Source organism: Vanessa cardui, chromosome 14 (assembly GCF_905220365.1).
Source record: "Vanessa cardui chromosome 14, ilVanCard2.1, whole genome shotgun sequence".
Lineage (NCBI taxonomy): Eukaryota > Metazoa > Arthropoda > Insecta > Lepidoptera > Nymphalidae > Vanessa > Vanessa cardui.
The window spans coordinates 896,412-1,040,590 of record NC_061136.1 but is presented as its reverse complement, the minus strand read 5'-3'; the positions used below and the strand labels follow the sequence as shown (position 1 = coordinate 1,040,590).

Sequence of the window (144,179 nt, the reverse complement as noted above, 5' to 3'; positions counted from 1 at the left end):
CCCTTAATAATAGCTACTACTATTATATTATAAAAGAAACAGATGTCTATTAAAAAATTGGCAATAATCTTATTTACCGTTGACGACGACGGCGTAGTTAATTTAATTGAGATACACATTACTGACTACATACCGGTAGTTACGGGATGGTTCCTAACATATACCTCAAAGGTACAAGTAAACAATGTATACAGCAGCGTGAGTCATCATTTTATAAAAAGATTGTAAGTGATCGTTTTACGTATATTATACAATATCAATATATAGGTACACTTATTTAGTGTTAAAAAGGAATCATTACCTATTTTAGTTTGACTTAAAAGAGCACAATCATAAATTTTTCAACGCCATTAATAATAACAAGAGTTATTTTAACTAATCAAATCTTAATTATATTTATAACAGCAATGTTAATGCATAAGTTATGAAATTTATAGAAAATTTAAAATATTTTCAGATGAAGCACTGACCTGCAACGTCTGTGACCGATCATTCCCGAGTCGACGTCAGCTGAGTGACCACCAGCAGAAGAAAAGACATTTTGGGTAAATATTATTTTTTTCAAATAAACTATATTCTAAATAGTAAGTATTATACCTACTTAGTATAATACAATGATATAGCGATGAACGATCATCACAAAAAAAGGTATTAAAACATGAGCAAAATTTCACTGAGGCGTTAAAGCAATACAAGAAAATACACTTTCACAAATTATAATACGAGTAAGAATAGGAAGTACTTACCAGTTTAAAATAGTTGCATATTATTTCAAACTTTACATGTAAAATGAACACACATGTAGCTATAGCGTTACGTTGTTTACAGACACCATTTAGCTCATTTAGCTCACTAGTAAATATTAATGTAATACAGATTGAGCTTTTTTATGTTATATATTCTGGAGAAGATGTTTAAGATAGCTTTTAAATTGCAAAACATTTGGACACAATATATACTATATATACAAATTACTTGAAAAAACTTAAGGGTAGGTTTAGACCGTATGAATTTCTTTATTAGTTGTTTTAGTGTCATATGTGTGTCAAGTGTCTTACTGATTTAACCGTTCTGTTACAGCTGCAGCTCCTGCGATAGTCTGTTCCCGTCGCTGATGGCGCTCGAGCATCACAAGGAGGAATTTCAGCACTGGAGCGACTCCTCGTACTGCTCGCACAGCGATTCTGACGAGAGCGACGAGTGTCATGAAGACAGGCATCGATTACTATAATGCCACCATCTCATTATTGCCGGGGACAAACCAGCCAAGCTGGGCACTTTTGTTTAGTACCCTCTAGATTGTAGGCGTGATGCAAATTCAGATAAAGTTACTCGACCATTTATATTGTTGAAAATTTATTTATATTAATTATATATAAATTGTATTTATAAATTACTTTGTAAGGTTCATCTCAATAGAAACAATGCAACGAAATATGAGAAGTCCCTGAAAAATTTTTGAAGATTAAATATTTTTTTATATAATTAGGAAAGTGTTTAAAAGTGTTATATTTAAAAATTGTTTATCTGCCATATCCAATACAAATTATGCATTTAATACTTTGACTAGAGAGTAGTTATCTATTGATCATAAAAATACACAATAGAACTAAAATTTATTTATAGTTCGCAAAATCATTTATAACATTGTAATTATGATATTAAAAATTTCAAGTGAAGTAAATGAATACTTTTTCAATATGAAATATGTCTTGAAAGATTATATATATTAAGTTATAATTACTCAATAGTTTTGGTGTTGCAGTTTCTATTGATATGAATCTCTATAATTTATGTATATTAGGTTGTATTACTTTTATATGACTATGTTAAGACTCTTTCAAATAGAACTAAGTTGATATCAATACAAAAAGATATATCCGCACATCGAGAATTAGACTTTGTGTAAAGTGTCGGAGCCTGCTCCCACTTTAAGGTTGAGCGCAAAGAGCATTGGTGGCTTACAATACGTGCGTTATTGTCTATTATTACGACCATAAGTCAACAAGTCGATGCCATGTGTGGGTATGTCTTTACAGTTAAACACAAAAATGTAATAATTAGTTAATCTACAATGGTGATGAGGATATTGGACATTTCATTGGATGGAGTATTCGATTTTATCTGTTACTAAATTTATCTGGGAGAAAGTTGCAACTTACTACATTTTACAAATTAAATACCAACTGATTTGGATAATCGTGAGAATAATAAGATATTATTAAATTCATTCATTCACAAGAACAATAAAACAAGCTACAAATAGGTTCTCCACATATGTTAATTTTAACTACTTACACAATTTTAAACTTTGATTTCATATTTTGGGAGATATTTTTGTAGAAACGATGATTACCTTAAATGGTAACTTGTGCTACAAGGATTAGGTAAAAGGGTTAAATAGAGCAACTCTGAATTTGCATTCAGCTTGCATTTCATGGAATAAAAAAAACATAAAAAATAGTTTCATCAGTTCCAAAGTTTATTAGATATAATAGTCTAAACAAATCAGAGTACGATTTTATATGTAAAGTGAAATAAATAAAGGCAACATATTTCTACTTAAAAGAAAAGAAAAAACAAACACAATGTTTTTTACAATACAAATAAATTTTTAAAAGAAAGAAAAAGTCAGTAATTTATAACTGTCAACTTTATTGTTCAAGAAGTTTGAATAATTAAATGAAACTCGTTATCTGTATGTATTCCGTTCCTACAACTATGAAACGTCCTACAAAATTGTCCAAAATTCGAACTTATGGTAATGTCTAATTATAGAGTTTTAAAACAAAACAAATATCCGTAAAAACATATCAAAATATGCTAATTGCATACAATTCGTACCTAATGTTGGATTCACGTGATACAATATTCTAATGTCAATACAATGTTGTGAGGAGCGACTCATCGCATGAACCTGGGAACTGCCGTGTCACACCCGGCCGGACTTATACCAAATAAAACCTGTTATACTTTGTACACGTAGACAGAAGACATTTCAATAGTTAGCTACTTGGACCCAGTGTGATACGACTAGCTTCATATCCTTAATTAGATAATAGTATAGATTTGATCACAGATACCTACAGCAGATAACATATTTGATACCGGTATCTGCAACCTGTAATCAGCCGCTCATTATATGCCGCGAATAATTCATGCGATAAGTCGCCCATTTCGTGTAAAATCAAGTGAATCCACAAATTCTAGATCATTCCTGAAGCATATCTGTACTTTGTAAATATTTTTAGTAGTGATATCCCGGCAATAATGCATATCACAGTATTGTAATGACTGATGTAGTTACCTTTTGTAAATAATTATTATAACGCTGCCTAGAGAAGATTATCTTCGGTTTATTGCAGTTTATGAACTGTATTAGCTCGAATTTCGTATAGGCTAAGTGAAATCTTATAGAGTAGGTACATAATTTGTAATCGATATCTCGTTAAGAACTTTATATTTCTGAGTGTCACAATAAATGTACCCCAGGATCCCTTCCGAGAATTTAAGAATTTTTAGTCATAATTTAGTCGTTGTATTTGTAACATCCTGACTAGTCATAGTATTTTTATAAAAATGAATGTATCGCCTCGACGCCGACGTCCCGCGGCGGCGACGCGACGCGACGCGACGCGACAGTCGCGTCGCCGACCGCGCGGCGAGTATTCGTACAAATAAAAATACGTTTGAAAATATGTACAGAAACGTTTATTTCATAGGAAATCACATAACCACAGAGTACGAGCTACGGCACACGTACGCGGTACCGACTGAGCTATGTCCGATCTCCCATGGGGCGCCGAGGGGCCGCGATCGGCGGGTATCGTCCGGGGGAGCGACGTACACGTGTTTAATTTTCATATTATCGAATAATCAGGAATACAAATCACGAATCTCTTACAAAAGCATAATACGAGTAAGTCTAGCGAGGGCCGGCCGTCCGCGGGACGCGCGGGCACGATACGGGACGTGACGTCGGCGACGTCGGCGCGCCGCCCTACGCCGTGCCGTTGAGCAGCGGCTCGGCCTTGGCCTTGGCCGCGTCGCGCCGCACCTTGCCCGCGCCCGCGCCCGCACCCGCGCCCGCGCCCGCGCCCGCTCCGCCGCCCGCACTCGCGCCCGCGCCGCCCGCGGCTGCCGGGCCCGCGGCGCCTCCTCCGCCGCCCACGCCGTTCTTCCACCCGCCTCCTGTCGACAGTACTTCACATTTAGATATGTCCACTCCCTCCTCCTTTCGGTGCCAGCGTGGTTTTTTTAATTAATAATAATAATAGTAAATAAGGGAAAACATATTACAATTTAAATTTGTAATTCATATTTTAAAAGACTATTTACTACACATCAATAACAAGCATGTTAAGTACTGTTAATGACAAGCTCTGGTGCAACTGGCGCACGATGAATCCGAGACTGTAAATCGCAATATATTTAATTATGTACATATAAATCCTTTATTATTCAATCTGAAAATCTTACATCGTGTGATAATTAAATTCTACATTTTCATGCACCACTACCGCAACACGGTAAATTTAAAAAGCTTTTTAACTACAGAGGTTCATGCTTTAGTATTTAAAACAATTCACTATATGTAAACACAGTTTATCAATATATTAAGAATGACAGTTCATTACGTTTGGCAACCAAAAATAATAATAGTAGTAGTATAGTAACTATATAACTATTTTTTCAAATTTTATAATACAAAAAATTATATCAATTATCAGTTTTGGGCCAAATGTGTAAATGTTTGCTGTATGGTGAATATGATAGATTAATAAAATAAATAATTGTAACAAGCATTTTCATCTGGAAATGCAACTCGTAATCGACTTGATAGAAATAAAGTAGAAGAAATGTGAACTTTGTTTTAATTCGAGTATCAAATGAACAATCGAAGCAGGAGCCAACACCCAAAACGGAATAAACGCAGTGAGAATAAATGTCCATGAGTAAGATGGGAGTGCGAGTGTGAGTGCGAGTGGAGTGGAGGTGGGCATGCAGGCTGCGAGTACCTTGCCGCCGACGGCGCCGGCGCCTGGCGGCCGCGCCGGGGGGCGCAGCCCCGTCCTCCGACGACGCGGACTCTGCACACCACACACACGAGTCGGGTCAAGCCGCTACTCCTGGACGCCGCGCCCTACCCCGCTCCCGCGCCCGCTCCCGCTAACGCTACCTGCTATCCTACCGCATGCCGCTACCGTCTCTCTAGTTCGAATATGTGTGCGTGCAATTCGCTCGATCTGAGTTGGTCCCTATTGAGAGTGGTCTCCGATGACCGTGTGCCACGAGACTTGGACGGTTACGATTGCGGAATCCGTGATTATCGTTATCGTTTACAATCCGCGAATCATAAATATAATAGGGGCTCAATTTTCGCTCGACCAACTTAGATTGTGCGTATTGTACCAACGTATATGTTAAGTCACTTTTGTTTCGGTACTTTACTGTTACAGTAACAACGATGATTTTAAGGATTTTTTCCTTAGGAAACGTAAACATGTGTAAAGCCCACGAGAGCAGTAACAAGTGTCATTTTACTGGTGCTTTACGACCGACTCGAAGATCACGGACACCATCACCTGAGTTAATCAATCAAACTATGCAAATATGATTATAAATTCTAAGAGGCAGAATAAGATCATCCAGAAATAGCAAACTATTCACCCACGACTAATCAAAAATACAAAAATAATTTAAAAAAAACACCATTCGTTTATGTACTAATTAAAATGTAATAATAATAAATAGGGTGCAAAACAAACAAAACCACTATATGCATAGATAAATATATATAAACATAACAATATCAAACTACACACTACATTTTAACTAGCACATTCAGTAATATTTTCAGATTTAGGTAATAGTTATTAGACTTTTTATTCTACAAAATAACAAGAACTTGCCCATCAATATATTATATAGATATAAAATTCATACTCCATTTGCTTGTCTCGGGTTTTCAAATGAAATCATCAAACATAATTATTATTCAATAAAAATTTGTTACTTTTTTATAATAAATCAATAGAATGTCTTTTTAAAATATAATGATAATATTTTTGAAGCATATATGGAGTTTCATAAGATAATAAGAATTTAAGTGGTTTACTGATTAATGTTATATATGTAAAGTAACTTTGTACTGCCATGTTTTAAAGAATCGCGAGTCAAAATATTATAATTATGGATTATGAACAATGAAAATACTGGTCACTGTATAACAGCCTTACGGCCTTAGAGTCTAAGCACAGCCTTAAATAATAATGATTTTGTCAAAAACTAAATTTTTCAATGAAAAAGACTTATATTCTGCATTTATTATATTTTGGATTCCTGTTACTGGGGTACTATATTATGCTTCAATATACATCTTACATCAAATGTATTATACTTAAAGATTACAGTGCAGTAGGGCAATGGTTGCGGGACATTTACTTTTAACATGCATTGAATAATTTCATTATTAGTGTAGTATTAGTGTAAAATGAATATGTTACTATTATGTGGAAAGGTAAATGTTAATTAAATTCAATGAAAAAGAATTAATATAGCATAAAAGATTAATATCAAATATACCTTTTTATATCAGATTTCAACTAATCCATTTGAATATTGTAACAGGGCCAACAGGGGGCCACGTTTTTCATTCTAAACATAACCTTTAAAACTATATGTAGTAGCAGAAAAACAATCAAATAAATTTATTCTTTATTTAATTTTTAGGAGTCAGCTATTTACAATTCTACCTTCTTAAAAGGTTGCCTTGTACATACAACGCAGATATTAAAAAATGTTAAAAGTAATACGTAGCTGTATTAAGATATAATCGTTTTAGTAACTACTTGCACTAATAAATATTTTCAAAGACAAATTAATCCATCATAATATAAACTGTATTCTAGTAAATTTACTTTCATGAGCAGACCCTGGGCACAAATACTTAATAAATATAGAATTTCTTTTATTTTATTACATTAGTAAGAAAATAAAAAAAATTAATCACTCAATAGCGTTACTAACGGTACATGCGCCAGTTAACGTGAAGTTTCATTTTAAAAGGTAGTACTATACTGACAGAGCTTGAAAATTTTATATCATATTTTTTAAAATTTGTTAATTATTCTTAATAGTAAGATGTAATTTGATGGTATTGTCATACTCCATTATAAAACACGGCAGTACAAAGCGATGTATATATATACTAAAACTACACCATATACTAGTGTTAGATAAAAATTAAGTATTAATTGACGCACCTCTATCGGCGCTGGAAACGTCCTGGCTGTCGAGTACAGAGCTCTCGTCATCAGTCTGCCTTCGCCTGTCATCACGTCTGCGACCGCTCTGTAAAATTTTAAACATTTATAAGATTGTGTGTGTTAGCTAAATAAGAATGCCTTGAATACCACATACTTTTAAGGAAAAAAGTATTCTCATTTACGCACTAAGATGAAAAAAAAAAAACTAAACCATTCTAGCAAAATTTGTTTGTCAATAATATATATAATTTGTTTATAAATAATATCTAACTGCATGTCTCACTGTGGTCTTTCTCCGGCTACTCGCATCCAGCCGGAGAAAGGCCACAGTGGCGTGCACTGGGAGAGGCCTATGTCCAGCAGTGGACAAAAAATAGGCTGTTGATGATGATGATGATTATGATGATGATGCATGTCTCACCGCGTCCCGCGCGTCTCGGTTGTCTCGGGCGTCCCGGCTGTCCCGCGTGTCGCGCGCGTCCCGCGGGTCGCGCGGCGGGCGCGGGTGCGCGCGGCCGTTCTCGAGCGGGACGCGCCTCTCCTCGCCGCGACGCTCACTCGATCTGAAATACATCATATTTTAAGTTAATACTTGTTGAATTATAAACATACATTGTTTTCAAACTAATTTGAAAATGTAATATACTAGTAGTATAATATATATTATAAGATTATCGTGGTGAAAATTTCATGGTTATCAGTCAAGTGGATTCATAATATATAAGACCACAATAGGAGTTGAGGTATATTCATAACTCTGCTACTTCATCAAACTATCAGATAACTATAATCAATCAATCAATCAATCAAAGTATACTCTTTTTCAACATTTAAAAAAATACAGTCATGTTAGTTGATTTTTAAGTTAATACAATTATTAAATTAATATAATGGCTTAACAAGACGCCAGTGGCAGTGGCGTGGCGGGTGGCGCACCTGTTGGGGCGCGGCGGGCGCGCGCGGCCGCGGTAGGAGCCGTCGCCGCGCTCCCCGCGCTCCGTGCGCTCCTCGCCCAGCTCCGGCGTCGTGCGCCGCGCGCCTGCGCACACACGGTCTTACATAAAATTCAGTTTAATGCACGATTACATGGGAAATATAAACAATGTAGACAAATATAATTTTATAATATATTCTTGACATTAAACTTACTGGATTAATTTATATCTTTTGATTAAATTTTAATCTAACAAATTCTTATTAGGAGTTGAGATGGCCCAGTGGTTAGAAAGCGTGCATCTTAACCGACGATTTTGAGTTAAAAATCAGGCAAGCACCACTATATATGTGCTTATTTTGTATTTATAATTCATCTCATGCTCGGCGGTGAATGAAAACATCGTGAGGAAACTTGCATGTATCTAATTTCATCGAAATTGTCATGTTCATTCCACCAACCTTCATTGGAACAGCGTGGTGGAATATGTTCCAAACCCTTTTAACGGGAGAGGAGGCCTTAGCCCAGTAGTGGCAAATTTACAGGCCATATAGCATAGTTGATTAATTTTTCTTTAGATAATTTGTTTTGTTTACTGGATTAGAGAAATTTGTTTAATGTTGGGAAGTGATGAATTAGTGATATGAACGCAGTGATTGCAATAACGGTACCGGGCTTCCACGCTATTCCAATGCAGGTTGCATTGGAACAGCGTGGTGGAATTCCAAGCCCTCTCCTTAACGGGAGAGGATACCTTAGCCCAGTAGTGGGGAATTTACAGGCAACTTTACTTTACAAATTTTAATATAGTAGAGTTGAGGAATTTTTCTTTAGATAAATTTGTTTTATTTACTGGATTAGAGACAATTTTATTTCTACAAATACTGTTTAGTTTCGGTAAGTGACGAATTAGTGATACGAACGCAGTGATTGCAATAACGGTACCGGGCTTCCACGCTATTCCAATGCAGGTTGCATTGGAACAGCGTGGTGGAATTCCAAGCCCTCTCCTTAACGGGAGAGGAGGCCTTAGCCCAGTAGTGGGAAATTTACAGGCTACTTTACAAATTTTAATATAATGAGGATTTTTTTTAGATAATTTGTTTTGTTTACTGGATTAGAGACAATTTTATTTCTACAAATACTGTTTAGTTTCGGTAAGTGACGAATTAGTGATATGAACTAATGATAGTGATTGCAATAGCGGTACCGGGCGGGTAGCGCGCGTGCGGCGGGCGCGGGCGGCGCGCGCGGGCGGCGGGCGCGCCCCGCGGCGGCGGGTAGGCGGCCGACGCGCCGCACATCACCACGCGCAGCTGCTGGTCTATCTCCAGCTTCTCGGCGCGCAGCTGCTCCACCTCCTGCGGCATTAGTTACTTTTCAAAATTCACCCTTCAATGTTATAATGTTCTGTATCGACAAGCATCGTCACTGAATGTTCACCTTTTTAAGCGTCACCGAGAGTTGCCTCTTTATGTATGATAAATATTAAAAAATATAAAATAGTAATGATTTCATAATATAATTTGATATGGTGGTAGCTTCACTAATTGTAAAATGACGATTCAAAAGTGCTTATAAAAGCCTACTTGAATAAAGTTTATTTTGATTTTGATTTTTGATTTTCGAATGATTCTTTTTTGTTATCTTCAAAATACATAACAAAGTGTCGGTTCTAAGACAAGTAAAAATAACCGATTTTTAATATTTAGCATAAATGAAACTTGTAGTTTATTACAGATTAGGAAATCAATATATTAACCCTAAGAATTGTTCCATATTTGAACGCCACTGTATTCTCTTGCTTGTGTAGGTATACTGTCATAAAAATGAGCGCTCAACGCTCGGACCGACCTTGAGGTGCGCCACGTGGTACTCGACGAGCACCTTGGCGTTGGCGATGTTCTCGCGCGTGCCCACGAACACGAAGGGCACCATGCCCTCCTCGCGCGGCGCGGACGGCTGCGGCTCGTTGTCGCCCTCCACCTTGACGCGCACGACGCTGCTCTTGTCCACGATCTCCTGTATGACCTTGCCGTTCTTGCCGATGACCTTGCCGACGAGCGCGCGCGGCACCTTGACGCTCTCCTCCGCGTACTCGAGCAACGCACGCGCCTGCCGAACCGCCTCAGCCGACTCGCCGCAGATCTTGAACGTGCACGATACCTCCTCCAGCTCGATGTTGGACACGCCGGCCACCTTGTAGTAGCAGAAAAACAATCAAATAAATTTTGTTTTTTTTTTTTGTTTTTATGGAATAGGTTGGCGGACGAGCATATGGGCCACCTGATGGTAAGTGGTCACCATAACCCATAGACAATGACGCTGTAAGAAATATTAACTATTCCTTACATCGTCAATGTGCCACCAACCTTGGGAACTAAGATGTCATGTCCCTTGTGCCTGTAGTTACACTGGCTCACTCACCCTTCAAACCGGAACACAACAATACTGAGTACTGTTATTTGGCGGTAGAATAACTGGTGAGTGGGTGGTACCTACCCAGACGGGCTTGCACAGAGCCCTACCACAAAGGGCTTTATTCTTTATTTAATTTTTAGGAGTCAGCTATTTACAATTCTACCTTCTTAAAAGGTTGGTTTGTACATACAATGCAGATATTAAAAAAATGTTAAAAGTAATACGTAGCTGTATTAAGATATAATCGTTTTAGTAACTACTTGCACTAATAAAGATTTTCAAAGACAAATTAATCCATCATATCATCATAACATAAACTGTATTCTAGTCAATTTACTTTCATGAGCAGTCCCTGGGCACAAATACTTAATAAATATAGCATTTACTTTTATTTTATTACATTAGTAAGAAAATAAAAAAATTAATCACTCAATAGCGTTACTAACGGTACATGCGCCGTGAAGTTTCATTTTAAAAGTACTGACAGCGCTTGAAAATTTTATATCATATTTTTTTCAAAATTTGTTAATTATTATTAATAGTAAGATGTGATTTGATGGTATTGTCATACTCCATTATAAAACACGGCAGTACAAAGCGATGTCTATATATACTAGAACTACACCATATACTAGTGTTACACCATATACCTTGCGCGCCTGCTGGATGTTGGCGCCGTGCGTGCCGATCGCCAACCCCATGAGGTCCTCGCGCACGCTGAACTCATCAGAGTACCTGTGCACGACATGTGTAATGAAATACAAAATATGTAACCGGGTTAAATTCAGACTTACAATTACTTTAAGAAAAGTCTTCGCTCACCCTCCTTGATTGTGTATTTTTGTAGACTCCAGCTGTCTCGCAGCTTCCTCAGTCTTTTTAAGTATTAGCAGTTTTTGCGTTAAATTTCTGAAACAACCATAAAAAATTATTACCAAAATAGAAAATTATGTATTTTCTAAATATAAAAAAATTATAATAGTATCGTACAAAAACAGTCTACAGTTATTTTTATGTCGGAAACTCAATACTACCAATGAGGCATATCTATGACCCTTGGCCCTGTAGTTTCCCAGTGTAATGTGAGCACGAGTTCGGCGGGGCCGCGGCGAGGCTGGGGCGGCGGCCCCGCGGGGCGTGCGGGGCGCGGGGCGTGCGGGGCGGCGGGGCGTTACCTGAAGTGCATCTCCTGCAGCATCTGCGCGCGCTTCTGCGAAGTGTCGCTGCGCGAGATGACGGCGAGCACGCCGCGCTCGGGCACGTACCACACCAGCGCGGCGCCGATCACCTTCTGGAACTCCTTGTGCGCGTTCTCCACCTTCGCGCTGTGGATTATTCGCATAACACGTTACAACGCTACACAAAACTGACTGATTTCGGTGCTTTAATCTAACAATACGAGCAAAAGTTAATGTAAATCAAAATTAACCTATTTGAACTATAAAAGGGACACTACTAATAAATTTTCTGAGCATAAAAAATATTATCTACTGATCGATCGATAATTAATCACGTTTCGTTTCGTTTCGTTTCGTTGAAACGTATTACATAGTAAACAATGTAACGGTAGACATTTTTTTCAGTAATACTTACTAGTCCTTGGCATCATCAGGCACTACGATTTCGAATTTGTGAAAGGTATTTTTGTCAATCGGCGTCTTCGTAGTTTTGACGCGAAGGCGATCTTTTGGCACAATCTCTGTGTAGCAGTTGTCCCATTCTAAATACTCTATCACGAGGAATTCCCCTCTCATCATCTGAAAGAAAAGACAAAATAAAAAACAATTATTCAAATTTAATACAAACATAGTTTAGTTTATTTTACTAATAACATTTTTTTGTATTTCAACCGATGGTGTAAACTCATTGTTCAACATTTACAGATCTTATTGTTAATCAATTTTTTTTTCATATAAACAGTTAAGTCATAAAATTATTGTACTCATGACTAATTCTTCACACTAGAAAAATTTAATATAACCTGTAAATTATTTTCAAAGCATATCAATACAATAAACGTGTAAATGTTTAATATAAAACCAAGATCATAAGAAACAATTATTTGATTATTTTTTTTATAATATAGTTAGGCGGACGCGCAAATGGGCAATGATGGCTATTGTTCACTACAGTATAGATATTAGCGCATTATAAAATATTAATGATCCCGTACTGTGCCAATGCGCCACTAAACTCGAGAGCTAAAATTTTATGTCCCTTGGGTCCTGTAGTTACACTGGCTCATTCACTCTTTAATCCAGACTACAAACGATACTAAGCATTACTGTTTCTTGATAGAATATCTAATGAAGAACATACTACCAAATGGGAAACGAAGTCTGCACTTTTTAAACAAATAAGACTTTCTCATAATCAAATAACACATGACAAGAAGTTTATAATTTCGTCGTCTTCGAGTGATAAAACTCCCTTCGTAATATATTTTTTTATAAACATGTTAAAAAATTAACCTATAGAATCTAAAATGTAGCTTTCTACATTTGTTTAGGTTTTATGTTGACAAATAGTCAGGGGAAACGACTTTCATATGTATGGAGATATATATAGGTATCAGTTTGTGATACATAAATCACTTATGTATTATGTAATGGGCGTTATCAGCTAGTTTTAATTTCATAGAAGGCTAGGTAAAGAACATCTTATATACTTAACTACTTTGAAAATCTCTAATAATGTTGAAATTATACTCGAAAAACTGATAGAGTTGAATGACATAAGTATTTGTGATGTATCAAAAATAGTCTCATCTTTACAACGTGAGAAAATCCACAAAGGCAAGGTATTCAAAGTTAAAGATAAATACTTCTTTATACTTTCAATTTTATCATCGAACGAACAGTCAAAAGTATATTATCAAATTAAAAGCTTTGCGTTATATTTAACTGTTCTAGATATTAAGACAATAATATAGTAATATTATTGTACGATTAATTCATTATATCACGGCATCATCAAACGCATGCTTTATATGACGTATTAATTCGAATAAAACGTCTTTAGTTGCACGCTATTCGGAATTGAAAACAATTTGTGGATACATTAATTACAGTACAGTTACAGTTTATAAAATAATTCAAGAGCACGTGTGTCTCATAAATATATGATTAACGTAATTCGTTAAAGAATAATAACGGTAATATAAGTATATTTACGTTATATATTTTATGTTGTTTTCTTTTTAATTTCACATGCATTGAGTACATGCATTCCAAACGAATGCGATGGAACCAAACCAAATATAGTTGCTTAAGTGAGCATAACGTTAAAGGGTTTTTGAAAAACCAATGTTTTAACTCGCCGGCCGCTTTTTGATATGATGACGTATCGAAATGTCGGCCTTAATGAGAAACAGCAAAAAATCTCGCGTAAATTGCAGTAGTACATATATAGTAGTATTGTTCTAGATCAATCCTATGATATATCTATGATGTAACAAGCAATATTAATTTTATTTTGTTATTAACTTTAACTAAACAAATTTCTAGAAATCTAGGTTTAAAATTTAAACCTAGATTTCTAGAAAAATCAAGATTTAAACTTTAAATCTTGATTTTTCATTACGAATAACAGTCACTTTCGTTTGTAAGGAATCTCGGTTCACGACTTGTTTCAATATTTTTTTCAGTCGTTAGTTTCGATTGACACTGCAATATTATGTTATTTAAATTGAGCCAACTAGATTCGATCTGAACTTCATTTGATCAAAAATTATCATTAGCCGAACATAACACGTAATATTTTGATGTACGTATTTTTAAATATGTATCGTTGATTTTTGTAATTTTTATAAAGCTGTGCTCACAAAGACAACAAATGCACTGTAGTTAAGGACTGCATTTAACCATTCGGACGATACATCTTTATAATCTATATTAGATCTATATTAGAATCGAGCCGAGATAGCCCAGAGGTTAGAACTCGTGCATCTTAACCGATGATTTCGGTTTCAAACCCAGGCAAGCACCACTATATACGCTTGCTTAATTTGTGTTTATAATCCATCTCGTGCTCGGTGGTGAAGGAAAACATCGTGAGGAAACCTGCATGTGTCTAATTTCATTGAAATTCTGCCACATGTGCATTCCACCAACCTGCATTGGAACAGCGTGGTAGAATATGTTCCAAGCCCTCTCCTTAATGAGAGAGGAGGCCATTAGCCCAGCAGTGGGAAATTTACAGGCTGTTACTTTACTTTTTTTTAATCTACATTAATATTATAAATGTGAAAGTAATTCTATCTGTCTGTCGCTTTTTTTCACGATCAAACCGCTATTCCAAATTTAATGATTTTTGGTATAAAGCAAAGTTGAACTCCAAGAATTCACATAAGCTACTTTGTTTGCCTGACACATGACAACCAACACACTAAAACGCGAGCAAAACCGCAGGCGACGACTAGTATAAAATAAGTATAATATAAATCCGAGATACGGATACGGAGTAGATATTTAGAAAAACTCTCACAAAACAGTTAAACAGGTCGCGTCCCAGTTCCGAGTCAAGGTTGGCGCAAGAGATTCTACGAGCTACGAGAAATGCTATTTAATTAAAGAAAATATAAACGATTCAGGAAATCGCTGTTTGTTGGATAAGCACATTGCTGTTGCACATTCCTGAATACTGATCAGATTCGGATATCATTTTGAGGCTAGGGGAAAATCTATACTGTCATAGCCCATATAGGTATCCTTGAATACTCGTAATGAAAAAAAAATTTTTTTTTTCAAAATATTAGGAAGATCAGTTGTTTCACTCCGGAAATATGTCTTACATGATTCAATTGCTACATTACAATTTTTAAGTAATAGATCTCATATGCAAGACAAATTTGTAAGAACAAAGAAACATTCTTAAAATACATGCTGAAATCAAACCATATTGAAACAAATAAAATTAAATATCCTAGATTTTAATCAACCCAGTGTTCAAAAGTGCAAAAATTTGACTTAATTCATTGGAAAAGGAACTGTTGCTAGAATAAACCACATACAATGGTTGCAGTTAGAAAAAAAAGTAATAAAAGATCATGAGTTAATACCTAACAGTGTTTGCACAGCGGTTTGAATCTGACTATATTGGTATTTGACAACTCAGGGAAAACATCTTATTTCCAAATGTTAATATTGATTTGAATGATTGATTTATTGTTATCAAAAGAAAATTATGCTTGCCTTTGTCTATACATATTAGCTATATTATTTAATAGCACATCTGAAGTACATTGCATGTGCAAGAAACAATACTTACATAAATGTTTTAATTCAACAATAAAATTACTGATATTCTTTGTAATTTTGCTACAGATCTAACATTATTAGAACTCCATTTATTTTATAGTTATCATTCATACATACTAAATAAGATTTGAATGTAAATTTTATTACACCACCAAATAGTATTTAAAAAAAACTATAAATATAACAAAAACATTTTTTTGTTATTGCTTCACATTCACTTCAATTCACTGGAATAATGACAATATCATGAACTATATTATTTACTATGGTATTGAGTATCCTTTATGTTGTCTTAAAACACATTACTACCAATGCAGTAGTTGCATAATGCATGCTTAAGAAAACACCACAGGCAATCTTTATGATCAATATCACAATAATGCATCTGGATTTTAAGAACTAGCATATACATTTCCCAGACATTTCTATGTAGAAATTGTAATGAATAAGATAAAGATAAAACACAATTCCACACCAGATTGATTTTGAAAAATATTAGGTTTTATACACATTGATAGCATTAGACAGCAATTCAAATGCTAGCCGTATAATAATAACCAATACAACATTTCTACAATAATTTAAATTTTTAATTAAAGAATATTAATCAAATTATTCTCTTGCATAGAATAAAAATTAATTATATTAAATCTAGTTTATTTTTAGATGCTTTGCATTTGAGTTATATTTATCTATATCCATTATCTAATATGTTATTGATAAATAGATAAAATATATAAACAAACACTTTCAAATTTTTAAATATTTGGTTAAGATTCCTTTTCAAAATATTATATCATATTAGAAGTATTAAGAATTGAGAAGATGATTTAAATCAATCAGAATTACAGAGATCAAGAGACAATACAATGAAAATCCCATCATCTGCATCTAATAATTAAAAAGAAGTAGTAAAGCCTACAGTGTGTTAGTTTGTAAAGAACAAATAATCAAACATATGATTTAAACAAATACACACATTACATCATAGTACACATAGATTATTTGGTTATTTCATTACTGATGTACCTATTATACTATCAAATATAAAAAAATAATATAATCAATATAATATTTTTTTAATAGTGCAAATTTCTTAAGCATTCATGTATGCAATACATAATAGAATTACACTAACATTTGCAATTTTAGTGCAAACTTTTAATGTGTGAATCTTCAACAATATTGCATTATAATGCTTTACCCTCAATTCTTTGCATGATATTGAAATTACACATGCCTTTATTAATTATCTTGCTTGCATGTCTGAGCTATATTTGTGTTACTTGATATATTTTTTTACTTATATAACCATTGTTATATATTGGGTCTGCTTAAGACTTTCTTTTTTAATACTTGCTTACCTGTATTTATTATGAGTCTTCATATTTGTTAAATTAAAAAAAAAATGTTTTGTAATTCAGATATCTAAAATTAGGCTACTTAATTTTATATATGTGAGCCTTATATAAAGCAATATATCAACTAAAAAATCTTGCTAAAACAAAAAATATGGAAAAAAAATTATACACATATATTTATATGTATATAAATCTAATTTTAGGATAATTCTTTGTTACGATCAGTGATAAGAGGCTCTGTTATGCAAATTAGGATCTGTTATATTAAATAGGGACTAAAATACCAGTTTGTATTATGCATGCACTTCTCATATCTACTTATGTGAATAAAGCAGCTGTTGACCTCAAAATGTCAAGATTACACATACAATAAAAGTTCCAATATGATTCTTCCTGAGGGTATTCATAAAAAAATGTGGCTTCTGTCCCACAGGTCTGATTTAGAAAGTGGCAAACTTAGTTCCTGATATGATAATATGACATTTGTAATTTAATACCTTGATATTAGCTGTCCACCACCCACATGCTTCCTTTTCGTTTGACCTCGCGAACACCTCGACCTCTTGGTTCTCCACGAACTCTGTGTGTTTGCCCGTATCCTTGGGTGGTAAGAACACTTGAGAAAATGGAAACTTAGATTCCGGCTGCCAGCTAAAATGCAAATAATGGATGTAAATAACGATTCTACGTGAAAAATAACACTTCATATATCCAGTATTAACTCACTCATTTTCAAAGGCTACTAGAACCTCGTTGTCGAGCACGTCGGTGACAATGGCCTAAAAATATAGAAAAATTTTAGAACAGTGATGATCCAATAACTTGGTAATGCGCTAGAAATAAATAAGTTTTCTGGGTCAGATATAAGAAAGCTTATACATTCAATTTAAGTATCTGCAGATAAACTTGATTTCACAATTAGGCCTCCATTAATGAAAGCGAATCGACTAAAACACATGGAAAATTCACGCCCTGTCAGTCGGACATGGCGTCCATTCCAGCCGCGATGATCTTCCCGGAAAAATATTTTTGTAAGTATGTGACAAAACTTAAAAACGATGGCTTCACATAACTGAATAATTAAATCACTAATGAAAATGATACGTTTTATGTTGAACTCAAACGTACTTCACAATTTACAAACCTTATAATAAGCACCATTTTCACCGTACACCTCGACCGACAAATCCTCCATTTTGGTTTGAAAGCGTATTTGGCGTTTTCAGAGCGAGAATGAAGCTCGAAGAGAAACTGTTAACCAATCATTATCGAGGATTCAGGCATAGACACTATTATTTTAGTGGAAAAAAAAATACTGGCAACATAAAATTTAAAAAGCAAATAGTTGCAATGTTTTCGGATGTTGCAAAAATTAAAATGAATCATCAAGGAATCATTGGTGATTTATTTGAATATGGAATTCCCATTCTGCAGTTGCCCGACTTTTATAAATTTTCTTAACTTTAATAATATTAAATAATTGACTATTAAATAGAATTAAGATAGATGAAAGAAGGAATCTATATAATACACACAAAAATCCTAAAAAAAGCAGTTTATGTAAAAAAATATTTAAAAAAAAAATCATATATTACTATCATTACATATACTCATTTCGATATATATATGGATATTTACACTAAAATGATAAGCTAATTGTAGCTGCATTCGTAATATTGGTAATCTTTTTATTTTCTTACTTTTGAGCATAAAATAAAAAGGTTACACTTTTTTACAATCATGTACGATGAATAATCTGTTTTACTAGATAGTCGGGTTACTATATTGTTTAATTTGTATTGGGATTACGGGTTATAAATTTATTATTTATATAGATAAGTGAGTAATAAGTCGCAGAAATAAATAGGTGGTGACTTCCTGGCATTTCCTATTTAAGAGACATCAAGGCTGCTGATAATTTCCAAGTTAAAAATAAATGACATTCCTAATATTTAATTTTTTTCCAATGTATTACATTAAAGTCGTTAACGCATAGGAATCTTTAATTCAGTCTTGCGGACGGTGATTTTAATGTATTTTATTAGTTTTATCTCTAAAAAAAAGTATATCATTTAGAAAGGAAAATACTTTTACCGAGACATTGTTATTTGGCAACACATAAAAATACAGACTCAAATAAAACGTGATGTTTAAAACAATACTCTTTGATGTCAACATTATTATTGTGATGTGTTAATTTCGATGCCGGTATAATTTAACAGCTGATAAAAGAGTACTTACTTGCTTACGTATTCAATTACTTTATTTATATAATTACTCGAATATATTAATTATTTCACATAGTATACATTATTTAAAAAAAAAACGGTACGATTTCTGTTGATTTTTTACTGTGTTTCTAAATGTATATAAATTTGGAAGATTTCTGCTGTATAATACTATTAAATTTTAAAAGTAAATATTAAATAATTAAATTGGGTTTATAATATTCAGATGAGTGACGAGAAGACAGTTATACTTGTGACTGGCGGTTCTGGACTTGTGGGTCAAGCGATAAAAACGGTGGTCGAGGAAGAGAGAAAATTAGATACAGAGAGAGCCAGTAAAGAGATTTGGATATTCTGTTCCTCCAAAGATGGTGATCTCAGGTAATTACTATAATCGAATAAAGCTTGATCAACATAAAATTGATTTTTTCACAGTTATCATGTATAGAGATCAAATCTGTGCCATAACAATAATATGAGGCATCTAATAGGAAAATCTCAAAAAAAATACTTGTGTATTAGTAAACTATTTTATCAACTTAAATGATTTATGATGTTAATAATGTTAGATACATTATGTAGATGTTGTTATTATATATTAATTACTTGCTTTTTAAGAGGGAAAAATGTCAAGAATATTTTTTTGTTAAAGGATATTATAAAATTAATTATTTTCATTGCAAAAATAAATAAGAACATTCAATTGGCATGATCAATAAAATTTTCTAAATAAAAAGTTATTTCACGATTGGCTCCCAAGGTTTGAGGTGTAGCTTTTAATTAAACAGACAGGCAATTTACTCTCAGTAATAAATGCTATGCTAAATATACATACATATTTATAATGTTAAAGATTTTGTATTTTCGAATTTGAATTGTACCAGTCTTCCAAAAGAATATTCCAAATCAATAATATATTTTTTCATGTATTACGGTGTTGGATTACAACTATTTTTTTTTCTTCTAGAGATAAAGCACAGACCGATGCACTCTTAGAGAAATATAAGCCCACCCATGTGATACATCTAGCAGCAATCGTTGGGGGATTGTTCCAGAATATGTCACATAACTTAGAATTTTTCGTAAGTTTCATTTAAATATTGATATAATATGTACAATATAATATGCCAGTTAGTTAAAAGTGAATATGTGAAAATATCTTATTGTTTTCTGGTTTAGCGTCAGTGAGCTAGTCTAACAACAAGGGATGATTTGTGATATATATGTTATGATATATTACTCATGGCTCCATGGTGACTATGTGTGGTGATGACTTACCATCAGTTGGTCCATTTGTGTGTCTATCTATCTATTTTATAGAAAAAGTAAAATAAAGAATATTTTACTCTAAGATTTGTATTCTTTAAATTTTATTTTTACTATAGTGATTAATAGTAATAAAATAAATATGATTAAATAATAAAGATATTTTAAATTTCAAAATATCTTTATGCTTGGCATACTTTTTAATTTTATGTATAAGTTAGTAAATAGAAAGTATGATACATATTATGTTTCTGTTCTATACATTATCTGTAAATCTGCTAAGCTATAAAAATTTTTCTTATCTAATGGAATATATTTTTTTTTATTTCAGAGGGAAAATATGGCTATAAATGACAATGTTTTGCACGCTTGTTTCAAAAACAATGTCAAGAAAGTGGTATCTTGTCTTTCAACATGTATATTTCCAGACAAAATTACATATCCTATCGACGAGACTATGGTATGTATTAATTGTTCATCATATACTCTAATAAGTGATAAGATACATAAAAAATAGTAATAATTATAATCACTATTCTTATGAATATGGAATGTTGGTTGTCAAGGCATGAGTGACAAATTCCATTATTTTCAATGTTAGCCTCCTTCCCATGACAATATATGATTGTGTATGGCTCTTTAGTATTGTTTGTATTGTAGATGTGGGTTAATAAGATGTACTGTCATTCATTGTAATAGACTTTGCTATGAAAGCCTGCGTCTTAGCTTATCAATGCTGATGTAAAACTATTTATCTCGATCATCATCTATTAGAAATCAATCTATTAAAAAGGTTTTTATATCTTTTGTATTTGTGCAGTGTCAGCTTTTAGTGATAAATTTAATATCTCTGAATATATGTATCTCTGAATGTATATTAATGGTTAATCTCATTATTGTTTCTGCATGCTGTTAGCCTATCTAACCACTATAAGGTGACCCTTGAGGTTTCCTAACACAAATAATGAAATCATGATATAATATATTTTTAGGTTCACAATGGTCTTCCTCACCCCTCAAATTATGGCTACAGCTATGCAAAGAGGATGGTCGATATTTTAAATAGGTAAGTTTAAGGTTTTACGTATCATTAAATTGAAATGCAATTTTTAATTTATATATTCAAAAAATATATAGTAGCTGCATATTATGTGTATCATTTGATCTTGGTTACCGATTTGTATTGGCAAATCTTAATAAGGAAGAATCAATTGTTCTGCAAATATTATTCAATAAAAGTAGCACAGATGTACTATATGTATCTTTTTATAATTTTCTCAATTTATTCGACGACCTCCATGGTCGAGTGGTGTGTACACCGGTTTCCATGGGTTCGCCACTCTGAGGTCCCGGGTTCGAATCCCGACTGAGTCGATGTAGATTACCATTAGTTTTTCTACGTTGTCCTGGGTCTGGGTGTTTGTGGTACCGTCGTTACTTCTGATTTTCCATAACACAAGTGCTTCAGCTACTTACATTGGGATCAGAGTAATGTATGTGATGTTGTCTCATATTTATTTATTTAAAAAAAAAAAATCCGATGGTACAGTTTGATACTAGTGTGATATTCCAGATTAATGTATATAATTGTCTCATATTTATTTATTTATATTTATTTAAAAAAAAAAAAATCTGATGGTACAGTTTGATACTAGCGTGACATTAGCACGCTTCCCTTGGCTAACCCTGAGCACATGTGTCGCAGGGGCTACCACGCGCAGTACGGATGCGCCTTTACGTCGGTGATCCCGTGCAACGTGTTCGGCGCGCACGACAACTTCAGCACGGCCGCCTCGCACGTCGTGCCCGCGCTCGTGCGCCGCATGCACGACGCGTTGCGTGCAGGTCAGTGACCCCTAAGCCCTAACGCGCATGCACGACGCGTGCAGCGCAGGTCAGTGACCCCTGATACCTAGCGTTGCTGGAATACACTGGAAGCTTCCGACTCATACACTTATAGTACGACACAGCTTAGATGTCGCATCGGCTAAATTCGTAAAACCGATCACATCCGAATTGAGTACGCTATCCCAAATTATCAATATTTATTTCTCACGCGAATATGATGTTGCACAAACGTAACGTATATCCGTCAATTTGACGCGTCGATTTACATGCACTTGCTTTCTCTGACGCGTGTATCTATAGCGACGAATAGCGTCGAATGGCGCGCTAGGGAGCTATTTCTATTGGTTGTGTAAATCGGCAGTAATCGGTTTTATTTTCATTCCATTGAATTTTCCGAGGCTACATCTAATTTGTGTCTTACTATACATTTGTCACTCGGTGAAATAAGACAATCACCTCAAGTTGAATGGTTTTATCTGTGTGTCATTTATCATAACTCTTTTGTTTAATCATGATTACGAGAAGTATATGTATAGGTGTAGGTATAATGTTCTAATCAAATTTACGTGTAAAAACATTCGCCGATCAATATGCTTTCAACAACAACAACAGCCTGTAAATTCCCACTGCTGGGCTAAAGGCCTCCTCTCCCTTTGAAGAGAAGGTTTGGAACATATTCCACCATGCTGTTCCAATGCGGGTTGGTAGAATGCACATGTGACAGAATTTCTATGAAATTTGTCACATGCAGGTTACCTCACGATGTTTTCCTCCACCGCTGAGCACAAGATGAATTATAAACACAAATTAAGCACATGAAACACCCGTGCTTGCCTGGATTTGAACCCGCAATCATCGGTTAAGATGCTCGCGTTCTAACCACTGAGCCATCTCGAATTTCAATTTGTTAATAGTAATAGTAATTTTATACTATTTTAATATTGATACATTTACAAAAAGATATAAATATACTTTTAAATATTATCATCATTCCTGTTGAAATGTATTTTGATTAGTTTTCATTTATAACATTAGTTTTTAAAAGTCGAAATGTGTTACTATTATGCATTATCATAATAATTATATCAAGATTATTATCTGTGACAATTATAATACAACACATATGAATGCGGAAGTAACTCGTATCCGTTTGTGAACACGTCGCAACTAAACAAATGTACTGATTGTAATGTTCACTTGTAAGGCTGATTGACAAATTAGATTAATTCGAAAATATATTTAAATATAAGCTCGCTGTACGCACACATCGCCTTCACCGCGCACCATTTATATATCTCTTTTCCCGCGTTTTTGCGTTGTGTGTCACTCGAAATGACAGATGTGTAAATACACAGATAATATATATTTATATAAAATATAAATTCGATACTAATTAATATATGATGAGTACTGTGTACACAACACCGTAGATCATCCAAGAGGTCCACGTAAATTTATTTAAATTAACTTAATTTTTATATTTAATAACCCTTAGTTGTCTCTAAGACATCTTGACTCACACTAATTCACACCGATAAATTTAAGTGGAGGAGCGTGCCTTTGTAAGTGAATAAATCTATTTATAAAACTTTAAATGAAAATAGAATATTATTCCCCATTATATATTATTTATGCGTCAATTAGGTCATTTATTTATGCTATAGGGGGCTAAAGAGCAAAGAACACAACAACTAACACAAGTTTTAAGCTTAAATGTATTGCTAAATAGGAATATTAGTAATGCCTTAGAAATACTAACATTCTTTAAATAAACTGTTATTTTCCAGGTGACCCAACGTTCACAGTGCTCGGTACTGGCAAGCCACTGAGACAATTCATATACTCCCTGGACTTGGCAAAGCTGATGATTTGGGTGCTGAGGAACTACGACAGCGTGGAACCAATTATTTTATCCGGTAGTATTTATTAATATTTCATTGAACTATATTCTATATTATAAACATTATTTCTTTTTTAAAGATATTTGATAGTTAATTTTGTCCTAACTTTATAAACAATTAATTACTAATAATGTTCCATTAAAGTTTTAATTTTTATAATCTTGGCTATAGATGCAGGTTATCGGTGGTACCTTCCTTTTATTATTGTCCTGTAAAACGTAAAGCCTATTTAATTTTTTGCTACAGGTGGTAGCTTTCTATTATTATTGTCCTGTAAAATGTAAAGCCTATTCAATTATTTTTTTTATTTTGAATCGTCGGCGTTGTCACCATCGCGTGGATTGTTTCAGCGTAGATTTTCGCTTGTCATTTTCACTTCATTATTTGAGAGATATGTGATAAAATGATTATGAGTATTAATGTTTAAGGGCGAGAGAAATTAAAAAAAAAGTAATTCTGGTATATAGTACATAGACACTATCCGATTCATAAGAGATCTTTGCCGAGCAGTGGGGTATATACAAACCTTAAAATAAAATAATACGAATGTACTAATTAAGGAGTCGAGATGGCCCAGTGGTTAGAACGCGTGCATCTTAACCGATGATTGCGGGTTCAAACCCAGGCAAGCACCGCTGTTTCATGTGCTTAATTTGTCTTTATAATTCATCTCGTGCTCAGCGGTGAAGGAAAACATCGTGAGGAAACCTGCATGTGTCAAATTTCATAGAAATTCTGCCACATGTGTATTCCACCAACCCGCATTGGAACAGCGTGGTGGAATATGTTCCAAACCTTCTCCTCAAAGGGAGAGGAGGCCTTTAGCCCAGCAGTGGGAAATTACAGGTTGTTGTTGTTGTTGTACTAATTAAGTTATTAAATTTCAGTGGACGAAGAAGACGAGGTTACGATAAGCGATGTAGCGGAAGCTATAAAGAAGGCGTACGGATACCAGGGCCAGATAGTGTACGACACCAGCAAAGCCGACGGCCAGTACAAGAAGACGGCCTCCAATAGGAAACTGCGCTCCCTATACAAAGACTTCACATTCACACCCTTCGACAAGGCCATAGAGGAGACCGTTGCTTGGTTCATAGAAAACAGGGACCATGCCAGGTTATAAACCCCACATTATACACGCTAGATCATGTTATTCCTCGCCCATATTATCTTAGTAAGTGTATTTATTTAACTTTATTGCTTATTGTAAATAAATTAAAAATGTATATTTTAAAATATGTCATTATATTTTTCTGCTTTTCTTTTTTTTTTTTAAATCAAATGTCGTTTAAATAATGTGCATTTAAAATAAACTCTCTGTTAATAAATATTTATTTATTTAATAGTGTTCTTTTATTATAAATAAATATTGATTAACTTTAGTCTCTTGTTACAAATGTGTGGTATGATAGCAAACCAACGGCAGCTTTGTTTTTAATAAAAGACAGATGGTCTGACCAATGGCCTAAATGATGGCGAGTTGCCACCACCGCTTATTGAAAATGACGGTAAAATATTAACCATTCCTGACATAACCGACACGCCACAAATTTTAGTATCCAAAATGTCTCTTGCGTCTGTAGTTAACTGGCTCACTCATTCTTCAATTAAGAACAGGGCCGGATTTAGGGAAGGTCAACCGGGGCAACTGCCCTGGGGTCTCCGCATAAGTGGGGGCCACAAAAGTTTTCAGTGAGTTAACAAATACCAAGATATAGTCAAATTATAATAATCTTACTACTTAATATTTTAAAAGTTACCGATACTAGTCAAGAAATACTTACTGATTCAAATTAATAAAAGCTTAAGCTAATCCATGATATAATTATTAGGATCTCCACGCTCTTTTAGGGCCTCCACTGCTTTGTGGCGCCAGGGCCTCTAGACCTTGAAATCCGACTCTGATTAAGAATAATAATGCTAAGTATTGCTGTATGCGGATATACTTAAATTTTTCAATAGGAACTACACACAGGTGTATTGATAACAATAGATTAATGTTACCTGTATCAGCCAAAGAAGGAATAAAGATAAACAAACAGTTCTTGGTTTATCTTTGTTTCCAAGAAACCACTACTTAAATTCACTCTAATTTTACTTTTAATGTTCTAATAATATATTCGTCGTAATTTCTCTCGACTAAATCTAAGTCAAATAATTATTACTTAATTCTTCGTGTGGTTGAAAAATGCCTTGTTCTTAATACGAGACTCGTTCCTTAATTCAACGCTAAGTGATTATGAAATCAAACAATATATTAATTTAACAAATATATAATATTCACTTATCGAGCCTGCAGATGGGGTTACTTTGGACCATTTGTAGGTCGACCTTCGGGCCGACGAGGTCCCGTATGTTGTTGAGGCCGTACTTGATCATGGTGGGGCGCTCGAGCGACAGCCCCCACGCGATGACGGTGACGTCACTGGGCAGCCCCATGGGCAGCAGCATCTCGGGCCGGAACACGCCCGAGTTGCCGATCTCGATCCACTTGCCGAGCCCTGGGAGATAATAAAAGTAACAGCCTGTAAATTTCCCACTGCTGAGATAAGGCCTCCTCTTCCATTAAGGAGATTGGAACATATTCCACCACGCTGTTCCAATGCGGGTTGGTGGAATGCACATGTGACAGAATTTCGATGAAATTAGACACATGCAGGTTTCCTCACGATGTTTTCCTTCACCGCCGAGCACGAGATGAATTATAAACACAATTAAGCACATATATATAGTGGTGCTTGCCTGGGTTTGAACCCGCGATCATCGGTTAAGATGCACGCGTTCTAACCACTGGGCCATCTCAGCTCTTCAGGGAGATATTAAACAAAAGTTAAATAAATAAATAAATATGAGACAACATCACATACATTACTCTGATCCCAATGTAAGTAGCTGAAGCATTTGTGTTATGGAAAATCAGAAGTAACGACGGTACCACAAACACCCAGACCCAAGACAACATAGAAAACTAATGGTAATCTACATCGACTCGGCCGGGAATCGAACCCGGGACCTCGGAGTGGCGTACCCATGAAAACCGGTGTACACACCACTCGACCATGGAGGTCGTCAAAACAAAAGTTATATCATTAAAGTTATTAATTTCGGGATATTTACCATTTACATTGTCTACGAATGTCTTGTTCACGAGACGACTCGAAATATCGAGGTCCAACGAATAAAAATAAAAAAACATGGTAAATATCCCGAAATTAATAACTTTAATAATAAAAATAACCATGTCAATTTAAAAGTTATAACAATCATTACGTCAATTATTTTTAATTTTGAAAAAGAGTAACTTCTGAGTTTCTTACCGAACCGGTGGTAGCTTCACTTAATTGTTAAATGACGATTCAAAAATGCTTGTAAAAGCCTACTTGAATAAAGCATATTTTGATATTGCAAATACAACCAACATTATCCAATGAAGGTTTTAGATACGAAAACAAGTATGATAGTTGAATGTATCAAAAGTATATGGGAGTGTTGCCATTCCGCGCGGCCCGCATTAGAAGCATATTATTATGTCTGACATATTCCTATTAAAGTCATGATTTGAGACAATGGTAGAAAAAAAATTAAGAACAAAAAAAGTGGATCTTCTATGGGTCTGCTATGAATGCAGTTCCTTTCGCTATTTATTATGTATTAAATAACATACACAACATAATTAAACGACAAGAAATAAAATGTCTGAATTAAAACAATTTGATACAGAAAGCGAAAATTATTTCGGCAATTTCACTCTACTACATACGTACGTATAATATACATAATTTTACGTATGCCGGGTAAAATAAATCTCTTCCAAAAACAAAAAACAATTATATGGGTGAAGATTTTAGATTTTGTTTACAAAATAGACATTCAATACAAGTATATTTAAAAATATTACCTTCATGATAAGCAAATATCTCCATGCTGGGTTCGGTGTAAGGGTTGTAAGCCGGTTTGAACTGCAGCTTGTGGAAGCCGAGCCGACTGAAGAATGTGTCCAGCGTGCTGATGAGGTCGGCCAGGCCGAGACCGCGGTCCGCTATCACGCCCTCCACTTGGTGGAACTCCGCCAAGTGGGTCGCGTCTAGTGTCTCGTTGCGGAATACCTGTAATCACAAAAAGTATACATTTAGTGTATGAAAATGATTTAATAAAGAACGACAAATAAATTAATGTATTAATAATCAAAACTTAATGTTTTTTTTTTTCGATTTTCGTGACTTTTGGTTCTAATTAAGATAGTTACTGCGACAGTACCGAATAATTTATCTATTCCCCTATTGTACTACTATATAATTTTCGAAATAGATTTTTCGAATAAGTAATCAAAAGTTAGATTTCGATTTTTACAATTGTTTCATCATTAGAAAGCTACTTCATTCAGATATATTTATTCAGATACGTTTCATTTCTAGTTTTATATACTCTATACCACTAATATCTTTGTTACCAATTGAATTCCACATGGGTGAAGCAACAAAACAGTTGACATTAAATTATGTGGGTTTCCATATGATTTTTCGATGCTAGTATTAGCATCGTGTAATAAATGTATTCTTGAGTTATTGATTTGTGATTTGTCTATGGAGTTTGATTGTGTGCAATATAGCGCGGCATACAAACTCACATCAATAAAGAGTAATCAAATTCATGTACATATAAATTTATTGCCGTAATGTCGGAGTACTTCAGGGGTCTTGTCTTGGTACATTTTAATTCCTCACTTATATAATTGACTTGTCTTACAAACGAAAAAAAATCATCAAACATATAGGTTTGGTTTCGACCCTTGTATGAACTAGTAACAAGAGTAAGACGTGTGTATAGAGTGTGTCTGCGCGCACCTTGTCGATGCTGAAGTACTTGCGGTTCGCGAAGGCGTGTCTTGGTACATTTTAATTCCTCACTATATGAGTGACTTGTCTTACAAACGAGATAAAATCGTCAAACATATAGGGTTAGTCTCGACCCTTGTATGAACTAGTAACAAGATCAAGAGGTGTGTATATAGAGTGGGCAGCGCAGGCGGCCGTAATGTCGGGGTACTTCAAGGGTCTTGTCTTGGTACATTTTAATTCCTCACTTATATAATTGACTTGTCTTAGAAACGAGATAAAATCGTCAAACACATAGGTTTAGTATCGACCCTTGTGTGAACTAGTAACAAGAGCAAGACGCACCTTGTCGATGCTGAAGTACTTGCGGCGCGCGAAGGCTTGTCGCGCGGCGCCGAACAGCATGCGCGCACTAACGGCCGTTGTGTGCGTGCGTAGCAGATTCTTCTGAGCTTCCTCCAGCTTCCAATCGTAGCGGTAGCCCTGCGGATTGACGTTGCCTGTACACAGTCTCAATAGATCCATATATACTTTATTTGAGTCTAATTATAAGCCATTACACAGCAATACAAATCACTTCTTAAGTGACTAGTTCATGTAATGGCAAAGGCTCTTTGGGACCACATTTAGAGATCTGATGGCAAGAGGCAACAAATTAGTAGAGGGCCCCTTTATGGATAGTATGTCAGTGTGTAAAAACGGGAGGAAAGTATCTCAACAATAGTCGTTGGTCAGATAAGATATACCTTAAAATTCGAAATCACATCATTTTTCATCTCAAGTATAAGTTAAAACATTTCAAAACTATAGTTCCAATTGATTTGTATCTATAGATGATATTTTTTTAAACTCAAGAGTAAATGATTTCTGATATTACCTGTGACCCATAACCACCAACACTATGCACTTTCTTGACTCTTTCCAAATAATCCATTGGGAAGTCAGTGGATACAGCCGGTGAGGATACAAAGAAGGTGTCATGGGCATCTCTAGCTGGATGCTGTTGAGGTTGGAACAGCGCATCGAAATTCCAGAAAGAACTTTCCACATATCGATTTGTTGGCATTTCTGTGAAACCCATTTCGAGGAAGATTTCACGGAACTCTGAACGTACTTTCAGAAGAGGATGTAGATGGCCACATTCTGGTGGTTGACCTGTGAAATAAAGTTAACATTTCATAAATATTTAAATTTCTACAGCCAATAACGCTAAGTGGAAAGAACAAATATATATATACAATATAAGCATTACTGAATAAAAAATCCAGTACAATGCTTATTTTCTGTCCCCTATTAAACTCAAAATGTTCTAAAGAGTAAAGGTCAGTAGTAAATTATTTATGGCCTAAATTTTTTTAATTTGTTAGGTCTTAATGTTTAAAAATATAAATGGACAGACATAATAAAGGAAAATATAACATATAGTATGTTAAAAACATGCCATATATTAACATTTTATTTTTTAATAAAAAAGAACATTGATGTATAATCACATATATTGTTATTTACATACATCAGGTAATTTATTGTATCAGTAATCCTTATCTCTCTTGACCAAACTGAAGTAAAACAATAGTGATAAGTATGTATTATTTCTATATAGTATGACAATTACATACATATATATGTATATTTATGAAGTGCTGACATTCAAAAGTCAAACACATTTTTTTCTGACCCTCTTTCAAATAATTCTTAAATAATATAATACCATTTTTTGAATGAATTGAATATTATTTACTAATAAAATAAATACATGGATAAAGATTTGTTCCCAATTTCACTGTCAACTACATAACTATAGGTGGCTACTGAAAATTCCTTGAAAGAAATAACTTTTAATCAGGGGTGGACTGCTATATAGGCCGAGGAGATCAAGGCCTAGGACAACATAGTCAAGAAGTCAACAAATCTTGGTCAACAAATAAATACTTAATAAATTTAAAAGTGTCTCAAAAAATATGTTATTGGAATTAATATTTATCAGTCAATTGTTCATAATATAATAAGTGGGGTAATTAATACTGAGATAATGAGTATTCTGATCAATTTGGAATATTAGTAATTTATGTATAGAAATTATAAGGCACTCACCAAGGGCTGAAAAGTTATATGGTTTGAATTCTAACTGTTTCCATGACCCAGTCATCAGCATTTCACTTGTTAGGTCTGTCTCTAACTTCTTAATGGATGTTGCAAAGTTAGGACCTTTAGACAACAAGAAACTCTTTATTGTGATTTCTTGTAGGAGCTTCCGTTTTTTGTAATCATTTCTTAAATTATCAGTTAAGTTGTCTATGCCTTTCTTTATTTCATTGAGATGGTCTTGTACTGTATCAGTGATGCTTTCCACTTTACGTTTCACTAATGGTGCTCCTGATTTGTCAATGAATATCCAGCCTAGTGACATAGCTTTGCTAAATCCTACTTTTGCATTTGGAACACTCTGAAAACATTATTTCATTTATATTTTAAAAATTCAACTCCTATAAGTTAACATTATAAGTGATGTATTAATACCTTCATAACATCAGCCTGTTTCATTCCTTCTTCAGGTATGCTTCTATATAAGACTGCTTCGTGGCTGCCTTTTTCAGCAACTAGCCTACCTTCATCTGTTAATTCCCATTTTGTACTTTTTACTGGTTCGGAAATAACCATTTCTAGTGCTTCGACACTTTTCACTGCACCGACGATCTTTTGATGTTCTTCATTAAATTCACTAGCTAATGTTAATGTATCAACTTTATCACATCCTTCTAAATATTTCAAAATTCTTTCGTTTAATTCCATTTTAATTTAAAATATTTAAAGTAATTTTAGGTTATACAAGATTTTAAATAAATTACTAATGCAATAGTGCAATTGACTTGACTTTGACATATGACACGACACAAGTTAAAAATGAATTTGTCAGTCGCAGTTGTCAATGACATATAGTAACATTTATTTTTAACTACATGTTTGTTCAATATAAAATTCAAAAAGAAATCATTATATATAATATATTCTAATATTAGATTTTATGACATTAATATCATGGATCGTAACAATTTTCCTTAAATGTATTGGTAACATTTAGTACTGATATCTCAATAATTATACTCTGTGGTAATTGTACATAGGCGCGTATTTGGTTTACGTTATACATCGCTATCTTGAAAATTTCCCGATTAGCCGGCGCCCGGCCGGCAGGGCGGGGAGTGACAAAGAGTAATGTTTGGCTGCTTGCTGTAGCTGCAGTATTCGCTTTTAATTACGTTATGGTAGAAGAAATAAAGCTGTAAATTTTAATTTATATTGCTTATATTGATTAATTCAACAGAAACAGCAGGGTAAGTAATTGTTAAATCCAATTTATTACATACATGGTCTGGATTGGCTTATATAAAGCTGGTTATATAGTTTCTTATCAGTAATATTAATTTAGAAAAATTTAATCATACTATTGACATCTATGTTACATATTAAATTATGAAACTATCTCGAGTTTAATCTAATAGTCCAATAACGAAAGCAAAAGGAACGTTATATTAGTAGGTTATTGGTGTTGTTCAAAATTTATTCATATTGACGTCGCATCAAATTGTCTTCTCACGCAATTGTTAAATTCCAATACGAGTGTTATTTTTAACCTACAACGCAAAGTGGATTTCGTTTTTGTTTGTAAATATGGTTGTGTTATTTACTTGCTATAAGTTATACTAAATAAGCAACAAATATAATGAAATAAATTGTCGATAAACTTAATTACCGAATACAGTTATATATACCGAATAAAATATTTTTTAATTATTATTTCTTTTTATATTATTATTAAATCAAAAAGCACTAAAGATTTTATAAATTGTATTTTTATTTTAAGATATTTTTACATCCAGTTATTTCATGCTCAAAAAGTACATCTTATAAAAATATTTTTGCATTTTTTTATTTGCTTCGTAGCGCTTCCGGAAACAGCGTAAACTTCAGTGCATGCGCCGGAAAAAATATCATGTATTTTATAATATAACTCATGTTCATTTAGTATTTCGGTTATTGAGATGAGTGTCGGTTTGCTATCGATCATTAATTTTAATTTTAGAACGCATCCTCTATTTATAAGGTCACATGTGTAGTAATTCCCGTTCTGTCCAAGATTTATTCTTACGTACAGAAGGCATCATAGTACCAACTAAAAATCACGTGACTTCGGTAATGGATATTGTTCAGTTCCCGGTCTTAAAAAACTAGCCCGACCTTGGTTATTAATAAAAATAAATATTGCTTACCAATAAAACTAACAGTATAAAATTAATAAAAGTTTGTGTCTCGTAAGTTCGAGACAGTCTTTTCATATTTGAATGATTTCGTTTTTTTCAATCCTGTGCAGTCTTTCATAGTACTATAGTACTTTTTGGTACGTGGCTGTTCTGAGACGTAAGACTTTTTGAAATTGTTATTTCTTGTATATATCTAAAAAAAAAATTAAGGTCAATATGACGGAGAAAATTCTGCGCCGTTAGTATCAAGTTTGAGACACACATCTATTGAAGTATAGGCGGGTAGCACTTAGAAGCTGAAATAATAAAAGAAGCTCTTAATTCATTCGAAGACGAAACATATGTTTCGGCTAAGTGATATGCTATTCTATATCAAAATTGCATATCAAAAATGTTTCAGAAAATCTACTGAAAGAATGTCCTAGCATTTGAAATGCAACAAAAAGGATAGGAACATAGCGACTGCAGCAAATTAAATCGTCACATTGTACAATAATTACACATATGTATCAACACTCGATCTTTGGGGGAGGCGTATGTCCAGCAGTGGACGTTCTTTGGCTGACATAGGTAGATAGATAGATCAACACGAGTAGAATTAGAAAATATTTTTTGTGGGTTGTGGTATTTTTAATTGGACAGTCAATCAGGACAGATTAAAAGACACACCAGCTGAACAACGTCCATATTGTAGGTATACATAGCATATACAACGGCCAGACAAAGAAATATGAACCGAACGAGTTTACAACAATTTGTAATTACTGGTTGGGTATTGTAGGTAATTATAGGTTACACAAGTGTCAGAATATCATATGCCACGTGTAGCCGTCAAATTACGCATTACTCGAGATATTTCCTTTAGATTGTTCTACTTATTGGCTTATTTTGAGCTAATGTATGTGCAAATTATCGTAGATAATCTATAGCCTATTCTATTCCAAAGGCAATAGGAATAAAGTTAAACAAACCTTAGATTCGCGTATTTCATGCGATTTTGCTAATAACACAGCGTTATTTTGTACTACTAAGAATTTATGATTAATATATCTTTATTTATAATACAACACCTAACTAATTATTTCCACTCTAATTTTACTTCTAAAATTCTGATAACAGATGCGATGATATTCAAAACGCCATCTTCGCAAATCGTCAATTTGCAGTCAAACATTGTTTATTTGGTTTTCCTCTTATGGTTGGAAAAGAGTGAGTGTTTATCCCTTTGGGCTCGCATGCGTTTAAAGATAAAAGACGTTTTGAATAATATGACATGTATAATACGTTGAAAGCATTTTAACACGTTCACTGCCACCTAAATTTTTCCTATGCTCATAGCGATGCCGCCATACATAATGCCGCGAACACGCTAGACGTGTCCCCGGCATCGCTAGATAAATTGTATGGTCAAGCGTAGCGTGTCCACTGGCACAGGAACAAAAAAATTATCATTTTTTTGTTAAAACGGTCTTTGTTAGTTAATATTTCTTGTGTTATGCAATAATTAAGGTGTTTAGAATAATGTTGTCAGTGTTTTATCCTGGAATTATGACAAAAAACCGCTTTTATGGTAAGTAAACATCATAATGTAATCAGTGGTTGTAAAACTTTTTAATAAATTCCCACATATCATATTTATATTGGTGTCGAATTTGATATATACTTTTTATCGCGTTATGATTTAGTTCGTATTTCAATAAAAAAATTGTTCATGATATATACTGTTACCTGTTATCTACTGTTGTATCCCTGCAAAGGACGCGGGTCAGTTTGAAAGTAGCATAGTATAATCAAATAAAATAAAATAGAACTTTCAATACAAATTAAAACAGAGTTTAAATTTCGCTTCATAAAGTGTCCATAAAAATCCACCTTCTTTTTTTGTTTTCTCAAATACATACTTATTAATTTCTAAAATCAATTTTTATCTCACTTGTTTCGTTCACTTTCTTATTAATTGCTAGAAATGTTCAAAGGTCATAGGATATCGATTCGGTGCACATGTCTTGATATAATAATAAAGAACAATTAAATAAGTAATAATTAATAAACAAATAATTAAAAAATAATCAAGCTTCTTGTAAGCTAAACTCGTTTTATTGTTTCATTACTTCAATTCTTGTAACACGAATTTGAAGTTGACATGAGTTTACATTTTTAAGGTAAATCAGCCTTATTTAGTGTTTAATTTTATATATTTGGTGTATGTATGTGGTAGTTAATGATTAATCGAACTAACATATAGGTACTTGTAATACATAATCAGTATCAACATAACACAAAGTAAGACAATTTAGTATAAACTTTGTCATTAAATAGGAATGGCAGAATTACGGCTTATATAGTTTTCAACCGACTTCCAAAAGGAGGAGGTTATCAATTCGATTCAATAACTATAACTACATTATATAATCGTAAATCGACTTTTAAGTAGTCTAATATTTTTCATTTCATTTAACTTAGGAAGACTCTAAAAATATGTTGAATACGCAATTATTTTTATTACTTTTTCGTGCATATTAATTTGTTTTAAAATAGTGTTTTGTTTGAAGTCGGTTTTTCTTTTTGTTAAAATTTTTATTTATACTACAAAGGTGTATAAATTTTTATAATAATAGATATTTGTACAAAAAAAAATGTAACAAAGTTCCGCAAATTTGAGAAAACAATAACAAAATTAGTTCAATTTTCAACAAATTGGTAATAAGCCATAAATAAAATGTGGTTTGTTGAAAAAACAGTTTGACAATCTATGATTATCCTTAATAAGTGAACAAGCCTAGCGTGTCGCCGGCATTACGAAAGACATTTTTTTGTAAAATAAAAAAAATATATTATTTTTAACGGGCCACTTAAAAACTCAGTAGCTTATCGCTTGAAGATTGCACACAATTAGTTTGAATGAATAATTTAGCCTAGTTTTTAAGATATCACTGAAATTCTTAGAACACGCCTAGCGTGTTCGCGGCGTGGCTAAAGAAATTCGCATGAACACGCTAGGCGTGTCGCTGGCACTGAACGTGTTAAGATATTAAATATGTAAAATCTATATCAATATTATAAATTCAAAGGTGACTCTGGTGACCTGTTACCTCTTCACGTTTAAATCGCTCAACCGATTTACATATATGTTATTTGGTATAGAGATAGTTTTAATCTCGGGAAGGGATTATTTTTAATTTACAAACGAAAATGTAACAAAACCTGTCATAGGTTTCGAATTTTTACCACTAGAAAAATCACAATTTTTTAATGACCAATAAAAGCGAAAAATAAGTATTTTCATTTTTGAATTTCCTTCGTGATTTGACTATAACGCTGGACGCCATGTGACGATCATGACGCCAATGGTAATGGATGTGTAAACAAATGCAGTACATTGTGTATGATATTAAAAACTCGGTTCAAAGGTGCGAGTAGGGCGCCGAACTATTATCGGAAAGTTCGTTATACTTCTGTTGTGTATGTGCATCTCGTATCGCAATGAAATATATTTTTTTACTAAATAAATGAGTTACTTTTTTTTTAAAAAATATAAGTGTCGGAGGTCGATACTTACATTGATGTTTTAACTCAGCTGAACAAAAATCGAGATTTGCAGTAAAAATTTACTCACGGTCAAAAAGTAATTATTTGGTAAATTTGTGATGTCTCCCTTTACGAATCCCATTAAGACGGCGGTTACTATTTCATGGTGTTAAAAATAGTTTAAAAAGTTACATACTAACTGATTTGAATTGAATTTTAGGGTTAATTTTGTTATTTCATGAATGAAAATTAAAAACAAAAAAGTATTTTTGCAGAAAAGATAATGATTGAAATAGTTATTGTATAGAGTATTCCAAAATGCAAGACACTGTACTCGTAGCAAAATTTTTAAACAAATTATTTAACTTAAATTACATGCATGAGAAATATCTTGTTATTTCATTGCGCTTACTCTTTACTAGATTTACCTAAAAAGAAAGCAGTACAACATAAAAAAAAAATATTTATTTTAACAAATACTATAAAAAAGTGCATTTCTACAAAATACTGAATTGCTTTCTTCGATACTGTAGGGACAAAGAACAATAAAGTTTTCTCACGCTATAAATTTTCTCAACTATTTTTTTTATTTATTTTTGTTTTCTTTTATGATTTAACCTAATTATGTCTTACAATGATCGTCTCATCATCTAATTACCATTATAGAATCAAATAGCTTTACTATAATACTCTAGTCTACAGTATAATGTCTAAAGACTACTAGAAAAAGTATTGGGACACATCTTCTTAAGCGTCTCGGTTTAATCGCTGACCTAACCTCCCACATTATTTCCCTTTTCCGGCACTGCAACGCATTTTTCATTTTAAACAGCTTGTCTAGTTAGTATTCATATAAGTCAAATACAATATATTCCAATGGTTGGAGGAACAAATATAAACAATGAGAATAATCTGATATTTACATATTCCATAATATTTGTTTATATTTATCGTGCGTTGCATTCACTTAGTTGCTTATATAGGTAATATATATAATAGGGATCGATGGATCTTAGGTAGATATCTAAGAATGCTCGCATTAAATTTCTGTAAAAACATGTTAATATAGATAATAAAAATAGCTATCAATTTGTTTGACCTGCATAAGTAACCTATATTTAAGTGCTTAAACAATGTAGCTGTGATATATGAAACTTCTTTGTATATACTACTTCAGGGGCGGGTTGAGACCTAAATGTCATTTTGTGAGATGGAAAATGGCTTTATTTTTGATGTTATATATATTAATATTATGTATATATTGTCCCATAATCACTGTGATAATGTATACATATAAAAAGTGAACTATGGTCTCATTTTGAAGAGCTCCAGTCGTAGATGTGCAGAAAAAAATCTATTGCTTAACAACGAATTAATATTGTGAGCGGAAAAAGTAACTGACCGGTTTGACTATAAAAAAATAAACGAAAATCGCGTGAACCTACTGCGACATACATTGTTCCTTGTTTTTGTTTTAATAAAAAACCAATTAAGCTGCGGACTCGATTCAGAGGCCGATGCACATTTTGATACAATTAAGATGGTAGGCTTTCTGAAGCATCACCAATTACCAGTTAGGTTGGCGTTTTGATATATCGAGTCGAGTGTGTCGAGTTAGTCGAGTCGGGCCCAGTGAGTCGAGATGGCCCAGTGGTTAGAACGCGTGCATCTTAACCGATGATTGCGGGTTCAAACCCAGGCAAGCACTGCTGATTCATATGCTTAATTTGTCTTTATAATTCATCTCGTGCTCAGCGGTGAAGGAAAACATCGTGAGGAAACCTGCATGTGACAAATTTCATAAAAATTCTGCCACATGTGTATTCCACCAACCCGCATTGGAACAGCGTGATGGAATATGTTCAAAAACCTTCTCCTCAAAGGGAGAGGAGGCCTTTAGCCCAGCAGTGGGAATTTACAGGCTGTTGTTGTTGTTGTTTGCTATATCGATTAACAAGAGCCAAAGACAAACTTTGGACAACATTGTCTTTATTTGTCAACTTCTCACATGGTCAACTGTACTTGACAATTTCTCGTTTTCTTTATGAAAAATCACTCAAGATACAAATTGACAAGAACTCGCAACAATTGTCATAAATGGAGAAGGACCTTTCGATTTTGAAAAGGTTTCATTATTTTGGCGCCCAAATGTAGATGACTTGTAGTTTACAACGAAATTTAAAACAAAATATGTCATAGGTATCGTCTTTTTTTGTTTAAATACCAAAATAATAACTGTAATATATTTTTATCGTACGTTTTTAGATGTTTATTAACATTTTTAATGGTCCAAAACTGAGGTGAGGTCGTAAGCCATTGGCCACTTCAACTACGTTGATGTAGTTTACGATAAGTAACACATTGTTATATATGTAATATTTAAAGACTGTTTACCTTGATTTTGTTGGTTGTTATATAAGATCATTCCATTAAAATCTATTATTGATATTTTAAGCTAACCTACGCCTAAGCCATTTAGAGACACTTACTCATCGGCTATTGAAACGCCAAGTAGCAATACTTAATATTTTTGTGTTTCGGTTTAAAGGGTGAGCCAGCCTGTATAACTGTAGGCACAAGGGGTATGACATCTTAGATCCAAAAATTATTGACACATTGCCGATGTACAGATGGCGCATTTGCTCGCCTATATCACAAAAAATTCAGATGAATCGAAGAATTTTATAGTATATAACTTTCATACATATACATATACTAAGTACCTACCTACCGTAGGTAGTTGTATTATACAGTGTAATGGTTTGCATTACATTTAGACAGGCGTTTATTTTGTTTCCTTGTATGTAATTATTGGCCATTTGCGATGTGACAGCTTGTGTATGATGTGTCTGAGAGTTATATATTTTTTTCAAACTATCCTTGCCTTACGTTGAGCCGTAGGTTTTTGGTGAATAGGTTTCTAATTACATTTAATTTTTATAATAACCTAATTTTATTTATTTTTATAACAATCAATATAACAGATTCTTGCTGCGTCCTGACGAAGGTAGGTAGGTATATTCACAACTACACGTAGATAAATTCACACAAGTTTAAATTATTTTTAATAACATAAACTCAAAAATACAATATAATTGGTATTTTTTGCTGCCTTCACACATGGACGCCTCACTCAAACTAGTAAAAAATACTTGTACGCCCGAGGGTCACTCAATTTTTTTTTTTTTTTTTTAATAAATATGAGACAACATCACATACATTACTCTGATCCCAATGTAAGTAGCTAGAGCACTTGTGTTATGGAAATGAGAAGTAACGACGGTACCACAAACACCCAGACCCAAGACAACATAGAAAACTAATGGTAATCTACATCGACTCGGCCGGGAATCAAACCCGGGACCTCGGAGTGGCGTACCCATGAAAACCGGTGTACACACCACTCGACCATGGAGGTCGTCAAACTTTCAAATTCACACGTCAATATTTAAACTTTATATGAAGTTGCGTGCCTATGAATGAATGGATACAGAGCTATGTTAATGGTTACTCATAGGCCCATTTCCCCCACCTAGTTGTTGAAATTTACCAAAAATTATTTCTTAGTGAGCGTCTAGTTCGCGAAAGGAGTAGTTCTGCTTAATTGCAATTTCTATTTCTAGTTTCGGAGGTCTCGTTATGAATGGTACTTCGCTTGTTTATAAAACATTATGCAATACGACTATTGCAGAGACAAAAAACTAATGAACGTAATATGTTTTGAAGCAGTGATTGTATGTTGAATATTATAAGTGTTGTTTTCGTTTACAGATGTCTCGTTTAGATTTAATAATTTTCGGTGCAACGGGTTTTACGGGGAAGCAAGTTGTGAGGGAGCTAGCCGGTAATGTAATTGAGAACTACCCTGATTTGAAATGGGGCGTCGCTGGTCGCTCCCTTACCAAACTCGATGCTATGCTTCAGGAAATATCCAATAAAATCGGTAAGCTGCTTTTTTTATTGTATTAAATATATATTGTATTGGTTTTAAACACGTAAGATCATTACCACTAGCGACTGTGGTAGTGGCTTTGAACATTGGGTAGGTACCACTTAATAACTAGAATGTAACGAAGGAGGGGGGTAAAAACCACTAACAATCAGTTTGATTCTATTTGCCAGTTCATCTACCTATTACATAAAAATATGCCCCGCAAAGATGGTGTAAGAAATTATACAAATTTTCAACGGAAGTACTTACTAAACTGAATTGAACAGTATGTGAAATGAGTTTCAAATCTTTGGCGAAAAGGTTGGCCCAGCAGTGGCCCAACTTGGCCCAGCTGTTACTTATTATTTGTCTTATAGCTTTGTGTTTATAATGCCAATATTATTGCGATATTTCCAGATTATCAAATTCACGTATGTAATATTTTTACAATTGCAGTCAACGATTTCTATATGTTAAAATAATTTAAATAAAAAAACATAGAGAATTCTATCTTATCTTATGTTAATAGGCCGGTTAATTTAAAACACTTTTCCTTTTTTAAGTAATTACTTTTAATAAGTTTATAATATTTTTACCCGTATAGTAAGATTGTATAATGTATAAAAATGAGAGTACTAGCTAGAATCGTTCTTAAGTTAATTATATGTGTAACACTGGTTCTACTCTACAGTAGTCGACATATTATGTATTGTGTAAACGGTGTAATCAATTTCAGTGTATCTAATCTATTCAAATGGCATGTAAAGATTATTTATTTCGAGTTCTATATATTAGGCAATTTTACCGTTGAATAATTTGGTTTGAGCTGGGGGCTTGTTTGAAACCAAAAGTCCTTTTTTCAACCCTTGATAGTGTGTATATAACTCAATGTTCGCAGGTTAAAAGAAAGTTTAATTAGTTAAATAGTAATATCATAATAGATGATTTCCACGTCTACTAACTGAATTTAACAAATCGTGTGCGAGCGCAAGTGAAATCTGTTTACATAATGACAACACTCATAACAAATTCCTGCGTACAAATTGCGTTAGCTAACATTTATTGTTCTTTATCGATTTTCTCATTTTTTTCTTAAAATTCAAATAAGTGTGAAGAAAAAAAAGAGAAAGTCAAAAGTCAAATTTGAAGTCACAATTCTTCATTCAATATAACAAACAAACCTTCCCTAATCCAATCGTATTTACTCATTCAATAGTTTCTTTTAATAGAAGAACATAAGTAATTAGTAATGATTACAAAGTTAATTTATACACGAGTCACAGCTAATTATTCCGGTATGTTTAAATAAGAGACACAGTATATCCATATGAATGCATACTTATATTCTTACAGCGCGTAATCCACTTACTAGTCTAGAGACACTCACACAGTCGATAAAAAAATCTTTAAATTTAATATGGTTAGGAGTATATTAGTAATATTTTTAAGAGACTTTTTCCACTAACAATAAGAATTTAATACAATTGGGATCAAATGTCTAATGTGCTCCGAGCTCAGCTACATGTTTATTATCATATAACTTTAAAACTAATAGTATTATAATACATATAATAATATAAATGAAATTAAACTGAACGAGTTTTTTCATATATAAAATAGATAGGTGAGCAGGAGCTGATTTAATATTTATTGGTCACCGTCTTCCATAGACATTAGCGAAGCGAGAAATTTTGTTTAAATGAAGTCAAACTTAATTAAATACGACTATTTGCTTCTAAATATTAACGGAAATAGATTACAACATATATGTCTGTCGGCCTCTCTATGGTTTTCTTCATCGCCATTAGATGAATAACAAATGCAAATTAACCACACGATAATTCAGTGGTGCCTGCCTGCATTTGAAGCCATCATTATCGGTTCAGGTGAACGCGTTCAGCGTGGTGGAATATGTTCCAAACCTTCTCCTCAAAGGGAGAGGAGGCCTTTAGCCCAGCAGTGGGAATTTACAGGCTGTTGTTGTTGTTGTTGAACGCGTTTGTTAGATATTTTTATTATTGATAATATATTATATCATGATAATTGAAAAATAACATCTATTTCTTTATTATTTCATAATATTTTAAGGTTTAAGGCAATAAAAGATGTTATGAATAAGAAAATGTATTTCAAAATCAATAATATACTTTATTCAAGTACCCTTTTACAAGCACTTTGAATCGTCATTTAACAACTATTTTAAGTAAGCTACAACCGGTTCGGAAAGTAGATTCTACTGAGAAGAACCGGCCAGAAACTCAGAAGTTACTCTTTTTAACATTTAAAAATACTATCATATTAGTTAATTATAATTAAATATATAATTACATAACTTATTCAACCATTATAACATCTTTAGAAACCTAATAGAATTTTATATAATATTTACAACCTACTAATTATATCAAAACTAACTTTGTACCTTGATAATTACAATTTAAATACAATAAACAATTCATATACCTATTTTATCAATAATTTAACAAGCCACAACAATTATAATTTAACACAAAGTTATATCACTTATATTAACCTCACTACAAATCAAGTGATTCACAATAATGAACAGAAAAGTCAATGTACCCTCTTATCGAATATAAAGTATCAATACAATTCAAAAATACTTTAAATCTAATTATTACTATTACATATTTAATTAAACCATAAAATAAATGATGTAAACATTTATATAATAATATAATTATTTAATAATTTCTCACTTAATCTGTCACGTTCTACCATGTTCTATTCCAGTATTAGTCAAATCTTTATGTTAAATTCCAGGAGTAGACATAACGTCAGTGAAGAAGATCGAAGCGAACGTGAAAGACGATGAGTCGCTGAAGGGTATGTGCTCGCAGTGCAGCGTGCTGGTTAACTGCTGCGGGCCCTACCGCCTGTACGGCGAGCCCGTCGTGCGCGCCGCAATCGCCGCGCGCGCGCACTACGTCGACGTCAGCGGCGAGCCGCAGGTACGCCCTGCTCACTGTTGACTACAACAACTACAGCTTGGAAATTTCCCACTGCTGGGCTAAGACCCCCTCTCCATTTGAGGAGGAGGAAGGGCGGATGTTTTCCTTCTCCGCCGAGCACGATATGGCCCAGTGAGTCGAGATGGCCCAGTGGTTAGAACGCGTGCATCTTAACCGATGATTGCGGGTTCAAACCCAGGCAAGCACCGCTGATTCATGTGCTTAATTTGTCTTTATAATTCATCTTGTACTCGGCGGTGAAGGAAAACATCGTGAGGAAACCTGCATGTGACAAATTTCATAGAAATTCTGCCACATGTGTATTCCACCAACCCGCATTGGAACAGCGTGGTGGAATATGTTCCAAACCTTCTCCAAGGGAGAGGAGGCCTTTAGCCCAGCAGTGGGAATTTACAGGCTGTCGTTACGAGCACGATATAATAAATAAATATGAGACAACATCACATACATTACTCTGGTCCCAATGTAAGTAGCTGAAGCACTTGTGTTATGGAAATCAGAAGTGACGACGGTACCACAAACACCCAGACCCAAGACAACATAGAAAACTAATGGTAATCTACATCGGATCAGCCGGGAATCGAACCCGGGACCTCAGAGTGGCGTACCCATGAAAACCGGTGTACACACCACTCGATCATGGAGGTCGTCAAAATCCCACGGCTGGACTAAGACTCCCTTTGAGGAGAAGGTTCGGGTGTTTTCCTTCTACGCCGAGCACGATATGAATTATAAACACATTTTAGGCACATGAATATTCAGTGGTGCTTGCCTGGGTTTGCAACTGCAATCATCGGCTAACCACTGGGTCATCTCGGCTCTCCCTATTAACATTTCGACGGAATACACCAAAAACTTTCTAGCATCTGATTTGATTCCTTTCTAGCTAACAAAAATTAAACCCAATGAAGGGAAGTAATATATAGTATAGTTAAGTAACTGTCTGTTAATATCCAAATGCTGGGTTCAAGCCTCCTCTCAATTTAATGACAAAGTTTGGAGTCCAGGAGTTTGGATTCCACAACGTTGCTCTAATGCGTTTCGGGATACACATATAGTAGATTTCTTCAAGATTTACTTTAGCACCGGCCCCGAGATGAATTATTAACACATACTCTATTTACGTACAGGAAAAAGAAAAGTGCCGCTAACTTTCTTCATTTTTCTCAATTGTTTCTATTCCAATCGGGAGTAAAACTTTTGATATTCCATTAGAAATTGTAATACTGTTTATTATGCTATAATTGCGGTACGCCAGCACGGGTATTATGTAAAATAAATATTCCTTGCAATTTTAAAGACATCTGTTACGTAAAATATCTATGCAAATTACAAATGTTAGTGCAAAGAGTCAAATGTAAATTTCAAGGCTCTAAGATCAATTTGTTATTTATGAATTCATTGCATCTGTATCTACAAAATATTAAGAATTCCTTACATCTCCTACGCAACACTGATACATATTGCAATTATTTATTATAGATAGTATATATATTTTCATAGCAGGACCACAGAAAACGTTCAATAATATTCAATAGGGATGATGCGATATTTTTATTTTTGTGTTTATTTTAAAGAACTCCATATAGGATAGATAGTATATTAACAAATTTTAAAACGCTGTAAATTACTGCAAAAGATGTGGTTTCAAACTGACAATTTCAATTTTCGCGCTAACACAGAACTATATTTCATATGACGTCACTGCTGTCTGTCACTGCCCCTCTGATCGTACTTGTCCTCGCTGGCTTAAATACTTTTTAATTATTTCTCGACCTTTGAAATACATTTTTGTAAAAATTCTACTTCGATAAAGTCTTCATATAAATGGTTTTTGGCTGGATTTTCTGACACAAAATCAAATGAGATAAAAGTGGTTTCAAGCTGAAAAGAGGAATCTGAAGTCTGCTTTGACAAACCCAACTTCCGTTTTAATTCGAAAAACGCAATTTATTTTCGTTTCAATTTTCAATTTTTTACAACTAACCTCAAATAAGTAAGCATAACAGGAGTGACGTCACTGAACGCTATATTAATGTTTTGAAATACATTCCGTTTCACGTTACTTTAATTCGTAATTATTGTTAAAAATAAAATTATATCAAATCTAAACCGTGCAGTGGCCCTTCTTTTATATTTTTATTAAACATTTCAATAGCAAGTTTTTCACAAATATTTTATTTGCATGTTTCCCATTGTAAAGTTTAAATAAGCGTTTAGATCGTTTGGGTGCTAAATGTTATTACAACAATAATGATTTCTTAGTCGATCAGCTTGGCAATGACATGATCGCAGGCTGTTTTAAATAACCAAAAAGTGTAATTAAAAATGTAGGTGTTAATTTCTGAATTAGTGGTTAATATTATGACTATGAACAAGCAAGTGTATATTGAATAAAGATTTTTGACTTTGACTTTGTTATGATAGAATAAATGATTTGTGGAAGACATGTATCCACAAAGCTGTGGCACTAAGATACTTAATCTAAGATTTATACTTCATAAATAAACTACTCATTATTAACTAATTTATTAATCAACACAATACAACACTATACACACTTATAACTTAATATAATTTGTAATGACTAAGGCAACAAAGACACGTCTACACTGTCCAATGCACTATTCCGAAGTAACCGATTCAGCTAGCGTATCCCTGTAGTTGCCTCCTACGAACTTCACGTTGCACAGTGCTGCCATCCGTTGAGATGAAATTTGACCGGAAATCAGACGGCGATAACATCCGGCCCTCCTGCTCACGCGTTCGTCCTCGACCGCGTATAGATGTGTTATATTGCTTGTAACAGAAATAGAACATAGTTAGAACAATCAGTTATTCAATTAGTCTCATACACATAAATTGTCACATCCCTATACTATATTTTATATAGTGTTTATATTTTCACATAACAACACACATGGATGGAACGGTTGAAGACCCCTGGTATATAAGCAATCATACTAAGTATCGATTAGCTTGTTCATCATGGTTTGGAATAGAGATGCCTGAGGCCACTCTAAACGTATATCACCATGTTACCCTTGCAACAGTGTTCATCACAGATATCTGCTGCAAGTTGGGGTCCCAACCGCACCGTCACCATCCTGTTTGATTCACAGTAAATACATAAGACACAAGCACAACAATAACCTTATTTTTAAAAAGCTTTTTTATAGTAATTAATACTCACTTATAAGATACTTACAATACCTATGTTTTACCTCCGATAACATCCGGTTAGTTAGTCATATTTTGCAGATTTATCCATGGTTTCATATTTTCCACACATGTTACTCCGTTATACGGTTTTGTACTTCTTTCCGCTCCTCTCATGTCGGTAATTTTGTATCGATCATGTCCCAGTATTTCCGTGATTTGAAATGGACCTCTGTATTGTGCCATCAACTTCGTGCTTTGACCATCATTTGAACAACTAGCCGTTCTAATAACGACAAGATCACCAATCTGATACTTAGGTGCTTCTTTTCGTTTTAAATCGAATGCATGTTTTTGTTTCTCTGCATTCATTTTTATATTGGCATCAACTTTGCCTCTCAGTTGTGTGACGTCTATTAACTGTTCTTCATCATTATCAACAACAATGTCGCCATCCATTCGCAAGCGGTACCCGAAAAATATTTCGCTCGGTATCGCTGCTGTGGTCTTATTGATCGTACTGTTAATACCTTGTTGTATACTTGTTATATGTTGATCCCATTTGTTATAATCAGTATTTGCACCCATAGTACGTAAAGCCTCCAATATCGTTTGGTTGTAGCGTTCAACCTGGCCGTTTGAACGTGGCACAGCTGTAGCTACAATATGGCGTCTAATACCTCGTTCTTCGCAATATTTTGTAAACAATTTTGAAGTAAAAGCGGTACCTGCATCACATACTACTCTTTTCGGATTACCAAATATTTTAAAAATTTTATCCAATTCATTGACAACTAATTTACTCTTGGTATTTTTAACAGCAGATATAAAAACAAACTTCGTAAAAGAATCTACAATTACTAATAAATAGGACTTATTTTGAGTAGTTTTTACAAACGGCCCCAAGTGATCAAGATGTAGTGTGTGAAAAGGCCTGGCATACTTTGGAATTGGATATAACTGACCAGGTTTCTTACCATGAATGTTTTTGTAGTAAATACAGTAAAGACAATTTTTTATGTATTTTGTAACAACCTTTTTCAAATGCGGAAACCAGTATAGAGACCTAATTCTTTCAACTGTTTTATCAACAGAAAAATGACCAATATTATCATGATTTAATTTAATAATTTGCCATATACACTGTTTTGGTACCAACCATCTCCTACCGTATTCAGTTCGTCTATATACTTTATTCCCTAATAACTCATAATTGTTAAATATTTCTTTATTTGCCTCGGCCTCTCCTGATTGCAAAATATCGCGAATGCTACTTATATGCGGGTCTTGAAGCTGTACCGATAATAACCAATCACTTTCTGTAATTATTGTACATACACTACTTGTATTTTGTTCGTTATCATTTTTGACGGGATTTCTACTAAGTGCATCTACGTGCTGCATTTGTGAACCAGCTTTGTGATTAATTTCAAAAGAAAACTCTTGTGTAAATAGGACCCATCGACTAATTCGTGGAATAATGTCTTTCTTTGTTAACGCATATTTAACAGCATTGCAATCGGTTGTAATTTTAAACGTTATTCCTAGTAAATAATGTCTGAATTTTTGCAGTCCAACAACAATGGCTAATAACTCTAATTCAAATGAATGATATGATTTCTCTTCGTTTGTAGTTTGACGACTATAAAAATGTACGGGCCGCTCCCCATTATCAGTTAATTGCATTAAAATACATCCTATTCCATTACGACTGGCATCAGTATATAAATTTGTAGGTAAATTTGGGTTAAATATATTAAGCACCGCATTATTAATAAGATATTTTTTTAAATCTGAAACAGCTTGATCCTGTTTCGTGTCCCACATCCAAACTGTATCTTTTTTTAATAAATTAGTAAGTGGTTTGCTTATTAACGCACAATTTCTAATAAATTTTCTAAAATAATTAATTAATCCTAAAAATTGTCTTAATTCATGAATATTTTTGGGAATAGGATAATTCTGAATAGCATAAAGTTTCTTTGAACTAGGGCGAATGTTATTTTCGGAAATGTCATATCCAAGAAAAGTAATATTATTTTGAAAAAAAGAACATTTATTTAAATTAAGTGTTAGACCGTGAGAACTTAGTATACTTAAAATCTTTTCCAAACAAGTGATATTTTCTTCTAGACTGTTAGTCGCAATTAACAAATCGTCCATGTAACAAATAACGCGATCAAAACGTAATTTACCTAAAACAGTATTCATTAGTCTCTGAAATACTGCTGGCCCATTACAAAGCCCAAATGGCATTCTAACAAATTCATAGTGTCCATCAGGTGTAATAAATGCTGTTTTGTGTATATCTTTTTCTTTAATGGTAATATGATAGTATCCGCTTTTCAAATCTAACGAAGTATAATATTTACAGTCGCGTAATCGATCTATGAGTTCTTCTATCATTGGCATAGGATACTTTTCTTTTACTGTGATTTTATTTAACTGGCGATAGTCTATACATAAACGTTTTTCCCCTGACGGTTTGTCAACTAATAATGCTGGGCTCGCATATGGAGAATTGCTATTTCGAATAATACCGTTTTTTAATAAATCTTCAATTATTTCTCGCGTAATTACTTTTTCTCGATTAGCCATTCGATAGGGACGTTGATAAATAGGTTTTGTAGTAGTAAGTTCTATTTCTAATTCTATACATGATGTTTTACCTAATGTCGATAAATCTTCCGAAAAACAACTAGAATATTTTTTAAATAAATCATTTAGAATATTTTTGTATGTGGAATTACAATGGTCTAACGTATCTTGAGTAATTTTTAAAATATGCAATGATTTAGTATATTCAAACTTCAGAGTATAACCAACGCGAATGTACATAATATTTTCATTTTCTGTAAAATTTCGGCCAATCAAGACATCACAATCCGTAATCGATTCTACAATGTACATAGTAATCTTCAATTGAACTTCATCGATTTTAACTAACGTGTCCAGAGCTTCCGTTACTGTAAACGTAACTGCTTTTGTAAATCCAATTAAATTAATTGGGCTATTGAGTTGATAACTTTTTAATCCAAACTTATTAATTATATTTGAAGTAATCAGAGAACAATCGCTACCCATATCTATAAAAGCTTTGCAACTTTTACCGTTAATAAAAATAGTTTTATAAAATTTATTTTTTTCGGCGGGTATATTCAACAATTTAACCTCTGTTTCGTTTTCAGTCTTAGTTTTAGATTTGCTTTTACAAGCTTTTTCCGAATGACCAATTTTATTACAATGTGAACATTTTACATTATCTTGAATAGAGCAGAAATTACGTTTATGCCCCGTCTGACCGCAACGGTAACAAGTTATTAAATTATACGACGTATTATTCGAATTTTTACTTGTAGAAGGATCGATATTTATTTCAGTTTTTCTATCGTAAGGCAATTTTTGGTTTTGAAAAGAAGTTGTATTTTTATATAAGGTCTGCTTAAAATTCGAATTTACTTGAACTTTACTATGAAGAAAAGAAGCCAGATCGTCACAATTTTTAAAACTACCTGCTTCTGCCGCCATAGATAAATTACTGTCGCCTATTGTACCCACGATTATGGAAATTATATCATTTTCAGTAAACTCTAAATGCAATTTATCAATTCTACTCTTTTGTTGAAAATAAAATTCGTATAATGATTGACCCTCAGTCGGTTTGGTTTCCAAAAGATTTTTAAGCAAAAGATAAGCATTACGTTTTATTTGAAAGGTATCTCTTAGTTTATTACGCCAATCTTTCCATTTCCAATCGGTCCAACTAGTTTCGTTTTTTTGTAAGGAATCGTACCAAGTTTTTGCAGTATTACGTAATTTTTGGAGGGCTTGATACTTAATCATTTGATCTGACCAGCCAAAACTACCCGCGTTTGCTTCTATAACATTTATCCACATATTCACATCATCTAACAAGGGATCAAACTCAGGTATAACAGACGATAATAAAACATTTTGACTCACAGTAGGCGAACGGTGCCGGTGCCTCTTACTTCTGTGGTGATAATTACTTTCATCACTTGATGATGATGATGATATCGTACTAGAAGTTGAGGAGTGCCTCCGTGATCGTTTCGTATTCTTTTGCCGTTTACGAGGCATCCTGGGCGTCGTTACTTTCACCACTTCTGATATTAACTAATTTATTAATCAACACAATACAACACTATACACACTTATAACTTAATATAATTTGTAATGACTAAGGCAACAAAGACACGTCTACACTGTCCAATGCACTATTCCGAAGTAACCGATTCAGCTAGCGTATCCCTGTAGTTGCCTCCTACGAACTTCACGTTGCACAGTGCTGCCATCCGTTGAGATGAAATTTGACCGGAAATCAGACGGCGATAACACTCATATCCATAGGTATAAATCATCAGAAGTCACAAGTCTTTTCCTTATAAATAGAACATTAAAGCAGATTTGGGGCTATTAATTTATTATGTAAGATCAGGAGAAGAAGAGGGAGATTTCGCTCGATTGCCGAGGATCGCACTCGGATGCATACACCAAACGTGTATTCATTGATTCCTGAAAATCTTTCCCAATTAATATTAAACAGGGGGAGGGGATCGGCTTATTCATATTTCTTATAATAGGGGAGGGGGTCAAAAACTAGCGAAAATAGTCTTATGTAATAAATGAACGGTTCCATGACTATTATACACATTTATGTACCCATTTTATCTTTACACTTCGCAACTGTGAAAGTGCCGTTGATATTTATGCATTGAAAAAAGGAATAGATTCATGTTTAATGACGTTTGAAGTAAATACAGTCTCAATCGGGGCGTAGATATCTTGGCCGACGGTTATTGTATATACGACGGTCGTTGGGTTACTCGCCTAAAAGACAATGCGTCGCTTACGCATACATTATCATAAATTGTCTATGTTTTGTTTAAAACATGTTTTTATCTGTTCAATTGTTATTTTAACTTGCTGAATTTATCGTATTCATTTACAAAGTATTAATTATAAATTATGAGGTTAATTAGAGAGAAGTTATGCATGGTCACTGTTAAAGAACGGTCATGTTATTTAAATGTTAGTGTGTAATAGAACTTTTATAAATCCAAACTCAGCTCGATTACATATAATGATATAAATACATTTATTTAATATAATAGGTTCAATCGGCATAATTCCAAGTTGTACAATCAATCACCCTTAATTTTTAATATAACCCTTTAATAAAACGCTCAAACTCCAATCTTGTTAACTTCCCCACCCCCCGTCCAAATTCAGCCGCCTTTTGTTTTTCTCGTGCCAGGCAGTACCAGTCGCCGCACCGCGCCACGAGGAATTGGCGGGAGTCTCACAATACGGTGTCGATAACCGAATCAATAATCATACTAATAAATTATATTTCAATTAAAAAAACGTATTTAAAAATGAAAACCGTAATAAATATTACAATTTCAATTAAAATTATATAAGTCGTGACGGAATTTAAATAAGTGTAAAATCCAAATTATAACTGTACCCATGTACTAGGTGTAATATTCCATTCAAAATATTCTTTAATCAAAATCATAAAAGCACTTTCGAATCATCATTTCAGTATGGATTTATATTTAAATTCTACACGCTCGTTGAGAAAGAACTCGGCAGTTAATATATTCCATCATTTTAATTACAGAGTATATCAGTAAAAGGAATTAATTTTAGAAATCAATAAATACAAAGTCCACGCTTTTTATCTTCAATATTAATGAATGAATGAACAAATCTTGTATTGAGTTTTATTTATCAATGTTTTAGTGCTTGTTTTAGTCTTGAGCTAATTTTTGTTTAATAGATCTTTTTAAATATAATTTTAAAGTCTTATTAGTTATTATAGAAAAGAGGACCGTGCCCGGGGAGGATATAATTACTTTGCAGAATCGGAAAGTATCTGTTACTCGTTTACTTTTCCTCCTCGTGAATATATAATGATAATCATATAATGTTGTCTTAAATTTTCGCGATTATTACACATTTAAATAAAACTAATTATAACGGATGAATCGCGTATATTAATTATTTTTTTTTTTTTTTTTTTTTTTTTTTTTAAACATCCCGACGTTTCGAGCACTTTGCAGTGTTCGTGGTCACGGGTAGACTAAGATGACATTTGTCTATTTGAAGAACAAAGGAAATATTATTAACAACTACCGCCAACGATTTCTCAATTGATGTCTTGAGTAACGTTCCGGTTGCACGCAGAAGGCACTAACTGTATCTTTAGGTCTTGCAGTCTGTTGGATTTGGGATTTTAAATTTTTAATAAGTGGATCCCAGGTGTTAGAAAGTCTCCAACCATCTTCTCTATTGAAGTTCGGATGTTTTTGAATTTCAATAGCCTCGCGTATCATTCTAGGAATGAATCTGTGTTCTCTAGCGAGGATCTGTGGTTTATCAAATCGGATAAAATGGTTAGGTTTATCCAGAGCATGTTCACAGACTGCAGACTTTGAAGAACGCCTATTTTTGACATCTCCTATATGTTCCTTGACCCTGGTACCGATGCTTCTCTTTGTTTGGCCTATGTAAGATAAACCACACTCACATTCGAGTTTATATACTCCTGCAGTTTGTAAAGGGATATTACTCTTGATAGGTCTCAAGAACTGGCTCACTTTCTTATGAGGCTTGTAAACGGTTTTAATCGAAGCTCGCTTCAAGATGTTGCCAATCCTGTCTGTAACTCCTTTCACATATGGTAGAAATGCAGGTTGTCGCTCAACTGTGGGTGGCTTGGTACGGCTTCTGCGATGCTGGCGAGGCACGGGCAGCTTGTTCTGGTGGAGTGCAAGCTTGACCTGACGTAGCTCGTCCTCTAGGTGTTCAGCATCGCAGAGATGGTGGGCTCTCTGAAACAAAGATTTGCCAACGGTAGCTAACTGACTAGGGTGGTGGTGCGAGTCACCATTGAGGTATTTGTTGGTGTGTGTGGGTTTCCTATAAACTGTGTGACTTAATGTATTATCAGGATTCTTGATAATAAGGATATCAAGGAAAGCTAAAGAATTATTTGCCTCTAATTCCATAGTAAATTGAATGTTTTTATTTATAGAATTAAGATGTACTAAAAATGCAGATGTCAGATCACTAGGTAATATTGTGAACACTGCAAAGTGCTCGAAACGTCGGGATGTTTAAAAATAATTAATATACGCGATTCATCCGTTATAATTAGTTTTATTTAAATGATAATCATAGTTTCTTTCGAAAACATATATAATCTTGTGCTAAAACTCACCTATTTAGGCGTTGCGTGATATGTCATATCGGATCAGTTGTTAAAGCATTTAAAAAGTTCTACAGTCGCAAAATGGTTAAAAACAATAGCAATATAAATGTTTATTTTTATTTGAGATAATTTTATGAAATTAATACTCTGACTTACGGGGTCTAAGAAGTCTTACCTAACCTAACCTAACCCCTCATCTTCAATAGGCTTCAAATTTCAGGCTTTCCATATGTACTTACATGTCTATGCACATAATTGTTTTTGGGTTTATTGTCATAGTTTTAGTTAGTTCGTAGATTTTTTATTTTTTTTTGTTTCTCTTGTTCCTTTTTTATTGTAATACCTGTGCCTGTGTTTCAAATAAATACATTCTTCTTCTTCTTCTTCTTCTTCAATACGCCACCAGCCTTGGGAACTAAGATGTCCCAACGTGCTTGGGCAGTCCCACAGAACGATGTAAACATATTTCAATATACCACTCTGTTTTCGACAGTATTTACATTACGCGTATGTTTTCTCGACCTCGATGACTCAAACGAAATACTTGAGAAACGTAAAGATGTAAATCTTTGACCGTAAGTAAACGTGCGCCTATTCGTAATAGTTACGTATTGTTCTATTTTCTATTACCTAATTGTTTCGAATAAAATATCATATTGCGTTAATATTTATATAATCATAACATTGATTTATTGAATTATCATTGATGGCATAACACCTTGTACCCTTAATAAACAACAATTGGTATAGCATTTTTTTTCTTATTACCTTTTATTCAGCTGTTAATTTTGTGCAAGCCCATTTGGGTAGGTAGAATCACCCCATCAGCTATTCCACCGCCAAAACTGCCGCCATACTTAGTATTTTGATTTCGCAGTCTATGGGTGATGACCACCTGTCATCAGGTTTTACGTTTATCTTGTACAAAAGTCTAATTAATCTGTTTTGTCTAGTATTAAATAAGGCATAGAAAGTCCGAATTATATGTAAATCACTAAACAATTTTAATTTGAATGATTCAAAAATAATAATACTTTGTTGAAACGGATGTTTTTTTTATTATCTTACTTTAAAAATAACATTACGGCGCAAGTTTAAAGTCCCATAATGCCCTAATTTCCTTGATAACAACAATACGTGTGTACTATTTCACATGCTCAGCGATAACAATATATTTACTATGTGTTTTTGGACAAGCAATGCAACCAAACAAACGAGATTACTACCTAATCAAAGTGTAATGTCGGAATTACACTTATTGACGTAATTGCGTGTACAGTCTTGGTAAGAACGGTTCCGTCACCTTAAGATCTATTTTCGTGTGCTCAGTGGAAGCGATAATCTGCTTTACCGATCTAGAATGACATATTGCGGTGCAATGATTTGATGTTTAGATTCAAAAGGTACTAAGAGTTTAAGACTTGATAAAGGAATGGGTTTGAAAATTGACGAAGGTTTTCTTACTGACTGTACTGATTTGTAAACATCCAAGGATAATTACAGTTATTTAAAACGGGATATGTGCCATGTTTTTATTTTTATTTAACAGTGCCGTCAAGAAGATATTCGTAGATAATGTTGAAATTATCTAGCTCCACCAAATTAAAATAAAGAAACACAGTAAATATTCTATATAGTTTTAAATAACTGTAATAATAATGTTACTCAAAATCAAAGTCCAAAATATTAATTAAATATAGAAGTGTACATATATACACTTGCTTGTTGGTAGTCAAAAATCTACCACCGGTTCGGAATTTAACACCTCGGATTTGAAAAGAGCCGGCGAAAGAAACTCAGCGGGGTATATATAAGTACATATTTTTAATTTCATGGTACATATAAATATAATACAACAACAAAGATAGTTTTGTTATTTGAAACAGCCTGGAGGCGATCTATGTCCATTTAAAATCTATGGATAAATTTCGTAAACGGCTCTGATTGCGAAAAGCATTCCGAGAAACGAGTTTAGATTGAATTATATAGATTGGCCGAGCTGAGATCGCTCAGTCGTTAGAACGCATGCATCTTAACCGATGATTGCGGGTTCAAACCCAGGCAAGCACCACTATATATATATATGTGCTTAATTTGTGTTTATATTTCATCTCGTGTTCGGCGTTGAAGGAAAACATCGTGAAGAAACCTGCATGTGTCTAATTTCATCGAAATACCATCTGTGCATTCCACCAACCCGGAATGCTCCAAATCTTCTCCTTAATGGAAGAGGAGGCCTTAGCCCAACAACAACAATATAATGTTGTCTTAAATTTTCGTGATTATTACACATTTAAATAAAACTAGTTATAACGGATTTGAATTGCGTATATTAATTATTCATTTAATTAACAACTACAGCCTGTAAATTCCCATTGCTGGGCTAAAGGCCTCCTCTCCCTTTATGAAGGTTTGAAACATATTCCGCCACGCTGTTCCAATGCGGGTTCCTTAGTCCAGCTGTGGGAAATTTACAGGCAGTTACTGTCTGTCTCCCTACTACTGTGTGGGTGTGTCGGCTTTGTAGTTCATGGAGCGCATGCAGCTGGCTTACGACGCAGCGGCGCGCGAGGCGGGCGTGTACGTTGTGAGCGCGTGCGGTTTCGACAGCATCCCCAACGACTTGGGAGTTATTTACCTTCAACAAAACTTTTGCGGTACGTTGCTGGCTGACACACAGGCGGACATGACCTTAAATGTTTGTCTAGTGTGGGGTTTGGTACTCTTATTAAGTTCTACTTCGGTGTAAATAACTTTCAGCTTAAATGGGGGAGGGGGGAGTTTTATTGTCATGAGAACTTACAGTTATAATAGCGTTATGACAGTTGTTTAATAAAATATTTGGAATTTTTAAGGGCACCAAAGTACTGAAGATGTGTTTTAACGAGTAATCAAGAAAATTATGAAATTTTTGGAACATACATTATTTTTAATTATTATTTGTGCATGCGTTACTCTGATATTACATGTGTATTATTTAAAGTATACTTAATTATAAAGTATACGAGACAATATAAGTTATGTATGATGGAATGCTGATGAAGTATTTGTAGTACATCATATAGCTAAGGTATTAGAATATCATATGGGATATATGAATCAAAGGTTTCTTAATTTTTCCTTCTCCTGCCATTGCAACATACTTATGTATATTTCAATAGCAGGAGATAGTGAGATAGTATAACCAGTTATAGTGTATTCTTGTGCATTTAATTTCAGGCACTCTCAACTCCGTAGAGTCTTATATCTCCACAAGTAATGACGTCGAGAGGCAAGCTTTTATTAACTATGGCACTTGGGAGTCGCTAATATACGGGTGAGTTTAGAAGTTTGGAATTGAATAGGAAATTCGTTTCGAGAGTCTTTTATTCTAGTTGCAAACTTAGAAGATAGTTATTTCTAAGAATTATAGTCATTTATTATGTCTGATGTGTGAAAGAAAGTAACAGCTGGCAAATATCTTCTTAGTTATATGTTTAGAAATAAAACTAAATACTAAGGTAACTTTTTTATGTTGGTGTGCGTGATACTCGTCATACGTAATACTTTATTAGTGTGCGTGTAGTTAGTCGCTCTAGTTTTTTCGACGCGTTTTCCTTTTTAAACATTTTAAGCATATAAATATTGATTATTTATAATATAATATAATTTAGATTCATAAGTACTAGTAGTATCTTGTGAAATGTTGTAGAAATATAATATAATATAAGTAATAAATATAGAAACACGAACTAAAACTAGTTACTGTATAAATCTTGACCGCGTGTAATGGTGGCAAGAATGCAGGCAGTATTTCCCCGTTGAATCGCAATTCCGATCGTCCGGGCAAAAAATGAACCAAGTATTTAATATATTCGTATAATTTATTCTTAAGACGTGGACTTAAGACCGTTTCGAGAGCACTAAGACAGAGCGCCACACAGCGGCAAAAATAAAACTTATTTATAACTGCGTTTCATTCCTAATGGAAAAATGTCGATTTAAAAGCAAAATAAACTTTATTCAAGTGGGCTTTTACGAGAACTTTTGAATCGTCATTTAACAATTAAGTGAAGCTACCACCGGTTCGGAAAGACTATTCTACCGAGAAGAAGCGGCAAAAAACTCAGTAGGTACTCTTTTGCAAAATGCAGTCATATTAGGTATATACGATTACATATGTATGCAATGTATCCTGCCTGGAAGTCAACAGGTATTAACTGTACGGTTTTTTATCATCTATAAAATCTTGTATCGAAAAATATATCTTTTTTACCAATGTTTTTTTTTTTACAAAAGATTTGAATTTACGAAACGGCATAGTTAAAAATGTCTGCGGAATTCAAAAGTACTCGTTGTTGCACACTTATTTATATATTTTTCTTGTTCGTTTTCTTCCAGCTTGGCTCATTACCGCGAGCTTCCTGCTCTGAGAAAGAAGTTGTATCCGGACACCTTGCCGCCGTTGCAGCCTAAACTGAAGCGGAGGTATGAAATCGTTACTGATCTTTTATATTTACTTGATGGTAAGGTTTTGTGTTAATCTGGCTATCAACAACAAACAACAACAACAACAGCCTGTAAATTCCCACTGCTGGGCTAAAGGCCTCCTCTCCCTTTGAGGAGAAGGTTTGGAACATATTCCACCACGCTGTTCCAATGCGGGTTGGTGGAATGCACATGTGGCAGAATTTCTTTGAAATTTGTCACATGTAGGTTTCCTCGCGATGTTTTCCTTCACCACTGAGCACGAGATGAATTATAAAGACAAATTAAGCACGTGAATCAGCGGTGCTTGCCTGGGAACCTTTGGGCGCCTTTGAACCCGCAATCATCGGTTAAGATGCACGCGTTCTAACCACTGGGCCATCTTGACTCATATCTCGAATCTGGCTATCACCCACTCTTTAATATTCGTCTACTGCACTTTAGTATAACAACAGTCACAGGGGACATACAAATTTCATTTCCACGGTTTGTAGTGCACTAGTGTGTTGAAAATTGTTTATGGGTGTATACGGCGATGTTATATTTATTTGTCAATTTTGCGTCCTTTTTATTGCTATTTTGCACTCGCGCTGCAATTTTTTGTTGTTCGGACAAGTGGAGCAATAGTCATATGTTTAATCCTTTCATCCTCGCTGGGTCCTTCTGTAACATAAGTAACTTAACTCCAACTAGAACGCCTTTCATCACGCCGAGACTTAGATATCCTCTCCGGCTGATACCACTTTTCCTTACTGCCCAGTGTTCAAGGTGAAACATTACTTAGTACCACGAGTGTGTGTTTACGCCAGTAATTATATCTGGTCGCGAAGCCTCGAAGGGCGAAATCTATCAATGGCCAGATTGCGTGAGCACTGCGATGATGTGCGAGTGTGGCCCCCGCCCTGCCGTTTGAGCCTGACCATCTAGCTACAGATCCCGTGCTACCGCAGAGATCGGCTTGGCTCTGCCGTTAACGATCATGCGAGTAGAAATGTACGTTTTAGCAAATTATCTGACGCAACTGATCGGAAGTGCAGCATCGTACATCTTCCCTCCTACTTTCATCATGATGCATGATGTAATTTAAAATCAAATGCTTATTGAGAAATAAGATCATATTTAGCCGTCGAGACAGATGGTCGAGCCCTGGACCTGAGGCGGACGAACTTAATCCGCAATCTGTTACCTCCGAAGACCCCGCTCCGTCAGTCTCATCGAACCGACAGGTGCAGTCAATAACGGAATTCCAGATAGTTAAACATCTGGGAAAAACCAAAATGATATGTGACCACATAACAAGGGCCGATAAGGGTCAAGTAATAACGCCGAGGCTGCGACCAGCGTCAAACCCGTGAGACCATTCAGTGAATGCTTTTATAGAGTTCAGGGCTATAGTGACCACTTAGCTACCTGCAAAGACATAATGCACAGCTACCGTCGCGCTAACGAAAACCTACTGGAGATGCAGCTCGTAGTAACCGGGGCGGCCATATATAACAACGACATATTCCAAGTCATCAAAAGGGAAAATGTCAGGGCGGTCCATAGCTGCCTACAGTGCTGCAGAAAGATTCGTGAGCCTGGTCAAAGCGGAAGGGCGAAATGACGCATTTCTTAGGTTCCTCAAACCAACACGAGACCCAATTGAGGTAGTGGCCAAACACACGAGAATCATAGTAGATGACATGATACTCACGATGCCAAAAAGTAAATTTCAGAATGTTCAGGCGTCGACGCAACTCTCGTGGACTAGATAAACGGGGTACCAGGATTTTTTACCATCAGCGACAGCGGTGGAGAATCCCTCTCTGGGCATCCATGCTCAGGACATACACCACCTGAGCAGGGATGCCCAGGCTGCCCTCCGAATTCTGGGGGGGAGCAATTTTGCGCTCGCCACTGTTCGGGGCAAGCGGAGCAGGCATCATAAGGCAACCCCTACCACCCTCGCTGTGGACTTCTGCAACATAAGGGGACTCAACTCCAACCTCAACGCCGTTCACTACCATCTGGAAACGGCGAAGCCGGCCTTGCTCTTTCTAACCGAGACCCAGATATCTTCTCTTGCCGATACGACTTTTCTCTCGTACCCTGGGTACAAATTGGAACATTCCTTTATACCACGAGCTGGGGTATGCGTTTACGTCAGAGATGATATCTGTTCTCGACGCCTCGGCAGCCTTGAAGGACAGGACCTATCGATTATCTGGCTGCGTGTAGACTGCGATGACCATCCACGAATATATGCGTGCCTTTACAGGTCCCATAGCGGTAATGCCGAAACCGACCGACTGGTTGAGCACGTCCAAATGGCTACAGATTCCGTGCTGCAGCAGATTCCATCCGCAGAGATCATTATTCTGGGTGACTTTAATGCTCACCACGCAGAATGGCTCGGCTCACGCACCACCGATCATGCGGGTAGATCTGTTCTGGACTTCGCTCTAGCATATGATCTGACACAACTGGTCAACTCGCCAACGCGAATACCGGATGTGGAGGATCATACACCTTCCCTGTTGGACCTTCTGCTGACTTCGCATCCGGATTGCTATCAGGTTATCGTCGATCCCTCTCTGGGCTCGTCTGACCACTGTCTCGTCCGGAGTACAGTGCCGGTTGTGCGGTACTCACGGCCTCGCTTTGTTGGGTGCCGCCGAGTATGGCACTACAAGTCAGCAGATTGGGATGGGATGCGGTCTTTTTTTGCATCTTACCCATGGGGGCAGATTTGTTTCTCGCCGGATGATCCGAACGCTGCTGCTGACTCTGTTGCCGATGTGGTGCTTCAGGGTTTGGATCTATTCATTCCTTACTCTGCAGTACCCATCGGTGGCAAGTCCCAGCCTTGGTTTGGTCGCTTCTGCAAAACGGCATCACGCCGAAAGTGGGAACGCTATCAAACCTGGGCTAATGCATCTGCGTCTCGTGATGTAAATACCAGCGCATTCAAAAAGGAATATAACTCTGCCTCTAGGTCCCTCAAAAACGTGATTGCTAGGGCGAAGAGGAGTACATTGGCAGAATTGGCGAGAGACTGGTGCGTCTCCCTTCAGGAACACGAGCGTTCTGGTCTCTTGCTAAGGCTGTCTTAGGGAATTTCTGTCAGCCCTCTTTTCCATCTCTGCATAGGGACGTTGAGTCATTGGCCCATACCGCGAAAGAGAAAGCTGATCTTTCAGACTCTCTCTTCGCGTCGAACTCGACTCTGTATGACCAAGGAAAATCTCTACCAACAATTCCGCGGTGTGATACCACGATGCCGGAGGTTAAATTCCGGCAAAGTGCAGTTCGTAAAGCACTTCTTTCCTTGGACATTCATAAGTCGAGCGGACCCGATGGTATCCCTCCAATCATGCTACGGACATGTGCTCCCGAGTTGGCACCGGTCTTAACGCGTCTTTTCCGGCAATCCTACACATTAGGCGTCGTCCCGAATTCCTGGAAGACAGTATGGTGCATCCGATCCCTAAAAAAGGCAACCGTTCGGACCCGTCCAATTATAGGCCTATAGCCATCACCTCCTTGCTCTCCAAGATAATGGAGTCCCTTATTAACTGCCAGCTCCTGCGGTACCTAGAGGAGAATCAGCTGATTAGTGACTGCCAGTACGGTTTCCGTCGGGGTCGCTCAGCCGGTGATCTTCTAGTTTACCTTACTCACAGGTGGGCTAAAGCAGTTGAGAGCAAGGGGGAGGCATTAGGAGCGGGAGCCAGCTTGGACATAGCGAAGGCCTTCGATCGCGTATGGCACAAAGCGCTTCTTTCGAAGCTTCCTTCGTATGGGCTTCCCGGGAAATTATGCAATTGGATTACCAGCTTTATGGCAGATCGAAGCATCAAGGTCGTTGTCGACGGTGCATGCTCTGACTTAAAATTCGTCAATGCTGGTGTTCCACAAGGCTGCGTTCTATCACCCACTCTGTTTCTTCTGCATATCAATGATTTGTTGCAAATCGGGAACATTCATTGCTATGCAGACGACAGTACCGTTGACACCTTATACACCGGCCGCGCTAATATTTCTCGGGAAAACGTCGAAGAGAACCGGAACAAACTTGTGTCTGAAATCGAGTCTTTATTAAACGAAGTCTCGATTTGGGGCCGGCTAAATCTAGTCCATTTCAACCCCAAAAAGACGCAAGTTTGCGCGTTAACCGCTAAAAAAACACCATTTGACGTATCTCCACGATTTGAGAACATTCCGATAGCCGCTACAGGTAGTATCGGAATACTTGGGCGTTGATATTTCGAGCCTCGTTCAGTTCCGCGGTCAATTGGAATGCAAAGCCAAATTAGCTTCAGAAAAGCTGGGCGTGCTCAGCAAGGTGAGACAGTATTTCACGTCGGCCCATCGCCTAAAACTTTACAAGGCGCAAATTCGGCCTCACATGGAGTACTGCTCTCACCCCTGGGCGGGTGCTACCAGCTCCTTCCATTTGACCGCATCCAACGTAGAGCGGCTCGAGTTATCGACGATCAAGCCCTTTCCGATCTCCTTGATCCTTTGGCTTTGCGTAGAGATGTCGGATCACTCTGCATCTTCTACCGAATTTTTCACAGGGAATGTTCCGAGGAACAGTTCGGATTAATCCCGGCTGCTGAATTTCACCTTCGGACATCTCGCCAAAATTCTAAGTTTCACCCGCACCATCTTGATGTCCGAAAATCCACAACAGCGCGATTTCTCAGACATTTTCTGCCTCGCACAACCACTTTGTGGAACCAGCTTTCGCCGGCGGTTTTTCCGAACCGATACGACATGGGAACATTCAAGAAAAGAGCCTACTCCTTTTTGAAAGGCCGGCAACGCACCTGCAAGCCCCCTGGTGGTGCCAGATGTCCATGGGCGGTGGTAGTCACTTTCCATCAGGTGAGCCTCCTGCTCGTTTGCCACCTATGCCATAAAAAAAATACATACGAAGCAATATCGTGTATGATGTTATTAATAAATTCTACCGAAATGAACCCCGCCTGCTGAACCGCCCGGCTCCGCAGGGGTCTGCTGCACCGGCGCGGGCGGCTGTGGTGCGTGCCGTTCCCGGGCGCCGACGCGTCCGTGGTGTACCGCTCGCAGCGCCGCCTGAGCGCGGCCGCGGGCGGGCGGGCGGCGCAGATCAAGACGTACGCGTGCTTCCCGTCGCTGCTGTCGGCGCTGGCGGCCGTGCTGCTGGCCGGCGCGCTGCTGCTGCTGAGCCAGTGGGGGCCGACGCGGCGCCTGCTGCTGCGCCAGCCCGAGCGCTTCTCGCTGGGGCTCATCTCGCGCGCGGGGCCGCCCGAGCGCGCCATGCGCGACACGCGCTTCGCCGTGCGCCTGTACGGCACTGGCTGGCCCGCCGGCGCCGACCTCAGCTCGCCGCCCGACCGCAAGCTCTGCGTCCAGGTACTTTGGTCTTGATCTCATGCTTGCATTTGCACTTCCCGTTATAATATCCAGTTGAAAAAAATTATAACCCAAGATTTAGAATGAGATGGAGATGACGAGTAACATATAAAAAAAATAAAAAGGCCTTCTATTGTGTCGGACGTTAATAGCCTGACGGCTGAGCTCATTTACGCATTTCCATACATAAAACATTGTAGATTGTTTATTTGAATGGAAAGATTCATAGTTCCAGTAAGTATGGAGTCTGTCCGGGGTCTGCTTTACATCCACTTTTCTTCCTTAGTCATATAAATGACTTCGACAGGAATTCGTTCTGCAACTATCGTGATTAAAATACTGACTGTCAAATGATATGGATACGACCGATATATGAAACATATCTTCACTATGTATCTTTATAAGATAAATTAGAAACTTACATAAATGAATACAACAAAATCTCATATGATAACATACAAGTTTATAAGCTATAAGACCAGTAAGATAAAAAAAAAATAAAGCATGTAATATATGTCCGGTATTGCAGGTGTCCGGCATGAACCCCGGCTACGGCATGACAGCGCTGGGCGTGCTTTTCTCCGCTCTCACCATTTTGAACGAGAAAGACAAAATGCCCGAGTGAGTCCATTTTTTTAAAATAACAGTAAATTTTATAACATTTGTTGGAACGATAACAATTTTGGAATTGACCGTTTTAAACCAAAATAATTATATTATAAAAATTAACCGTTTATCTCAATTCCAGTTATTCTAAATTATGGTTATTAGAGCAGGTCGACTTAAGATTTCTTAATGGTTTGCTTTTGTGTAAGCTCGTCTGAGTAGGTACCACTCACTGACCACATATCTTTCCACCGAATAGCATTACTTAATGAGTGACCCAGAGTTTGAGAGTGAGTGAGCCCGTGTATACAGACACAAGGGACATAACATCTTAATTCTCAAGATGACGCATTATAATGTTTTAAGTTAACATTTTTTTACAGTGTCAATATCTGGTTGGTGACTGTAATGTTCACCTATATATAAAATTGTAAGATCAGAAGAGTTTTTCAACTTACATATAAATATATATTATATTTAAATATCCACTCGCCGTGCACACACACCGTCTTCACCCGCGCCCAAATCATATATTTTATATTCCCGCGCTTTCCGCGATGTGTGTCACTCGAGGGGACAGATAATATATATATATATATATATATATATATATATATATATATATATATATATATATATATATTATCTGTGTATTTATGGACTTATATTATATATATCCATATACAATATAAGTCCAATAATATTTATTATATTATTACAGATCTAGTGTACACACACTACAGTAACTACATATCGAATTTTGCCCCAGTTGCTAAACTGCTTACCAATTATATGCATGTGTTGTTATTTCAGGTGTGGAGTGCTGACCACCGGATATGCGTTCAAGGACACGAGTATCATTCAGCTACTCGACGAAAACAATGTTAAATTCGAAATGATTAATCGTTACGATTAAATAATTAGATTAATTGCTTTTGATACTTGTTAAGTCAAAATGTGTATTTCCTCATTGACGTACGACAAAAATTCATTGGAAAATTGTGTAACTTGTAACATCTTTAGCAATAAAAAAGAAGCGAAGTGATATTATTTTCAATATAGGCATCTAAGAGTGAATATTTTATATTGAAAAATAAAGTCAATGTTTGTGATTTTTCTTTGTAGGATTTGACACCAATTTTAGAAAAAAACAAGTACTGGCAACACTGCATTTAAAGTCGTGTATGCAAACTTATGTCATCTCCATATTAAAAAGTGTCCCGGCCGCGTCTGTCTGTATGTATGTTTGCGATAAACTCCAAAACTACTGAACAGATTTTCATGCGGTGTTCACTAATAGATAGAGGGATTCATGAGGGTTTAGGTATATGATCTATTAAGGGTTTTTGTGTAAATAAGTTGAAGAAGATCGATCGAGAAGACAATTGTTAAACATGTCGGTCGTGTTAAAAAACTTATGTCCATCCGTGCGAAACCGGGTCGGGCCGCTAGTTTTAATAGTAAATGTATTTATCTAATGTTGCCCTAGTTAACGATAATGTTTTATTTAATTAAGATGGTCCATGAATCCGAATTATGTCAAACAACGACTGTGGCAATATTTTGAAAATAAAAATGATTTGTTGTAAAAATAAAAGCAAATGCGTCAATGAGAGACATGGGTTTAAATTTTTATATTTGTATCTATTTATAAAAAGTAATCATATTAAATACAAAAATATATATAACACATAATATATTTTAATATGAATGTTTTAAATGGCTCCCTGTATACTATATATTATATCCAGTACTAAATTGATTTTAATAATATTTAAACATTGTAAATATATCTGTTAAGTAGATAACGAAATCTTAGCACTTTCCTTTACATCCTCTAAATCTAAGGACATTAAAAGAAGGATAATCTATCCGTAATATTTCATTTCAACTGTGTTCCACAAAACGAGCTTCTTAAGGAATTGCCTCTTCTCTTCTCATTGGTTGAAACGAGTGACCTTGATTGGACGAATTTTAAAAATGGAAAATTTGTCTCGCTTCGACCAATGAGATACGAGTATTTTGTTCCTTGGGAGTTCGACTCGTGGAAAGGACTATAGAAGAGTGTAGTATGAGACATCCTTGAGAACATTTGTCCTTCTATGTTTGTTTCATTCTGGTGCTTTTGATATTATAGGTTTGTGATGTTTTTAAATTATTAATTTTAAGGTTAATTATTTCCTCTGGTCTGAGAGCATTCTCTAAGAATCACAGCATTATATTCGGTTTGAAAGGTGAGTGGGCCAATGTTACTTGTAGTTATACTAACGAACTCACATCTCAAACCGAAAAAGTATAGCTGTTTCAATATGTGATAAGTGGAAGGTACACAAAGATGGGCATAAAGCCTCAAGTAAACTGTTACAATGTAATCTTGATTAAATATTTTAATGTAATGCGTTTTGTTAGCATTAATTGAATTATTTAATCTGATGTATACATATGTATATTTAATAATTATATCGATTTAGGTATTAGGTATCGACGTAGGTATATGTATACAGTAACTGTTGAATGTTTTAATTTCAGAGTGTTAATAATATTGGCGTATTATCATCGGTAAAGCTTGAATAGTTTTTTGCATAATACTTTAATTACAATACTTTTTTTAGGTCGCGTATGATTTGTATAGCTCGAAAAGTCCGATTTTTTTTGCTAAAAATAAAAGCAACATTGTTTATGTAACAAATATTGCTATGTATTTATTTTCAGGAAACGATTAAAATGTATAAAGCAGCCAATTAAATTAACTTTTAGTTCCTGAAATAATTTGATATAATTAAAGTTGGTATTTTTTTAACTTAAATGTCTACTGGTAAGGACACATATACGGTGGTAAAAATGGTATAAGTTTTTATTTAAGTCCCTATATATTTGTATGATCATCAACTGCCTTTGGAATAGCGTGGTTAATAAGCTCGTACACTTCTTAAAAGGAGGTTTTAGCCCAGCAGAGAAATATTTCAAGACTGTTTCTTTGCTTTTTACTTTTTTATTTAAGTAAGCAAGGTTGAGAAAATTAATGAAGGCATGTGTATATGTTAATATAGTAGACTTAAATGGTTATGAAATAAAAAATGTCTCCTTTTTTGTTTTATTTACGGTTCCCCTATATTCAGAATAATCCGGTGTAGGTAGTTCATAAATATGAATATTACAAATAAAGCTCTATGGATGTATTTACTTTTTGCTAATCCTTCTTTCCAATCATATAACAAAAAGAAAAACCGACTTCAAACAAAACAGTATTTTAAAACAAATTAAAATGCACTAAAAAGTAATAAAAATAATTGCATATTTAACACATTTTTGAGAGTCCTCCTAGGTAAAATGAAATGAAAAATATTAGACTACTTAAAAGTCGATTCACGATTATATAACGTAGTTATAGTTATTGTTATATTTAGAGCCGGTGTCAGCCACAGGCACACGCTTCAACAATCAAAAGAAAGAAGCGATACGCGCCTCTTGATTGACCCAGTATAATATCGTATAAAAGGTAATTTGTTAGAAACATTTCTTAAAGTATTTTCGTATTGTTTTTTGATAGGTATAGTATAGGGTTGGCTGACACCGACTCCAAATATAGCAATAATTATAACTACATTATATAATCGTAAATCGACTTTTAAGTAGTCTAATATTTTTCATTTCATTTTACCTAGGAGGACTCTCAAAAATGTGTTAAATATGCAATTATTTTTATTACTTTTTAGTGCATTTTAATTTGTTTTAAAATACTGTTTTGTTTGAAGTCGGTTTTTCTTTTTGTTAAAATTTTATTTATTTTTTGATTTTAAGTGAAGCTGATGTAGGCTAACATTATTTTCTTAATATGGATAGATCAAGCGTGCCGTTTATATGAATCAGAAACTACTTCAGGGACAATTTCAAAAGAAACTTTCGAATAAAGCAAAAATAGACTTTCGAAAATGCGGCTTTAATACGTCATGCGGCATAAACTACGAGGTACCACCCTCGAATGAGCTGTAATCGACCTCAGTAAAAAAAACTTTGCAAAAGAGCTATTCGTATGCTATGTCGTACATCATATGACATCACATCATATACACAAAATTTGATTAAAGACAGAAAGAAATTCTGCCCCAAATCGCACCCTAACTGTAAGCCGTTTAGGAGTTCCGTCACTACATAGTAAAAAAAAGTCGCTTTCTCTGTCCCTATATCTTTAAAACTACGCAACAGATTTTGATGCGGTTTTTTTAATAGATAGTGTAATTCAAGGGGAAGGTTTGTGTATATAATAAATGAACAATATAGTAAAGAAACACTGACAATTTTAGAAGTTTGCAATGTGATGTCGTAAATAAACAAATTCTTTAGTATATTTAGTATCAGTATTGCACCCGTGAGAAGACGGGGCGGGTCGCTAGTTGATTATAATATTCGATTATGACAATTACATGAACATAACCACGTTCCGGAAGGTGATTCAAATATCCAAGTAACCCATAAATAAAAGATTCGACCGAGTATTGCTAACGTGCTCCTCAGAATTGTTCCGTTCCCTCCCGTTCCCTTAATTTGTCATGGATCCTGTGCTCAGAACGTTACTAAACTTTCACCAAACTACCCTTAAAGTATATCCTTTATAATAAAAAAAGAATAATCAAAATTGGTTAACGTGATTTTGAGTTATTCACCTATTTGTCGCGCATATACATAATGCAAGTTTAAGACTTATGTCGTTTTCATACGGATACCATCATCGGAAAAAAAATGGGACCCCACGGGAAGCACTACCTTTCAAACAAAAAAAAAATTATCAAAATCGGTCCACCCAGTAAAAAGTTATGAGGTAACAAACATAAAAAAAAAAAAAAAAATACAGACGAATTGATAACCTCCTCCTTTTTGAAGTCGGTTGAAAATCAAAGTTGCTTGTGGTAATAGTAATCAATATTTAATTTTGAGTATCGTAATAAATTAACTCATCTTACCGATCGGCCATTCTCAGTTTCGTGCGGCCAGGTTATAAAAGCGTAAAAAAGATCTGTACAAAAAAAGTATTGGATACATCCCATTGTGGAAACTAAATATTTCGAGGGAGCATTTTATATTATTTTTAGTAAGCTACAAAATGGCCGCCGCGCATAGGGCTCTGTGCACACAGAGACAATTTAAATTCACCTATAGCACACTTACAAAAAAATTTTTATAATACAGGTACCGAGGTACAAGCAACACATCAAATTACACAGAAACATTTAACTTCCTCCGATATTAGAATTATTAGATCCGTGCCTGACACTGAATCTGATCGGATAATGTAAAAATCGCTCTAACGATCCAGTTGCGGTTCGAGTTCGTATCGGAATGTAATCGACTGCATATCGTAATCGATCTAAATACGAAGAATTAGTCTACAGTTATGCAGTTGAGAAGTATCATTACCATTTTATATTTGTAAAATTTTCTCCTTGGATGAAGATCAGTGCCATGAGCCATCCTATCTATAAAGGACGCTGACACCTATACTATCGACAACTTTAATTAGCCTTTTGAACATGTTTATTGCCTCGCTATTTTTTCTTTGTTTATTTGTGTTTGTCTCGTTTAAAATTTCAAAATTATTTACTAATTAAATAATTTACAGTTTACGAAGCAGTCATTTAGGAATGAGTTTTTACTTGGTGTGTAAAACTGTAACTAAACTACAAAAAACAATTTGAAGCAAACGGCTTTTGTTGCTTTCGTAATTCTTAGTAGCTAGCTAGTTAGTACATGTAATCATTACTCATTAGACAACGCGACGTCCGTTCAACTCGACGGTATGTATGCCCTTAACACGTTCAGTGCCAGCGACACGCCTAGCGTGTTCATGCGAATTTCTATAGCCACGCCGCGAACACGCTAGGCTTGTTCTAAGAATTTCAGTGATATCTTAAAAACTAGGCTAAATTATTCATTCAAACTAATTGTGTGCAATCTTCAAGCGATAAGCTACTGAGTTTTTAAGTGGCCCGTTAAAAATAATATTTTTTTTTTATTTTACAAAAAAATGTCTTTCGTAATGCCGGCGACACGCTAGGCTTGTTCACTTATTAAGGATAATCATAGATTGTCAAACTGTTTTTTCAACAAACCACATTTTATTTATGGCTTATTACCAATTTGTTGAAAATTGAACTAATTTTGTTATTGTTTTCTCAAATTTGCGGAACTTTGTTACATTTTTTTTTTGTACAAATATCTATTATTATAAAAATTTATACACCTTTGTAGTATAAATAAAAATTTTAACAAAAAGAAAAACCGACTTCAAACAAAACACTATTTTAAAACAAATTAATATGCACGAAAAAGTAATAAAAATAATTGCGTATTCAACATATTTTTTAGAGTCTTCCTAAGTTAAATGAAATGAAAAATATTAGACTACTTAAAAGTCGATTTACGATTATATAATGTAGTTATAGTTATTGAATCGAATTGATAACCTCCTCCTTTTGGAAGTCGGTTGAAAACTATATAAGCCGTAATTCTGCCATTCCTATTTAATGACAAAGTTTATACTAAATTGTCTTACTTTGTGTTATGTTGATACTGATTATGTATTACAAGTACCTATATGTTAGTTCGATTAATCATTAACTACCACATACATACACCAAATATATAAAATTAAACACTAAATAAGGCTGATTTACCTTAAAAATGTAAACTCATGTCAACTTCAAATTCGTGTTACAAGAATTGAAGTAATGAAACAATAAAACGAGTTTAGCTTACAAGAAGCTATTGATTATTTTTTAATTATTTGTTTATTAATTATTACTTATTTAATTGTTCTTTATTATTATATCAAGACATGTGCACCGAATCGATATCCTATGACCTTTGAATTTCTAGCAACTAATAAGAAAGTGAACGAAACAAGTGAGATAAAAATTGATTTTAGAAATTAATAAGTATGTATTTGAGAAAACAAAAAAAGAAGGTGGATTTTTATGGACACTTTATGAAGCGAAATTTAAACTCTGTTTTAATTTGTATTGAAAGTTCTATTTTATTTTATTTGATTATACCTTGCTACTTTCAAACTGACCCGCGTCCTTTGCAGGGATACAACAGTAGATAACAGGTAACAGTATATATCATGAACAATTTTTTTATTGAAATACGAACTAAATCATAACGCGATAAAAAGTATATATCAAATTCGACACCAATATAAATATGATATGTGGGAATTTATTAAAAAGTTTTACAACCACTGATTACATTATGATGTTTACTTACCATAAAAGCGGTTTTTTGTCATAATTCCAGGATAAAACACTGACAACATTATTCTAAACACCTTAATTATTGCATAATACAAGAAATATTAACTAACAAAGACCGTTTTAACAAAAAAATTATCATTTTTTTGTTCCTGTGCCAGTGGACACGCTACGCTTGTCCATACAATTTATCTAGCGATGCCGGGGACACGCTTAGCGTGTTCGCGGCATTATGTATGGCGGCATCGCTATGAGCATAGGAAAAATTTAGGTGGCAGTGAACGTGTTAATTTATTTATTACATATATAGTATACTTTAAGAAATAAGAACATTAAAATAATATTAATCGTTATTCAATAGAATTATGTGATGAGTGTCAATTATTACAGTAATACTTTCTTGTTTGAACTATTAAGGACTAAATTGCCTTTTTGAACTGTAAGATGTTATCAAGTTGTATCGAATCGTGTATTACTTTTCTGTTTAACAACCGATTCTGCTGTTATATATTTGACGCTTCGGTACATTTAGGCGTAAATTTGTAGTAGTTTTAATTTAATAAAATATGATATGAAAGAAAGTGACCTTGTGTGTTAGGTTGGTCAGGTTTTAATAACTTAATTATTTAATTTAACGCACAGATTTAGTGAACATCAAAAGAACTTGACTAACCAACAAGACTTCTAAGCATATCTATACAGATAATAAAATTGGAGTGCCTGTTTGTAATATTAAAATAGTCCTTTTTTACTCAATGCATATGAATGTATATACGGTACATATACCAAAATAACATTTTTATAATTTTTGTCTGTTTGTTTGTTTGTTCCGGCTAATCTCTGGAACGGCTGGACCGATTTTGACGTGTCTTTAACTGACTGATAACTGATATAATAAGAAGTAACTTAGGCTACTATTTTTTTTTGTTAAATTTAAACGCGTACAATGTCGCGGGCACAGCTAGTTGGCAATAGGATTTTGGCTGTGAATTAAATGAAGTAAATATATAAATAAGAAAATTATTATTATTCTTAAGAAACTGATTAATTAATTTTAAAACCTTTTAATATTACTTATCTATGTGATTGAAACACTACAGTTATACTCATTTGTATTCAGAGCAAAATTGCATTCTATATTCAATTGTTTTTTACATCTGTTCCGTTACGATTGTTAAATTAAATACATAATTTTAAAAAATTAGGTTTTTTAACGCAAAAAATTAATCTTTTTAATTACGCGGCTTAAATTATAATAAATTTCTGCTCTTTAGACTTCATGATATCTTGATTGAAAGTCATGATTTTCTTTCATTCTTTTTAAGCGAACTTGGAGCACAGATTATATTACGCTGATGATTCGTTAATACCTGGTTTCTGTCTATCGGTCAGTCAATAGACCTCTAAATCTTTTAATTAATAATCGATAATTATTAATTATGAGACGAAAACGTAAAATTACGTTTCAAACGTGCGTGCGGTTAGGTAATTTGCGATGCGTTTTATTAGTATACATACAGACTAATACACGTATTATATAATAATGTACATGCATGTATTGTACGAAATGGTATAATTTCAATTTCGTAAAGATCTCATCATTAATTTTGCAGACAACTATTTTAATTTTCTCTTAATTCAAAATTCAATTCAATTCAAATTAAATTTAATAAATCTCTTGTTCTCTGATATTCAAGAATCAAGATGTCAACAAAAAATCGACTGGATTTAGTCATACTTGGCGCGACTGGGTTTACGGGGAAGCATGTGGTTAATGAGTTGGCAAGGATTGGCAAAAATTATCCGGATATCAAGTGGGCTATAGCTGGAAGGAATCGGAATAAACTGGAAAGTATTCTTCATGATACATCGAGAAAGACTGGTAAGTTTTTTAAATTACCCATTTGAAGATCTTTGATACAGTAACATATACTGAAAATATACACAATTGATATGTACATGTAATAATTTGTTTAAATATTATTTATTAATTAATATTACTATTATTACAGAGTTATACTGCATAGACCTCACTCATTATAGCTTTATGACGTACTGTCATAGTCATAGACACAAATCCAAGACAATTAGATATATGTTAGACAAAGATAATTTTTCAATTTTTTAAGTATTTAAGATTAAGTCCTGATTAATAACATTTGTTTGAATATTATCTAATGAGTTGTTGTTACGCCTTCATGTTTTAGCACTGATCATTCATAAGATAAATAATTCCCTTTAGGATTTTAGTCTATTGTACCTGTTTTGTAACTATCATTTTTGGCGTAGTCAATCAAGTTTTTATTGATAAAATAATACTAATAATAAATATTAACAAAAAAATGTCTTTAAAAACGACTGCTGCGTAAGATTAGTGTACAGTTCGGATTTGTAATCAAAATTACCAAGTTACAGTTATCAAATTATTGTACAGATTCATGACCTATTTTTTTTATTAATAAAATTATTAATAAAATGCACTATAAGTTAATTTGTAATCAATCTTTGTTACGTTTCTCTTTATTCAACAACGAATGTGCGAGCGTTCAATAAAAAGCCGCAATGACGTAATACGACGCAATACGAACATAGAAATACTCAGTCAGTTACAAAGTATTTCATGTTTATGTTTACATTTTAAACCTTGGCCACGGACAATTAATTATGTAACAACGTAATTAGGCTTTTATGTACACCGGATTAGAAAAAAAACTGTTATACAAAACCATTCCAAGTTGAAGACGAACTCTACAAGATGGACATATCAAGTTCTTGTTAATGTTTAAAGAAAAAAACGTTGGAAACATCATAATTAAATAAATTAACAACGTTCGTGAATAATTAAAGGCCATATAATATATTTTTTTAATCCCTTGATGTCTGAATACGAAGAAATAAATAAAAAAGTTTGAATGTCATATTAACCGCAGAAAGAGATAGACATATAATAAAGAAAGAGATAAATAATAGAAACAGAGGGAAAAGGTCCCTTGAAGAGGATATAACTCTTTTTGACTTGAATGAAATAATTAATTTTAAAGCAAATGAAATTTTCACTATAACTCAAGCAGGCAAAAATATTTTCATAAGTTAATACTTTTGTGTGAGGCCATATGCGATAATATTATGTGAGCGAGAAGCAAAAAAGAGGGCCAACATTTTATTGACCATAACTACGTTATGATGCGTGGTTTAATTATACTTAAAACACGTCGCACGTGTATAGATTAATCGCCGTTTTTGTAATTAAATCTTAGCTGCTAAAAAATACTGTATCTGTGTATAAGTAATTTTGTAATTAAATTTATAAAAAAACAGTCAAGCATCGTAAAAATCGCAACCCACCGTAAAATGATTTTGAGCTGATAGTTGATAGCACATCTTGGGAATGAAATGATCGCCTCCTGGTTATTCCATTTCATTTAAATTGTTTATATAATACATGAGACAAAAAAACCCGCTGAGTTTCTTTCTCCGGTTCTTCTCAGGTCAGGGTATTTTCTTTTCCGAACCGGTGGTACTGTTTCAATTGACCATCAATAAGAAAGTGTAACTTGTGAAACAAAGTGAAACTTCTATATTGAATAAAGCAATTTCAGTTTAAGTTTGAGTTTGAAAAGGGTGACTTATATTGAATGTATGTTACTGCAATTAGCGTCGAGAAAGACTGATCAGAATGACATTATGTCATACGCTATGTCTTAGTGAAATGATTACAATTCAAATATTCCGCCTAGCTAAAGCGATACATCTGTCAATTCAAAAATGATTTCTAGGTGACGATTTATCAAAAATTGAAATAATAATAGCGGACGTGGAGGACAAGATCTCTATCAAGGATATGTGTTGTCGAGCGAGAGTCGTGGTCAACTGTTGTGGACCATTTGTGCAGTACGGGGAGGTCGTGGTATCCACGGCGATTGACTGCAAGACACATTACGTTGATGTCAGTGGGGAGACGCAGGTTTGTTTATGATAGTTGACGATTACGACCTCCGTGGTCGAGTAGTGTGTACACCGGTTTTCACGGGTATGCCACTCCCAGGTCCCGGGTTCGATTCCCGACCGAATCAATGTAGAAAATGTTCATTAGTTTTCTATGTTGTCTTGGGTCTGGGTGTTTGTGGTACCGTCGTTACTTCTAATTTTCCATAACACAAGTGCTATAGGTACTTACATAAGCATCAGAGTGTTGAATTTTTTGTTCATTAATTCAATTAAAATGTTCTTTCAAACTAAATTCTCCTTTTTAAAATAAATTCATTAGTTCCGAAAACACTTCTATCGTTCAATATCAAAAGCCTTTTTAAAATCGTTGATATCAAAACAATCATCAATCAAATTTGACCAAATGTATTCGTCATATCAAGAGACCTTATCCCTTAACTGAGTATACCATATCATCCAGTTTATTCTGTTATCAGTTCATAGAATTGTTGGAAGAAAAGTATGACCAGCCCGCGCGAGAGGCAGGAATCTATGTAATCAATGCATGTGGTCTTAGCAGTATCCCAGCCGATTTTGGAGTATCTTTCTTGGAGCAGAATTTTGGTGGTAAGATGACCAAAACTTAAGACATTGTCGAACACTGTTACGATTTGTCTGTTACCTTATAATAGAGATTAAGATTCAAAGGCGCTTTTTAGAGCACACTTTTTATTTTTGAAAGAAAGAAATAAAGAAAGAATTTTTATATTTGTAAGCATCGTTTTGAGACATCAGTGACATAAACAAAAAACAAAAACTTAAAATAGCAATACAATTAAATAATATCTAAGAAAGATTATAAAAAGAGGCATAAATAAATAAAAACAAAATGCTGCCTACACAGCAGTAGGTACGATGCCACAAAAAGAAAAATCACTCAGCATTTGCTGTCGTCCTAGGAATTTCACACACAGAAAATTTTTTTTAAATTATATAGTTTTTTTTTCCTATACTTAAATTAAAATACGATTCATGCTATGTGTGAAATACGCAAAGACGGCAGCACTGATTTTTCGAATGGTTCTATGGCATAAGGTGATTAAGCTGGAAGATAAATTTTTATAAATAAAAAAAAACCGCCTTCAAAAATGAACTAAAAAGAAAAAAATAATCAGTTACATCCATATCCAATTAACGGTTTTTTAATCACCTCTCAAAGTCGGTGCCAACATTGCTAATATAGGTACATAATACATAATACATACATACAAAAACTAAATCTATTTATTGTATAGATGACACCATTAGACAAACCCTACTATCGATACAAATTAAATGATTTCAATATAGGAATTTATTTACTTTGTTGGCACCGACTTCAAAAGGTGATTAAAAAATCGTGAATTTGAAAAGTGAGAACGTGAAAAGTGTGAACGTGAAAAGCATTAAATAAATGAAAAATTTATTTAATGCTTTTCAGTGTTGTTTTGTTATTTATAATTACAATTGGTAGTGTTTGTCATTCACTTTATTATACTCAGTACATTTCGGCTTTCGACTCTAAACATAACTCAACGCCGTTTCAATACGATGTGGACTGCAACTCACATTAAGCGTTACCTAAGTTACAATAGCCTAATGTTAACTGCTCATCGCCAATTAGACAATACCATTTTTCCCGATGCAATGCCGTTAATCATTGAGGAATTCTCCTGGTAATCCACCATCAGCTAGACTTCATCATAGGCATGTTAACTAACATCAATTGCTTGACGACTATCTTAAAGAAATAGAACTAAACCCGTAAAATAGTTACTTACTAATAGGTTCTGATTACCAGTTGTGGTCTTCATCATCAGTTCCACTTCATCAAATGTCACTTTTCGTGAGCATATGACCAAGGCACTTTGAATAAAACCGAAATCACTATAGGTGTGCCTATAAAATTTGAGGAGTTCCCTCGATTTCTCTAGGATCCCATCATCACATCCTGATCTCCTGACAATGGGACCACCTGTAAAATATGCCCTTTCAAACAAAAAAAGAATTGTCAAAATCGGCCCAGCCATCTTCGAGTAATTCGGTAACATACATAAAAAATAAAAAAAATAAAAAAGGCCCCGACGAATTGAGAACCTCCTCCTTTTTTTGAAGTCGGTTAAAAAGGTAGATTAATCGGCAATTAATCATCAATAGGGCGAGGTGTAAAACTTTTAATTAAGGGTTTTTTAGTACTACTCCAAGTTCAGTACAAAATTCTGTTAAATTAATCTGCTGTACGTAATGCTACAGAACTCCTAAACGGCTTGACCGATTTTTATGAAATTTTATCGTCGTCCAACAGTAATTCGAAAAATTATTTGGAAGTAAAAAAATCCTTACAGAATCAATTTGCTAGAATTATGAAACCTAAGTTTCTTGTTCATATAATCACGTTGAGTTCACGTCCTTGATTATAATTGGAAAAATGAATGGAAAATTGGAAACCATTCTAACTCATATGGGTTAGCATAAAGTCCTACCAGTCATATTACAGACATTAGAGGTACACAAACATAAATTATTATTCATAATTTTTTACAGGCACGTTAAATTCTGTGGAGTCGTATTTGATAACTCATTTCCCACCAAAAATGGTGGCAGACGGCAGGCGTAACGGCATTATCCGATACAGCAGTTGGGTATCAATGATTAACAGGTAACAACTCTGAATAATAATTTAACTATATGTTTGTTAGGAGATTTACAATCCAATCCAATCCATCAGCCCATTTCCGTCCACTGCTGGACATAGGCCTCTCCAATTGCACGCCACTGAGATGGTTCTTGGGCTACTCGCATCCAGCTCCTGCCAGCCGTCTTGCGTAAGTCGTCTACTCCACCGTGCCTGAGGACGTCCTACACTACGTTTGCCGAGACGCGGTCTCCACTCTAGAACGCATTTCACCCAACGGTTATCGGTTCTGCGACAAATATGGCCAGCCCACTGCCACTTCAGCTTACTAATCCGGTGGGCTATGTCGATGTCTTTAGTTCTCTGGTTTACAAATGATCACATACTAGTAATACTTAGTATAGTTCTGACTTAAAGGGTCAGTGAACCAGTGTAACTAAAGGCACGTGGAACGTAACATTTCAGCTTCCTCTTTGGTGGTATATTAGCAATGTAAGCAATAATATTTGCAACAATGTGTAGAGGCGACGGTGACCACTTACTATCAAGTGATCTGTTGCCCAACAATATGAACAAATAAAAAGAAGCAGATTAAGTTCAAGTATATCTTGAAACGCCTCATAGGCTTCTATGAACAGCAGTGATCGTCTTAACGAACATTGCTTTAAATACAGTTGCTATTATTATTATAAATTCTGTGTTATTATTTAATTTTAATTAACTCTACATTTTAAGTGTTGATTAATATTTATTTTAAAAGGATAATATTTTCTGCATTTCAGTATGGCATACGTATCTATGAAGAAGATGCGACAAAAACGGTCTTTTGAAGTTGAACCGGAATTAAAACAGCGGTAAATTTATTTTTTAACGAAATTTGTTTATAAATAAAAAATGTAATTAAACAATATGAAATTAGTAACACTCTTTATATACTAAGTCTGTTTATGTCAAAGTTCGAAAGAGCTACCATAGGGCTGCAACACTAACTCTATAACAATCGAGTCGATTCGTAATTGTTTAGCCGTTTTTCTATGTTATTTAATATTAATCCAATTGTTGTTTGGTTGCACTTATCAACTAGTCCAATGAGGAAATATTGTAAGGAAGGCCTTGAGCATGGATGTGGATGGATATAGAGGTAGAGGACGACCAAGGAAACGATGGATGGATTGTGTGGAAGACGATATAGTTAGAAAGTTACCTGTGAGATGACGTCTGACAGAGAAGTATGGAAGGAGAAGACATGGTTAGAAAGATTGTTACTTGTGAGATGACGTCTGACAGAGAACTATGGAAGGAGGAGACATGCGCCGATCCCAAATAAAATTGGGATAAGGGCAGGAGGATGATGATGTTGTTTGGTCGCAGTTTCATCGAAATATAATGGTTATCCCCACCAATAAGTTAGTTGATAGCCCTCAATGGCGATTAATCTGATCTTTATTGGTGTCAGAAAATATTTGAAGTTGACATTAAATTGAAATCGGGAATGTATCATAATCGTTATAAGTTGATAAATGGATCTTAAGTTTGTTACCTTCCTAGTATATTCATAATTAATAGTTCTTTTCTAACATATTCTGATATCAATATTTACTTATATGAACAAGAAACTTAGCTTCACTTAATTGTTAAATGACGATTCAAAAGTGCTTGTAATACCCACTTGAATAAAGTTTATTTTGATTTTGATGACCACTGACGACTTAAGACGCGAGATAGCCCAGTGGTCAAAACGCGTGCATCTTAGCCAATGGTTGCGGGTTCAAGCCGAGGCAGGCACCACTGAATATTAATGTTCTTAATTTGTGTTTATATATCGTGCTCGGTGGTGAAGGAAAACATCGTGAAGAAATGTCTAATTAATTTAATTTAATATAAATTCTGCCACATGTGTCTTCTACCAATCCGCATTTTAATAGCATGGTGGAACATGTTTCAAACCTTCCCCTCAAAGGAAGAGGAAGCCTTAACCCAGCAGTGGGAAATTTACAGGCTGATATTGTTGTTATACCACTGACGAATATGACGCTATCGCAAAATAGCAAAATTTAGTAGGTATGGTTGTGTTTCATTTTGAAGGGCAAGTTAACGTGTAATAATGAGCACAAGGGACATAGAAACTTAGTTTCCAATGTTGGCGTATTGGCAACGTAGGTGAGGGATAATATTTCTCACAGCGCCAATGTGATTGGCCGGTTTTGACCACTTAACTAAAATGGCCCAATGGCCCTGTAACCTAATTGATAAAATATTTCAAATGTTTTCCTATTTTGTATAAGGGATCTCTTATCGACCTCCTTCTTTATTTATTTAAGTCTTATATAATAACACGCAGCCTCCGACAACAATTTCAGTTGCTAAAACGTAACACATAGAATTATTTTCAGATTTATAATATAGGATTTATAATATAGGGAGATATATATCTCCCATTATTAATGACCAAAGAATAAGTTTTAATGGTGTAGATATTTCAGTCTTAAAACATTCTATTATTAAATATTTGCATTTATTTTACGTGAGTATAATGATCTGGAGAAATTCTGAAAAAATGTTTTGAATAAAAGCGAAGTTTCGCAGGAGACCAATCAGTATCTATAATATATTAATTAATGAAAGTAAAGTAAAATAAAGTAACAGCCTGTACATTTCCCACTGCTGAGATAAGGCCTCCTCTTTTCTTTAAGGAGAGGGTTTGGAACATATTCCACCACGCTGATCCAATGCGGGTTGGTGAAATGCACATGTGGCAGAATTTCGATGAAATTAGACACATGCAGGTTTCCTCACCGCCATAATAATTAATGATATCTGAAATTGCTTCCAGGTGCCTACTCCACAAGAACTTAAACAAATGGTGTCTCCCATTTCCGGGTGCGGACAGTTTCGTGGTTCATCGCACACAACGACATTTATTAGCGACGGATAACAAGCGACCGGTCCAATACCAGCCATATATAACTTTCCCTTCCATTTTCTCCGCCATAGGGACTATAATCGGTTGCATATTACTTTTCATTTTGAGCAAAATACCTTGTACAAGATGGTTACTTCTAAAACATCCGAGGTTCTGTTCCTTTGGACTAGTGACGTACAGTGATCCGAATGAGGGGGTGATGGACGGCTCCTGCTTTCAATATGAAATGTTGGGAAGTGGCTGGGATGAAGGGACCGATGTAAAGACCACTCCAGACAAGAGAATTGTCGCCAGAGTTAGCGTAAGTACATGGCAAATACAAGCATTAAATATTCGTTAAAAGTTAAGATTATTTATTTCTCAAAAGTGTATAATATTCAGTTATGTGAAATTACTTTTACTAAAGCTTAACATGTTGAGTTCATCGCGCACTCAAAGAAGACGCGACGAAGAAGATTCGCGAGATTAAAAAAACTACACATGGGTTAGCAGAATAAGTGCAACGGAAGAGCTCTGCTTTTATACTAAATTTAACAATATATTATATGGATATATATATTTAATTAATAGTGTCTTTTACATACTTGGTGGTAGGGCTCTGTGCGAGCCCGTTTAGGTAGGTACTAATCATTCATCAGATATTCTATCGCTAAACAACAGTGTTCAGTAATGTTGTGTTCCGCTTTGAAGGGTGATTGAGCCAGTGTAACTATACAGGCACAAGGGACATGACATCTTAGTTCCCAAGATTGGTGGTGCATTGGCGATGTAAGAAATGTTTAATATTTACAGCGCCATTATCTTAGGGCGGTGTTGACCACTTAACATTAAGTGACCCATACACTCGTCCTCTAATCTAAAATATGATAAAATATTTGTTGTTTCATTATTTGTTAGTAGTATACTTCAATTACTTTTACTTAGTCTACTACTACATTATTACTAATATATTCTTGTAACAAATAGAATAGAATAGAATAGAATACAAACTATCGGTGACATTAACATAATATTACTGAGGTTATTGCACAATATTACGATCAGCCGATTTTGTTGACAACATCGTTAGGAATGCATAGTATTCCCTTTAAATAAGTTATGATTTATAATGTGCTTTGATGCGTTCTCTCCACTCCATAAACTATTTAATTTATGCAAAAATCTCGTTGCGACGCCGCGTGAATGAAATTCCTATTTAAAATAGGAGTGGAGTGAAGGTTGGCTTAAACATTCGAGTAGTGAGTACACCGGTTTTCATGGGTACGCCACTCCGAGGTCCCGGGTTTGATTGGCCGAGTCGATGCAGAAAAAGTTCATTAGTATTCTATGTTGTCTTGTATCTGAGTGTTTGTGGTACCGTCATTACTTTTGATGTTCCATAACAGAAGTGCTTTAGCTACTTACATTATATGTGTATATATATAATTCCTGACTGGAATATTACTTTTATATCCCTTATTAAACCGATTTTGTGCAATTTAATTTTTACAATTGAAAAGGTATTAAATAATTTTATGTTTTGATGTAGTCACTATCGTTCATAGACAATGGCGCTGGAATAAATATTAACTATTCCTTACATCGCCTTTTCACCAATATGGGGAGCTAAGACGTTCTGTCCCTTGTTCCTGAATACACTGGATCACTCACCTTTAAAATGAAATACAATAATAATGAGTATTGCTGTATCGTGGTAGAATATATAATGAGCAGAAAGAACTCCGATCGGTTTCCAAAGAACTATCAAGGTAAACATTTATAGGTAAAAGGGCGTATGTGCTTAAATTTCAGGTGTCAGGCGTTGACCCAGCTTACGTAGGGACAGCAGTGGCCATTATATTTTCAGCCATAACCATTATAAAGGAGGAAGAAAAACTGCTTCCCACGTACGTATTATTTACGTTAAGTCCCTAACACAGGATTCTTTTGGCTTTTGTTTGTGCCAAGAGGGCACAGATTATTTCGCTAATGTTACGTGCGAACTAACATAGGATACTTTTTGGCACTCAATGACCACAGATAAAAGTATGGACGGAATATGCAGGTTCAGACCATTTTCAGTAATTCTGATAAGCAACAACAACAACAACAATAGCCTGTAAATTCCCACTGCTGGGCTGAAGGCCTCCTCTCCCTTTGAGGAGAAGGTTTGGAACATATTCCACCGCGCTGCTCGAATGCGGGTTGGTGGAATACACATGTGGCAGAATTTCTATGAAATTTGTCACATGCAGGTTTCCTCACGATATTTTCCTTCACCACTGAGCACGAGATGAATTATAAATACAAATTAAGCACATGAATCAGCGGTGCTTGCCTGGGTTTGAACCCGCAATCATCGGTTAAGATGCACGCGTTCTAACCACTGGGCCATCTCGCCTCAATTCTGATAAGCATAGGTCAAAATTTTGGTTAATTTACCCTCAATCTAACGGCTTATTTACTCGAAGCGACCTAAAATTATCAATAACTGTATGTTTCCTATATGGTGACAAAACAGACATTTCATTTTGATATTGCCAAGTGGATCTGATGATGATGATCTACTAAGTTCAATCAAATAATATGTAAATGAAAGATTTTTGCCAATTTAAATTTTATCTAATTGTAGCCGATCTCAGTTTTGTAAAGTTGATAAGATTAAAAAAAAACCATAATAACAATAATTGTCAGCGTATTTATTAATACGTATTTATTTCATGTCTTTTAAATGGTCATTAAATGTTTTTTATATTATCGCAGAAGAGGAGTTATGACACCGGGCGTAGCTTTCAGAAAGACAAGTCTTCTTAAAAAATTGCAAGAAAATAACATTAAGTTTGAAATTATTGAACAATCAAAATAGTTAATCAGAACAATAATATCCATTTAAATGTTTTATTATTATAATTAAACTATAGACCTCTATTGGTGTTTCATTGAATCATAGTTTATTTTTCGTTTCATAGATGGCGTTAGTTGCGCTTTATTTAAAATAAAGCGCAACTAACGCCACGCTTTTACACGCTGTTAAGAGATGGCGCTGCTTAATCCATATAGAATCAAATTAGTCTAGACTTACGGTGTACTTAGTCATCCTAACATTATGCTATGAATGTTCTTTATACATTTTATTATTAGTTTAAACCTTTTTATCCGTTATGAGTATGTTCGATTATGTTATTCGTAAGCATCTATTGTGCTTTTATTTTTCTAAAACTAAATCGTTGAATCGAAGAAGTTAGATATAACGACTCTTTTTTTTTTTTTAAACTAGACCATCAAGTACCTACGAGAAGCCCTTAAATAGCAATAGGACAATAATTATTAATGATTTTACCATTCCTATTTTTGTCCAGGAATTACTATAGAAATCTTGAATTATACTATTAATCCTTTTTATGAGACAAATAAATCCTATCAGTCCTTTAATTGAGCGAAAATGGGTTTTGTCGCTCTGTTGCTCTGTTGTTCTGTTGCTGTTCTGCTTATGTTTACAGCCGCACTCGTGAATCTTATAACATTTTACTAATATTTATTTCCTAGAAATATTCGTTATAATTGCAGCGCGTTTTGCAACCTGGTGCTTAAAGTAATTGTTTGCTTTACTCTACCCTTTTTTTTTTTTTTTTTTTTTTTTTATCGCTGGAAAAACGCTTTACGCGCTTCCCCCACGTGATGGAAGTGGGGGGGTGTGTGGGACTCCCCAGTTTCCTGGACGCCGAGTGCACCCAGGACCACCGGGTTTACCCACTAAAAAACCAGCGGTACCCTCTCCGTCCTTCGGCGGGCGCCACGGGATCGCTTACGCATGCTACCGTGCTTTACTCTACCCTAGAGCAAGAGCTGCAAATATTGTTTCGGCCATCAGTATATATGTACTTTAGAATATAGTTAGTTTATCTTCAAACTATCTATTCTTCAAACAATCGTCATGTTGATTAAAGTTTATAAAAGTAACATTTACTCTTAAACAGAAAAGCTATTCGCATCACATTTTGCATGAAATTGAATTGTATAAGGGTTTTCCTGAATATATTAATTTGCAAAGATGAGGTACTTGTCTGTTGTCTAATTTTCAATCTAGAAGTTATGCTCTAGGCTAGGAATTGTATTCCACAGGATGGCTTTGATGTTGTAACGTCAAACGTAAACTGCTACTCGTAACGCACTGGATTTAAATTCAAACATGATATAGATACTGAATGGATTAATTCCTACACATTTACTCATGAAGTTTTCCGGCACCGCGTAGTTTATCTTGATAAACGATAAATACGAATTGAGCACATGAAAACTCCCTCATTTGCGGGGGTTTGAACCTGCAGTCTTTTATATATTAAAAATAATTTATTATAATTAAAATATTCACGTAAATAAATAACTAATACTTCACATATTATAATTGGTATTATTAAAATAATAAGAGTTCGATTGAAAATAGATATAATTAATTTATTGGTAGATTTAATAGTTACTTAATAATACAAAAATGTACACACAATCGTACTTAACGCGCTTTATATACATTTAATTAGCGATGGTTCTAATTTGAAACCTGTACATAACTATTCTACAAACATACGGTCATTCTCAAATTAAAGAAAAATAAAATATCATCAGCATTTAAGAGGCGTTCAAAGCGTTACTTTGAAAATGACCAAGGTAAAGTCAGCAGCGAAAAGGTTGTTTAATTTTTTTTTCTGTTATATATGTTTTAATAGTCGGTATCTATCCTTTTTAAAATAAGAGTAAAAATAAAATACATTTGAATCAGTTTTAATAATTCTTTTTTGAATTTCACTGTAATTTAATTACTAATTTTCTTGATACTTTCGCTGCTGACTCTACTTTAAAAATATAAAACAAAATAGACTTTGGTTTAAATTACATCGTAAAAAATGTCTTAAAATATAAAAGCATTTTATTCAAACAATTAAAACAATTGTAAAAAAAATAAATTAAAAAATGAGTGTATCTATATATGAATTTGACAATTCACATTTACGTCTACCTTATATATATTTTTGATCTTAGAAATGAACATTATTTCCTAAGTAATCTCATAACCAAACACTCTATGTTTTTCTATTTCAAAATGGCGTATGTAACTTTAAATAAATATTTGCTATTTAAATTAAAGTTCATTGATTGTGCTAAAAAAACTCGCTGTAATTTTAAAAAAAAATCAGTTAAAGATCTTACGGAGTAGTATTTGATTTCAGCTTAATAAATATAACTATATTAAATTGAGCAGACTAAATAATTGAATTGTAATAATCGTTGCTAACATGGATGAAAAAAAAGCAATATAAAACCTTTTTGAAAGGATATCACATAGGATTGTGGCTTTTGACAAAATATGAATATTTTTTATTGACAGTTTGTGAAAATGCTTTTAAAATAAATGTATGGAATTTCATGAAACGAGGTACATTACGTTACAGCGCAATGAGGATTTAAAATTGTTTTAATAGATATGTAGCGGCCTTTTAAAGGGTTTTTACATTTATTTAATTTATTAAAAATACCTGCACACATATAGTATAATGTTACATTTTTACATTTATTTTAACGAATGCCTATCGACTAGGTTTATACTTCGGAATTTAAACATGACATAAATCTATTTAAGAGACAAGAAAGCGTGTCATGATGACCACGTAATAGCCCAATCACGTTTTCTCTTAGACTTTGTAAGAAACCACGTATAGTACGACACAACTTAGATGTCGCATCGGCAAAATTTGTTAATCCGATCACATCCGAATTAAGTACGCTCTCCCAAAATATCAATATTTATTTCTTATGTGAATGTGATCTTTACACAAATATAATAACTTGTAATATCAGATGACCTTATATATTCGTCAATTTGACACGTCGATTTACTTGCAAAAATTAATAGCGACGTATGTATAGTGTAGAATGGCGCGATAGGGAGCTATTTCTATTGGTTGTATAAATCGACAGTAATCGGTTTAATTGATTTTGCCGATGCTACATCTAAGTTGTGTCGTAATATATCAATTAACATTTTTGCCGGTTATATCTTAAATATAGCCAGATTAAAAGTATCGTTACAGATTTTATATCAATAGATTTACAAATGGGGCTAAAATAAGCATCTCAAGCCGTTGTTTTAGTTACAATTATACCCACACGTCTGACATCTTCGTTATGGTTCGATCAATTTATTAAACTGACCCCATCTTTGTATATTCAGGTAAATCGTATCAAAGTTCATTCACAAACACTACTTAGCTCGACTCCCTGCTGTTTTCGTTTGAGCCGATGGCACTAGAATGGGACGTCGAAGTCTCGGGGGCAACGATCAGGCCCTCCTTGATGCGTTTCTTCTGTTTCATTCTTCGATTCTGGAACCAGATTTTGACTTGTGTCTCGTTCAGTTGTAGGGCGGACGCTATTTCTATCCTTCTCGCTCTTGTTAAGTATTTGTTGAAGTGGAATTCCTTTTCGAGTTCAGTTAGCTGTTTGTTTGTGAAATTGGTTCGGCCGGTGTTGTTCAAGTTGAGGAGGGGGTTGGCGAGCATCTGGCTGCCAGTTGGGGTGCGGAGACCGTCCTGCGGACTTCCAAGGACGCCCTGGTTCACGAAGTCTGCTGGAGGTATCATCAGCTTTGGTGCTGGAAAGAAAAATAGCAGCATTAAGTTAAATTTTCAGACAATGTTTAAGGATTCTCTTCTATGTTCTGATCAATACAATTGTAAAGCTTTTGGTCATTGTTGTTCAATCATCTAATATTCTCTCACGTTCAGTTTACTATATATTGGATTAAAGGGATTGGCTTCTGACAGGGATCGACTTCAAGGCGCTTCATTGAGTATTTAGTTGTATTTGTTTAACTAACATCCGCTAACCTTCATAACAATGAAATAGAACGCTATTTAACTTCGTCGAAAAAAAAAAAACAAAAAACCGACGGTCAACTCATTTTTTTTTTCGTCCGTACAAATATTTGCGGGCGCAGGTTTATTTATACAAAGCCTCATTGCTCATAATCTTTTTACGACATTACAAAGAATTGTCCGTGGGAGCAAATCGCGTGTATAATCGAGACAGGTGTCAATTTTTTCTAATACGTGGACGAAAGAGATAAAAGATATTTCAATATTGGCTGTAAGGAGGCGCCCCGCTGCGCAGGAGTGCCTAACCTGCAGTCTCTTGGTATACGTGAAGTTTTGACGTTTATTATTGTAGAAAAGTAAACATGAATTGAGTTCTACGTGTCCGTGCTGTCAACTTTATGTTACAAGTTGGCTTTTGACTTTGTTTAGTTCAAGTTAAACTTTTTATGAATACTTTTTTTTTTAAAACGACGCCTTCGAGTAATTTGTGTATTAAATTTATTTGCTGTTATGAATTTATTTAAATTCTATTTATCAATAAATATATGATATTATTTATATCTTTATATTTATTTATTATATAATTAGTTTTTACATTTATTCATTTACTTAATAATTATTTAACTTGAGTCATATTTTATTCTAAAGCTTTGCTAGCTCAATTGTATTTCGGCAATTTTCGCTTTAATAGTTGCTTATAGTATGTACATTAGATGTAATACAATAATAGCAATCCTATCATGCGAATAAAATATTATTGGGTATTTCTTTCAAGGAAAGGTAGCAAACTGGAGTTTTGAATTTGCCAGTGTTCGCATTTCCGTGCCTTGATAAAAACTATATCTACTTCCGTATCCGAACGTGTTTTATTGCCCTTTTAAAGTTATGAGTAAAATTACCTTATTTGGACGTATTAACGTCAATTTTATTTAAGTTCATCACTGCAAAAAAGGTCAGCCACGAATATTAGGTCTTGTCAGAAATCGGTAAAAAGGATTTTACTATCAATATTTAATTTTAATTGTACTATCCAATTATTAAAAAAACTATTACTTATTATTATCACCAAGGATTGTATATCGCTAATATATTAACGAATTGCGTTTGACAATTATTTAATTCGTATGTTTGTTATTTATTGATTGATTTGACTTTTATCAAAATATTCCAAGAATTTTTTTATTGTTGGAATATTTTGATAATAATATTTAAGAAAATTATATCATATTGTGTATAATATACGATATTGATTATAACAATCATAAGATTTAAAGTATATAAGTGTCAAATTAGCGTGTGCATAAACAGTGAGTTGTTATAAAACAGAACCGGTGAATTAAAAATCGTTATTAATATTGTGCGAGTGCTCGCAAATGTAAGGTGGGATAAATTCATTAAGTTTCAACGCGTTCAAGGAAACAAATTAACAGAGAAACGGTCATTCCTCGACAACAGTTGCAACGTAACGGGTTGTCAGATTAAATGGAAAAGGAAGGATTAACTGGACGAGGGGTGGACGGAGGCGCTTAATTAACGCGCCAGCTTTAAGTAACAATTAATAAATATATATTGGATGGACATTGATCATATTGTCTTTACGAAATAGACAATACTATTGGCCTTTTCAGGTATACTGACAATTAGCCACAGAGCCAGAATCATTACGCAACTGAACTAAATCTATATCATAAACCTCTCCTAGAAGTTTGAGCTGGACCCGACATTATATTCAAGATCAATTCATTAGTATACTGAATATTAATCAACACATACTATAACTAAGTTTACAATCTATAAATTTTTAATTAAGTATTATCCATTAGTGTTTTATTAAACTGTCTTTTAATATGTATTATAAAGTCTTTTCCCAGGATACCAGAACCGACTTTGTGGAGTTAGAATAATGTCATAGCCAATTATTAAATTGAAAAGTTTTTAAATTCTATTACAAAATACTGATAATAGAAATGAAACACTATTCCAAAAAAAAATCAACACATACTTTATTCAAGTAAGCTTTTAAAGCACTTTTGAATCTTCATTTAACAATTAAGTGAAGCTACCACAGGTTCGGGAAGTAGATGCTATAGTTTTCTATAGAAACTCAGTAGTTACCCTGTTTCGACTTTTAAAAGTACAGCCATGTTAGTTAAGCATAATTATATATGTATGTATAATTAAGATATGTTGATAAAACTGTGGATTTATTTAATCAACATATATATTATGTTCAATTAACATATTTATCTAATATAGTGTCAAATCAATTACTACTGAATTTTTCGTTGGCAGCTTTACATTTAATTTCTTTTGTAAAGTAATTATAATCAAATTCCCGTCAAGTAATTTGCATATAACAATTATAATCTTGTAACCTCGCGACTCAAATAAACTCGTGAGAGTCTTATGGAATAAAGTAAGTATTTATTATTAGTAGTCGCCTGCGTCTTCGCTCGTGTTAGGGTGTTCGTTGTCATGTCGCAAAAAAGTATCCTATGTCCGTTCTTGGAGTACATCAAATTCGGTTCAGCGGTTAGGTCATGAAGGAGTGAAAGGCAGACAGACAGATATACAGAGTTACTTTCATATTTATAGTATTAATATAGATTACTATACTGACTACGTGTTTGAGGGGGGAGGTAAGCGGTCAGATGTTAGGTATGTATCCTATGCCTTTGTTTACCTACGACTTTTTGTTTGCAAAATTTAACGTTGAGGTGTGTAGTTAGCACATGAAAGTGCAAAGTATCTCAATTTCGAATTTAAGATACTGTGGCATAAACAACAACAACAACTGCTTGTAAATTTCCCACTGTAGGCTTCAGGCCTCCTCTCCCTTTGAGGAAGAGGTTTGAAACATAATCCACCACGCTGTTCCAATGCGGATGGTCGAATACACATGTGGCAGAATTTCTATGAAATTAGATACATACACGTTTCTCACATCTCTCACGATGTTTTCTAAATGATGAATTATAAACACAAATTAATCACATGTATATTAAGTGGTGCCTGTCTGGGCTTGAAGTCGCAATTATCGGTTAAGATGCTCGCGTTCTAATCACTGGGCCATCTCGTTTTTACTAAAGATATTATAACAACTAATAACTATAGTGAGGAAAGATCTACAAACATTAGTATTGATGCAATTACATCCGCGGCGTGGTGTGGTCAACAATTGCATCATTTGAGCAAACCCATGGTGTATGCGGGTATGACAACACTTCACATTGACACGCAACCAAAGCACCATGCAGCCCGTTGGCAGACCAAACAGCGGCGTGTTTGTGCGTCTGTTTGCGCAACCTGCCCGCTCGCACTTGGACCCATAATATGAGATGATTATGCGTTTCCATAATACGATATCTATATTTATATTATAAATGTGAAAGTAACCATTTGTCTGTGTAAGAATGGCTACTTTTTTGTCTAACACGTGACAATCCCTTAAACGCAGACGAAGTCGCGGGCAAAATTAGTACGTCATATGTTATATACGAATTAGCGATTATACTTGCGATAATTTTGGGTGCTAATATGCTAGGTCCTTTGTCTGTGGATACACTGGCTTACTCACCATTTACAACAAAACTAAACTGACTATCGCTGCTTGGGGGTAAAATATATGAAGAGTGGGTACCTACCCAGGCCTGCATAACGCCCTCCCACATTTGGTGTATATTCCAGCTATTTTAACCTTATAAATATGTAATGTTATATAAGTTGACTAGCGATCTGCCCCGGCTTCGCACGGATGCAATGCTGATACTAAATATACCACAGAATTTGTTTATTTACGACATTATACCTATTATTATTTATAAAACCATCAAAATCCGTTGCGCAATTTTAAAGATCTAAGCATACATAGGGACAGACAGTAGTAAGCGCCTTTGTTTTATACTATACCTAATTTAGACGGACTAACGAATATTATTAACAATGGAAACGAACCCGTCAAATGGTCGGTCTGCGCGTACGCAGCGCGCCTGTGACAATATTGACAGTGACGCAAAAGTATACAAACTTCTCTGCTTTGTCTACGTGCGCTGTACTGCTGACAACGAGTTTCGGCGTATTGTCTTTCAAGGATACCTAAAAATAATCTCTATAGCGATTAAGTAAAGGAACGTGACAAACACATCGTTTTAAGAATCCATGAAGATTAAGAAATCATATAGATGTTTTCTGTTTCAGAAGCAATAATAAATTACATAGAGAAACTATACCTTAATTAATTCGCTTCTTACCTTTGGAATATTTAATTTTTTTCTAAAAAATATTTCATTTCGTTATAAACAGTTGGCTTTATAGTGAAACTATTTTCTTTCAGCTTAATAAATGAAGCATGTAAAGACTTGACAAAGACCAAAGCAGGCTTGAGGTTAAAAATATGGCAGAGTTTTGCTTGACATAACACAACTATAATATAATTACCCCTATTAAGTACTTGAACTTGTTTACTATTTTCACTATATAATAGTTATTACTACACAGTTCCCTGGAATAGAACTTACTGTTACTCTGCCTAGCCTCTGACGTACCGTCAATCATTACATAGTAAAAAAATTAAGTCGCTAAATTACGTAAAGTATTTTGATGCATTATTTTTTAATAGGTAGAGTGATTCGAGATGAAGGTTTTTGTACATTATTATATATACAATGCATGGAGAATATAGTAAAGAAACACTGATAATTTTAAAAGTTTCCAATATGATGTCGTAAATAACCAAAATCTAGTATTCTAGCCCGCACGATGCCGGGGCGGGTCGCTAGTATTATGTATACTCTATCTAAGATATTGGGATTTAGACAGATATATATTTATAGTACTTAATAAATACCATATATTCCTTTCTTAAAAACTGTACAGCAAGTAACTAAAAGCAGCCAACATTTGCCTCCAATCGACCAATATACAGCAAAGCAACCGTCAAAGGAGCCGCGCATTAACTGTTTGTACTTGTAACAGAAGAAGGCCGGCGCGACACCGCTAATCCATTACGCCGGCAAATGTTTGCTCAGCGACGACTGGCCTTAGATTTTTGCTTTCGATCCCGCTGCCAAATCACGCAATTGTGGTTCCATTTCATAAATTCGATGAAATTATTTGGTATAAAATATAACATGAATGCATTTACCGGTTTGATCTCATTTACAAGTTATAAATTTTTATTGTGATTGTTTTTAAGTTACATTAAGGCCTTATATATGTAGGGAAGATCAGTCTCTATATAAAATAGAAAAAATAATTATCTATACTTATAATAAAATTGGAGTGTCTGTTTGTAAAATTAAAATTATTTAAAATTGTTTTATGCGCATTCTTGATGTTGTTGTTAATATGGTATAAATAGAAAAATAACGTTTTTTAAAATTTTCGTCTGTCGGTCTGTATTTTTGTCTGTCGGTTTGTATTAACTTATTTCTGGAATGGCTAGACCGATATTGACGGGACTTTCAATAACAGATGTTAAATCTGTAACACTAATAAATTATATAGTGTAGCCTATTGTATTGTATGTACACTCAGTTTCTGATTATTATATCTTTATTAATAGTACCTAAAACACTATTAATATCTACTTGTACGTTACTTTTCGTTTCAATAAAACCTACGTGGACATTTAAAATTTATTTTTTTCGCAAATTCAAAAATAACATCATAGACTATTTAATCTCTCGACCAATAACATCTCGTTAATTCAATGTAGATTGTTGTTTATTTAGCCTCTTATATGGGCTATAGGTACATCAGCTTTTTGCAGAATTAACACCCCTATATATCCTTTATTTACCGAATGATGCGGGCGGCAATGAAACTCATCAATAACGCCGCGTCCGAATTACTCGTAATTCAATCAATTCAATTGTTAAACACGACTGGCCGTGTACCGCGTCAACGCCCCGAAAAAAACTTTCATATAAATTTCGAGTACCGTGGTCCCATTGTTTGTTAAACGTGGCTAAAACTGCGCGAGCGGGATAGAAAACTGGATGATATGAATTCAGTAACCAACGAAAATATCCGTTTCTTTCTTTTAAAAGTCTATCATGTTACGGATCACGTAGTCCCTATTACATGTCAATGGCCGTCTGACAGCTAAATGACAGCTAGGGGAGCGGGAAGCAATGCGATTGGTCGAAAATTGGACAATACAGCAGATGCGTTAAATTTTTTTACTGTCACCGAACCGCCATGTTTGCCTAAATTCTTTACCGAAAAATGGGTGTACACATAAAGTAAAAAAAAAAATTACCGGCAGCTGACATTTCAATTTGCTACGGAGTTGACATGTTAGATGTGTATTAAAGGTTGAATTATATTATAATATTATACCAAAAGAAATACCATAGAAAAATATTGTGTTGCTATATTATATTTAGATATAACAAAGACATTTTCGAATAATAAAATTGGAAATATTTTTCTGTTTCCTAATTTTTAATTATGTTGTGTAATATGTAAGGGTTACTGCACATTTTAATAAAGAATTAAGGCAGATAACGGCGACGTGATGCCAAATAAAACAAACAAGCGTGGCAATATGTGTAATCCGGTAATCCCTCGCGTGTAATACTGATATCGATATGTGCACGTCACTAGAAACGTCATTAAAACCAAAAATATTAAATTATAATCTGTATTCTCAATGTTATGTTCTGATAGTGAAGAACCAAAATTATTCTTCGTATTTAAATGCCTATAAATATATAGTGATTAATATTTCTACAGCAACAGTAGTATTTATATTTTGAATAAATTTGTTATTTGTATAATCTGTACTAAAATTACAAATGCGAAAATATCTGTCTGTGTGTTACACTTTCACGTTCAAATCAATGAACCGAAAATCATGTGCTATGGTATGAAGCACCTTTGGATTACAAGCTTAAAGATACATAGGCTACATTTTCACACCCCATGCTTGATAACTAAACCCTAAAACGCGAGCGTAATCACAACAGACAATTGGTGACATATAAAAAAATATTATAAAAAAGTTAAAAATCAAGATGGCGTTGATGTATCGAATTAAAGCTTTGCCAACACATTATATTTTGTAATTTTCTATTATTAGATTGAATTGGATTTATATCCCAAATATAAACATCTGTTCTGGCTTTTGAAAATTATGGTTGAGTAAAGGAACTCCCTTACATACATAAACTAAAAAACTAGCTTTTAAACAACTGGTAGTGTGTCTTTCATTAAGGAATTCGATATTATATACTTCGCTGTGTCAATGGAAAATGTTGTAGTGCCGCAATTAATAAACAAATTACTGAGAAAGGGATTGAAACCGTGAACGTTAGTTAAGAATCGAATATTTTATATACTGAGACATCTGGTTTTAGTTGTATTAATATTTTTGTAACGTGCATTACGCCAACACTCGACATCAGCCGACACCGACGGCCAACATCCGACGCGGTATGACGGATCACCGCTAGAGAATAATATTTCTACCGTATTTATTCTGGGTATTAAAATATGAAGATAAATATATCTGATATAACGTATATAATCAGTTATCCGAAAATATTAAAAATCAAGATCAAAATATACTTTATTCAAGTACATTTAGGCTTTACATAATGTTGTCTTAAATTTTCGCGATTATTACACATTGAAATAAAACTAACACTTTACACCGTTCGTGGCCACGGGTAGACTCCCGTGACAACGAACGCTGGAAAGTGCTCGAAACGTCGGGATGTTAAAAATAATTAATATACGCGATTTAAATCCGTTAAAACTTGTTTTATTTCAAGTAGGCTTTTACAAGGACTTTTGAATCGTCATTTTACAATTCAGTGAAGCTACCACCGGTTCGGTAAGTAGATTCTACTGAAAAGAACCGACCAAAACTCAGTAGTTACTCTTTTTTAAAAATACAGCCATATCAGTTAATTACAAATTAGTATGTACGTAATTTATCCTGTCTGGAAGTCACAAAGTACTAAGGTAATTAATAAGGCGTATTACTCAAAATAAGTATCCTTAAATCATGGATGGAGGATGAGGTTTTCTTATGCATGTAAAAAATTAATAGTAATTGTCTACTAATTAAATAAAATCACATCACATAGCTGAATATGCTTCATACAGTAGGTAGAAAGAGGTAATCATCATGGGAAAAATCATTTTTTTGTCTCTGACAATTTTCGAGTGAAGATTGGAATAATTCCATTTAAACAATAACAAAAACTTAAATTAAATACATTGTTGTTTAGATAGACTTTAGCAACAAGTTGGTCTTGATCAAGGTTGGAAATTTTTAGCGGCTATTTACATTACATTAGGATATAACTTGCTATATAATTTATAAATATTTTGCAATTTTGTCTGCCGGCTAATAAATATTATTAATATTAATATTACTGATTCAGCTTTTGTTAGTATAAGTTGGAGCGCGGTACTTCAGTCGGTACCAAACCTTTGTATACGTTTGACGTTTATAAAATAAACACATATTAATTAATGCAATATATAATTTGGAGATCTGTATAATATAAAGAACGCGACAATTCGTATCGCAAAATGAATCGCATAGGTGACAAGAAATATTAAACGGATTCGAAATTAAAATTTAATTGCGACAACATTTGTTGTATAATAATTATATATATTTTGTATCATTGTTTTTTTTTCAAAATTATTTCCTAGAAATTATTTTACAAGTATAAAGTAATTTGAAACGAAATTTTTGAGCATCTAGATACAGAATATTAACTTAACTTGGTAGGTTTGTAGGTTTTTGTAGAGTTTGCGCAAACCTGACTATATACCACCTATATATTATATTCTACCGCTAAACAGTAATAATTATTATTGTTGTGTATCGGTTGGAAAGGGGAGTGAGGCACTGTAAAGTAACTATTGGTACAATGGACATGACATTAGCTCCCAATGTTGGTGGCGCATTGGTGATTGTAAGAAATGGTCAATATTTTTTGTAGTGCTGATGTCTATAAAAAAGTGCATATATATGATTATTGAGTAATTCGGAAATATTTTTGTTTAAAGTATTAATATTATTATATGCATTACGCCGCATCAACACAGCAGCCGACGCCTTTGACGGATCACCATGGGAGAAAAATATTCCTACCCCAATGTTTGCTTCGGGTACGTGGTTATTAGCTTTAGCCTAAGGATTTGAATAGATAAGTATATAATTTCATAATTATATTAACGCAATCGCTGATGGCCTAGTGGTTAGAGCGTGTACATCTTAACTGATGATTGCGAGTTCAAACCCACTCAATTTTCCTGTGCTTTATTTGTATTTATTAGAGTTCTTGAGTTAGTCGGTGTCAGAAAACATCGCGAGGAAGTCTCCATTCTAATTTCAACGAAGACTGCCACATTTAAATCCATCAACCCGCATTAGAGCAGCGTCATGGAAAATGGCCCTAACCGTCTTCTTAAAGGAAATCGAGGCCATAGCCCAACTAAGGAAAATAACAGGATATTACTACAATCAACTAACTACTAACTTAAAATGATATTTAAAGTAATATGCGATATTTTATAATAATTATACCCATATAAAGGAAACACAAATCAGTGTCTATTGTAAGACAAAAAAAAAAACTTTTTCCTTACTACGAGTTCGATATATAATGATCTTTTTCTATACAACTGCTAATTAATTATTATTATATGCGTATACTGTAATTAATGTGTAGTGAACATCATCGATTATTCAGAACAAATAGGAGATGCGAGAAACAAACACTATTATATATGTATATAGAAATATTTTATGATTTATAGTCCTTAAATATACAAAAATGAATTTAAAAATAGTTACTGTATAAATCTTGACTCCGTGGACTAATAACAAGAACATTAGCATGCATTGAATTGCAATTCCGATTCTTTGGGTAGAAAAAGAACCGGCCAGAACGAGTGTTACACTTTTAATAAAGCTTTTTGTATTACTAGTCTACAGGCCGAGTGTTTTAACAGCGAATCATGGGGTATAATAAAGTAAAATAAATAAATTTAATCATGATATCTTCACTTAAATGTGCTGTGTGTGTTGTATACACGGGCTCTATTTATAGACTAGCTGTGACCGCGAATCCCTATGCATTTGAATTAAACTGAAATTATATGTATAATTCTAAAATAAAAGTAGCCTAAGTTACTCCTTATTACATCAGCTATCTGGTTTAAGTACCGTGTATACACATATGCATTTAGTAAAAAACGGATATTTAAATATTACAAACAGACGCTCCAAATCAAATCAAATCAATTTTATTCAAGTAAACTTCACAATCATGCGTTTTTGAGTCGTCAACAATTAAATACTACCACCATTTCGGAAAGCAGCTTCTAGCGAGAAGAAACAGCAAGAAACTCGCATAATTGATCTTTTTAAATAAACAAATTTACAATGCTGTTGTAAATGTGCAATTTACAGTAATTAGTGTCCTATGATGGAACCCGAGCCTAATTCCAGGCGTTTCTTTCTAAAAAGTACTCTTTTAATGAATAATAAGATTTATTTATTAATTTAGTCTTAATAATCTTTTTAAATTTTGTATTATATATATTTACTTATTATATATGCGTATACCATTGCCCAAAAACGTTCTGTTTACCGTATGCAAACGGAAACTCCATATTTATTATATGTATAGATAAAATATTTACATAATAATAATGAATGTTATTGATCAATACTGTTGTCTTGATACAGAAATGTGTTTTTAAACGATTATAATTGCAAAAATTCTACAATAGTGATAAAATGGCGAATCGGACCCTCTTGATGCGATCACCGGACACCGGAGGGTGCTTCACTATGATAAATATTTACCCAAACTTACGCAACACATATTTAGACATCAACGCGCTCTGACTTATACCACTTTTGATTATAACGTTGCTAGCAACCGGCCCCAGTTTCACACGATTGCAATAACTGATACCAAAATATACTACAAAATTTGTTTATTTACGACATCACATTATAAACTCCTAAAATTATCAATGTTTATGCACGTTATATACGAAAACCTTCCTCTCGAATCACTATTAAAAAAAGCGCTTAAAAATCCGTAGCGTAATTTTAAAGACTTAAGCATACATAGGGACAGACAACGGTAAGCTACTTTGTTGTATACTATGTAATGATTACATGCTATCATTTTTAATTATAATTATTTTAGTCGTTTATGAGTACTACTGATACTAATAAATGCGAAATCAACGCTCGTTGCTCTTTCATGGGGAGATTAGTTCTCCTCATGAAAGAGTTTACTGTGTTTCTTGCTTGTTCTTCTAGATATCCTATACATTTCGAACCTTCAATTAATATACACAGTTGTTAAATGACGATTCAAAAGCTCTTATAAAAGTCTAATTGAATAAAGTATGTTTTGATTTCGAAGGGCAAACAACTGAAATGATTTTTATGAAACTTAGTATCTAGCCAGCTTGAACTATAAGGAAGGATAGAGGCTAGTATTCATATCTAAAGCCTGACGACTTATATCTAAGGTGTGGGCAAAGCTACAGGCGCTAGCTAGTAGTCCATATATGTATATCCTTTTGCTGAACTAGGGACTTCTTACATTAGAAAAAGAACCTTTTTACGATATTCCATCACTATCACTCTGCCCCAATGCATAGTATGTGCAAGATAATTTATTTACACAAATAAGGCTCATATAAATTGCCTTTTGCTCTGGTTTGAACGCACAATCTTTAAAGACACGTCATGTATTAAACAATGGCAATTTAGGCTCTAAAAATATAAATAAATCAAGATGATTAAATAAAATACATTCTTTAAGGAGGATCTAAGTGAGGTCATAAATATTTAATTTATGAAAATGTTGCCATACATTAAAGTTTAATCATTTTATTTAATCTTTATTTCACTTGATGTTTCATTAAAATTATTTATCTTGATATGAAATGAGCGATGAGTGAATGTGGACTTGTGAAATTTAATTAATAATTATTAATTATAATTAATTTATATATTCAATTGAAAGATTGAATTGTGATTAGGTATTTTAAATTTAAAAGTTAATAACAGGATATGATCTAGAGGTTTTACTTTTCAACGGCACTTATAACCAATTTCTGAAACAATGATCAAAGTCAATTTAATGTATAATATAACTCTGCATTATAATTGGTCGATCACAGTCAATGACGTAATAGGCGACCAATGGCAGTCAAATCAACAGAAGCAATCTAACAAAGATCACTGTTTCAGAAACTAAGTAGGTAGACATTAGTATTAATATTTAAAACAATGAAATATGATAGGAAAGTTACATGAGGTGTTACTATTATAATTAATATTGGTTTGGTATTTATAATGTACAGAAACATGAATAATCCTATATAATAAAGTCTTTTCAGAAATGCATTTTATCTTCTGAAGAGCGATTCAGTAATAAGATACTCGAAATTCCTCAAATCCCCGAACAAAAGGGTTACATGTTAGACAGTGCTTTGGGACATTGACTTTAATAATTACAAATTTTATAGGATTCACGTATCAAAATTGCGTATCACCGTCAGACCGTTTCTTAGAGAATGAATCTGCTGGTATACGAGTTTCATGATATATTTTATTAGTGGTAATTTCAATAATGCATTATATAAAACCTTCACCTTATTAAAGAAAGCATAGATTAGATTTTAATCGTTGAAAAAGAAAAAAAAATAGCTTACAATATGAGAAATTTCTCTCATTATATGATAAATTTAAATATTTTCTCTCTATTTTTCATTTTAATTATAAACAGTAGCTAAAGAACTGACTTACAGCATTTAATTGCGAAAAGAACAGATTGTAATTATTCATAAATCATTTTGCATGATCGTGTGAAACATAATTTTGTTATAAAAAAGAAAGGTAAATTTATTATTTTTTGTTTTATAATTAACACTGTACATAAAGTTCACAATAAAACAAAAACATACAGTTAAATAAAACGAAAAGCAAGCAAAATAACTTAGTTTTATAAAAGAACTTACTTATAATACAGTGGACAGCGTGTTATTTAAATACAATTGAATGTGTACCTTAAACCATTCGTATAAGGTGCAGAATCGCTTGTGCTGTTTAATAACGTTAGGGGGTAGAATACACGGGCGGAAACACTGCACCCCATGAGATCTCATCAATCGTCTCTGACGCTCCGCTGGGATGAACTTGTACTGTTACGGACAGTAGACCAGGAGTTGGATGAGGAATAATATATTATAAATATATCGCAACTCGAAAAGGTTATAAGTGCTTAATAAATAAGACTATTTTATTCTCTTTTAGATGTATACATAGTTCGATTTAAGATTAACGATTTTTAAATAAAACTAATTTAATATCTATAATATCTATATATAGTTAAATATGTACTGATGATAATGACTACTAATAGTGCGCGGTTTTTGTTTCTTCTTTAAATAATCCTTAAGATTTAGTGGTTTGTCCATAAAAGCGTGATAGTCAGACAGATTAATTAGCTGTGAACGACCAATTATAATAGAGGTATTTAATTCAGAGTTAAATTATATATTAAATTGACTTTGATCATTGTTTCAGAAAATTGATATAAGTGGCGTTGAAAAGTAAAACCTCTAGATCATATCCTTTTATTAACTTTTTAATTTATTAATTATTAAACCTAATCACAATTCAATATTTCAATGGAATATATAAATTAATTAAATTTCACATGTTCACTCAGAAAGTGATATTAAAGCATTTGTAATATTAGTATTGTTTATATTATAAGATTGCTTAAATGTAAAGTAACTAAAGTAAATCGTTTAATCTTAAAACAATCAACAGGAAAATCAATAATAGTAGTTTTCATACATCATACAAACTAATTAATACATTAATGATTTTCTTATTAATCGACAACGATGACTTATCATAAATTAGAAATTATGATGTAACAAAATCTATTACACGTCACACTGAGATAAGTATGTGTATGTTGTGACATTTTTCAAATGATAGTGATGTTTTTATATATGTAGGTTACGAGTGTAGTTTAATAGTAGTTGTAATGATAAAACGTTGAAAAATGATTGTTTTGTAAGTAATTTGTTTTGTCGTTTTACACTACGATAAGCAGAGATGGCTCAGTAGTTATAACATGTATATCTCAACTGAAAATTACGGGTTCAAACAGAGGCAAGCGCCAATGATTTTCCATGTGCTTGATTATTGTTTATAATTCATTTCATACTCAGTACTGAAGGAGAACATCGCGAGGATACCGCGTTTACTTTCAACTCTTCAAAGGTATTCTCTCTTATTCCAGCAGTGGGTAATTTACAGGTATATTTAAATTTACGTTTCGATATGAATTAAAAAAATGCTTAGCAAGTTTTGAATAAACGACTTTAAAAACTCATTACTTCATACTACAAAAACGGAACGTTAATATTGTTGACGATAATATTAACAGTCAAATGTCGCAATCGAATGTATAGCTTAATAATGGTTACTAAGATTTAGCAATAAGATTTTATAAAATATATAACCTTATTTGTATAAAATAAGATTATACCACATTTCATAACGTTTTTCTATTTTACAAGTATTTTGCTTGCAAATTTTTGAAATACTAACCCTTAAACATAAACATAATACTATTCATATACAGTTTTTTTAAAACTGAATATTTCATTTGTACGGTCTAATTTGACGTTAAGCGCAATTTCATTTTAATCTCTCTTGTTTACGATTTGTCAAGAAAACCCCTGAAAAACATTGATTGATATAAAAACAAACCTTGCTCATATAGATAAGATTATCTTAAATTTCCATAACCAGAGGATTTCCTGGAAAAAATACGCAGACGTGACGTTTGGACGGAGATAAGTTATCTGGAAATATTCGCAATCATTAGCGCATCTCAATACCATCATAATTTTTAAATCATCAATAGATTTCGTCACAGTATTTCATTGAGTACGTTCATACGGAGCGTGTACTTGAGATATTACAGATATCTTTGAATGAGGATCAGCGTGTTTCTTGAGAGTTTTTAAAGGCTAATACGTAGTATTGAGTGAGATTAATGGTAAAGTGTTGCCATACTGCAGTTATCAAAGGTTTAAATTAGACACTGATTTGCATATGCTAGATTTTGGTACGATTAAGAATTTAAAAGAATCGTTAAAAAAAGTTTATCACTACATTATTAGATTATGACTCCTAAGACAATTGCTTGGTAGTGATATGATCCAGGCTATTTCAAATACAGAAAAAAATTTTTGTTATCTTATTAAAACAATAATTATAAAATATAACATTGAAAATCTCATTTTTTCATTCCATATTTGTGGTAGTTATTTATAAGCTGGAGGTAGATCTTTGAGAAACAACAAGTAAGTGTGAGGTGTATTAAATAAAGATTTTTAAAATTTGATTTTGATTCGTTATTAATTACAAGCACTATAGACATAAATAACATCTTAGATTCGCATATGACATTGGCGAAATAATCTGTGCCTTTTTGGCACAATTAAAAGCGGCGTGCTTTTGGCTGTCCATGCTTGAATATTTGCCTTAATAACGGAGCTATGATTTTATTAAAAAATTTAATTTGATACGGTATTTTTATGTTTGTGATTTTTAAATGCTAAAGTTAAATATAGAATACCTAAAAATTTGTTTTTTTTTTTAATTTTTAGTTTTTCGGTTTTAAATGGTTTTACATAATAACTTTACTAGTGGTTCATAAAACTACATAGATGTACGATATCTCGATTATTCGTTTGATTGAATTCAATAAAAATCTAATTAGGTGACGATAACAATATCGGTTAAACATGTTTGTTGTAAATTGTGTAGTTTCGCGTCTCAGCCCTTTATCAAACTTTGAACGTTATTGACACGTTTAAAAAGTTTGATAAAGACTGGGAAATACCCAGCCATAAAAATAGAAAAATACATATAGTCTTCTAAAAATACAAAAAACATATTCTTGTAATCCCGAAGCGTTGGATTGTTTACTTTATTTTCGAAGAGATCTGATCAATTCAAATTGTCACGGTCTAAGGTTTTGACAGATTTACGTCAATATTACGATAAAGAAAATCCCACTGAGAGATAAATGTATCTTCTCAGCGAATCTTTCGTTTCAAAACAAATATTCATTTTTTATGCAAACTCAAAGCATGATAGGAATGTCCGTACATGAAATGTTTTCCGTCAAGATAGTTATCCGTCAATTTGTAAAAAAAACATATAATTTAAAAATATATGATTTTATGTGTGTAAGTTTTTCTTTAATTTTAATAATATGTATTTAATTACCAGTGGAAACTTAGCTGATATATGTAAATTTGTATATTCATATCCCATAGTTTATCTTATTGTTTGTTTCCCTAAAATAAAATAAAAAAATTACATAATAAATAGAACACTGTGTCTTGTGTTTGTTATATAGATACTCAGACTGAAGATTGATTTGAGTGTTCTATCTTTTAGTATTATATATTTAATAAGTGTTATACCTATTATCTTTATATGAGTTATTATTTTTATTTTTGTTATAATTTTAGCAATAAAGTTTTGCGCAGGTTCTCTAAAGGTGCGCAAAATATTCAACAGATAAAATGAAAGGATGGAGATATATGGAATAAATATGTAATATTATTACCGTATCATAATATATTATTGGAGGTGAAATGTTCGTCCATTTGCATTTTTATTTTATTATTAAAGTTAATATTTATACAGATAACATCTATACATGTAATAAAAATGGAGTTTCGGTTTTTGTTATTAAAGCAACCGTATTTCACTTTGCACATGTATGTGGACAAGATACATATACCAAAACAACATTTTTTAACATTTTTATCTATCTGTCTGAACCGATTTGGACGGGACTTTCATTAGCAGAAAGATGATGTAATAAGGAGTAACTCAGACTCAATGATATTCTAAGAAACAGATATGTTATACCCATACTAAACAACAGTGTGCCGCGCCGGGGACCGTTTGTTTTACATTTCGTTACAAGTAAAGAGGATAGCTTGATAAAAACAATAAGAAAAAGGGACAACTAGATGTTTTAATTACGCAAAACGTATTACTACGTAAAAAGATAAAAGGCAAACGTCCCAATTAGGACGTATTCTAGTCTTCCATTTTTGCGCGTTAATAACATATCTGTTTACTAGAACATCATTGCTCAGGCTACAATAATTACTTATTCGTCGAATCCAAATGCGCACGAAGTCGCCGGCACAGCTAGTATATAAAAAGAAAATATCAAAGAAGTATACATGACGACACTGCGAAGTTGGTTAACAGTTATTGTGAAAATCTGATAGACGGTTAGATTATGGAATTACCCGTTTTGTAAACGTAATCGGGTTAAATCGAAACGTGTCGTGTGTTGGTATTTGCTTATCGTAAAGTATTAGCGACAAGGCCAAACGATATCGTATTTTGAAGCGATGTTCGTGGAGAATCGACGAATTTGATTTCACAGATACGAACGTACAGTCGGGGTTAGAAAACATTCTTCACCTTAAGATCTATTTTCGTGTGCTCAGTATTAGCGATAATCTGCTTTACCGATTGAGAATGACATATTGTGTCGCAATGATTTGATGTCTAGATTCAAAAGGTGCTAAGAGTTTAAGACTTGATAAAGGAATGAATATGAAAACTGACGAAGGTTTCCTTAGTGTGACTGTACCTACGCGTCGACGATATCATTGTTTTTATATTGAAATAGAATACTGTGATGACGTATAGATATCTGTGTTTATTATAAGAGAAATCTTGTATTTTATCTCCCGGGATTGATTCGAAGTGCCGTCTCGAGTAAAAAATATTAAAATAATTGTTAAACGAATGATAAAATCATTTCATTTTCTATCTTTTGTATGCACGAGAAATAAGAACTTTAAACGGTGAACATCATTACAAATTATAAAACAAAGTCGCTTACCGCTGTCTGTCCTATATCCTATGTATACTTAAATCTTTAAAATTACATAAAGGATTTTGATGCGGTTTTTTTCAATAGACAGTGTGATTCGAGAGAGAGGTTTTTGTATATAATACATAGACAATATAGTAAAGAAATACTGATCATTTAAGAAGTTTCTAACTTGATGTCGTAAATAAACAAATTCCGTAGTATATTTATTTTTAGTATTGTTATTTATGCTGGTGATTTTGTTTGCAATCAAATTCGCAATGCAGCGTAGGATTTTCAAATGAATTTATTAGAATGTGATATTTAACATCTGTGTTAATATTGTGTTTATTTTATAAACATTTAGTATAATTTCATGTGATGATGTAACATACACACTAGTTATTACTCTTTTTGTACCCTGGACAGATATATGCCATATTTATTTTATTAATTATAATTCAGTTGAGCAGGTATTATGTTAAAGTGAACCCACACAAATTTACAAACATTATATTCACATTTATCTCATTTGTTAGAATACTAAACTAAAAATTGATAAAAATGCCTTAAAAGTCAGAGATCATTAGAGCCTTCTAGTAAAGAATTGAACAAGTAATCGCATGTTTTCGGAAATCCCTATTATCGCTTAGTACGCTGCGTCCGTTTAAAGAAATATGACAAGCAAAGCTAATACTATTGATTTATGATTATAATTATATACATATAATTATTGTTTCCTTGTCGTTACATGCATTATTTAGGAGAGCTGAGCAAATGTATGTCATCCAAAGAGGTGTTTACCGAGTTGTTTTTAATTGAGGTTTATGCAATTTGGTACGAATTAATTTATATTTTCATTATTTATGTTTTATGGAACATACAAGGCGATAATCAGACGAAAGAATAATTAAAGTTATGCAATAATTTAAATTTTCTTTATTTATTTCAATATTCCGAAATATCTTAAAAAAATACTCTTGAAATATAAATCGAAGTTATCATTTTTGGGTTCTCACAGAGAAGTCTTTTATTAAAATAAATGTCCCAGTATTTTTAATCTGTGAAGATATGTTTGCATGATATTGTGATACTATATTAACATATCTATGTTATTTCATTGGCGGAAATGATTTATTGATTGTATTCCGCGTCACTACAATCTTGTAAGACGACTCTACAGACTCTACAATACCTTTATTGGACTTATCTTTATCAACATAAGAATTAATAACATTAAATGCTTAAATATATACAAATATGAATTATAAATAGTTACTATATAAATCTTGACCGCGTTGAATGGTGACAAGAGTGCTAGCAGTATTTCCCCGTTGAATCTCAATTCCGATCCTCTGGCCTAAAAACGAACCAGCCCTCCTGTCACCAGTGGAGACAATGAATTAAATTGTATCGATAATAGAATTAAATTGGATAATTGATTTATTAAATTTAGATTTCGATTTTGAATGGATAAAGTAATGAGGATGCACCGAGCAAGTAGTGGCGTCAGAACTCGGAAACCAGTAGCAGTCAGTGAGATGAGGCATATAATTTGTGTGTTCAGTGCCACCATCAATCAACGTTTATCTGTCGTAATTTAGTGATAAGAGTATCAGCATAGCGCTCTGCTTACAATCTACAACATTTTTTTTTTCGAAATATTGATAGTTTGTTTTGTATATCATTACTGAATATCAACAAAAAATATTGAGAATTATATTATGTTTCTATAAAATATCTAGCAAAATAACAAAAATAAAATTAAAATTTTCATTTTTTTTTAATTGAACTTGTATTAGCAAATCGTATGCACATCACTAATTAATTTGTAATTAGTGATGTGTCGATGATAAAATCCACATGACTGCTAGACATATGCATCCACAATTCTTGTATCACCTAGACTGCACTCAGTACTTATCAGACAGAGATGTTGCATCTAATTGATTTATTGGGTGTTGACAGAATACCTGGACAGCATCCGGACTTACTCCAATATAATAAATTACTGGCTGGCACGCCGTAGTGACGTGCGGTGATCGATCGGTCGACGTTATCGATGTACAGCTGCGTCGCAAGATGGCCGAAATGTCATTGATGACTTCATTGTCACGGTAGCATTGTTAGGGAAATTTTTACCGTTACATATTTTAATCTTGATATTTCTGTATATTATTACTTAATATAGTTACACTTATTATTAATAAAATATTAATTTATTAATATTGTGTGATGTAGCGTGCGGTAAATAATATGCTGATAAATATTATTTGTGACGCAATAACGATAAATTAAAGTGTGTTACTTATTTGTTCAAATGCATTTATTTTTATTAGACAAATATTTTAGTGTTTTAATGTTTTAACATTTCTTTATACTATAATAATTATACTACTTAATTAATTAATTAGGATTATATGTAAGACTTTTTTACGCAAATCATTTTTATTTTTAGGCTGTATACAATGTTATACCTTAATATTTGACAATGGTGTTGCCAGAAACAAAAACTCATAGTGTACGCTTGATCACAATCGAAATCAATTAATGGACATGCTTGTGACGAGATAAAATTCGACTAAATTGTCATTCCCAGTCAGATATTTTACTGATAATGGACTCGACCGACGCCTTTCTTTGCTTAATGATGTCTGAGCAAGTTGGATCTCAACTGGACGTATATAGAGGAAAGTAAATCATCGATATAGGTTTGGATGTCAGCTATGAACTGACATTATCCTGGCGAAGAAGATTTTGACGGAGCGAACTGAGTAAAATCTGCATCAACGGTAATTTAATTGCAAAATCAACTGATAACAAAAAGGATAGATTGATCAAAGAAAACGTCGTCCAATCAAACCTTGAACGACCCCCGTGGTCGAGTAGTGTGTACACCGGTTTTCATGGGTACGCCACACCTAGGTCTCAGGTTCGATTCCCTGCCGAGTCGATATAGAAAATTTTCATTAGTTTTGTATATTGTCTCGGGTCTCGGTGTTTGTGGTACTGTTGTTACTTCTGTTTTTCCATAATACAAGTGCTTTAGCTACAATGGGATTAGAGTAATGTATGTGATGTTGTCCAATAAAGAAAGTCCGACGGAAAGCCGTTTAAGGGATTCTTGCTGTGAAGGTTTTTCCAAATTCTCAACCACAAGTTGTAACGTCTTAGACACAACGATTCATTCAGAAGAAGTAATAAGAAATATAGATATCGATAAAAGTGTTTTCGTCAGCAATATCTTGTATGTATAACAGCTACGTATGGCTGACAATATCGGTATAAGGGCCTCGACCGATAGCACTTCCTTGTTGTAAATCTGTCTGATAATCTATTCCAATGTAAATATTGATACAATTTGGAAACCAACGTCTTTTTCGATTGAGAACGATTGCTGGCGCAATAGTCGATGGAGGTTATTTACGATTTGATTATTATTGGTGAATATTGTACAATTTTCTATCAATTAATTATTATTTTCAATCATTTTAATGGAAAAGGAAAATGGCGTGGAAATAATCTTAGTTTTGTTTACTTTCAATGAAATTCTGGCACATGTTTGTCCATTAATGCGGATTTGAGGAGTATAGTGGAAGGAATATATTTTATTTATTTGCGGAAAAGAGTTACAACTGAGTTTCTTGTCGAGAGCTTTTTGGCACTACAAAAATAATAAACTGGTTTTTGTTTGTCATTTAAATTTGTAATATCACAAGATGATTGAAATTATATAACCCAAAAATTTATAAGAAAATATTATTTATACGTGTAAATTGGAATATTGCCAGTCTAAAAAAATATTTTTCTTAATTGTGCAATGAAATATTTTTTATAATTATCATTCTTAGTGTTAGTATATAGTGTTAAATGGAACTTAAGTTAAATAATAAAAGTGTTACCTTTTTTATATATTTTTTGAATGTTATTTTTTTTTAACTTATCTTGACTATAAAGTGAAAAGAGTTTTTATGTAACGATTTTGATCCAAGAAGGTTTCACTTAAATGGTTGTTCTAGAAAATACACCATGAATGTTATCAAATTTTCTACCAAATATCGGTTCAATCAAAACCTTACCGAGATATCAATTAGCTGAATGTCCGTAATATAAATCCGGAGCCCGTAAACGACGATAAGATAAGACTAGTGATTTTTAAAGTGGCTACATACAGCGATATGTAATCCGTTCGAACCTGTCCAATTTGCGATTATCAAAGATAAACTATCTTTCTGCAAGTATTTTTTTTTTAAACTTGTGACGCACGACGATTATTTACAGTAGTCAAAGAAAATGGCGTTTGTTATTAATTATCTTTTTTTTTTTAATTTAGATATGATGGAATTATTTTTGAAATTGTACTTTGACCTTTGTGACTGTGGTATAATAATTTTATCATTTGCAGTATTTAATTTATTTTATTAAATGAAAATGTACATCGTAATGTATGCCTGTATACCTAAACTAATCAGGATTTATTTTATTTTCTAAATTCATGATAACAGTAGTGGAGTGTAGTCAGTGGCGGATTTACCAATAGGCTTAGTAGACTGGAGCCTAGGGCGGCAGATTTAGAGGGGCGGCAAATGTAGTAATTTTTTTTATTATCTTACAGAAATTAAAAAAAACCTTATAATTATATGTATACACATTCCGTAATCTGTATATCACTACGGTGGAAAAATAATCTTGTAACTGATAGAAATATCACCTAGTTTATAATCATACATAATAACGGGAAAAAACCGATGCAATGAGGACTTGGAACACAAATCATAAATGTTGCAAAAAAGTAGGGGCGGCAAAAATTGAATAGCCTACTAGCCTACTAGTGGCAGATTTGTAAATCCGCCACTGAGTGTAGTGCGTGTAGAGCTTCTATCAAGTGCTGGAATTTGAGTTAATAAATACAAATTATGCCCAAAAAGCTGTGAAGTAGTTACTTAGGCTAAACTAAACTTGAAATCTTTTGCTCAGATTCACATGTTTTGTCCACTAAGACATTGTGGTTATTTAATCTATAATAATATTATAAATGTTAAAGTAACTCTGTCTGTTATATCTTCACTCTTAAACTGCTGAACCGATTTAGATGAAATTTGGAATGGAGATACTATGATATCCAAGAAAATATATCGGCTACTTTTTTAATTCATATTTGAGGTGGTAAAATGGGGAGAGACGATTTGTGTACTATAGGCAAAATTTAAATTCGAGCGAATATAGCCGCATTAAGATTATATATAAACATACTACTATATATTAAATTGGTAGCAATCACTAATGATAAAGTTTATAGTGTTTACATGTGTGTGTTTCATAGTTTCCGTTTTAGTCTTATATTTAGGAAAATAAATGTATTTTACATAGGTAATGTATATAACATAACTTATTTATTAATATCGAATAATAAAGCAACATACAAAAATATTTTTATTTTAATTACTTTTATATAAAACCTCTATGATTCAAATCTCCTTGTACATTATAAAACGAATGTTTATAAATTAAAAAAAAAAGTAAATTAATTAATTTTATCACCAGCCAGCGGCACGTCCAAGAATATAATTAAAACCGACCAAGCCATTTCGAAAATCAATCTTCCAGAGAACAATAGAATATCACCGAAAAAAATATCATCAGGAGCATTCAATCGTACTTTGAAAACCACTAAAATACAATCACAAGACGTTAACACAAGCAAGTGAATAAAGAACAATGAAGACATTTTCCGTTGATATTTCGATGATTTAAAACAATACACTAACACGAATATAGAAATTACACCAGTCACGGACATCACTAGCAGCATTGCTGTCATTCTGATTGCTGGTATCACTAAGAATTCTTCAAGACAAATCATAGAGAAGTAGAATATTAGAAGTTCTTCGTAAAATTCTATAATCAAAACGGATGCGCTTGTAAACAATCTGGCTCCTTTGATTGTGTAAATTTCAGCGCCGTTGCATATGTACAGATCGGAGAACATTTTAAGTGCGATGCTCATCGTCCATTGCGGTATTAGTAGATTGAAATACGTAACTGCTTGGTACAAAACTTGCGATGTAGACTTGAATTCGTTCTCCAATAACGCGTAGTACACGACCATTTCGACCAATTGCAAAACACCTGACATTAAGTGCTGAAAACCTAAATACCTGTACAAATTATTCGTTCTTTTCGAGTAGCAGTTGATTATGATATATGTGATAAGTCCGCATATAGTAACACATACTGATCCTTGGAACAATTTCATTATTATGTATTCTTTTAGAATTGGAAGATCGGCACCAATTTTAAGATCCGTATAATCTGAGAACGTTCTATTCTGACACGTTTCCATTTTTCTGAGTGATAGGTTATATGTGACTGGCACTGTTACTACTAATGTAATGTGTATAAAAATAACTTTATTATGAATATCGGTTATCGATATTTTGTTTTCGCTAATGAGTATTAGTTAATTAATTGGTATATTATAGCGAGTCAGTGTTGAACAAATTAATTTTAATTCAAGGACATGTTTTCAATTACATTTTACTTGATAGTAGGGCTTTGTGCAAGCCCATCTGGGTAGGTACCACACACTCATCAGTTATTCTACCGCCAAATAACTTAGTACCTATTGTTGTGTTCCGGTTTGAAGGGTGAGTAAGCCAGTGTAATGTTGTCTTAAATTTTCGCGATTATTACACATTTAAATAAAACTAGTTATAACGGATTTGAATCGCGTATATTAATTATTTTTGGCATCCCGACGTTTTGAGCACTTTACAGTGTTCGTGGTCACGGGTAGACGAATGATTTATAAACAAACAGATTAATTCATTTCTTTGCATCTTATATTTTATTATTTCACCCTAAATCATACAAAAATATTGCACAATTATGTTTTTTAGGATCTTATCATTATGTTAAATACATTACCCTCATTATTGTATGTAGGTTTACAGAATGTCATCGCTTTATTAGTTTTAGAAAGCACTTATCATGGATATAAGAAGCGGCGAAGTAATCCCCCCTAATAGTATTAGTGGATAAACTTTTAATTGACAGTTATTTGATATCGCTTACATAACAGTATGTTCCGTATACAAATATCAATATGTATGTTTTCTAATTATGCATAAATATAATATCGACATATTTTTATATGTTCTGTATTTGATTTAATAAGAATTGATATGGAAATACATATTTAATTCAGGGATATATAAATAATTGAATATTTGTCAGGAACAAAGTATGGAATTTATACAATTTAATTTAGGAGTAGACTACTATACAACAGTTTGCCTAAAAAGTATCTTAGTGCCTCGTCTTTTTAAAATATATACGTAACACTGGTTTATGTTGTTAAGTTTTGTAATTGTTATTTATATGTGATCCCAATCTCATTACAATGAGTAAATAAACGGGAGTCAACCTTTAATTTGATTTGATGAAAAATATTCGAAATCATAGGTTATGAATTATGTATTGATATATGTATTGGTAGTCGCTTATTGTTCGAAATTTGATTGTTATGCATCTATATATATATATATACGTAAAATAAAATCGGAGTGTCTGTTTGTAATATTATAATAATTTATCTTTACTATATGTATACATATACGAAAATATATATTTTTTCAATTTTGCCTATCTTTTTGTTCCGACTAATCTCTGGAATAGCTGAACCGATTTTGACGGGACTTTTGCTACTAAATGTAATAAGGAGCAACTTAGAATACTACAAAGTGGCGGCCGCATTTAGTTTTAAATAAAAATATAATATGCATTGTTTTTGTGGTAGGCTTTTGTGCAATTCCGTTTGGGGAGGTAGCGCTCAGTCATCACCTAGTCTACTATCAAAAAGCAATATTAAGTGTGATTGTGTTTCGGTTCGAATGAGCGAGCCAGGTTCTTAATTCCCAATGATGGTGGCGCATCAGCGATGTAAGGCATTTTTTAATTTTTTTTTGCGCTAATGTCTGTAAGATCTGGTTACCATAGACCATCATTTGGTACAATTGTTGGATAGTAGTTATTTCATAACAAAATCTAAAGAACGTGTTATTCACTATTAAATTTGACATGACGCGTTGTCATTGATAACATGATTGCTATCTGTGGACGATTCAATTTAATGATTTTCTAAAGCTCCGTTACAACTTTCCGCCATGATACCTATAACTTATATATGTTATAAAAAATATTAAATTGTTTGTAAATAATAATTCTAAATATTACCTATGTTTTAATATAATTGTACCTCTAGTATTTTTTTTATAAATTAATTAACTTATTCGTAATTAGAGTTGGGAAAAAAGAAAACAAAGGAAATAAATAAAAAACGAATAAACAAAAAAACAGAGATGGCCCTGTAGTTAGAACGCGAGCATCTTAACCGATGATTGCGGGTTCAAACCCATTGAATATAAATGTGCTTAATTTGTGTTTATAATTCATCTCGTACTCGGCGGTGAAGGAAAACATCGTTAGGAAACCTACGCGTGTCTAATTTCATAGAAATTCTGCCACACCTGTATTCCACCAAACCACATTGGAACAGCGCACTGGCATATGTTCCAAACCTTTCCTCAAAGGGGGAGGAGGCCTTAACCCAGCAGTGTGAAAATTACAGGCTGTTGTTGTTGTTGCACAAAAAACGTATATTTTAAGAATTATGAATTAATATAATGTTCGACTCAAGTTCCATCAATTATATAAGAGCTGATCTTTATTCATTCCTTTCAACGGATCGACGGATCCCTAAAGCGCGATAAATGATTTATTCAACATTAATCCACCATCAACTCCCACGCCATCTGTCCGTCTGACCGCTGCTATCTCCTGACCCACCTCGAGACAATGGGTTAAGGCTTTATCTACAGAATGCGTTCGTATCTTCGTTAGTATGTGGGCTAAATGTTGGTGTGTTCATAATGAAGAAATATTATCGACCTCATTATTAACCGGCTTCGATTGACATTATACACATTTCAATATTTTGTTTTTATACATTGATTTATAATGTACATATTATGAAACTAGCGGCCCGTCCCGGCTTAAGGTTTTTTAATTATATTAACCTTTTCCAGCAATAAATATAGCCTATGTTACTCAGGGTAAATGTAGCTTTTCAATGGTGAAAGAATTTTTGAAATTGTCACATTAGTGTTTGAGTTTATTCCATACATTGACACAAAGAAAACTAATTAAAAAAGCAAGAAAAATAATTAAACTTCGTATGATATATATGTATATGTATATATAACATGTTAGTAACGAACATAAAATAATTATAATGCAATGGTAACATAATCATTATGTTATATTATTCGTGTAAGTGGAACAGGATCAACACGATTCCTCCAAACCAAATTTTTATTTTTAAATTAAATTTCAAGTGAGATTGACTTGAAATTTAGGGAGAAATAGAGATGGCCTATTTATCCCTACATTTTTGTATGAATTTTATCCTGTGAAAGTCGGGACGGATTAAAATGCTGATTTGTCATTGACACTTATTAACTCTCAATATCTTTATTAATATGACAATAACATTAAATATAATACTTACATATATATAAATATGCAATAAAACTACTCTCTATAAATCTTGACCGAGTAGAATGGTGGCAAGAATTCTAGCAGCATTTCCCCGTTGAATCGCAATTCCGATCCACTGGGCAAAAACCGAACCAGCCCTTCTGTCACCAGTGGAGGCAATGAGGCGAGGTGTTATACTTATATTCAAGCTTTGTGCACCACTACTCCAAGAGCCAAGCGTTTCGACAGCAAATGGGACAAAAAAGTAATTTGACAAAACTTATTAATTACTATACCTGAATGTCAAGGAGTGAATTGAAAAAGAAGTCCTTCTACTTTTTTGAGTACAGTAGCTTATCCATAAAAGCGCAACATATAGTAAGAAGTGCGCAGAGTAATTTTCGTATTTATAATATATGTTTGGAATATTCTACAACAAATATTGATTAGTCGTTACGATGATTAGTATTATAATTATTATTGTAAAATAATTCGTACACATTTTATTTTACACAATTTTAAAAACTCTTTCCTGGTAGCAACTTACATTACCTCTGGGTTAGTGTGTGAGTGTTATAGAATACAACCGTGTCGTATTAATTACACAAATGAGAGGCCGGGTGAATTGCTAGTATTTCAATATCTCTCGGATTAAAAAAAAAATATTAAATAAAAAATAACTTCATCAAAAGTGCAAGCGAGCAAAGTCACCCACTTGAACAAAATGTAATTCAACCGTTTCTGTAATTAAACTGTTTATCAATTTCACGTTAATCCTCTGGTACGTTGTGACACACGTGAGTGTACCGGTGGCCGGTGGTGACGGTGACGGTGGGGTCATTACCAACGCCGAATGTGGTTCGTGAGGGTGGTCGCGTGATGATCGCGAGATATGGCGGCCCACTCGCCCGTAATCGGTTTACTTGCTACGCTTTGGGGTGTGCATCAGGAAATAAGCGATTTGATTCTGGCAAAACGTACAACGAGATGATCGCTGTCATTTCTGTCTCCAAATATAAATATTGCTTTAGACAATCACTACTTAAGCTTTATCCAGATTCTTCTACTAGAACGATGTTCCCACTAATAAACTATTGGCCAATAAGTCAAGCATTGGTAAATAATGCTCTGTTTTAATCTAGTTAAAAGAACATTGGTCCCAATCTTTTCATGCACATAACTTGCATCAAATGGTTGGCTGTTCCGTGATGACGTAAGCATTGGATTATACTTTTAATAGCGAGAACTGTTATCAGGGAAGGATATTAATGATCAGATATTAATTTAAGCTTATTTTCGCAGAATTTCTAAGGTGTCTGGTTTTCCAGATTTCAGCGAAAAAAATTCAACGAAAGGATAAAAGCCTTAGGAATTTATGAGTATTATGTATTTACATGTATATTTGGAATCGTACTGTTAAAAACTGCGGTTTTAAATCGTCAGTCACCACCTATTCGGAAAGTAGCCTCTAGCGAGAAAATACGCAAGGAACACGCATAGTTGCTCTTTCCAAATAAACAGATTTACAATATTATTCATAATTATTGTTCAATCAGTCATGAAGCTCAATCTTAAATCTTAATATTTCACTGAATAATAAGATTTATTGGTAAACTGCTTTTAGTAAATTTATTAAATGGCATATGCAATACCATAACTCGAATTCCTTTGAATTGTACCACACCCCACTTCCTCGGTAAATGCAGGTGACTTGCAAGGGTTATTAGAGCTAGCCACTTTACCTAGCTTACTATTACTAATGAACGAACCCACTACGTAAAAGCTCTTAGTGCTATTATGTAAATAAATCGTTATGAATTTATAACGTCAATTTGTTACGGTTGCTGTATGGCTAATACGGGATTAGTCGGCTAGTTCCCGTTCCAAGCCATTTAGTAAATGCTATGTTAATATATGTAGGAAGGATTTTATTGAAATAACGTTATTTATAACCTAATGGATCTTTTATTGACCTCACAACCTTTAATGTTTTCTTTGACCTTTTAAGATATTATCAGGTTAGGAAAAATTTAAAAATAGGCAGAGTATTATATAGAAATGGATGATTTGTTTGAGATAAACAGACTTTGGTAGTGTTTTTTCATCTTGAAATAGAAAAGTTATTTCGTAAAAAAGTTCAAATACTATCCATCTTTTTATAATTCACTACGAAATGATCGTGCAGTAAATGTCTCTTGTTGGTATATTATTGGGAGGTTTGATGTTACCAATTTTCGTTTATTGGCCCAATATGCCAATCATTGGTTGGGCATGTTGGGTTGATGAATTTTGACACTTCAGAATTGTATGGAACGGGTATGCATAAAACATGTCTTTAAATATAGGTGAGTGTATTATTCGTAAGATACTCTTGTTATAGTTAATTTAATACTCTGACCTTGTCAAGGTCGATATAAATAAAGTTTGTATACAATTATTATGCTAACAAAGCTGTTTATTCAAGTTTCAGTTTTATATCAATGTAGTTAAAGATGAAAATCAATCTGCGAAATCCATATCTGTAAGTTATGTACGTCATGCGACAGGCTTCAACCAGAAAATGACAATGTGAGATATCCTTTCTTCGACCAGTTTTATTTTGCAATCTTATTGTATGGATTAGTACTTATTGTTAAAAGATTAAGGTTGGTATTTGCTTGAGTTTTCTTTGTGAAGTGAATTTGTTAAATTTGCAAGATATCCCTGGAGGTTTGATGGCTGGTGCATGAACATTGTGGCAAAATAGATAAGATCGTCCTTCAGGTGTGGTCTGCTTCGAGTCCGACGCATGCGCACCGCGCATGACTCACACATCAAACTGTGATTTTATTAAAGACATTCTCATTGGCAAATATTGATGAGTTATTTTTATGATTTGTAAATTCATTTTATTGTTAACATTTTAAATCGAATTTGCGATTTGAAAGGTTAGGTTATGTTAGAATGCTTTGAGATTTAATTATTGTGTTATTTGTAAACGAGTAGTGTAGTACTGGTCAGAAAATGGCTGTTTTTTTTACGATCAGTAAATCGGAGTTTCGGCGCAATAGAAAAATGCTGATAGCATTTTTGTCACCATTCCATGCGGTCGAAATTTATGTAGTAGTTACATGTTAAATACATTTGGTTTAACATTTATATATTATTGTTTAACATTTCTGTGTATAACATTTATTATTTAATTATTGAATACTTTTTTTAATTTATTTGCAGTCAAAAGGACAAACCTCAGCGTTTTTTTTCGATGTGGTAACACAAAAAAAGTATCTGTAAAAAAAGTTAATAAAAAAAAATCCAACAACCATGACGTCATCGAAAGAATAGCTGCAGTTACAATAACAATATATCAACGAAACATTTCTTCTGAAATATTTACTCAATATTGTCCCCAATGAGTAGCAAGTTCTTTTTATTGGCGGATCAGAGGCGTTGCTGGCAAAGGCACAAAATTACAGCAATTTGTAACGTCGCGTCGTGTGTGAGCGACGCGTTTAATATGGCTTTATGGCTGCCGAGCAGTGTCATGATGACCGGCGTTTTCAGTCAGCGCAGTGGTAAAGTGGAACTGAGGTAAATTCAATGTATAATTCACGATTACGTACAGAGACGAAATACATTTTTCTTTTGTTATCGTTTGTGATAAAGGAATGAAATATTGAGCCGAATAGGTCGTACCTTTTTGTTTTTTAATTGAATATTTATAAAACTTTGCTGTCTTTATAAAATTGAATATATCCTAAAATATTTGAAAATTTAACCATTAAGATATGTTGTCAAGTATCTTCTTTTTCTAATTTTTTATCATTAGATTCACTTAAAGTGTGATTTTTATTACCTATAATGTACTTAATAAAAATATTAAATAGTGTTAATATATATTATTAAAAACCAATATTAAATTAATTACGAATTTTAATATATTATTCGTTTCTTTTGTAATTTTATCAATCGATACAAATGGAAAAACCTTATCGAATCAGTTTTATTCCGAAAGTTCATTTTGCCATTTTGATGTTTTTTTTAAATCTACAATAAAAAAAATACACATTGACTCCTTACAGTGCAATAAGGATACAAAACGTGTTTTTCAATTGTTTCATCTCTGAGTGGAATTATCAGGAAATAAATCAACCTGTGAGGGTGAGATAGGGTAGAAAAATTGTGTGATGTTTCGTCAGTTCTTGTGTATCTACGTAACAACTATGTAACAACTAGATTATACTTACGGTATTTATGTAAATTGCAATAAAATATTCATTCAATGAGGGTGGACCACACGTCGCTGTTTCATTTGAGCACCGCATTATTATGATATACTTTTTTATATCTAATATAAATTATTTACGTAACTTTTTGGTAAAGGCATTTATTTATATGAATTTTTAAACTTATATTGTGAAGTTAAAAGTTATGTTTCATTTAATTTAATTCCTCTCGTAAAATCTTTATTACTGGAATAATTTCGTAATTAATAAACATATTTGTATATCGCTTAAAAATCAAATCATAAATAAATCTTTATATAATTGCGCAGTGATAGCTCATATTGTACTTGATAGTATGAGACGGATTTCAACTGTGTGTTATTTGTATTTCCACCCGCATGGGAACAGCGTGGTGGAATATCTTAGCCCAGCAGTGGGAAATTTACAGGCTGTTACTGTACTGTACTGTATTGAAATTTACATTGTAAAAAATATTACTGGCTGACAACAATACATTTTATTCGGCGATAAATAGATAAATGTTAAACCCAATTAAACAAAAAGGTTCCCATGGGATTGAAGTATAACATCGAAATATACAATTCGTATCGGATAAGTTACACTGCGTTGTACTTCGCCCCCAATTCTAGCTTGCGTGTAATTATAGAAGCAAATACAGATAGAAATGAGATTAGCTTCGCGTGTTACGCAAACCGTTCCAATAACAAACGGCTTACTTCTGACCGCGAGCTCGCTCGTACGAGAGTCGACGGGGAAACGTGGTTAGGAAGGGTTTCTGTTTTATTTTTCACTGTCTTTTTCATTAATATATAGCTTTAAAAGAAGAAAGCGTATTATATGATTATTCATCCACAGAATTTTTTAACTTTGCCGTCTCATAAATTTTGTAAAAAAATACATTGTTATAGAAGGCATATTATTCAGATACATATTACACTGATTTCATATATACGATAAAAAGCTTGGAATTAATACTTGTTGACTTCCAGGCAGGATTTATTAACATATATGTTTAATTGTATTTAACTAACATGAATGTTTATTTAAATGTTGAAAAAGAGTTAGTATTGAGTTTCTTGTCGGTTCTTCTCGGTAGAATCTACTTTCCGCACAGTGGTAGCTTCACTTAATACAGTTGTTAAATAACGATTTAAAAGTGTTTGTAAAAGCCTACTTGAATAAAGTGTATTTGATTTTGATTCAGAAGTTCGTAATTTTTTTTTTTGGTATATTATTATATCCAGAATCACTTTTATTCAAACTATTTTCAAAAATATGACTTTAGGCAGCTGAAGTGTATCTCCTTATAGAGAACAACATATATGATATATTAAATATCAGCCCTATAATGTTCCAACAATATAAATAAATCAACAGTAAACACTAGTATATGTAAAATGTGTATGTAAGAATTGTGTAACACGTTTTAATGAATAATGAATACTTATTTTATTTGAAGAGGGTTGATATTATTTATACCAAGCCCAGAAGCAAATGTTTTACTCTATTCAAATTTTACTTGGCGGTAAAGCATTGTGCAAACCCTTCTGGTATCACCCAGTCATAAGATATTCCACCACTAAACAATAATACTTAGTATTGTTGTGTTCCAGTTAAGTGCGTGGGCTTGCACAAAGCTCTACCCTAGAAATGATTTGGTGGGCCTAAAATTTTTTAAATATATACAATTTTTTTTTGTGTTATATCTATCCTGTGTTTGCTTATAATCAATGTGCTATATTTAGATAATAATTTAATTAAGTTTTGTTTCCTTATATTTGGATATAACGATTAAAACTTTATTTATCAATTATCATTGTCAGTACATAGTATGAAAAAAACGCCTACTGTTGCTCGTCTTCATGTATGCTTAGAACTTTAAAATTACGCAACGGATATTGATGTAATGTTGTCTTAAATTTTCGCGATTATTATACATTTAAATAAAACTAATTATAACGGATGAATCGCGTATATTAATTATTTTTAAACATCCCGACGTTTCGACCACTTTGCAGTGTTCGTGGTCACGGGTAGACTGTCCATACTATTATTTATGTCTATTATATTATTATTATATATTAGGTACTCATCCGTTATAATTAGTTTTATTTAAATGGATATTGATGTGGTTTTTTTTTAATAGAGAGAATGATTCGAGAGGAAAATTTTTGTATAATACATGTATAACAAATGAAGACTCTTGGTGTCGTATTATTTTTCACTAAAACATGTTTCGACCCTTACTAAATCAGTATGTGGTACGTTTTAAGTATTCTAGTATAAGAGTCTGTGTTGTAGTAAAACCCTACATAATCATAGTGTCAATAAAGAACAGTATGTATAACGCATAGTTAATGCGAAGCGTAACTTTTAATTTATATTATTATACATTTTTAATAATTATATTTAATATAATGTACTTTTTACTTTATACGACTATAACGATTAAAAATCGATTTAATTCTAATTCGAATAAGGAATACTTTAACAATAACTTAGTTCGAATTAAGACCTTTTTCAATCAATAATCATCGTAAGTCCTGTCTAGTATGCATAAGACATTTCCTTGTACCTTTCCAGTTGAAATACTTGTTATATGTTACGGAACCTCGCTTAGAGCTTGACATATACATTGGATCCATTTAAATTTGTTATTTGACGGCTGTAAGGCACGTGTTGTGACGTCTTATCTCTCCGATGGCGATCATTAATCGTGAGCAATAGAAATGTGGGAGTAGCCACACGTGGTCGACGTTTGTTATTATTAAATATTTTAATAAGTAGAGATATTTAAAAAAATCTTATGCTATAGTTTGTTTGTGTGTTTGGTGAATTGTATTTTTGATGTTGGTTATTTTTTTTTGTGATGAATGATTGGAATTATGCTTTTATTAATAATTAATAATTATGGAACGAGGAATAAATACAACTTTTTTTTGTTTTAGTAAATTATAATATCTCTCAAAATAAAATTTAATTTTTCAGTTCTCTCCTGTAAGCTCATAGATGGTACCACGGTATCTTTTAATAACATTATATTGAAAATCGATTCACGATAAAAAGGTATTTAGGTCCGTATTTCATGTTTATGTTACATAACTATAATTGCAAAAGTTTGATTTAAAAAAAATGTAATGTAGGTAAATATGGGGAACTCATTTCATACATTTGGTGGTATGTTTTTGTGCTAATCTGGTTACTGTGCTAGCTGGCAGCAGCAGTACCTAGGATTGTTGTGTTCTGGTTTGAATGTTGTGTAAGCCAGTGTGACAACAGGCATAAGGCATCTTATTTTCCAAGGTTGGCGGTACATTGGCGATGGGCAGATGTGACCAAATCAATCGATCATTTGTTCAGCTACCTATATAATAACATAAAATAAATCCATACGTATAAATGTGAGTAGCCCCACATATATCTAGAGTACGGAACCAGTGTGGACTGTAGAATGCAGGTCCGTCTGTCAGTGAGCGTCAGCTCGGTCAGAGGTTGCGACGCGGCCCGGCCGAGACATCCGAGCAAATAATTTGACGTAGTGTAATTTTGACATAATGACGGAGCTGACCTCGTGTGTTATTATGTAATTATTATAATAGAGACCACACACGGTTTAATTGCGACTCTTTATAACACAACTAGATGTGTTTTTTTTATTTTGCAAGTTATTTTCTTGTTAACGTGTCTTGAGATTTGTGTTATATACGTATATTTGTGTTATATGGTATATCGACTTAATTTTACATAGCCAATGATATTGTACAAACAGTTCAATATAACAGGGTTATTGATGAAGGTATTATATACCAGTCAACTTTAGGAAGTTAAATAAGCTCTTAAAGAATAATGCATGTACGAATACACATACATACATAAAATTATATTGTCCATGCAGAGAAGCTGCAAACGTCTCAAATATGTTATAGGGAAATGTGAGTGAAACAAATAAGTTCTCTCCCTCTTATAATGTCATACATTAGGATGAAAACGTAACCAGAGAGAGATCTGATAGAGGATCATCGTGCTCTCTAAGTAGGTATTACTACTTTATTTTATTTATTTAAATATTAGATATTTGTTTTTTTTTTAATTGTTTTTAATGAGAATATTCGAATGCACACACACATAATAATGTGCACACACTATAATGTTGTATATTTTCGAGAAAATTTAATTTGATTTTATACATAATTTATATCAAATTAGATACATATATATGTTTGCATGTATGTTTTTTTGCATGTTTGATATCGGTTAATGAATATTATATTATTTTAAATATATTATTGTTTCACTGTTAGGTATTTATATATTATGTTTATACCTCTTTGTACACCCCTACCTCTTCCTTTATCTGTTTCTCTCCTCTACCTTAAGGTTGCCTGAAAGAAATCGCTGTTTTAGCGATAAGGCAGCCACTTGGTCAAAACTATGTGTTTACTGGTGTTCAATAAACAGTATTTTGATTTTTTTTATTTTTGGTTTAGAATGTAGAATACATTCTTTTCGTTTTAAATTTTATCGAATGTATTCTACTTTTAAAATGTATATTTCGTTTCGATAATATAGTTTTACATTTACTCGTATTTCTGTTTCAAAGAGAGAGTGTATGATTTTTTTTACGACATAATGTCAAAGGTTGCGGTTACACGCACGAGCGAAAATGCCTTCAAGTTTGAAAGTTCTCATACCAGAGATAACATCTAGTGAAATTTGTTATATCACTAATTTATTCATTACTAACTACCCGCCCCGCTTTCGCACGGGTGCAATACTGATACTAAATATCATACAGAATTTGTTTATTTACGCCATCAAATTAAAAACTTCTAAATTTATCATTGTTTCCCTACTATATTGTCCGTGTATTATATACAAAAACCTTCCTCCCGAGTCACTCTATCTATTAAAAAAACCGCATAAAAATCCGTTGCGTAATTTTAAAGATCTAAGCGTACATAGAGTAAGACAGCTGTAACCGACTTTGTTTTACACTATGCAATGATTTCAGATACGTCATTTTTATTACAATTGCAAAAAGTATGTTATTACAATTTATTTTATTTTTCTCATATCTCTGTCACTCTCTAACTCTAGAACGAGATAGAGATACTCTATTATTATATCTTTTATAATCTGTATTAACATATAATTAAAGTACATGTTTTAATTTCCAGACAACATTTGGTTCTATGGATTTATATGATATGGTGATATTTACTTGATTGTGTGAGAATAATAAAAAAAATTATGACTTAAAAATCTCTTTTAAAATTTTGTATGGTATGCAGTTATATATTTTGTGTCCTGCAAAGTATGTGACGTAATGTTTTTACAATCAAGAAATTTCATGCCTTTTTTCATTTCATAATAATATATTTTTTAATAAATGTAATAAGTTATTCTGTGCTTGGTATGAGTTGACATTTAGTCATACTAGTTTCTCATTGCACTTTACGACTTCTAGGCGCACTTATCAATTATTATTTGAGAGTCTAAAGAAGGTTAAGTCAATTAATGTAATAATTCCAGGCATAGTATACAAAATTAAAATTTTGTGGCGCATTGGAACTGTACGTTATAAGTCTATATTTTATACACGAGGCTCATTTTCCTATTTAACTGACTTCAAAAAGGTTTTTATCAATTCATGTCGTATTGATAAAATGTATATGTAAAATACAGACGAATTGATAACCTCCTCCTTTTTGAAGTCGGTTGAAAATGTGTATTTATGTAACATTGTTAGAATATAAGTATATTTATGTATCCACTTAGACGTCTAAGTACCTTTACTTAACTTCGTGAGTGTATGTTTGTACACCAATTTTTCTCTTTCTCTCACGAAAACTAAACATTATATCGAGATAATTGTTTTCAATCTAAGCCAGGAAAACTTGAAATTAAGAAACAGTGTAAGTTTCATTTAAATCAGTCCAGTAGTTACATAAAGGTAAATTACTCGTAAAAATATAGGTTAGTAGTTGTATAGTTGTTATTATTACTCTGATATACATATTTTGGAGAATCGATGTCATATAAATATTTTTATTCAAACTGGTCACTTATCTTTGGTACGTTGTACTAAAACCTGTCGAAGTATCTTAAGAAACAAACGTGGGCTGGATTAAGAATAACTAATCGTCAACCTTATGATCTATTCGTCATTTCTTGATCACGTGACCCATTATATTATCATCTCTATTGAATAATTCGTCTATTGACAACTAACTTCAGATTATTGATTTTTTTTAATATTTTAACAGGTATACCTATATACTTATATACATAGATGTGTTTGATAGTTCAATGGTATAAAGTACTACATATAAAGGTATAAGTAGCACATGATATTAAAGATGATCTTGAGAAAACCGCAGAAAAAGGGACAAGGCAAAGGGACATCAAACTGAAAGATGTTATATTCTTAATCTAACAATTCATAGTATTCTACTACTGCTACTTGGCGAAAGAATATACGATGAGTGTGAGCTTATAGCGATACCTACCTAGGTGGGCTTGCACAAGGCCTACCAAGTAATTTTATACTATCCTTTAATACTGATGACTTTAAAAATAGTTATTAATTAATAATATGTTCTTAAACGTTTAAGGCTTAATCGATAAATTGTGTTAAACGTTTGATTTTGTTAATTATGATATAATATATTGTTTTTAAAAATATTTATTTTAGAACTCCCTTATTTATGAAACAGTTGTGTTAATATTTGAGGTATACTTTCCTTTTGAGTCAAGAAAAATTTCAATTCATTAATTATTGTTGAATTAAATTTTAGTATCATAAATAATAATTCATGATGCCGTATGAACACTGCTTAGTAAACTGGCTAGGCGTTTCAGTTAATGGCTCAATTAACCAGTTGGCTGCGACATTTATAATTATTACTTTGTAAACCAGACAATTACTTTATTAATAATCACTATAATTTCGTATTTCTATTTGAGCTTTAACGTTTTAATTATACGTGGTGCTCTTGACCAATTAAGTGTTTTTATTTCAATGAGTTGACGTCATCTCCTAAATTAGCACCAGCAACATCTTATAACCTGTTATATCGTTTTTTCATTAACTCCGAGCTGATACACTGAACACGTGGATTTGAAATAAAGGTCGCCAGTTCAAATCAGGGCAAGTACCTCTGATTAATTATCAATCAATGTATTATCATAAATATTAAAAGAATTGTATTATATAAATAATTTACGTAATAATAATAATTTATTAATTTTATAATTTTAAAAAGATAGATAAATATTCGTATCTTATATCAAATTACTTTTTTGTTCGATTTGCTGTCGAAACGCTTGGTCCTTGGAGTAGTGATGCAAAAATCTTCATCAAAAGTATAGCACCTCGCCTCATTGTCTCCACTGGTGACAGGAGGGCTGGTTCGTTTTTTGCCCAGAGGATCGTAATTGCGATTCAACAGGGAAATGCTGCTAGCATTCTTGCCACCATTCCGGTCAAGACTTATACAGTAACTAGTTTTAGTGCATATTTGCATATATTTAAGCATTTAATGTTATTAATTCTTATGTTAATAAGAATAACAATATTTAGGTTAAAAATTATTATTCCAACATAGACCTGCTAACCCATTGATACATGGCCTTATGGTGTACTGTCAAATATAATAGACATTAATCAAAGACAGTTTTATTACGTGTTAATGTTTTGATATGTTCGTAACAGATACTTCTAGTTGTTGTAACAGTTTGAATTTTATAGCTATGTGATCTGACTATTCAGGTTTGAAAGAATATTTGTAATGGAATTTAAAATTAAAAAGTAAAACGTTTCTTTTTTTAAGGGTTTTTTTCATAGCAACGGATAACTTTAATTGACCCTATTTTTTGTTTTTTTTTTTTTCATTCTCATTAACATTATATAAAATATTAATTATTATAAATAATTAATGATAAATCAATATTTTTTTTTATAAAAAAAGGTGTGTGAATTTTCCTTCTCTTTTCAAAGGCGTTTAAAAATTTGTCCGTCATTTATGAAACGATTTGGAAAAATATGTTCTTCTAGGCACATATTTAGACGATTCAAAAGTACTTGAAAAAGCCCACTTGAATAAAGTTTATTTTGATTTTGATTGATTCGTTAAAATTTTATCAATTGTCTTTATTTCGCTCAAATTTCAAATTTCATTTCATATCACGAGTTATAAGAAAAGCAGCAAAACCTTTGTGTCAGAGAAAAGATGCGTGAAGAATTATTCGATGCCTTCTAATTTCAAATTTTCATTAAATATTATTTTATACATATTATTTAGCTCTTTCTTTACAGATTTATTATTTTTTATGTAAGTGTATATAATTTTTATATACATAAATATGTCTGTAGATGAGTCAATTCCTGTATACCTTCCGTCGAATTCAGTTGAGATTAAGAAAATTTAGTTTCATATATATTCGACTTGTAATTATATTAAAACTTTTTTTTCAAGTATATTTATTAATAATGTCTTTATAGCAAACGGATTGACATATATATATTACATGGAAATTAAGTGTTTGCGTATGAGTTTTTGAAGTTAATCCGTGGAATATATAACAATGGCAATCTAATGTAGTTCAGTTTCAGTACTGTTTAAATGGATCAGGGATTCAAACCTCGAACCTCAGATTTCGCAGCCGTATAACCTAACCATCAAATCAACGAGGCATATGTATAGCTGGTTCTAAATAAACGACATGTTAATATTATGGATTATATTATAATATTTTACGTTACAATTAAATGACAAGATTAATTACCTATTCAATATTAATTGTTTGACCTACACACAGACGGCTGTATCAGTTTTGCCTTGAATTTATAAATTGATTTAACACACACGTCAATTGATAATAATCAAACACTTTCTGACATATTAGGAAAATTTACAGCCTAATTGGGTTAGCATTTAAATAAAATTTAAATACAAATAGCTACTTAATTAACACGTTTATTTTTAAATGATTTAATATTTATCAATTATTGTTTCTTTGGTGACGTCATTTATTGAGGAGTTCTTGGGTTGTTTCGGGAAGACTCTGGTTTTTTATGAAATAAAGGCGTGAATATTATATGAAGTTATAACGTAATTGAAGTAGAATTATTAAATAATTATAAACGTTTCTATCTAAGTACATTCATAAATAAGGGAACTTTATATGGCACTGAATTTCGATGAAGTTTAGTGTATTATCATGTAGACTGTAGCTGTGTTTTGTTATTTTCATCCGCTTTAAATTAAAGATATTGACAGGCGATTTTTTTTTCTAATAGCAATGTTAAAGTTTTTTTTTTAGTTTATTAATTATATTTTTAATCTAATCTTAATGTTTCCGTGAACACGTGGATTTTATCACAGGATACGTGATCGTGTTCTTTAAAAAACTTGAAAAACGTCTCGTATATATCTCATTCCTGAGATTATTATTTCTTATTCTCCTTGAGCCCATTCTGGGTTGAATTTCAATCTACCATACTCTTACAAAGAAGGGTTTTGGAGTTGTCTTGTTTGTGTTCACTGCTGAAGACTATATTTGTTACATAGACAAATTAAGCATAAGAAAACTCAAAAATGCTTAATCTAAATTAAACTCGCGACATATGGTTTAAACAACTGGAAAATACGGGTTTAAATCGCAAAGCCCACCATTGAGTATTCATCACACCTATATTGAGCTTTTATACAAATTTATCATGTGCACCAAATTAATTTATTGGGCTTGAGTAGTGGAAGCTTCAAGATTTCTTCCTAAAAGAAGAGGCTTATTATTATATTTGCATATGGTGGTTCCATATATAGTGTACTTTTGATATGAATAATGGAAGGGTGACACCTACGGGATAGCGTAAACTAAGTTACCGCAAATTTGAACGTATCATTAAATTCAATTTTAATGTGTATACAACGAAAAGGTAATCATTAAATTAATAATATTATATACTCTATTATTATTCTAATTAAATTAACTTCCCTTATTAAAGTTGTTACCTATGCGCGAAATTGTTTTATATATAGAGTTTGTAATGAATATAACACTGATTTTTCAAGCATTGATATTTGTACAGAATCAGTTGTAAGTTTTAGGAAATTTTGTTAGAATCATAAGATCTCTTTTAAGATCTTTTATTTTTAAATTTCTTTCATAGTTTTTTTATTATTATATAATAATTAATTTCTCTTTCTCTCTCTGTGTTATTAGTTATAAGTGGAAACTTTACTGGAACAGTGCTAAGTTTATGTTATAGATTAGAATGATTTGTACGGTTTGTAAAAAAAACCTTATGTCCATTTTAGGTCATGAAAATAATAGTATGTAATTAAAATTATTTATCGAGGAATGATCGATATTTCCGGAATACGGTACGTCATAATCATCCTAGATAATTAAGATACATTAAAGGAAAATTAGTTTAACAATACTATTGCGAACGCTAATGGCAGATTTGGTATATACCTAACGTATATACATGTAAAGCATATTAATTTTTTTTGAAGAAAAATGTATTTATTTATTTTAAAATCCGTGATACTTTTTACTTTACCTATGTAAAAATACTTATATCGAATTGTCCTAAAAAGAGTTATTTTGTTTATTTTATCTGCATTTTTCTGTTATCAGGCTTACGTTTACACAAATATAATTGTATTATTAATTTTTATATATCCGTAAATGCCACTGTACGAATAAAGATAAAATACATTAGTTATTTGAAGTTGTATCTTGTATAAATATAGTTATATAATTTTAAACGACTACGTATATAATAGTATTTATGTATAATATAAAAACCTATAAATAATCGAATGTAATTCCTTATAGAAGTTAAATTACTGTTATATGTACTTAGTTAATCACAAAATAGTTCAAGACTAACTCACCGGCAGGTTTGGGTACATTTCTCTTGACTTGCATCCACTTATACGTTGGCACGGCGGAGTGTGATGGATGAGGTTGGTGACCAACGTGATGGTTTTGCATCTCTCCGTCCCGAGGGAATCCGTCTCGTAACCCTACGAACTCCTCCTTCGGGGAGTAGGGGTCGAACTCTCCGCACGGCAGCGGAGAGCCGGCGTGGTTGTATTGCATGCTGGAGTCGTCGACAAAGTGCATGTTGTACTTGGTCTCCAAGTAGTGATTGTCCAGTTTGTGCTCGTGCATGTGTATTTCTTCCGGTCTGGGCAACTCTTCCCTGTGCTTGAACGCTTCAGGGTGTGGTGGTAGCGTGTGTATTGGGTAGTTTTGCTGCAATTCGCCATAGTCCAAGTTTGTGTAACAGAGTCCTGTGTCCGTGCTAATCACTGGAGCTGGCTCGTGTGTCGCTTGCCCGTGGATGATGGGCTCGTAGTAAGGCGTTGGCTCATAGTACCCCTCGTGGTATCCCTCGTACGGTGGCTGATACGCCGCTCCCTGCTGATAGTACTCCGCGTTGTACCCACTCTGCTGATTGTTGTACATCCCGACGTCCATAGTCATCATGTTTGTCACGCACCGTGTCTATCGATAATGATTTTACATAACACACATCACTACGCGAGAGCGTGAAGCGCGGTCGTCTCCGTTTCGGAATTCGCGATCAAATTTTAAACGGGCTAGTGCTGCGCCGTACTCGTGTCGTATCGATCGTCCGCACGTCAGGTGAACCGACGAACACTGAACGCGTTCACGTATAACGAAACAATTTTTCTCAACCGCACCTAAAATTCGGATCTTCCGTCTCTATCTCACAATATCGGTAGCGTTGCGATCGACAGGGACGGAATTATCTCGTCAGTGATGCGACACGATAAGCGGATAAGAAACGTGATTTTATGGAAAGACTCGTCCAACGTCACGGTGCAAGGGCTCGTTAAGACATTCCTCGGGCGCCGGCGGTACGACTGAGCTCTTCGCTCGCGAACAGGTAGAGCGGTGTTCTGAAAACTTGTGCGAGGGCGTGGTTTACAAGTGGGGCGTATATGTAGGGATCGCTTCGACCAATCGGATCTTCGGTTTTAATTCTCCATTTTGTATTGGTCCGAGCGAGATAATAGTTGCAAATCTGGGAGGCTGGATGCAAGTTATAGTGCTTTTTTTATTTACTTCGTATCGTGTTGAATGCTCCGGGCGTCCGTTTACGCGAAATGCTTCAATTTATTCTTGTGACGTGAATCGATTTCAAGGTGTGAACAGCTACCTTTTTCTCCTTTATTGTTAGTGTTGCAGTTTCTATATATTTGTATTTCTTTACAATCTTCTTTGAAATTATTTCACGCGAGATTGTTTTTATTGTAAGGCTAGTCACAAAAACCGTTTCATTGTTTCCTATGGATGTTATCCTTTTGGTTAAGTATTGTTATGTTTCAAATTATTTTAAATACACAGAAAAATAATAATTGGTAAGTGCATGCCAATGTAGTGATTATATGCAGATATATAGATAGATATAACTAGGTACCTACCTATTTCTGAAAAGAATAGTATTTATAATTATAGAGTTACACTGTTTATTTTTTGGAAAGCGTGATGCATATTTATATAATAAATGATAACCATTCCTCACAACACCTCGGAAACTGAGGTGTTATTTTTCCTCTTTCTGAAGTCTCACACATTCATTAACCCTTCAAACACAGCGTCATTGAGCGTTGTTTGTCAGTAGGATGTACGATGAGTAGGTGCTTAGGTACTTACTTCTCAAAATTGAAAAAAGCCGTATCGCCAAATATCTATGACATGCAGTCAATAGATTCATTATTGAGTTATGTTTATTACTAAACAGTATACCTATTGGCTATAGGTTTGAATTGAAATTTGAACTTGATTTACGTATCATATGTTGAAAATATCTGATATTAAATTGGATTCGTGAAAGCAGAACTCTGTAGGTGATGGTAAAGTAAAACATATAGGTAGGTTATGTTATAAATAAAGATGTTATTGTTTATAGTAAAAGTATAAAAAGTAAAGTAACAGCCTGTAAATTTCCCACTGCTGGGATGAGGCCTCCTCTTCCATTGCTCACGCTATTCCAATGCGGGTTGTTGGAATGCACATGTGGCAGAATTTCGATGAAATTAGACATATGCAGGTTTCCTTACGATGTTTTACTTCACAAACTAAGCACATATGTATGATTGTGGTGGTGGTGATTGCCTGGGTTTGAACCCGCAATCATCGATTAAGATGCACGCGTTCTAACCTCTGGGCCATCTCAGCTCTTGTTTATAGTGCATAATATAATTATATAGAACTGTTGACCATGGGATATTTAAATCGAAGTTATTTTTGATTGCAATTATTGATTTCGTTATGAACTAATGACGTGGAAAGATACTGCTTTTATGGTTACCGTTACGAGTAACATAAGTATTCACATAACTGAATTCAGCCTCTGCGGCAATTATAAATATAAATAAAATAATTGCGCGCAATTGTGTTATATTCCAATGAGATTAATGAATCTCTTTGCGAGTCTTAGGACCAACTGATTTTATATACATTTTTAAAAACATCTGTTCAGTTAAGGTAGCTTTCGATAGTATTTAGACTTGTAACTTCTCCCAAAAATACCCTAAATAAGGGTAAAAAAGAAAGAGTAATATTCTATACATATCCCACATGGGCTAAGGTGTAAGAAAAAGTCCTTTGAGGAGAAGATTTGGAGCTAGTTTCACCGAACTGCTCTAAAGCAGGTTGGCAAAATTTCATTGAAATCAGCCATATGCAGGTTTCCTCACGATGCTTTCCTTCACTACCTTCACCATGAAAATTCAGTAGTGAAATTCATTTCCTTACTTCAATAGGTAGATCCAAAGTCATTTGAGGACTCACGGATACCGGAACTGTCCAATAGTTCCCTAGTTAATAATTAAGATGTGCAAGAGTAAGACATAATATCGTAAATATCATTGATGGCCTATACACTTGATAATGATATATATATTTTATATGATACCGTGAACCGTGCATATAAAAGATGACCCTATAAGTGAGATACAGTCAAAAATCTATCGCCACTTCAGTAAGAAATATTTATACCTGCAAAAATTTAGTTATCTTACTTTTAGGTATTGTATATTTTTAATAATTAATGAGTATTGTTCATATTTCGTTACTAAAATGTACTTAGGTAACCTTTAAAATGTAATCACAACTGGCTAACTCAGATTTGTATGAAACATCGTCACGGTAGCATGCGTAAGCGATCGCGCGGCGTCCGAGACGGAGAGGGTACCGCTGGTTTTTTAGTGGGTAAACCCGGTGTGCTTGGGCGCACTTGGCGTCCAGGGCTCTGGGGAGTTCACCCCCCTCCCCACTTTTCATCAGAAAGAGGAAGCGTGTAATGCGTTTTTCCAGCGAGAAAAAAAAAGATTTGTATGAAACATATTGGAGGACTTATTACATTGATATTGATAATTTAAATTTGAAAAGGTGTACATGATTGAGAATTAGTTGAGATTCAGATAACTGTTCAGTTACTCAAAGGATACAAACTGCGCAGGAGATATTAATAATAATTCCTTTATTTAAATATTCAACAAGCAATAATCGCACCTCGGGTTAACCTCGTTGGTTACGATATTGTCTCAGCGCAAAGTTCCTGCGAGATGACCATCGAACTCGGTCGGAGTGCTACTGAGGTACCAGCTGTAACATAGCTTGCTACTGAGGATTAATTTTCCTTACCTTTGATTATTTGTAGCAACGTTTGCTTGATTTTTACGAACAAATTGAAATAGCTACTGAAAGAAAAGATATTTCAAATTAAGAAAGCTGTTTATCGTTTCGATTGTACGTTTCATGTTGAGATTACCTAAAATAATTTTGATTGTTAATGATAAATAAAATCAAAATAAAATAAATTCAAGTAGGCTTTTACAAGAACTTTTGAATTGTCATTTTACAATTAACTGAAGCTACCACCGGTTCGGAAAGTAGATTCCGAGACCCTTTTTCAAGATTTAAAAAATACAAAGTCAAGTTAGTTAAATACAGGTACAATTATTTAAATGAATATATCTTGGACTGTGTTTGGAAGTCAACAGGTATTAACTCCATGCTTTTTTATCATCTATAAAATCTTGTATCGAAAATAAAATTATTGTATCTATTGAAAAGTCGAATTAATGCGAATTGTTAGAGTTAAATTTTACTTAAGTTTTATACCGTTACGTAATGCTTTGTCTTTTTCCGCCCGTAAACAAACTAGTATTAGATATCGGCGAGTAGCTATTATGTAATATAGCAAGTACACAGCCTTTATTACTTATCAGTTTACTTAAACGTTTCAATACGCCATTTTGATACGTATGTCCTATGAGTAGTATAATAATTATAGTCAATGTTGCGTATCGTATCCTGACAACTTTACGCTCTTCTGCGGCGAATTTGGAGTTTCTTCTTATATAATGCCTCTATCATATGAAATCAGTAACTGTGTGAGTAATCATTTATTATCAAACTAGTAGTCTTCCGCAGTTTTGCTCGCGTTTTTGGGTGTCAAAAATATAAATATGAATGTAGAGTACTTTTGTAAAATATTAATTTAAGGTACAACAACCAGTAAGTACCTCACGGTCCTCAGTTCAGTTAGCATTGTGATATATGAATAGGGAACAAAAATAATCATACAAAAATCAGTAACTATATTTAATACCTATGTAGTGGATCGCTTACAAACTCGCGTTTATTCCTTACAGGCTATGTTTTGATTCAATTTCATTATAAACCAATGAAACCTCATTTACATAATTTTTTTAATGTCAAATTAATTAGTTTTCTATAATCGGCAAGTAACTTTCTTCCAGTCTCTTAAATGATTTTTTTATTAAATTGTAACAATTAAATAAATTACAATCGAGAATACTCTTTATTTTTCTGCACATACGGTTGGAGCTCTTAAAAATAATACCGTTTATAATATTGTAATATTTTTATGTGTAGCTATCGTCCCGTTATCCATCTATAATACATAAGATATCGGTAGGTGGACGGAAAATGGGCCTGTGGACAACGATGCTCATAAATATTGGCGCTGTAGGAAACATTAACCATTTTCTACGTTTCTAATGCAACACAAAACTATGGGAGCTGATGGTATATCTTTGTGCCTATAGATACACTAGGTCTGCATATTGGAATATATAAACGATACGGATACAACAATTCTATGAATTGATTGGCGGATGAGCATATGGGCCACCTGATGGTAAGCGGTCACCATCACCATAGACAATGACGCTGTAAGAAATATTAACTATTCCTTATACCATCGCACCACCAACCTTGGGAACTGAGATGCTATATCCCTTGTGCCTGTAGTTACACTGGCTCACTCACCCTTTAAACTGGAACACAACAATACTGCGTACTGTTGTGTGTGTTCTTCCAAGTGTTTTCTTCCAAAGTTTCAAATAGAAAGTCATGTCAATCGAATAGAATTAAATAATTTGTATTCTGCCTGAAAGTCAAGAAATACTAACCCCAAGCTTTACCTGTACTAATGTAATTCGAAAGTAACTACATCTGTATGATTGTATATTGATCTTTCACGTCCAAACCACTAAACAGAATTTGATGAATTCTAATGACGCAAGTTTGAATTCCAAGGAAAGATATATAGGCATACTGTTTTTGCCTAATACCTGATGACCAACTTCTCAAACGAGGGCGAATACACTACGCCAGTATGATCACTTTTCAATATTTTATCCACTCAGAATAGATAGAATAGAGAATAGAGAAGATAAAAGAAAAACGAAGTAAATTTAACCATAGATTTAATTGTGCCATCCAACAAGTCTTCCAATTTTCCCAACAATGACAGAAATGAGATGATTCCAATCTACAAAACCAATGCTGAGACCTGAGCTATGGACATTACCACACGAACTGCAGACAAGATAACGACACAGAAATACTAAAAAAAACCTTGTTACAAACCAATAAGGTTCTAATTCCATCGTTTGGTAATGACGTCTTGATGACGGTTGCTTAAAACACTATTAGCAAGGAGTTCTTATATCAAAGCGATAGAGTTTAAGGTTGCGTGGCTGTGACAGTTTATAATAGAGGGTATTTTAATGAGGTTGGACGTGTTAATGCTTCAGACGAGACAGATAACGTGGTAACAGATGATGGTAGTGATGTGAAATGATTAGTTGTGTCGATAATTTGTTGACTCAGTAAATCATATAGAGATTGTTAAGTCGTTTCGTTATTTGCAACAATTTTGACTAACACCATTCAGCAATGTATGTATTAGATTATGTATATAGTAATTATTGAGGTTAGAAAGTGTTTTAGTTTCGTTATAACTTGATGTTTGTACTGGTTCTTGTTATAAAAATAAAATCCTTATCGTTTAATCGATCTTGCCCTGAAGAGTAATAAAACAACTCAGCTTTAACTACCTTAATATGTAAGTATATAAAAGCGTAATAAATTATTTTATTTAAATTGATTGTTCGACTTAAAGATAGTGAAGTCAAAGCTTAGGGTTCGAAGTACTCGTAATCCCCTTAATCGATAAAAATCTATCGACAATACATTCCCCTAACCACTCCGTATTCAATTAAGTTGTTGAGTGCTGTAATCTATCTCTGTCTAGTCTCAAATGAACGTATACTGTCGTCTCATTCGCACACCAACGGAAGCACTCGTTATGAGCCAATGATCATGATAGGGGCAGTGGCGAAGGGTTACAATTATTGTTTTTTTTTTTGTTTGAATGCAATAAGTAATACCTACAGCAAATACTAAATTGTGATGTTTTTGCGAGTGTTAGAAAGAGATGGTAGATCATGCTGTTACATTCTAGCGCTCTTTTAATGAATAAGGCTTCCATTTTGGTTTCTTAATTATTCCATAGTGTGGGAAATGTAGATTATATTACTAGAAATTAGATTATTTATAAATAGAACCTCTACTTGACTTTTAATTACTCTGATTCGTTTTTTTTATTTACTTTGTATTGTACGATGTACGAACTAACTACATAAAAGTTTGGGATGCTTTATAGGATGTAAAGTCTAAGTAATTAAGTTGTATTCGAATGGTGATGACGATGCTGGTGATAAGACGTCAAGTCCCGAGGTTGTGAATAAGCATCCCGAGTCGGATCAGTGAAGAATGACTGAGTTTATTCCGTTAAGTAATTGCTATATATCCTTAAAAGTCAGAGAGCAGTGTTATTTGCGATGTAATATATACATATGTTAGGTGATAGGCTATTCGTTGTAATTTTTAATCGTGGCTCAAGTACTAAGTGAAAGAGTATTCCTGTCAATGTATTACTTAGAACTGTTAATATGTATCATGTAATTATTATCCAAGTGAATATTTTGGGCACTCTTAATAATTATCCGAGTATTTACTGAGTTTCCTAAATAAAAAACCAAAATCAAAACAAACTTTATTGAAGTAGGCTTTTACAAGCGCTTTTGTATCGTCATTTTACAATTAAGTAAAGATACCACCGGTTACCTTACCTAACCTTGTTAAAAATAAAAAATACGACGTTCCTAGATATCTAAATTAACAAGCTGGCATATTGCTTGTACAACGCTTTGTTATTTTTTATGATTTAATATATTATTAATAGAAGTTCGATGCCCGCGTGTTATGAGCCAGCTTAATCGAACAAAAATATCATAATATTTGATTCCAATGCCATTAACTTCCACCCACTCGCATTATCTTAGGAAAAAAAACGAGAAAGCATTAACGAAACGCAACCTTATCGCAACTGGACAACCGCCCTGACAGACGATGTCTCTATACACCAAACAATGCCCTATCATTTTACATGCTATTAAAAACATTACGAACAACGCAATTTCAACTCTAAACCTCCATGCATAGAGTTAAATTTTGTTGAACGAAAAAGTAATTTTAAATGTGCACGATTAATATAATATAGCCTTTAATTGATTAAAATACAGTTCATATTTTATTAGCAGCGATGAAAACGTAACAATCAAAAGAAGGTCGTAAGTACACTATAACGTGTTGATAGAGTTTTAGCTGTGCTAGTTTGAATTAGGGTCGTAAATCGAATGTGTTTTGAATTAAAAGGGTTATTAGTCATTATTGAATAAGCATATCATAGTGTTGTGACGTGCCGTTTGATTAATAATGGAGGTAACATGTTCAGTGGGTTTTTTGAGTAACGCGTAACGCTCTCGGTCTGATATCGTTGTTGACTTTTTCTTTATCGCATTTTTTAAATTATTTTTTTTATATTTTCTGTCAACCTTGTTAGCCGACCTGGTTTGTTTGAATACAATTATAATCGTTACATTTGTATTTTTGGAATGGAGTTCCTTATCGCACGTACAAACTACACTTGGCGAATGATCGCTGCCCCGAAATAAACAAAACAATTCGATCATATAAATGTTTCAATTAAAAATGAAATCATTATGATTACATACTACGTAATACATAGTATAAAACGAAGTCGCTTACTGCTGTCTGTCCCTATGTATGCTTAGATCGTTTTATTTAATAGATAGAGTGATACAAGTGTAAGGTTTTTGTATATAATTCATTGACAATATAGTAAAGAAATACTGACGATTTTAGAATTTTCTAATGTGATGTCGTAAATAAACTAATTCTGTAATATATTTAGTATCAGTATTGCACGCGTGCGAAGCCGAAGCGGGTCGCTAGTACGGATTAAAATATGGTTAAAATACATTAACTCTCAACAAAAAATAATATTAAAGATATAACAAATATTTACTTATAATATTTTTATAATTTTAGGTTTAAAACCCCTCACTGATTTCAATGGTTGCGCCGGGCTGTGATAATGGCAATTTTTTTGAATTACGTCATAAGATAAAAAATAAGACTTTGATATCGAACGATTATTTCTGTATTATATATAAATAAATCTGATTGTTTTAATGTCTTCATTAGTATTCGTCATTCATTTAAATTTACTGTTAAACCAAACGATTAATTTCTTTCAGCGCGCTTATTATTCAAATTAAATTACAATACCCATATTTAATTCCAGTGGGATCTATTTATCTATAACACTTCACTTACACTTCAAAAAAGGAATATAGTTTACATAAATATAAATATATATTCCGTGACTTTAATCCAGTAGTCATGTATTTATTTTATTTATCTTATATATGTAGAGGAAAGGGAGGTATCCCTTCTTTTTTGTATCAATTCAGATACAAGTATTATAGAGTAAAAATAATGAACTCGATGAAAACTCAAAATCGAAATGTAGATTGTTATATTACCTACGGACGAGTGTTTCCGCCCTTCCAACAGTCTTCAGCTATTGCAGTCACCATCGCATAGATTTGTAGAGTTCATCTGGAGACAAAGCTATTTAATTTGAATTTTACTTGGTGGTAGGGCTTTGTACAAGCCCGCCTGGGTAGGTACCACTCACCCATCAGATATTCTACCGCTAAACAACAGTACGCAGTATTGTTGTGTTCGGTTTGAAGGGTGATTAAGACAGTGTAACTACAGGCACAAGGCACATCTTAGTTCCCAGGGTTGCTGTCGCATTGAAGTATGGAATAGTTAATATTTGTTACAGCGTCATTGTCTATGAGTGATGGTGACCACTTACCATCAGGTGGCCCTTACGCTCGTCCGCCAACCTATTCCATAAAAAAAAAGATTGCTCTAAATACTTGATGACTTAGTTCTTGTGGCCTAGACCTAATTGGGATGGATCATATTATAAACAACCAAACTATAACATAAACATATTAACAACCAAAACAAAATTTCTATATTGTGTTCGCTGAAAAATGTTCGACCGTTAATGTTCGTTAATGAAGACTTTGGCAACTTTTAGGTAACTCCTAGATTAACGACTTCTTTCCCACAAGAGAGAGGACTTCTGAATAACAGTTTTTCTATTTTGAAATATGTATTCAATTGTTATAGTATCCCACAGTGAAAAATACCCTTTATCCCGCTTTCAATGCTTTGGTTGCACTGACCACCTGGTGGCGTGTTATCCTTATTTATCTTCCTGTTATCGATAAAAAAATGTTTATTCGTTTTTAATATTTAAAGTAATACCTTAGTATAATTCCTGAGAGAAACGTAACCCGTGACACAACAAGTCAGCCGGTTATCTCGTACTAAGACGGATCACGCTGAGGATAACTCTCCAGGGAAAAGTAGGTTTCGTAACTTTTTTGAATTTTTTTTATATGACAAAAGTTTAAAGCTAAAATAACTTTCATGTTCGCGTCACAATATTCCATAGATCAATGATTTTAGAAAAAAAAAAAGAAAAAATATATTGTTTTTGTTTCTATTCTCAACTGTAGCTAGGCAGTCTAGCCAACTAGGCAATATTATATTACAGCGGATAAGTTGAGGTGTCAACATAGGTTCACTCAAGGAATCTGATACATAGTTTCGAATTTAACGATTTTCTGTCCTTACCTTTGCATACTTCCAAACCTTTATTAATCTTACGTGGCATTTATATCCAGGCCATGAGCATAAGTAGTTATATATACATACATATATAATTGTATTTAACTAACATGACTGTATGTTTTAAATGTTGAAAAAAAAAATAACTACCGAGTTTCATGCCGGTTCTTCTCGGTAGAATCTACTTTCCGAACGGGTAGCTTCACTTAATTGTTAAATGACGATTCAAAAGTGCTTGTAAAAGCCTACTTGAATAAAGTATGTTTCGATTTTTGATTTAGAAACAGTTTTCTTATGTAAGTTGCAACCGCAATTTACTGCCTAGCTATTGTTCGTTATCTAGTGTCGAAATCTGCCTAAAACATTTAATGTTATCATAAGCTGTCGGTGATTTAATCTGCTTTTTACTAAAAATATTTCTGATATAAGTAAAATTTTGAAGTGTATGACAGATTGTTTTTGTTTTAAATATGATATACATTGGGAATTATTAGATCGAAGATAATATAATAGATAAATTCAAAGGTTGAAACAAAGAATATTATTAACTTCATCGAGCGGATTCAAAACACTAAAATTTGTCTTATTGATCAAACTAATTATTTTTTAAAGTCGAGATATCATAACTCATGTCGTTTGTTATACAGCAAAATATTTGTAATATTGTATTTAAATTAAAATTCGAATTAGTTATTGGTAATTACAGACACAAAGGAAATTATTTTTTGTTTCTAATCCGGCTATTTATGGTAACAAGAATTATCACAATTTCTAACAGTGCTCTATATATCAGCTCTCAGAATTCTATACATCGTATATTGACAGCCTTACTTTCAATAAATGGAAATTTATCGTTTTGGGTATATAATTAATTACATATCATTAATTACTTTATTGTTATCATTATTCACAGACGTTTTGCGAATACCTCTTAAGTCCTTTTTATATATGTTTTAATATTTTATTGACATTAAATTTTATTAACATAAGAATTAACAACATTAAATGCTTAAATATATATATACAAATATGAACTAAAACTTGTTACTGTATAAATCTTGACCGCGTGGAATGGTGGCAAGAATGCTAGCAGCATTTCCCCGTTGAATCGCAATTCCGATCCTCTGGGCAAAAAACGAACCAGCCCTCCTGTCACCAGTGGAGGCAATGAGGCGAGGTGTTATACTTTTGATGAAGCTTTTTGCACCACTACTCCAAGGGCCAAGCGTTTCGACAGCAAATGGAACAAAAAAGTAATTAGACATAATACACGAATATTTAGTTATTTTTTTGGCTTCAGCTTTTTCCGCAGCGGCACCGGCTCTTAACATTGTTTCTCGGATATGAGATGGGGCCAACGTGTCAATATTATTATCCCTTATTTATATAAATAGAATGAGGAGATCTTAACCGATGATTACAGGTCCAACGTCATCCAAGCATCACTAAAATTAAATGTACCCAATTTAATTTTTATAGTGAGCAAACCTACATGACTTGGATAAAAATTTTCAACATGTGTATCCACCAAGAGCAGCGTGGTGGAATTGACTGCAGAGGTTTCTTATTAAAAAGAGATCTTAATGCATTACCTGTTCACTTCCAAGCAGGATATATTAATTTAAATAATTATATTTAACTAACTTGACTTTGTATTTTTTAAATGTTAAAAGAGTAACTAATGAATTTCATGCCGGTTCTTCTCGGTGGAATCTTCTTTCCGAACCGGTGGTAGCTTCAAATACATAATAGTAAAATGTCGATTGTGTGCTTGTAAAAGCCTACTTGAATAAAGTTCATTTTGATTTGGTTTGATTTGAATAGTAAGTCATTTACAGTCTTGTAATATTCCCAGACTTATTAGTAGTAGGACTTAAATATGTTGACTATGATATGATGTACTCAAAAATGCCGACAATTAGACGGATGATCTAATATATCAAAAATAACAAATCGTTAACAATTTCATCTCCAGATAACGTACCGTTTATTGTTTATTAAGTTGTATATACATCCTATACCACCCGCACTCTTCCCACGATCAGTTTTACAATTTAACGACGCCATCACAGAAAGCCGCATATCTCGAGATAAGGCGTTCAAATATTTACCTATTGATTCCTTCAAAACAATCGCCGACTTTACAGATAAAGCCACCGTGTTCCGCTCGATTCTACTCCGAGATTAAATAGCTTTGTAATCATTATAAAGTTACGTCATCATTATTTTTAGTTTCGATTCACTCAGTAAATAGCGGTAATAATGTTTACTTCGCAACTCAGTTTTCGAATCAGTTGTAGCTTAAATCTATATAATTGTTGTAAAAAGCTACTTGAATGAAGTATGTTTCGATTTTGATTGTTTTATTTCCACCAAATTATAATTAAATTTATATAATATCAAATAATTGATGTAATAATTTACATATAATCATTACTATTAATAGGAATTAGCTCTTTTAAATGTGGTATGGTTCTAAGAGGCCACTTGAGTTAGTTAGCTTTTGACATTTCGTAATCGTTT

The 144,179-nt window shown here is 33.4% G+C and overlaps 8 protein-coding genes and 1 non-coding gene across 9 annotated transcripts in view; 5 read left to right on the top strand and 4 right to left on the bottom strand.

The window, feature by feature from the left end:
* The window catches only part of LOC124535013, a 259,361-nt gene extending 256,126 nt beyond the window's left edge, over nt 1–3,235 (top strand). The window contains exons 3-4 of the mRNA XM_047111033.1: nt 458–545; nt 1,081–3,235. Coding sequence (XP_046966989.1) covers nt 458–545; nt 1,081–1,231 — 239 coding nt within the window. The 3' untranslated portion in view covers nt 1,232–3,235. The remainder of the gene's footprint in view (nt 1–457; nt 546–1,080) is intronic.
* LOC124535008 (fragile X mental retardation syndrome-related protein 1) lies at nt 2,462–18,542 on the bottom strand. The gene is made up of 14 exons (XM_047111028.1): nt 18,387–18,542; nt 17,969–18,021; nt 17,740–17,893; nt 12,217–12,380; nt 11,799–11,948; nt 11,446–11,532; nt 11,274–11,358; nt 10,057–10,401; nt 9,413–9,563; nt 8,205–8,307; nt 7,690–7,831; nt 7,266–7,353; nt 5,019–5,090; nt 2,462–4,191 (listed from the first exon to the last, which is right to left on the bottom strand). Exons 1-14 carry the CDS (start codon nt 18,435–18,437, stop codon nt 4,001–4,003), a joined length of 1,836 nt encoding a protein of 611 aa, XP_046966984.1. The 5' UTR covers nt 18,438–18,542; the 3' UTR covers nt 2,462–4,000.
* Nucleotides 18,543–19,379: 837 nt separating this feature from the next.
* LOC124535116 (GDP-L-fucose synthase) lies at nt 19,380–25,671 on the top strand. The gene is made up of 8 exons (XM_047111190.1): nt 19,380–19,566; nt 19,695–19,851; nt 20,438–20,552; nt 21,068–21,196; nt 21,729–21,802; nt 22,442–22,581; nt 24,372–24,500; nt 25,373–25,671. The coding sequence occupies exons 2-8, from the start codon at nt 19,697–19,699 to the stop codon at nt 25,606–25,608; spliced, it is 978 nt and encodes a 325-aa protein (XP_046967146.1). The 5' UTR covers nt 19,380–19,566; nt 19,695–19,696; the 3' UTR covers nt 25,609–25,671.
* Nucleotides 25,672–26,745: 1,074 nt separating this feature from the next.
* Nucleotides 26,746–32,209, bottom strand: LOC124535275 (phenylalanine--tRNA ligase alpha subunit). The gene is made up of 6 exons (XM_047111421.1): nt 31,841–32,209; nt 31,415–31,766; nt 30,198–30,475; nt 29,666–29,803; nt 28,384–28,591; nt 26,746–26,986 (listed from the first exon to the last, which is right to left on the bottom strand). The coding sequence occupies exons 1-6, from the start codon at nt 32,111–32,113 to the stop codon at nt 26,766–26,768; spliced, it is 1,470 nt and encodes a 489-aa protein (XP_046967377.1). The 5' UTR covers nt 32,114–32,209; the 3' UTR covers nt 26,746–26,765.
* Nucleotides 32,210–40,689: 8,480 nt separating this feature from the next.
* Nucleotides 40,690–65,931, top strand: LOC124535150 (saccharopine dehydrogenase-like oxidoreductase). The gene is made up of 9 exons (XM_047111242.1): nt 40,690–40,756; nt 40,882–41,053; nt 43,826–44,013; nt 56,961–57,090; nt 57,653–57,749; nt 58,814–58,900; nt 63,898–64,282; nt 64,812–64,903; nt 65,702–65,931. The coding sequence occupies exons 1-9, from the start codon at nt 40,754–40,756 to the stop codon at nt 65,802–65,804; spliced, it is 1,257 nt and encodes a 418-aa protein (XP_046967198.1). The 5' UTR covers nt 40,690–40,753; the 3' UTR covers nt 65,805–65,931.
* Nucleotides 65,932–70,552: 4,621 nt separating this feature from the next.
* LOC124535247 (lipid droplet localized protein-like) lies at nt 70,553–78,844 on the top strand. The gene is made up of 5 exons (XM_047111378.1): nt 70,553–70,680; nt 73,833–74,017; nt 75,912–76,099; nt 76,560–76,689; nt 78,646–78,844. Exons 2-5 carry the CDS (start codon nt 73,840–73,842, stop codon nt 78,762–78,764), a joined length of 615 nt encoding a protein of 204 aa, XP_046967334.1. The 5' UTR covers nt 70,553–70,680; nt 73,833–73,839; the 3' UTR covers nt 78,765–78,844.
* A 447-nt stretch (nt 78,845–79,291) lies between these two features.
* LOC124535272 (saccharopine dehydrogenase-like oxidoreductase) lies at nt 79,292–84,539 on the top strand. The gene is made up of 4 exons (XM_047111416.1): nt 79,292–79,590; nt 81,570–81,960; nt 83,451–83,545; nt 84,402–84,539. Exons 1-4 carry the CDS (start codon nt 79,520–79,522, stop codon nt 84,502–84,504), a joined length of 660 nt encoding a protein of 219 aa, XP_046967372.1. The 5' UTR covers nt 79,292–79,519; the 3' UTR covers nt 84,505–84,539.
* Nucleotides 84,540–87,594: 3,055 nt separating this feature from the next.
* Nucleotides 87,595–132,120, bottom strand: LOC124535368 (homeobox protein Hox-D11a-like). Its single transcript, XM_047111566.1, has 2 exons — nt 131,120–132,120; nt 87,595–88,284 (listed from the first exon to the last, which is right to left on the bottom strand). Exons 1-2 carry the CDS (start codon nt 131,715–131,717, stop codon nt 87,899–87,901), a joined length of 984 nt encoding a protein of 327 aa, XP_046967522.1. The 5' UTR covers nt 131,718–132,120; the 3' UTR covers nt 87,595–87,898.
* A 2,565-nt stretch (nt 132,121–134,685) lies between these two features.
* LOC124535471 lies at nt 134,686–134,819 on the bottom strand. The gene has a single exon (XR_006966810.1). It is a non-coding gene; the product is annotated as a U4 spliceosomal RNA (small nuclear RNA).
* Between the last annotated feature and the right edge of the window lie 9,360 nt (nt 134,820–144,179).

What these genes read in the sequence shown, in the direction of transcription:
- LOC124535008 (XM_047111028.1), bottom strand. Translation starts at nt 18,437, where the DNA reads ATGGAGGATTTGTCGGTCGAGGTGTACGGTGAAAATGGTGCTTATTAT. An exon ending in CTAGTAGCCTTTGAAAATGA is followed by an intron (nt 17,894 to 17,968) that starts GTGAGTTAATAC and finishes TTTGCATTTTAG; the next exon opens with CTGGCAGCCGGAATCTAAGT. An exon ending in GCACGCGCGCTACCCGCCCG is followed by an intron (nt 8,308 to 9,412) that starts GTACCGCTATTG and finishes GTGTGTGCGCAG; the next exon opens with GCGCGCGGCGCACGACGCCG.
- LOC124535116 (XM_047111190.1), top strand. Translation starts at nt 19,697, where the DNA reads ATGAGTGACGAGAAGACAGTTATACTTGTGACTGGCGGTTCTGGACTT. An exon ending in ATGGTCGATATTTTAAATAG is followed by an intron (nt 21,803 to 22,441) that starts GTAAGTTTAAGG and finishes CATGTGTCGCAG; the next exon opens with GGGCTACCACGCGCAGTACG. An exon ending in GCACGACGCGTTGCGTGCAG is followed by an intron (nt 22,582 to 24,371) that starts GTCAGTGACCCC and finishes GTTATTTTCCAG; the next exon opens with GTGACCCAACGTTCACAGTG.
- LOC124535275 (XM_047111421.1), bottom strand. Translation starts at nt 32,113, where the DNA reads ATGGAATTAAACGAAAGAATTTTGAAATATTTAGAAGGATGTGATAAA. An exon ending in AACAGGCTGATGTTATGAAG is followed by an intron (nt 31,767 to 31,840) that starts GTATTAATACAT and finishes TAATGTTTTCAG; the next exon opens with AGTGTTCCAAATGCAAAAGT. An exon ending in TTGGTGGTTATGGGTCACAG is followed by an intron (nt 29,804 to 30,197) that starts GTAATATCAGAA and finishes GTCAATCCGCAG; the next exon opens with GGCTACCGCTACGATTGGAA.
- LOC124535150 (XM_047111242.1), top strand. An exon ending in GGAAATATCCAATAAAATCG is followed by an intron (nt 41,054 to 43,825) that starts GTAAGCTGCTTT and finishes GTTAAATTCCAG; the next exon opens with GAGTAGACATAACGTCAGTG. An exon ending in GAGAAAGACAAAATGCCCGA is followed by an intron (nt 64,904 to 65,701) that starts GTGAGTCCATTT and finishes TTGTTATTTCAG; the next exon opens with GTGTGGAGTGCTGACCACCG.
- LOC124535247 (XM_047111378.1), top strand. Translation starts at nt 73,840, where the DNA reads ATGTCAACAAAAAATCGACTGGATTTAGTCATACTTGGCGCGACTGGG. An exon ending in TGATACATCGAGAAAGACTG is followed by an intron (nt 74,018 to 75,911) that starts GTAAGTTTTTTA and finishes AATGATTTCTAG; the next exon opens with GTGACGATTTATCAAAAATT. An exon ending in ATGTCAGTGGGGAGACGCAG is followed by an intron (nt 76,100 to 76,559) that starts GTTTGTTTATGA and finishes TTCTGTTATCAG; the next exon opens with TTCATAGAATTGTTGGAAGA.
- LOC124535272 (XM_047111416.1), top strand. Translation starts at nt 79,520, where the DNA reads ATGGCATACGTATCTATGAAGAAGATGCGACAAAAACGGTCTTTTGAA. An exon ending in GAACCGGAATTAAAACAGCG is followed by an intron (nt 79,591 to 81,569) that starts GTAAATTTATTT and finishes AATTGCTTCCAG; the next exon opens with GTGCCTACTCCACAAGAACT. An exon ending in GAAGAAAAACTGCTTCCCAC is followed by an intron (nt 83,546 to 84,401) that starts GTACGTATTATT and finishes ATATTATCGCAG; the next exon opens with AAGAGGAGTTATGACACCGG.
- LOC124535368 (XM_047111566.1), bottom strand. Translation starts at nt 131,717, where the DNA reads ATGATGACTATGGACGTCGGGATGTACAACAATCAGCAGAGTGGGTAC. An exon ending in AAATGTACCCAAACCTGCCG is followed by an intron (nt 88,285 to 131,119) that starts GTGAGTTAGTCT and finishes TTTTCTTTCCAG; the next exon opens with CACCAAAGCTGATGATACCT.